The sequence below is a fragment of the Sander lucioperca genome, chromosome 8 (genome assembly GCF_008315115.2).
Source record: "Sander lucioperca isolate FBNREF2018 chromosome 8, SLUC_FBN_1.2, whole genome shotgun sequence".
Taxonomy (NCBI): Eukaryota; Metazoa; Chordata; class Actinopteri; order Perciformes; family Percidae; genus Sander; species Sander lucioperca.
The window spans coordinates 38,690,313-38,834,491 of NC_050180.1; the positions used below are offsets into that span (position 1 = coordinate 38,690,313).

At 40.3% G+C, this 144,179-nt stretch overlaps 2 protein-coding genes across 4 annotated transcripts in view; one reads left to right on the plus strand and one right to left on the minus strand.

Moving 5' to 3' along the window:
* Positions 1-1,157: 1,157 nt before the first annotated feature.
* Positions 1,158-56,444, minus strand: LOC116061192 (rho GTPase-activating protein 20-like). 2 transcript variants are annotated; one of them, XM_036003797.1, is made up of 15 exons: positions 56,356-56,444; positions 30,877-30,962; positions 23,559-23,735; positions 22,056-22,205; positions 21,367-21,408; positions 21,057-21,141; positions 20,785-20,862; positions 20,223-20,289; positions 19,436-19,645; positions 15,922-16,112; positions 14,919-15,083; positions 13,578-13,687; positions 12,846-13,035; positions 5,994-6,108; positions 1,158-5,085 (listed from the first exon to the last, which is right to left on the minus strand). In XM_036003797.1, exons 1-15 carry the CDS (start codon positions 56,431-56,433, stop codon positions 3,413-3,415), a joined length of 3,417 nt encoding a protein of 1,138 aa, XP_035859690.1. In that variant the 5' UTR covers positions 56,434-56,444; the 3' UTR covers positions 1,158-3,412. The 2 variants fall into 2 exon arrangements, with proteins under 2 accessions (XP_035859690.1, XP_031171079.1); XM_031315219.2 differs by lacking the exon at positions 56,356-56,444 and adding an exon at positions 34,678-34,991.
* A 57,334-nt stretch (positions 56,445-113,778) lies between these two features.
* Positions 113,779-144,179, plus strand: part of rnf17 (ring finger protein 17) — a 30,712-nt gene continuing 311 nt past the window's right edge. The window contains exons 1-37 of one of the 2 annotated variants that reach the window (XM_031314043.2): positions 113,779-114,001; positions 114,606-114,718; positions 116,496-116,593; positions 116,754-116,835; positions 117,768-117,857; positions 118,010-118,113; positions 118,303-118,471; positions 118,671-118,747; positions 118,888-118,962; positions 119,324-119,616; positions 119,737-119,826; positions 120,967-121,125; positions 121,573-121,744; positions 122,361-122,502; positions 123,113-123,300; positions 123,459-123,588; positions 123,822-123,984; positions 124,953-125,068; positions 125,586-125,703; positions 125,927-126,044; positions 126,159-126,413; positions 126,977-127,124; positions 128,115-128,227; positions 131,181-131,271; positions 132,380-132,501; positions 132,933-133,125; positions 133,721-133,832; positions 135,482-135,645; positions 136,608-136,727; positions 136,803-136,883; positions 137,026-137,145; positions 137,237-137,293; positions 138,093-138,197; positions 138,636-138,759; positions 141,932-142,067; positions 142,293-142,485; positions 143,711-143,850. In XM_031314043.2, the coding sequence (XP_031169903.1) occupies positions 113,932-114,001; positions 114,606-114,718; positions 116,496-116,593; positions 116,754-116,835; positions 117,768-117,857; positions 118,010-118,113; positions 118,303-118,471; positions 118,671-118,747; positions 118,888-118,962; positions 119,324-119,616; positions 119,737-119,826; positions 120,967-121,125; positions 121,573-121,744; positions 122,361-122,502; positions 123,113-123,300; positions 123,459-123,588; positions 123,822-123,984; positions 124,953-125,068; positions 125,586-125,703; positions 125,927-126,044; positions 126,159-126,413; positions 126,977-127,124; positions 128,115-128,227; positions 131,181-131,271; positions 132,380-132,501; positions 132,933-133,125; positions 133,721-133,832; positions 135,482-135,645; positions 136,608-136,727; positions 136,803-136,883; positions 137,026-137,145; positions 137,237-137,293; positions 138,093-138,197; positions 138,636-138,759; positions 141,932-142,067; positions 142,293-142,485; positions 143,711-143,806 (4,797 nt within the window). In that variant the 5' untranslated portion in view covers positions 113,779-113,931 and the 3' untranslated portion in view covers positions 143,807-143,850. The remainder of the gene's footprint in view (positions 114,002-114,605; positions 114,719-116,495; positions 116,594-116,753; positions 116,836-117,767; positions 117,858-118,009; positions 118,114-118,302; positions 118,472-118,670; positions 118,748-118,887; positions 118,963-119,323; positions 119,617-119,736; positions 119,827-120,966; positions 121,126-121,572; positions 121,745-122,360; positions 122,503-123,112; positions 123,301-123,458; positions 123,589-123,821; positions 123,985-124,952; positions 125,069-125,585; positions 125,704-125,926; positions 126,045-126,158; positions 126,414-126,976; positions 127,125-128,114; positions 128,228-131,180; positions 131,272-132,379; positions 132,502-132,932; positions 133,126-133,720; positions 133,833-135,481; positions 135,646-136,607; positions 136,728-136,802; positions 136,884-137,025; positions 137,146-137,236; positions 137,294-138,092; positions 138,198-138,635; positions 138,760-141,931; positions 142,068-142,292; positions 142,486-143,710; positions 143,851-144,179) is intronic. The other variant, XM_031314130.2, reaches the window with a different exon arrangement.

Genomic DNA, 144,179 nt, shown 5'->3' on the forward strand with positions numbered 1-144,179 from the left:
TGTGAAGAACATACTGATAATTATCATTCAAATCTGCATCTTTACAGAGCTTTATATTAAAGGTGCTCTAAGCGATGTTGGGTGACGTTACTTCTTGTTGACGTTCGAAGTATTTTCAAACAAAACAAGACTAGCTCGCTCCTCCCTCCTCCTCATCCCATCCCCTCCCCCTCCCTTCCGTGCTTCTGCGCACTACCCCCCCCCCCCCCCCCGCCCAACCTCCACCCCCAACTCCTTCTTGTCGGTTATTGGCTGGAACGCTGGAACACTGTTTGTGTATGTTCCGTGGTGCAGGTTGGCACAGATAGTTTTTGTTGCTGTTTGTGGAGCCTGGGCTGTCTACAGAGACCGTGTTTTTTTTTACAGTGTGTTCAGGGGACAGGCAGCTAGCGGATGGTGAGGACATGTTTGCTGTATGTGACAAAAAATGTAGCCTAAAAAACGTGTGACATCGCTTAGAGCACCTTTAAGTTTAAGAATATTTTTAAGATTTCCAACTCTACTGTTTTGAGTCACTCTCATTGCTCTCATTCTCAGCAAAAAAAGCTCTAAAACCCACTGTACACTACCTGCTTATCACCAAACAGCGGACAGACACAGCTAGAGACTAGCTGGTGAACACTGTGGAGAATTTAGCAGCTAAAGAGCAAGATATTTCTTGCAAATATTTAGACAAAACTAAAAGAGAGTGAATATTGGACTGACGTTTGCCAGGTGGACACAAACACGACTCCTAACGAAATGATATTGTTGCTCCATAACTAGACGTGTAAATAAGCAAGTGGTTGCTAACATGTTTGCTTTTTAAATTTAAAAACGTATTTCAACATTGTGTTCACAGCTTGTTCCCGCTGCCCCCAAGTAGTCAAAATGTTAATGCAGGATTCAGAATTTTCTCTGCACCATTGTTTTCAGCAATACTTTGGAATATGGAGGGAAAGAGTATGTATATATTGTACAGAAATTTTGTGTTGAGGCGGAACTTACAGTATGATTATTAAAGTGGATAATGTTTTTTTTCTTTTCTTTTTTATTTGTTAGGTGTCTCTGCCTGAATTATATTTTAATCTCATCTCCTGTATCCCACCCTGCAGAAATATTACTTTAATGCTTCGAGTAGCCACACTAAAGAAAAAGTTCAGTTTGATAGGCAAAGGATTTTTCACAAGAGCAACATTTAATTACATTTTGTTGTCATGTACATTGGACATCAGATGTACACAATATACAAATGGTGCGTTCTGTAGCAAATATACTTTCTATAGAGACAGCAGCAGCAGAATTGGCATGTACAAAAATACACTTTTGATTTTCTCACACGACACAACATACTAAAGTAACAGGATAATATATTTATATATAATTTTATATTTCTGTATCATAAATATGCAGAACTATACACGTTGAACACAATTCACTGTAATGGAGATAACAATTATAATAATACAGGATAAAGTACATTTTGAGACTGTTTAAATTGGCAAAGCTTAACAGGACAATGACCTTATTGCCGTGTGGGATCCTGTGAAAAAGCTATGTTAAGCTCATAGTAACACCGTGCTGACACTTGGGAAAACTGCTCTTACGTTGTGCTAAGAATATATTATCTATAAGTATGAATTTACATACTTCAAAGTAAATGAATGCACAGTGAAATAGGGTCATTTATTGTTAAGTGTCACCTAAGAAATTAGCACTACAATGACGGCAGCACTGGAACAAAATTATCATTATCATGGACAAAACACACAACAATTGGAAAAACCGTGGTGCATTCAACGCCACACACACACACACACACACACACACACACACACACACACACACACACACACACACACACACACACACACACACACACACACACACGGCTGCGTCCTCCTGTGCCCTTATTCTAGTGAAACTAAAAGGGTTTCTTGTTGAGAATAATGAAGTGCTATATATGTACAAGCAAGAATAAAGGATATTTCTCCTTCAATGGCAAGTTTTCTCACATTCCTGTTCAGCACACGGCATCAATAATCACATCCTATTCAACAACACTCTGACTTTCTTTCACGCACACAACACATTGATAGTTTCTCTTCTTTCTTCCTCCCCCATCCCGTGCCCTCCCCTCCCCTCCCCTCCCACCCAGGTCACAGAGATATAAACCAGAGCTACAGGGGACAACACTGCGTGCTGTGTGTCTGGAAACTCGGCTCATATGAATAAATACCAGCCCTATTGATTCACTGATTCAGACAGACAAACACTTCACTCTCTGGGGAAAAAAGTTTCACTTTACAGATGCAATTTGTCATGAAAAGTACAGATGTTATTACGATAGTCTAAGAAGTTTTAGGTATGTAGAGTGTGCTAAAACCTTCATCTGGCACTGCAGCAAACATCCCAGGTGTTGTGGACAGAGCTACAAGCATGTTCAGAGATGGGTTTGTAAATAGTCACAGCAGTCTCATCGTGCAGCGCTTATGTTTGTTGTACCGAGATTTGTATCCCTGAAAAAAAATGGTGTCTTTGATTTGTTTCATCTGCACAAGAAAACTGCGATGGGCATGATAATGTGCAATAAAATCAGAATTTTCATGCAGATTTAGTCAACATTTTAATAAAATTTGATATGTTTTGCTGTTAAAAACAGACAACAAAAATGTGTCATGGCCTTGGTTTCCCACCAGTCTTTATGGGTCTAAAAATACATTTTCATTTTACAAATTTCCAGAGAATGAAAATAGGCTTCTTTGTCCTTTCTCTTCATTACTCAAGAACTCCTCTTCCAGAATTTTTTTTCGTTAGGTTCTGAAAAAGCAACGAAACAAGGACACACTGCCAGAGAAAAATATCTCTCAGAGGAATCAGATTTTGGCACAAAAACTGTAACTCTGAACTGTTTTGACATAAGCTTTAATCCTTGTTTAGAGTTCCAGATGTCCAATTAAACTTCTCTGGATCTTCTCTGTTATGAATTCACAGAATCAAGCATCACTACTTAATAAATAATTATTTGAGAATCCCAACTGCAGGGTTACAGAGCGATGTCATTGTCAAATACATGAAAGAGTTTTTAAACTTAAAATGTTGTGGATTATAACCAACAACTTTAAACCTTTCCATCTACTGTTTGCCAGACATCTGTCATAGTTCCGTGGTGGACGAGGGATCACAATATATTTTAACAGTTTCCTACCACAAGGAGGTGGAACGTAGAAGCAGTTCATCTGTACCTTTTAAACTCTAAAACCTTGGATATACTGTACCATAACAGTAAACTGCAACACCTTTTGTATTGGGAGGACTATGGCTGCCAGAAGAAAAACACTGTATATGAGGGAATATTAAGACAGGCATTTACAAGTGAACATATCAGATACAAATCAGTCTCTCAAACAGTTTGTTTGTACACACTTCTTATTTACACGTATGACTCTTCTGCAAAAAAAAGCTGGTCAAAGTCGTCCACTCGTGGGTCACTGCACTGCCTGCTCTGCCATTCCCTCTTCCCCTGCACAATAGCCAGCGCCACTTCCTGACTCCTCCGCAGGCAGACATCTGCATCCTCCTGACTCTGGGAGGAAAAGTAGTCTCTTACAGCCCGGGTGGCAGAGGGAGACAGGCAGAAGCGTGGTTTGGCGTGGTTGGGCTCCACCTCTGACACTCTCAGGCCGCCATCTTGGGGCTGACCTTCAGAAGTGCGAGGTCTGTCCAGGGTGAGGCTGGAGGAGGGGTTAGAGTTTGCAGTGACCTCAGAAGGTTCAGATGCTCTGCGAGGAAGAGTCCTCTGCCCTTTGTGTCCCTCCATGGCCGGAGTCAGAGGGTGGGACTTTTGCCTCTGGAGGACCAGAGTCGTGGCGTTCTGTCCATAGAAAACACCCTGTGGGGGCTGTACGCACTCATTTCTAGCCAGCCTCTGTGTGACCTCACTTCCTGTTTGTGGTTTGGGACTGTTAGGGGAGGCTGGGACCGGGGGTCTGTAGGTGCGGGTCTGGTTGTTGAGCTGCTTCAGCTCTCTGACCGTCAGAGGTTTCTCTGTCCCCCTGTAGAAAGGAGAGCGGCTGTGCTGCAGCTGCAGCAGAGCCTGCTGGTAGGACGGAGGGCTGCTGGATCTCCGTTGGCAGTTTTGGTTCGTCCCCATGGCCTCAGGGGCACCGACAGAGCAGCCATTACTGGTTGGGTGGATTTTCCCATTTACCACAGGCAAGTCCTCCTCTGAGCGCCCATTATCAGCCTGCTTTAGTGACAGGCGGCGGCTCTTCTTGAGCCACGTGTTAGGGTGGAGACCATGAGGGTGAGGGGGGGTTTCGCTGGTCCGAGGGGCCTGAATGGGCTGTGGCCAATGAGGCGGGACCTCCCTCTGAGGGGGTGAGTACCTGGGTAACAGAGGAGCAGGCTCAGCCAATGAAATCGCTCCATTGGTGGGGTAGTCAGTAGAGTACTGTGAGAAGGCGGAGTCTAAAGAGCTGAGGGAGGAGCCTGTGGGTGAGGTTGCAGGTGAAGACAGACTGGAACAGCTGGCATCCAGTCGCAACGGAGGCGGAGGGGCGTGCTTCATCTTCCTCCGCCCGCCATTCTGGACTTTGGCTCCTCCCTTCTCACACCTATCTTCTTCCTCCTCCTTCAGCTGCAGCCCACTCAGCCCATGCTCCAGAAACACCTCATCCACCACCCTCTCCCCCTCCATGGCGGCATCATAGCTCGCCTTCCTAACTGGTAGGTGGTGGTTATCGGCGTGAACCGTCACTGTGCCCAAGGGCGGTGTGCTTGCCACGGCTAAAGCAGGCTCTGAACTCCTCCTCAGCCTCCTGGGACCCTGCGTCAGGCCGTTGGCCTGGCGGGTGCGAGGCTGTCGGACTGCAGGGCTGAACCTCCTGGGTCTGGCCAGCGGGGGGAGCTGCAGAATGAGATCGTTCTCAGGGTCGAGATCAGGGTCGCAATCACTGAGGGTGATGACGGAGTCACGGCTGCGGCTGTCCGGCTTGTCCTTGTTACGAAGGGGCAGCTGTTCCTGGAAGGGAGACTCAGGGTCGTCGTTCAACTCGTTCTCCAGACTGTCGTAGGACGAGTCGTTCATCTGGAAGGACGACACATCTGGGAAGAGAGACAGAGAGTGTGATAGATGAGGAGGAAGATGACGCAATGAAGGGCTTCGACTAAACAAGTGGTAAACTGTGGAATCATCAAATTAAGATCAAGAAAATTGAATCCATAAATACACAGGAAAACACAATAATCTAGAAAACAAAATACACAGTCCTACTTTACCATTACATTTAATGGGATGGTAAAATAGTCCTCAAATTATACTGCTTTTGCAGACATCTCCTTTCATGCAAGTATCCTGCAATTTAGGGCATTTCCACCTACTAGCAACCAAAATTAGCAATCCAAGTTAAGGCAGAACCAAACTTCATTTATTTACACATCAAGCTACACTAAAACAATGCTATTAAATCTGTGACTATGCCTCCCAGATTCTTCTGCTCTCTCCTGGTAGAAACGTTATCTAAAAAGTGAGAGAGAGAGAAACTAAGCATTATGACTCCTGAAACGAACAAAAACGATGATTCACCACTGGAGATGAGGAGAACAGAGGACGAAGTGTCGTCCTGCTGTGGGCTCCTTCACCTCTGGTGGTTATTTAAAGCGTCCGGGAAGAAAGTTACTTTATGAATGAGGAGATTCAACACCGGTGACCCTGGCAATCACTGAAATGACTGCAGGTTGATCTGCTGACCCCAATCAACAGGCCTGAAAGAGCCTAGGTCATTTAATTACGTACGACATTTCCAACTTATGCTCATGACATTGCACATCACACAAAAATCAAAGCTCCAACTTAAAATGTTTTTTGTTTGTTTTTTGCTTTAGCTTGAAAACGAGGATTTTGGACAAAAACTTTCTTGTCATGTTACTGACTCTGCCCTTCATAACCTTTCATCTCCACATGTAACAGAGCTGAATCACAAATATAACTTCTGCTGACTCTCAGTTCTTACCTGATCCGTGGTCACTGCAGCTGCTCTTCTGGCTGAAGCTTCTGAACAGCGAGGTGACGTCTTCTCCCAGGACGCTGCTGCAGTTCTCTATGAGGAGGCGAATGAGCTCACACACCTGCAGGGAGAAACACTGCCTGGTTATAGCGCGAACACGTCAACTTTTCTTTGCTTTTGCTGCAGCTGCTGACTATTCATTTTCAGTGTTATACAGTTGGCTGAAGGTGTAATTCTGTTACTGTTTATGCAGAGCTTCATTTGCTGAAGCAGTGCCTCGGGGGAACCAGACAAAGTTTAGCAGTAATTCAGCAAACATGCAGTTTCCAAGTGTCTGTTTCCAACAGCATGTTGAGTAAAATCACAAATTTGCTACACTCACACAAAATGTAAATCAATATATTCACACTGCAGGGTGAAACTAGTATGTGGTCTCCTGTAATGTAGCTACTGCCTGCTTTATTTTGTGAAATTCTTGACCTAAATAACTGTGTGATATCAGCTCCAAACAGTTGTCCAGAGTTGTGTTTTTGTGTCCCATATTATCATTCTGAGAAAAGTTAGTGTTCGTTTGTTTGCGCTGAGGTTGACCTTCTAACTGCACAAGTATTTGCATTCCACACAGACCAAGAAAACATCAAACTCCTTCTTCCTGGTCCTGGATAATGTCCTGATAAAAATATATGACATCATGTATTGGCTTTGATTATTACTTGCTAAAATGTTTGTTGAATGACCAAGACAGAGAAATGTTGGGAGTTTTCACAGCAACTTTTAATGTCTCCTAAGATATAATGCATATTAATATATTTGTCATCATATTTAGAAGATATTACCCTAAATCACAGCTAAAAATGCCATAGAGGGAATTACACATTTTGAGAATGATCGGCTGTTTTCTTTAAGACTCGGTTTGAGTGAAGTTTTGAAACATGCAGACTGTCTGTTTTATAGGCATTATCAGCCCAGTTGCAAACTGTCTTCAAACAAGTCCCATTACTTGGCTGAAAACACCGCCTTTTAAACTAAACAGACACAACTTACTAAACGCATGTGACGTGCTATGACAAAAATAGTCGCCAGGGTCACTCAGAAACGTTGGAATCATATCCTCCCCAACTTGTGGAAAGTTTCCACTAAAATCTGTCTGTTGTGTTTATAAATGAGTTGTTTTTCCTGCCGTTGCTGCGTTCCTGCAACACTTTTTAGGGCCTCACTGTGTTTGTTTGTTGGGCCAGATGTTGTCTGTTCGTACATCTTACTGTATGGTGTCCATATGTGTTATATGACTCAATGTTCAGAAGAAGAGTCTGTCTGGTTAAACAGTGCACAACCAGGCTACTTTGTAAAGTACTTTATGTCTATTATCAAGTTATAAAAGTCTTAAAGCAAGCAAAATAATCGGAAAAGAGGGTGAGATAGTATAACCTGTTTCCACTAAAACAACTTTTTTAAAGAAATTTCAAGAATCGAGTGTAATTTTTCTCTTTTCTACCAACAAACTATCAACAACAAGTTCATTTATATCAGAAACAGGTTGAAGTTTTTTCAGTACGCTGTGATTTCTTCTCATGTGTTTGAAGAATAAAAGACTTTCAGGGCCTGATATTAGACCAAATTTTGGATTAAAATATGAAAGAAACAGAACAGATGAAGGGAGACGAAAGTGGTTACAAAACGTAATGAGTTCCACAGTAGTTTCATTCTAGCAATCAGGCACAGTTAGAGTAATCCCTCACAACTGTTACCAGAGAGCAAATGCAACATTAACCTCCTAGTTTTATGTCCTCTGTTTGTACACTACCCCTCTAGATACCACGTGTTAATGCTTAATACTGCTGTATGAAAGTCCTGAGGCCCCTTATACTTGGGATTGCAGTAATTACTGTCTCAGCTCTTCTATCCCTAGTCTCGCATTGCCAGAGGGTCTGGCTAGTTCACACAGCATTCAGGAATAGGAGCAAAACGTGCTTGGGTTTATCGGCATTTCTTTAAACCAATCACAATCATCATGGGTGGCGCCAAGCACCAAACAGAGCCACGGTGCAGCTGCAAAATAGCCTCTGGAAGGAACTTGTTTAGGTGGAACGTATACGTTCAAAAGTTGTTTTAGTTGTGCAAGAGAAAACTCAGATTGGACAGATAGTCTAGCTAGCTGTCTGGATTTACCCTGCAGAGATCTGAGGAGCAGTTAACCATAGTCAACCATAAATCCACCGGAGTTTAGAATGCCAACACAAAGAAAGCGAAAGGTGACAGACATTCGGCCGAAATGAAAGACATCCGGCAGAATTTCCGCCGGTACCTGAACAATCCTGGAAGTGGAACGTCGTTGATATAGACTATTCTATCCCTAACCTGCAGTGACAGATTGACTTACATAACAAGCAAATTAATGCACAAATGTCTCATCTGTCTGTGATCCTTCCTTATTGCCTCTAACATGACCGACGCTACTAAAGTCTGCAGGTAGTTTACCTACAGTTGCAGAGTCATTGTATCTGCACATCTTTCTACATCATTTTCCCTATCTGCCTTCATAAACCAATGGAAAAAAACACTGGCATTTCAGTGATTGGCTTCCCGGAGGGTGAACGTACCCTAAGGTAGAAATATCTTTACCTTCAGATACTATTGCTACTGTGACATCTGTCTGCTACTGTGTCAGTGACATTCCACTGTGTCATTCCTGAAGAACAGCACATCCTCTGACATCCATTTTAACTGTTAACTGTTACTGTAAGTATGTGTTTATTAACCACTGCATGAGATGAGCTCTTGTGAGACATCCAGCAGAAATGTATTGTCAAATGTAATGTCAAACTATGTTAAATCCAGGACTTTTAGTACAGAAAGTCAGGGCTCCGATAATAGGCCTATGAAAATTAGCATTTCTTTTCCTGTTTTATTGACAATATTGTTGTTGTTTTTTACACCAATGGGGCTAAAATAAGCTGCTAATGCAAAATGCATATTGAATATGTTTTTAAAGTAGTACCTTCATACAGAAGGTCATTCTATTGAAATGCCTTATCACATTAATTACATGAATAATGATCAGATATAAACACTATCTCACTACCAACTCTTCACATACGGCAGCTTGGTCAGGACCCCTTGGCTTCACGTTTTTTTGACGCTCTGGATAACAATTTGGTGTCACTTTTCAACGTGCAGAGTAGGGTTAGGTTAAGGCAACAAAACTACTTGGTTAGTTTTAGTAAAATATGGTTTGGGTTAGAATAAGTATGGTTGTTACATAACTTACATACGTGGTGTTAGTTAAGTACGTTACGTATTGTGAAGTTAAAATAGGTCGACTTTTGGCTTCACATGAGACATGGACAGCGGTCTCCTGGGTGAAAGTCTCACCCACCCCGACCTCTTTTGTACTTTGTCGCTCTTTATAATTCGATCGAAAGTCGATTGAGCATTTGAAAGCCTGGTGCATCTCATACAAACGGGTGCCTACTGTGACGCTACCAGACGCTGAGGGGCCACAGGGTTGGGAGTGACAATGTGTTGTTTAGATAACATGCTTACTGCACAACTAATGATATCTGTCTCTGAAATAAAAGCCTTTTTACCTCTTCCTGTCCTTGTTCTCTCTAATGTTGTCACCACTTTCATTCTGTCCCCTCCTCCTATCTCTTTAGTTTCCCTTTCTACTTCCCTCTCTTGATTTTTTACCTAAATATCCGCTCTCTCTTTCATTCAGCCTCTCGGCCCTCCTTCAATCACTCATTTAGCATTCCTCACTGTCACTCAGAGAGGGCCTGCTACGTGATACAGAGCAGTTAGAAAAAGCCTGTGGGCATCCAGGAGACATTCACCCATCCATCAACAGCCCATTAAGAACTGCCAATTCTTCTTTCTTTCTCATATTAAACTCTCTCTCAACTATTGTGTATACCTTATATATAAAGAAATTCACAATTTGTCTGCAGTATGAAGGCAGGTTAAGAGTGGACTTTCAAGGACTACCACAGTATACAATACCATTGCAGGATAGATATAGGTATAGAGAATATACTGTACACTACTGTATCTGCACATGTGCATGTGTGTGTGTGTGTGTGTGTGTGTGTGTGTGTGTGTGTGTGTGTGTGTGAGTATTTCCGAGGTCATCAGTCAATACATACATCCAGCATGCTGCAAAGAAAAGTCTATCAAGCCGCCTGTGTGTCACTTCCCTGTTTTCTTTCCTCAACTGTGATGTGGAAAAGTCGGTGTATTTAAAAAACAAAACAAAGCAGAAAAACAGTAAAAGTTTGGTCCACCGTTCAAGAGCTAAGCTCAAGAGAAAAACAACATTCTTTTAAATGATTTGTTTCTCTATTTCCATCTAAAGTAATACGCAGACTAAAGCTGTATTTACCTTCTAAACAGCTACATTCAGCCAAAAACATTTAAATAATATGCTGCATGAAAGAAGGAACGAAACAGACTAAACTGAGTTGGCTAAAACTGAGCATTCACGTGTCTCCAGACAAGGTTGGAAACTAGCTATTACACAGCCAGAAGCCCACGCTAGTTTGAATTGGCCCCCGGCTCTGACCGCAAGGAGGGAAATGTCGAAATCTCACTTTGTTATTTTTTTAAAGTCTTTTCCCAGAAAAAGGCCGCCTGCACACACAAACAAGCAGTGAGAGAGAGGGAAAGTGTTATCAGGGGAGTATGTGTGTAAGAGATACAGTATTTAGGCATTTGTGGGCATTTGTGTGTGTGTGTGCGTGTGTGTGTGTGTGTGTGTGTGTGTGTGTGTGTGTGTGTGTGCGCGTGTGTGTGTGTGTGTGTGTGTGTGTGTGTGTGTGTAGAGAAAGAGAGGGGTGTTTCAGCAAGAGATTTTACTGCTAAAACACACACTTGGCCTCAGGATTCTGTAGGAAATTCTTTGCATGTTTTCTCAATGAACCTCAACCACTCCAAGCACGCGAACGCGCGCACACACACACACACACACACACACACACACACACACACACACACACACACACAAAGATAAGCAAACCAGCCACCCACAGCGATTGTATGTAACTCAAATACTGTAACTTTCCAAATAGACCACAATTCAAAAAGCTTTATATGCTTTGTATTAAGTGACTACATGGGCTCTGGTGGGCGAGGGGGCTTCCACTGTGGGCTCTGGCTGCAGCCACTGCTGTGGAATTAAGTTATTTTAGGTTAGCCTCGCTGGCCAAGATAGAGTGAAGCAATGTTGCTTCACTTTTGAGTAAACTTTAGATTCACAAAAATACAATAAAGAGACATTTTAACGCCAGAAAAAAGATTGCTACTATTTCAACTCCTGGTACACTGATTTCTGATTTTGCTGGCAGGTGCCTCTTATAATCAAATATCAGGGCATCTCTGGTCATATTTCTGGTAGGCAAGGCAAGGCAAGGCAGCTTTATTTGTATAGCACATTTCAGCAACAGGGCAATTCAAAGTGCTTTACATGAAAACAGAATAAAAAATTTAAAACAGATAAAATACAAGAATAAAAGTTACAGTGCAGTATAAGAAATGAAACAATTCTGCAGACATTTTCAGATAAAAACATAAGTCAAAGATTATTGTAAAATAGATGCAAGATATTAAATAAAATCAAAGCTAAATGCATGACTAGACCATTGTAATTTGGGAGAACTAACCCTTTCATGGTGGCCCTCATCACATAAGTGGTAAACTAGCTTGAGATACATATATATATATATATATATATATATATATGCTTGGAAGTAAGTCAGCATGAAACTGTGAATCTTTCCTCTTATCTGTCAAGTCTCGGGGATTTCAAGCTCAGCAGAGTGTAAAAATTTTGTAATTTTAGCTCATGAGCGATTGTAGCGATGACATGTGATGGTGACTGAGCGTGTGTGTGAGACTGGTTGAATGTGTGTGTGTGTGTGTGTGTGTGTGTGTGTGTGTGTGTGTGTGTGTGTCACAGCTTTGTGTTAGTGGGTCAGCTCCTGCTCGGAGGTCAACATTCACATCTGCAGGGAAACTGTCTGCTGACAAACGGGTTTCAGGCCGTTTCAGAGATTGTGTGTGCATGTGAACATGTATGTGCACACACGGTACTTGTGTCAGTGGAATCTCAATTTATTACCTGTCTGTCAAACTCTGTCTGCTCACACAGGTTTCATACACAACAGCAGCACGTACACACTCATGCTGAGGCAGTTTGCTTCCATTATTCCATTGAAATGTTAAATTCCTCAGGGTTTGCACACTGTCTCAGCAAGCCTCTCTGACATACACACCCCTGTAGCAGCTCAGTTTATTCAGAGTGTTGTTCAATTTAACATTTTGGGATATACACTTTTTCTTTTCTTGCTAAGAGTTAGATGAGAAGCTTGATACCACTCTCATGTCTCTACGTTTAAACGGGGAAAAAGCTAGCATGGATCTGTCCAAAGGTAATTAAATCTGCCTGCCAGCATCCTTAAAGCTCACTAATTTTCATTTTTTGTGGTTTTACAAGGAGTCATGTGTGGGACTATTTCTCTCCTTGTTGGCAACTATTTTGATAAAGGATTAATCATTTCAGTCATTTTTCAAGCAAACATGCCAAATATTCTCTTGTTTCAGCTTCTCAAATATCAGGATTTGCTGCTTTTGCTTCTTCCTCAAATATAATAGTAAATTAAATATAATATATATAATCTATATATAATAGATTCTGGACTGTTGGTCAGACAAAGAAAGCCAATTAAACACATCATGGACCCAAAAGTTGTGAAGGCCATTTTTCACTCAGCAAGACAGCAAATCATCATATTTCATCATCATAATCATATTTCCCAAAATTTCCCAAAACACTGTCAAATTGTGTGCCTGTGTGTTCCTCCTCACCTTTTTGGTGCCCTCCCCCTCCATCTCGGGGGTGCTTGGTGCTGGAGCCCACAGCATGCTGGGAGCGATGCAGACGGACAGGTTGAAGGCGTTCATCTGGTTGTCGTGGGCGTTGCCTCGGATACAGTGCAGCACGGCGATCACATGTCGCAGTAGAAGCAGGTTCTCACTGGGCAGGAGGTGGAGCAACCTGACAGAGAGAGAGTTACATAGAGATGACAGGAAGGAAGGATGGTAGGAGATGGACATCATGTCAATTAAATGACTACAGGGATCATAAAACCATCCTAAAACACTTGTTCCTAGTTCTCACAGTCTGTGTGTGCTGTCATGTTTCCTAAAGTCCACCGGAATTTCTCCACCAACATTTTCATGTTACTTGTTTTTTTATTTTCCTAAGCAAAAAGGAATTTAGTTTGTTGTTTCTGGAACTGAAGCAATGTCCTCTCTGTGTCTTTCTTACACTCTCTAGACATAAACATTGTGTATTAAAGGAAAAGTGTCACAGTAAGGTGTTGGGCTACCATAAGCATACAGAACACTCATTTATTCAGGTCTTTCCTTAAATATGTCACCCATCTGTATAACAAACGTCTGTATGACTTGTTGTGTCTGTGTGTGCTTGTTAGAAAGAGACAGACAGTAACATGTTGTATATTATTACTTTAAAATTAGCAGCAGGACTTTGGCATAAATGTGATGTATTTTAGGATTTGAAGAGCAAGATCGTACCTCTGGACAGCTTGCATCCACTCCTCCCCTCCCTCCCCTTCCATCACATCCATCCACTGCTCATACAGATCCACACACAGCATACTGCCCGGGATATTTCGCAGGAAGTCCTAGATGCAAAATACGAAAAGAGAGTTTGAGCTCAATTATCAAGAAATTAGTTAATCATTTAGTCTATAAAATGCAGAAAAAATAATGCCAAATTCCAATCATGCACAACACACACTCACATCTTGCATTTGAGAAGCTGTATTTAGCAAATGTTTTGTATATTAACTTTAATACAAAATGAAAAACTCCTGCACACTGCTGGTTTATTTCATCTTGAACAGATGCAACATTTCGGTCTAAATTACTTTTATCAGGTACATGAATCAGAGTACCACAGAAATGAGGTAATCTGGTGAATGACACCTTGAGGAATTAACAGAAATAGCCATCAAGGTAATAAGGTCAAAAAGTAAAATATCACAGTGACAAAAGCATACAAAGAGAGAAAGAGCTAATACGAGAAAATAGGGCTGCACAATATATTGTTGTTTTATCGCCATCGCAATATCAACTGCCACAATATACATATTCCAAAAGGCTGTGAGATAATTTGTTCACATACAATAAAACATTTGTTCAATAAAAGAATGTTAGAAATTATTTTGCTTTTATTTGTTTTAAATTCAACAAGCAATTGGTTGTATTATAGAAGAATACTGAAAGCAACAGAAAGGCAGAACTGTGTACCCTTTAATATCTGTGTATTTATCGCCATGAATATCGTTATCGTGATATTCAACAATGTTGTCGCATATCCCATATTTTCCTCATATCGTGCAGCCCTGAGAGAAAAGATACAGTACAATTTGAAAAAGACTACATAAAGTCCATTATTCATCATTATAGGAATGCATCCAATGCTGTAGTTTTACATGAGAAACAAGTTAAACGCTTAAGTTATTATTAAATTAGCATCAAGTAGCATTAGGCAATGGACTAATTTATTAACAACATTGGTTTTTTTTCCTCAGGTGAGGCACAATCCTTGTCCGTTGTGCAGAAAACAGGTAAAACACAACATAGAAGGGAGATGAATCAGCTCTGTATAAAACCCCAAAGCCCCTCGGCTGCTCCCTGGATGCCCATCGCTGTGGTGGCTGTATGGCCTGGAGCTAAACAATGCAGCACCTTGTGTGTGTGACTGGCAGCCTGCCTGGCTGTGCAGAGACAGATTATCCTGTCTGGATTTATGTGACTTTGGAAGCACATCAGTCGCTCCTGCTTTCTGTTGTCTGGTTCAAACCAGTGTGGCAGGCCAGAGCTGTGTGTGGTTGAGAGCGTGTGAGTTACCTTGAGGACAGCAGCGATGACGAACACAGACTGGTGTGTGATCTCCGGGTCCTCAGTTCCACTGTCCAGTCTGTCCCGAAGCTCCCGGCAAGCTTTGGCCCCAGCTGACCGCCTGAAGATGCCCCTGGTATACGGCCCCTCCAGGTACAGGAACACCAACATGTCCTGGAGGGGACACATTATTCTTTTTATTAATATTCAGAATGGAATGAGGAACATTTTTAACAGAACAGAGAAATTAGCAGTTTTGTATTGCAGACAGAACTAAGAAGCAAAAAATGCTTTTTGCCCATAAAAGCAGAAAGCATTAACATTTGACACCAAAGCACTTTTGCTCAGAAAGTCCATAATGTTTTAAACCAAAGGATTTCAAGGGATTTTTGGATTAGGTGAATTTAGCTTTCTTAATACCTGCTGATTGTTTGTAATCCACCACTTCCTAGAAACTGAATTTCAATTGTGCAAATATGATGAATCAGAATTATTTTTCGGCAGCCTCAAATGGGCTTTCATTATTAACAAAGAGAAGAAGAACTCGGGGGGACACCACACTGACTCACTGAACAGATTTCTGTTGCATGACTACATTTTTGAACGTACACGTTCCACCAAAACAAGTTCCTTCCCGAGGCTATTTTGCAGAGGCGCTGTCATTGTATCCGGGCCTACGACGATTGTGATTGGTTTAAAGAAATGCCATTAAAACAGAGCACGTTTTTCTCCCATCCCAGAATGCTGTGTGGACTAGCCAGACCCTCCTCCGCAGCGCTGTGGAGGAAGGTCTGGCAATGCGAGACAAGTTAGAACAAAACTAGCAAATTAAATTGTCAATGTAGATCCAGTGTGGCCTTCTTAAAAGGGTTCTGTGGAGCACCATATGTAACAGTAAGTAGTGAATCTACTTCCCCATACCACTACATCTCCCTTTCCCCAAATACACTGTGACCCCTCCAGACGGGGCCCTGACCCCTCTTGCTGGCCTACGTGACCTTGCTCGTCTCACCATGACAGGCTTGGGCAGACCGTGATCCGGAGAGCAGACGGAGCTCAGGGGTCGTCCGAACAGCCGTCCCTGAGTGGGGGACAGCGAGGTCGGGGACAGGGGCAGACCATCCAGCTGTGTGTTGGAGCCTCTCCAGAAAGGCCAGTTGATCAGAGACCTCTTCCTCTTAAAATACTTCTGCTGACCAGGCTCTGTGGGGAGAAAGAAGGGGAAGATGTGAGCTGTGGTTTCAGATATAATCAAACTGCTGTTGCTTGAGCAATGCATGTTATGTAAAGCCACTGGAGTGCATGGCCAGCAATGCTCAATGATTCACCCAACTAACTAAGTAATTGTTTTGCAATATTTATTCTTCTGTTGAGAAGAATTGAGTTCTGGGTTAAATTTTCCAACACAGTACAGTAGGTTGTGAATTGTTGCATGTGCTTTTGTGTGTGAAAGCCTATATGCATGTATAGAGCTCTGTTTGCCTCTGCAGGCTTGTGACTGTGTATTCCTTGTTGAGCATTCTCTCAGCGGTGCCAAGTCACAATGTCTACCTGTGTTGTTTGGGTTGGAGTGTCTGTCTGCAGGTCTCATCACTACATGTTCTCTATGACATAACAGCTCAGCATGTTTCTGCAGTTATGAAACTGCATACTGGGCGTGCATTGAGGTGCATGTTAACAAGAATGTACAGCAAACATTTACTAATCTCTATGCTAAATGACACATGTAGCAAAACATGAAACATCAAACCTGTGTTGCCTTCATGGGACATAGAAAATACACAACCAACTCTAAATATCAAATATTTGCTGGTTCAATGTCTGAAATTTGATAAATTGCTGCTTTTCTCTCAAAATAAGCACTGTGAAAATGTTTATAAAAGCTTCAGAAAATCTTTTAAAGTGTAATGCGGTGAAATTTAATTGTAGCAACTTCTTCGACACCAGAAGTCTAGAAACGATAACGTTTATGTAATAAAGCTATTGTGACTTGTATCGAAGGGCAGGACTCTTCTGACAAACGAAAGATTCTTTCAGTGGGGGGAGGACTCACAAAATAATTGTGGCATACCTTACATAGAATTCATTATTTAACGATCTGCCGTGGCACCATGCCCAAATACACTCTGGAACAAAGTTCAACAGTAATTAATAAACAGAATTGCTGGCCTGCTCTGGCACTTCTCAGCAGGCCTCGCCATCATCGAAAAAAATATGACCTCGCTGTAAATCAGGCGTTACATCATTACAGCTTTCTAGTCACGTAACAGTTTTTTTTTGGGGCGAGGAAATAGACTATTTGTCGGCTGGGTGGGCAGCATCTATCATCCTATAATCTACTGCTATCAGTTTTGTAATGATCATAAGCATTTTATAGAAGGCACTGATCAACACTGTCATGAAGATAGAGATGCCAGATCAGAAAATGTTGTTTTGGAAGGACAGTTAGTTCCCTTCTTTTTTTATTTTTAAAACATCATCCCATAAATAAACCAACTTTGTTAGATTCTTGGTTCTTCAAGATTAGCCTCCCTTAATAAATCAACACTGCAGTGGAGCATCTGGCTGTCTGATGGTGTATTTTTGTGAACGATGTGGCTTGTATTGGTGGTCTAGCGCTGAGACAGGCAAACTTTTGGCCAATGACAAGCTAACATTATAGCAAATACTCTGGGAACAGGTTGGACCTCTTCCAGCAGGAGAGTGGACGCCATCTTTGCTTTGAATTACTAGCATAATTATGGCTTGTGAGTTGGACTGGATATCTATATTCAATGTTTTTTGGTACCGGCTGAAATGTGTCCATACGTTGACGACTGTCAATTTAATTAAATTGTCATGTTTCATATTGGAAAAAAAAAATGTATGCAAAGTTCTTGCACTGTTGCTTGTGGTTAAACAATATTCAAGAATATCTTTTTTGTTATTGTGTTATGTGTGCCATCATTTTATTTATTCATGTTTCCCATGAACAGTTTTTCAATAAAGCATCTTTGGCCAAAATTCAGTCAGAGCTTGAATGTCAGAAAAGTTTTTGTTGGGGCCTTGGGTCGCCTAAAATCTGCCACAAATGTGTATTTCAAAGATATGTACTGTATCAGTCAGTCTGTCAGAAAGGGACATTTACTCTTTACACTGTTTGAGAATAAATCCCTGAGAAGGGGCTTCCGCCATGGCTTCCCCTGCACACAACTTCGTTAGCTTTCGGGGTGGGTGTGAACGCCTCTATGGCGGCGAGGCTGGTATGGAGCGACTATGTAAGATGTTGTTATGTTTGAGGCAAAGGAATCTGAGGCAAAGCTTGTGGTTGGCAAACTGCAGCCTCCTTGACTGGAAAACACACTTTTCTCCTCAACTTGTTTTCCTCTAAACCTAATCTCCTCTTTTTTCCATCCTGGTCCCTGAATCCCCATTACTCATCCTCGTTGTCCACTGTCCTCTTGTTTTTCTTTCTCCTCATCATTTTTCTGTGCCTCCCATTTTTGTGGTCCCCTTTTCCTTCTCTCCCTCTGTAAATTCTTCTCCCTCTATCTCTCACAGACTGTTGTTTCTTTTTCCTTCACCTCCGCTGGCCTTCAGACTTTCTCAATAGCTGTGTCATCTCTTTTCACTTTCCATCTTCCTATTCTCACACTAATCCGTCCCTTCTGGGGTTTCTTCCTCTTTGTCTGTCTGATGTTTTTCTTATTCTGACACTGCATCTCTCCTAACCCCTGCTGTAACCCCTTGTCCACTAAAATCTCCTTTCCCACCGTTCTCTTTGACTCCTTTTCTTCTTCACCTACTGATTCATCCTCACAGCTAAGTGTCAAGAGTGAAATGGTTTATGTAAGTGAAACAAATTCTAAGGAAGTACTTTCTGTTCTGCATTAATATTTTTCTGTATGCTCATATTTCTTCTTGTGGTTTCATACAGAATTAAATTTATGGACGGATTCTTGTCACTGACCGACCATCTACTTGGAAACCTCAACTGCTATGCTGATGAAAAAAAACTTAATATTTTTCACAGCTCTTTTTCACTACATATACTTTCACTGTTGACAGTGGTTATGCCTATTTTCTTGCAGCAGGTTTAAATCCAAAACGCTGAACTTTTAACACTTAATATAAACTCTGATTTTTAAGGTTTGTTTACTAATTAGCTTTTGGAACACATTGAGGCTGCAACGTTCCCACAAGAAAATGTTTTTTATTCACAATAGACCAAAAAGAATAACAGCATGATGGCTTAACTAGGCCAGACTTTTATGTTAGACAAATGAAGAAAGCAAAACGCCATATTTGCCGTAAACATTTCTGTTGTCTCACATGACACATCGCTATTCATCAGCGTTGTTTCGACTCTTTCTCCCTTTGATTACGTCAGATAGTCCAAGCTCAAAGTGTTTTCACAACCATTCCGCAGTTATTTGAAGCCGCTTCTGAAATGTAGTTTTTTTGTGTTCTGAAAAATGTCTCATTTGACCTCATGAAAAGGGTCTGACCTCCAGAATGAGAACGATAGTCCTGACCAGCTGTCTTACCTATAAGTGGAGTCTGTCCCGGGGCAATCTTGCTGGGTTTGAGGATAAACTGGCACTGGGTGTCTGGGGGGAGACACTGGTCCAGCAGCAGCACCCCTGGACAGTCTGTGGGACTCGTTGGATCCCTCCCTGCTCCTCCTCCCAGTCCTCCACCACTGCTCCCACCATCCCGTATGTGGCTCATCTTAATGCTGAAGGGAAACTCGTGGCCTGAATGAGAGGTCAGGGTCCAGAGGTTAGAGTTCATAGGTCTGGTATGTGCAGTCTGTGCATGTGACATGGAGTTAAATATGGCAAATATGATATACATTGGGGCAGAACTTGTGCCATGCTGCGATGAATCAACCGTCTGGAGTTGAGATGTTGAGTGTGAACTACAGAACAAAAGATTATGGTAACAGAATGTCACGGAAATACCACTGTGACACAAAACTAACTAAAATGCTCCCAGATGTTGGGTTTTTGGTGTTCTGCTGATGCAGTAGTGGCCCCCGCTGTGGGTATTCTCTGCATTGGTACTGCCTGGCTTGCCACAAATTTCTTCATCGGAGGGATGAGACAGTATGTTTTCATTTAACTTTAGGAATTTATGAAAGATGCAATTGTAAGCATTCATATAGATTTTTAAGAATCAGCTGTTTCATTGTAAATCTAATCCCACGCCATTGGCCATTCATTTTTACAAGCATCTTAAAAGGAAAAAAGGTAAAGGGAAAAGAGTATTTTTCATTCTTTTTAAATGGACAACTTTAAACTTTTTTTCTGATGGTGTGACAGGTTGGCTTACCAATGAGAGGGTATGGAGGGTCGTCCTTACTGGAGTTCACCCACAACCTGTGGTCTTTAACACAGCCCTGGACAGAGAAAATGAGAATCAAGTTTAACAAATTCACTTATCATTTAAATGAAGAATTCTGCTACTTTTCCATGTCTTCCCTGCAGTTATCTGTCAAGCTACCTTCAGGAATGCACATCTGTGGTGTAAGGAAACCGAATGCTGTCACAGTAAAGATCGGCTTGAGAGCATCAGCAACTGCTCTGCAAACCAGCTCCACTTTAGCCAACCAATTTTGCAAAATTACTGATGTAAATGCTTAGTTCAATTTGAACTTGTTATCTTTATTTAAAATATGGTGACAATTCCGAAAAATAAATAATAATATTACATATCTGTTGGAAAAGTCTAAAATCCCATTACTTTGTATACATGCTTCACACTGTGGTAATATTTGGTTTGGACAGTCTAATATTGTAATGTTTAACAAACCTTATTTCTATTTTTAACCTCACATCAAAGTATAGTCACTGGACATCGAGTTGAGTATCAACAGTGGTCTTTGGTTACTCACTGATATGCCAAACTGCAGCAGAGCCATGCGGATGACATCAGTGGTGCTGTCAGTGTTGCTGACCGCAAGTGTCTTGGCCTGGTGGAAACATTATAGAAACATAATGTTTTCATTATGTTATTATTAATATCTAGTTGTCCGTGTCACATAAATGAGAGCACCACCAGTGATGTCATTAATTACCCACTTAAAGACAGACTAGGCACATCAAACAATATTCATTTTTGTGCTGATCAGCAATACAAATCACAGAGGAAAGAAGAGAATCTTACATATGCAGAGTTTCCAATATCTTTTGCAAATATCTTCAGAGGAATGGTCTTGGGGTCATCCTTCTCTTTTCCCTCAATTATCCGACTGTGTGCAGGTGGAAAACAAAGATCAGTGTTATGATGAAAATAACATTTGAATATAAGTGCATATATCCAGCACTGTGATATGAGAGACTAACATTTTGAGTTAATGGATGTACTATTTACACTGTGATCACTCTTATTCATGATGAGCTAGCTTCTATTTAATCCTTTCTGCTTCATCCAAATCAAATCTTTCCTGCCCCCTGTAGCCAAACCAAACATTTACCTTTTGATGAGTGCCAACCACTTGTTCTTGTCCTCCTCAGAGCTGAAGAGCAGTAAAGAGAGTGATAAAACACAATCAGAGTAAATCATGTTAAAAGCAACTGTCTGTTTTGCTCCATTACGTAACTCCCGCTTTAAACCGCAGACTTCACCCTCAGCTATGGCTGGATTCAATGCAAAATGTAATTAGTATGCGTGTGTGTGTGTGTGTGTGTGTGTGTGTGTGTGTGTGTGTGTGTGTGTGTGTGTGTGTGTGTGTGTGTGTGAATGAGTATGAATGTGTGTATGCCATGTAGTTGTATGTGTTGCATGTTGGTGCCAGTTGTGCGTGTGTGGTGATCTACTCTGGTTTTACTGCGGTAGGTTTGAGTGGCTTTATGACTGGGAACTGTCTTCGTACTTAAGAGTTTAGCAATGTTGTGGTTGTGAGTTCCCTTATATGATGTGCATTTGCAGGCATTTTTGAAAATATGCTTAGCATAAATAACTGTCATGCATTGCAAGTAGACATACTGAATGAAGTTATATACAAAGGAAACTGAGTTACATTGAATCTTAGAAAATAAAACAAAAGTTAAGGCATTTCTCACTTTGAGTGTTAACAACTTTCTTATGTACTGTGTGTGTGTGTGTGTGTGTGTGTGTGTGTGTGTGTGTGTGTGTGTGTGTGTGTGTGTGTGTGTGTGTTACCTAAAGGTGGCCACATAGTTGCAGGAGGGCCAGCCCATGACGAAGCTCCTCTCTGGGTTGGTGCTTCCCTCACACACCTCCTCAATGCAGCTGGCTGTCCACATTTCACACACTCGGACTTGGGCCTTCACTTTGAAGTGAGTGGGAGACCTGCAGAAGACACAGTGTGCTCCATTAAACTAGGCTAGGGCTCCAACTACAGTGACAACTATTTTCATTATCAGTTAATCTGTCTCTGTCTGTAAAATCTAAGGAAATTGTGTTCTATTTCATAAATTACTTAAATGATTAATTATTATCAAAATAGTTGTAGATTATTCATATTTTGACCAACTAATCAATCAAATAGTATGCATTTAGGAGAAATCTTTGCAAGAGAGAAACCCCATAAGATTTCCTTTGTAAAATATTGCAACCCAAAAGTCCCTTATGATGGGGTTCCACAAGGAACGAACCGGGATCCTCTACCGTTGCAATATAACTTTTAATTTTCTTCACAGAACATTTTTCCAAAAACCTCTAACATATGGCAGTCCTTCAAAGAATGCTTTATATAGCATAGAATTATTAAAAGATAAAGCTATTTTCATTTTAAGACAGGCATGCTCAGTAGACATGTATTTATCCACCATCTGAGATTATAGAGGGGAAAAAGTCCAAATGCACACATGTGGCATACACACATACTCTCCCTGCTATTACACAGAAAGAAAGGCACACAAACGAACAGACACATCAATTAACTTCTTCTCCCTCTCTCGCTCAAACACACACATACCAACACACATTCCTCAAACTCACCCTGTGTTCAACCACAATGTAATGGCCAATTATAGCGAATACTCTCTGTGCTGGAAGGGTCAGCTCCACCCACAGGCTCAAGACTCCTAGAACAGACCACAGAGGTCCTGCTGTGTCTACATTGAGGTGTGTGTGTGTGTGTGTGTGTGTATACAGTAAGTATAGGTACACAGAGTAGAAGTCTGTTTCCTTCTCTACACGTCTATGCGTTTATACGCATGCGTTAGTGCATGTATGTGGACTTCAAAAACATAAATGTGCTCTTTAAGATTCTATTTTTGAACATTTGTGTGTGGCAGTTTGTGGGTAGGGAGGCCCATACTGTAGGCCTGAGGCAGGCCAGTGTGGCTTTGATCTGAGCCAGGCTTCATATGGATTTAATTGGCTGGGAAATAATTATATACTGGGGAGAAAATGAGGCAAGGAGAAGTAAAAGTAGCAAGAGAGTAAGGGAATGAGAATTTAGGTAAAGATAGCAGAAGAATATAACTTCATCCTTGACAAATTGTTTTGCTATCCATGTTAGAGAACCAACTACATGAAATGGGTTTTTTTTGTTTCTCAAATTTGTTTCACTCTATTTTTTCCTGTTTATGTCTCCCTGTCTCCATTTTTCCATGCCCGTCTCACTCACACAACCACATAAACATAGACTCCTTCATCCTCTCTGTCATTTCACAAGACACACAGAAGGAAAATTACTTGGCCTTGGCGACGAGCAGCGCGTCGGTGAAGAGGAAGAGGTGTCTCTCCTGGGTCTGCAGGCCCATCTTTAGCTGCGTTTGGGCATGACCCAGGAATAGGCGGCGTGGACACTCAGCCAGGAAGGCCTGGACCAGCGAACAGGACCCTGGGCTGACTAGCGTCAGGCAGCTTTCCCTGGGGGATCGACAACGGATAAAACACACTATTAGACACAAAGGGGAAAGTCTGGATGTGTTTGGTGAGTAAAAAAAAAAAGTAAGAAGCTGAATCTAACGAGGTATAGTTGTCTGCTAAACCTAAATAACCTTGAACATCTTGTATTTAGATGGCTTTATTTATTCCAGTGTTTTTACTGTGCTGTATTAGCACCTTGGGATTTTCCAAACTCCTCCAGAGTGTAGAATAATGATGCAGCAGCAAGCATGTAACATGACGCCCATGTTGTGATGAACCAAACTTGGAAAAGGCTGTAAAAAGGCTCAAATGTCCAAATTGCTTGTGCAGCGTAATTAAAGTCCTAAAGCGAAATATTTACCTCGTTATTTCCTGTATTTCCTTAACTGATTCCTCACAGTTGGAACCACACACATAATCAAGCATTATGAGTAAAATTGGACTTTTGGAGCGGCACTACAATCGTTTGGCTATAAATGTGTCATTATTTGCATGTTTCGGAGCTGCACAAAGATGGCTCTGTTAACTTAATTAGCCACAAAAAGCTGTGATGGAACTACAGGAGCTCCTGCCAGCATCAATGGAACTTCTACTAGTACGTTTGAGATAAATAGTGAATATCTGCCACTTAATTTCGCAATGAACCGTTCATTCAAAAACCTTGTTTGTGTTGTCTTGTCAGTTTCTTTTGTTTCCTCTTTTTCTTTTCTCCTTTCTGAAAGGAGATAAAAAATACTTCCTTGTTTTGGTTGCTACTGACAGAAATATTCATTTTAATTACAATTGTCTATCTTGTTTCCATGCTGTCAATATGTGTCACTGATGGACCGATGTAAACAGAGGGGAATTTTTGAAGGAAGAGGAAATAGTTTGAGGCCTCCATCCTTTCCTGTTTACACTTCAATACCAGATAAAAGACTTAAATCTCCAGTAACACGCACACATACCCATTTGTATCTCTGTCTCTACCTTTCTGTGTCTCTTTCATGTACACAAACATGCACACACTTTTCTGCTCTCTCACGCATGTACATACACACCTCTTAACAGAGTTTCTATTTTTCATTCCTTCTCTTACACATGCACTTTCTTGATACCCACGAGGACACACACAATGCGGTCGGTAACCTTCGACAAAGTGCCCCATAGCTGTCCCAAGTCTTGCTGGGAAGACAGAAAAGCTTGGATTCTCTCATTCATCACCGCCCTTTCAGCTACGTTGCGTAAGTGATTGGTTACGTAATTAATTAACGAAGAACAGACGACTACACTGGAGTGCTTCCCTTTTTTGTCTGTCTTTGTGTGCCATCCAAAAATAAATCAAAAGGGGGCTGAGAGAATTCTATTTAAAAACGATGAATGTAGCCAATTAAGCGTTGATGCTCGATGGGACACATCGCCCTGCAAGACCGGGAGATGAAAACTCATTGAAGAGAGTAAAAAACGGGTGAAGGATAGGGAAATATGTCCCATTCTTTATCTTACTGTATACAAGGACAAGACACCATGTTGCTATAACAATTGCAGAATCAACAGCTGCAAAATAATCAGCCATTATTCCTGGAAGAAAGAAAATACTTTCCATGTGGTATACTTTGAAAACATTTACATAACTCATGCACCCTTCACCTGCTACAAATTAAGCATTTCTTGCTTTCTTTGTTGGGGAGTAGCAATAACATGTAAATCTTCATTTTTGGTGTCAACTTCTTCAGCAGTGTCATTCTGTGACAAGCCTCTATACTTTTCCCCTTTGTCCAAAATTTTACAAAGAAGTCCATAAAGTTCAAAATGAGTCGTCTCTGTATAAATGTGACTCATACTAAGCATCAAAGCTCAGCGTCTACTGGATCTCTCAACATGGCAGTAACTGCTCTCTTAATGTCACGCCACATGCCACTGCAGGAGGACAGCACAGGGGTAAAGAAGCATAGCAGAGGGACGTTGGGAGGATTTTCGGGTTCCTTGATTAAGTTGCACTGGGATAAAAGTCTCAAAAATTCTCATTGAGTTTATAAACACATCCTCCTTTGTTCGTATTGTCCTTGCAGATCCTGGAAATGTCAGAAGAGCCCACACCCGCACACACTAATACAAATGGACAAAACTTCTTGTAAAGCCCCTTTTCACATCTCGCTGCCCTAAAAAAAGGACAACATCTTCCGTATTCACCACACATGCCTCCCTCCTGAATGTAGGATTGACAGCTGAGCCGGCCGTCCTTTGAATCTGACGGATGAGCAGCTAATGGCTCCATTGTACATCATGTGATGTTGATAAATTGAATGCTCTGCCTGCCCGCATACATGGCCACCATTGTTGAGGCACAGCACCGAGTTGGGAGAACTGTTGACTTTTTGGAACACAATAAGGGGCCAGTGTACAATGAACCACACAACACAGCATACTAATGTCCTAGCATGTATAATTAAACAGGTCCGGGCACGATTTGTATATAAAAGGCTGATCATATCAGCATTAATAACAAAGCAGGTCATTCACAAGTTATTTGATTTATATAGCCTAAAATCAAAAATGTGTCCAAAAGGGCTCTCTATCCTTCGACCCTCAATTAGGAGTAGAACCACAATTTAGAAGAACTAAAATATAAGTTCCTCAAAGAGGTAGAGCTAGAGACTAACAAAATTAGAAAATACAACCAATGGTATATAGAATCAAGGGCATAGGTTTGGTTTCAGAAATTATGGCCAAAGTAACACAACTTCAAAAGTTTCAAGTTGGTTAACAAAGAAAAGTGTCTTCTCTTCACTGAGTAAAACTGTCCAAATGAACTTCAGCAAGAAAAACAGAAGCGAAAGTGGACTCGTCAGCAGTAAGCTGCAGCGTTCATGTGGGCCGGCATGCCTGCTGTCGTTGCATCACACCTTGTGTTTGTGCAGCAAACATCTGATACACTGAGTGCTTAAATCATGGAGGCTGGGATGGGAAAAATAAATAAAGTCTTAGTCATGATGACATGACGAAAACCATAACTGACCTGAAACACACAAGCACCTGCAAATACACACCCAGGAGGACAACAGCTGGAAAAACAACTGCAACTTTCTCTTTCTCCTGTCTCTGATTAACTTTTTTTTCTTTGCTGACATGTCCATCATCTCACTTTCGTCTCTCAGCCCATTTTTGTCTTTCCCTCTCACCCTTTTTTCTTCTATACGTTTTTTTTATATATATCAATACCTTAATTAACCCAAAATAGCTTAATTAATGGCCTAATTAGTATATATTGAATTTATTACATCACCTCAGCTGTCAATTGTTCTACCCTGACCAAGCAGACTGACTCCCTGAGGGCAGCAATGACACACTCTTATATAAGTGTCAATCTGCTCAGCTTTGTGACAGTGATTTACTGTAGATTGCTTTGTTGTAGTGTGTGTGTGTGTGTGTGTGTGTGTGTGTGTGTGTGTGTGTGTGTGTGTGTGTGAAAAGTGTTTTCAGAAGAATTTGTGGTTTAATGTGTTTCTGCATGAGGAGGGTTACATCACCAGTAGTTTGACCTCTTTCTCTCAGATAAAAGCAGTCCAGACAAGTATCAATTGATGGCTCAGTGCATGTGTGTCAGAGAGAGAAAAAGAGACTGTTAAAACATGCAGATTAAAGATGTCATTTTGCACAGACACAGACCCGTCCGTACCGTCTCCTAAATCCACAGTGGTGGCTTTTATTCATTGCTGCAACAAAACTGCAGTAAAGATGACAATAAAGACATTGCACAAGGGATACATTATGTTTGTATTTGTATATGTGTTCTTGGAAAGGAAAGAAAATGATGGATCATGGCCCATTCTTCATTTGACATGAGCCTGTATTTATCTGTTATGCATGTGCTAGTTGCTACTGGAAATAAAGTTTATGAGTGGAGTTTGTGGAAAACCAGAACAAGCTAAAATCATCATTTCATCAATACAAGCGACTCATTCTAAATTACATGCATAAGTTATTTTATGGAAAATCCAAAGAAGATGCCATCGTCCTGCCCACGAAGCAAGAAACTAGCTACCAAGCAACCTCTAGCAAAACGGACTGCTTCACATCTTTTCCACCCTCCGTCTCTTTCCTGTTTCCACCTGACTCACTGCCCCAGATCATTTCCATAGGCAAACTATAATGTCATCCCTGGCTGACACACAATGCTTTCTATATAGCCAGAGGAAACACACACACACACAGAGAGAGAGAGAGAGAGAGAGAGAGAGGATGATGTCAGAATACTAAAACTCTTCCCTTTTTTCCAATCCGTAAAAGAGAAGTGACCAGGGGCTGTCAGCCATGATATCCTTAGCAGAGCTCATTATTAAAACCAGGAAATGTATTTTGCATAATGTTTGAGTAAGTGTGCTCTTGTATTTGTCATTTTGGGGTCCAAATGTCCTCAAACAACCAGAAAAATAGAACAGAAATCACCCAAACTGAGAACATGTTCCCTCTTTTTCTAAAAGTCTAATGTAAGTTTGAACTCGGGTTTCAGGTTGAGATTAAAATTGCAGTTAAATAAATACAGTGATATCCTCACAACGTTATCAATACAACTGTGTGCCTGTGTACTAGGGTGCAAGAAGAATGGACAGAGAGGTTGTTCCACGTGTTGACACTGTGGCTGATAGTGAGTGAGTGTGAGGTCAAGCCTGTCAGCCTATCATGTTTTTTATGCTTTATAGTGCAGCCACCTTCGTCCCTGCAGTATATATTTCATTGGCTGAAGAGGAGGGGAACTATCACTCCAGTTTAAACCCATAATACCCTGGACTGTAAGCCTCGAGGCTGAAGGATGAGGTTATTTTTCTAGATGGTGTGTGTGTGTGTGTGTGTGTGTGTGTGTGTGTGTGTGTGTGTGTGTGTGTGTGTGTGTGTGTGTGTGTGTGTGTGTGGAGGTGATGCTGAGCTGATGGCTAGAGAGACTTTCAGCGCCTCTTGGCTTGATGGGAAATGCAGGACCAAGGGAGCAAAAGAATCACCTCAAAGATAAAGGAGAGGAAAAATACTCTTTTTATATGATTATATGCATTTTTTTTCAGGCATCCAGCTGATGCTCCTAACTACAGTAATCCAACATTAGAATAAAGAAGGTCATCAAATAAGAGCTTAAAGGCACACTTTGTAACTTTTCCCTCTTCGGTCCCCCTACAGGTTGTCTCATTGGAACTACAGCCGTGCGAGCTGTAGTTCCAATGAGACAACCTGTAGGGGGACCGAAGAGGGAAAAGTTACATAGTGTGCCTTTAAAGAGGGATATTGAGCTGGAATTCATGTATATTAAATGATTTTTAAAAAATCCTTTATTGTAATTTAATTGGAACTATTACACAGTGGACAAGTGAACACATTGTATGGCTGTAACACCAAGAGCTGATGCTGTTCATTGACTGCCCACATTGAAAGTAGTGAAAAAGGAAAGTGAGGAAAGAGCAAAAACAAGAGCGGCTGAAAAAAACTTAGTTAAAATAAAAAAAAAGTTAAAATTAGGGAAATATTTTCCTGTGAAAGTTGTTGCTCTGTAGCTTTGCCTTGCTGAAACAATGCCAACACAGAGCTAGTGAACAGTTATGTTACTGTAATTGTAAATAATAAAAATAAATCTGTCAATATGCTGTAAACATAATACTAATACATGTTATGTTGTTGTTGTTTTTTTACAATTAAAACAGTAATAGTTCATTTTAAACAAAAATCAGTCCTGCTTATGTTTTCTAACATTTACTCTTGCTTTTGGATAAAGAGCACAGGGGTGATGCAGTAATGAGTAACCCACTGCCAAGTACTGTTGGCAGAACTAACGTATCCATTAAAACTGTACTCATAGGACTTTAGGGTTTTATACAACACTTACCAAAGCATGGATATGGTCTGACAAGCTTTTACAAACTAGTATAAATTCATAACAAACAAAAGGATCAATAATAATCTGTCTAAAGCAATATGGAGGTAAATGACCTGTTGAAAGAAAGTCACAATCACTACCATGACATTTCACCTTTACCTGCTGTGAGTCTCCTGAACACAATAATTCCACATCTCTGCATACACTTCCGGACATTAATGAACACCTCACACACCCACTGACATGGGAGGTGTTGACCCCAGGTGACCCCCACTGGCCCCTACACCGCCTGATGAGAGGTCAAAGGTTAGGGGTGACAGCTGAGAGTGTTGAGCCCTGGCTCCATACCTCCTGAGACACTGGTCAGACTAAGTGACTTTCACTAAATAGCTTGCCTGTCTTGCACGCATGCACGTGCACACGCACGCACGCACACACGCACGTGCTCATGATGGCATAAAAACCTATATTTTAAAGCCAAAGAGCTTTCCTGAACATTTTGAGGTTTTTCAGCCTGCATCCATCACAAGAAGCTCTACAACAATTCTTAAGAGATCCTTATGCTAATGCACTTCCTTTTTGGTAATTCATGATTTACCTTCAAGCTGTTTGATTATCTGTAACTAGTCGATTTTCTTCAAAGACTGAAAGCTCCATGAAATTCCCTAAATTGTTTTTCTCTCTCCCTAAATCCCCCCCCCAAAAAAAAAAACAAAAGCTGGCACCAGCGCAAAGATACATGAGACAAAGATTCCAGTAAATAAATGTCATCCCCGAGGGGTTTGTAATGGCTTATTTCCGACCCTGTTAAAGGAAGAGAAAGGGGATTTGTGCAATACGAGGGTGATGAAAAGCCTGATAGCTCTGGGAGAAGTAAGCATTTAAACCCGCTCTAAGCCATGAATGAGTCAGGGAGGCCAACCTCTTAGATGTTTGAGACAAATTTAAGGCAATGTACGTAGGCTTTTGGAATCTTGTGAGAATATCTATATTTTTAGGGCAGTTTGAAACTTTTTACAGAAGGAGTAATCTGTATTTGTCCAGAGAGCTGTATACAGAACAAGGAATAAACATAAATAAGTACAAATTGCTCAGAAACCAGTAGAACTCGTATATCGGGATTAATCTCTGCTCTCTGCAGCAGCTGCATCTGTAACACCATCTAGTGAGAGAGATCATTGCTCCACTGAGGAACTACAGGCCAACAATGATGTCAGCGCCACAGCAGCTCTTTACTATGAAAGCAGGTTGTGTGTGTGTGGGGTGTGTGTGTGTGTGTGTGTGTGTGTTCCCTCATACCTGGATGTGCTTTTCGATCTGGTAAGGGCTTTGCTGATGACCAGTGAGGGAGCGGACTGTCGTCTCTGGGCCAAGGTCTTCATCTTCTTCACAGTCAGAGAGAGAGAGAGAGAGAGAGAGAGAGAGAGAAGATGGGTCAATGCAAGCGGTGACTTAAGGTGATGGTTTGTACCATTCTTTTTGGTTTGCATCGCATGGTGGTTGCAAAGCACATATGTCAGCACTGCTTGATGCTGGTTGTTGGCTTTGGTCAATGCAGGAAATCAGGATAAGGAAAGCGAAATAGACAAAACTCCAGTATATATATATGTGTGTGTGTGTGTGTGTGTGTGTGTGTGTGTGTGTGTGTGTGTGTGTGTGTGTGTGTGTGTGTGAGTGAGAGAGAGAGAATTTAAGAGAGGGAAGGATGGTGACTGAAAGAAAAGAAGTGACAGCAGTAAAGAAGGAAAAGAGGAAGTGAGCTAAATGGTTAAAGATGGTGACTGACAGAACGATAAATGACAAAGGGACATTGAAAAAGAGAAATATGTCGTCCAGCAGTTGCACAATGTTTACGATCCCCTATACAGTATACTCTCACATGATCAATTGAAAGCTGCCTCATAGAAGTATGACAGGCATCCCTGCCGCCACCGCAGCTATTTCAATTAAACCTAATCTATTTAGAACATACCAAAACCATGTGAGCCCTAAACATACACTACAGTCATTCAGTCTGAAAAAGCTTTTGGAGGAGAAAAAAAAGTCAAAAATAGAGGACAGAAATGTAATGAGACTGTGCTTCCGAAACTCATTTTACAGTGACTTATGGGTAACATTCCTCTCCTCTAGAAGCGCTGATGGAAGAATTTGACTCATGTTGTACAGGCCAAAGCTACTACAGTGCACCATAATATGTAACATGGTGTGCATCATAGGAGTACATCTGCTTTACATTTTTCTAAACATGCTGTTTTTTCAGTAATATACGTATTTTACAGTGACAAACCTGGCCTGAAATGAGACGCTGCCCCGGCTGAGAAAAAGTCCAAAGGGGTCAATTTAATTGGGTTTATGATTTGTGGAAAATATTATGGTTAAGATAAGGTTAGGTTTTATTTTTATTAAGGAGTTTCACGTAAGAAAGTGATCCAGTATACAGTCTGCAAAGTCAGCATTTTTCCATACAAGTTCCATAACGGGCTTCGGTTTTTCAGACACATTTACGCATATTTACTGTGAAATCAGGCTTGAAGGTGACAGTAACATCAGTAAGGTGACATGCTTTTCCTGTAGGTGTGAGGTGATTGACAGGACACACTGACATGAAAACACTCCACTTTGCATGATGAAAGAACAATGCGACGTCTTGTGAAAAGGAAAAACAAGCCCTGCTGTCTTAAATTATGCTAACTGTCCACAGGAACCAAATAGTAAGCACCGACTGTAAGCACTAACATCAGTAATATCATTTCAGCTAACTCTGCAGTATAAACACTGATATACCACATGCAGTATACATACATGTTATGCATGTACCAATCATGGGTGTCAAGTGCAGCTCAAGATGAACTGTCAACAACGTTCTGACACAAACATCTCAAAATAAATGACTCCTGGGTGAAGGGAGGTACAGTATGTGGAAACTACATGTATGCAGTCTTTCTCAGTCAGTGATGATAAAGTGAAGTTTAAGTTTCTCTGCTCTGTCTGACAGCTCATTTCTTACAACTTTCCAAACCAGGCCAAAGTGCAGCAACTGCTCATAAAAAAGGGACTACAGTAACAACATTTATGAGACAGAATTTCACTAACTCAAAAAAAACTTTATGAAAACACGAGTAACTGTATTCTGTTGCCAAAAGGTTGATGTATTGGGTTGAAGAAATTGGAGAATAACACCATAACAGTACTGTAACCATCATGCATTGATTTTGATGTTAATCCGAGTTTACACAGTGAATAGATCTGAGTTCTTTAGGTTATTTTGTCATTAAAACTCCATTACGCCTCTCCTTTTTACAGATTAAGGCTGATGAGGGTTTTTCAAGGCATAATCAGAAAAGGTTTCTGAGGATATCACTCATGCTGTTTGTGTTGGTAATGTTGGAGGCCATGACCAGTGGTGCAAGAAGTATTCAGACCTTTTACTTACTACTAGTAAAAGTTCTAATAAAACACTGTAAAAACACTCTGATACAAGTTCTTACTTAAGTAAAAGTAGGTAAGTATCATCAGGAAAAAGTACTTAAAGTATTAAAAGTAAAAGTACTCAATGCTGAAAAATCCTCACATTTTAGAAACTGGAAACGATCCAAACAGTTCTGTGTTTAATGGTCTAAACATTTCAGCTGGACTTGTTGGCAATTATATTGTTGGGTAGTTTCATTTATAATAAAACATCAGATTTTATAAACTGCTATGTGTATTGTCTTCTTATCTTAATCTGTAAAGTAACTAGTAACTAAAGCTGTACAATATTTCAATCTGAAATGTAGTGGAGTAGAAGTAGAAAGTGACATGAAAAGAAAAGACTCAAGTAAAGTACAAGTACTTGGAATTTGTAGTTTAGGAACAGTACTTGAGTAAATGTACTTGGTTACATTCCACCACTGGTCATGACTTTTTTTTTTTTTTTTATCTCATGTTACCATCAGTCGCTGCTTTTTTTGCAACATTTTAGCAAATCTCTAAGCTCGCCTTCACAGCTCACATCGCGCCTGCTGAAAGATGCAGTTACACCTTTTGAAACACGCGTTGGATGGGGGGCGCCGTTTACTACAAGTAAACTGACCTGCTGCTGGAGATCACCTCTTCTGTCTATCAGTGCTGCTGATCAGTGTCAAGGACCACAATTGGGGTTAGAAAGCTACAATAAACTACTGTAACAATGTCGAGTGCATTTACTGGAAAGTCAGAGATTAGGTTTAGATTTTGAAACCATGGATTTAATGCTTTCTGTAGTGCTCAAAGTATCTTAAGAGAATGCCACTGGTGGCTCTGAAGTGCAGGAATCATTCCTCTGTGTTTGCGTGGTGACTCCTGTCTGTCTGATTAACGAATAATCACTATCAGCACATTATCCTGCTCTGTCGTGTGGCTCCTCCTCGTCTAATCAGCTAACTGGTTTCCAAAACTAACATGAAACCAGTAAAACCAATGGGGAGTTGGGCGTTTTTTCTTGGTTAAAAAGTTCTTTAATCAAGTCAGGATTTGGTAACATTATTACAAAATATCAAAATGCAGACTGTATACTTTCTTTTCTTGAAACGCTTGATAAAAACTCTACACTTGCAACGTTTGTGCGCCATGGATCCGAAGATTTCATCCATCAGATAAATCTAACGCACTGAATCACAATACATCTGTCTGATAAAACAAACCTGAAAGAAAAGTTTAAAATACTGATTGTTAACCGTGGCATAGCAGTGACACCACTATCAACGGAGCTAATCATTATCCAGTCCAAACCGAATTAAAGCACATCAAATAAGTGCAGATTTGCAAGAATGTCAAGAAAAAGAATTTAAAAAAAAAAAAATCCAAGTAAAGCAAATAAAACTTTTTCACAAAGAAACATAACCTCTATTTCGGAGTTTAAACTCTTGAAAATTACACATTACATATATATGTCTCTGCAAGGATATTATAGGACTATGATACCGTAAAATACCAGTTTCCTGTGTCTTAAGAGTGCAATTGGAATATACTAATGTAACCTTAATGAGCGCGCTGGGCAACTCAGTGCGCAAAAACGCAAACCGTGTCCAGAGTCAGCACTCCATCAGCACCAAAAGCCCAACAGAGAAGCGTCACTTGTACCTTTTTGTTGTCGGGAAGCGCTTTGCTCTCTCCCGTTAGGGAGTCGGACCTGTTCTGTCCCATGGTCCCCTGCTGCGGTGACATGGTTTCCATCAAGACTGTATAGATCCACGGGGCCAAGCGCGCAGACAGTATATTCCCATGATACGAGTGTAAATCCAAAATTATCCGGTAAAGAGAAGGGCAAGAGCCCGAGGAGAATCCATGATGGATAGGCGTTGATCCGGAGGAAGAGGAGGTGAAACCTGTGCACTGCGCTCCTCTCTGTGTGTCTCAGTCTGAGCGCTGCGACTCTGGTCCGCCTCATCGGACTCTAGTTGTGATCATAGACTGTAATCTACGTGGTGATGAAACATACGACTTCCGCTCTTGCTTTTCAAAGTAAAGCCGTGTTTATAAAACGATCGTTTTTTTGCGGGGTGAGAAGTAGCACAATTAAAACATCATGCTGGCATGTTATTGACAAAAGTTAGCAGTGCTTGTAAAAACTACAAACGCATTAAGTAAAGTTCCGGTGTTAAATTTTCACTAAAAATGCCTGAATACCTGAACAAAGCAGGTTAGGCTACTTCCTGGAGCTCCAGTGTGCAAGTGCCCTTAAACATCCCAGATTCACTGCATGCCATTCAAGCGGAAATAAGGGTCTGGAGCACACTGATTGATTTTCAGCCTTTAATGTTTTAACACTACTGTGACAAAAGGCAAACACATATTTAATCAACCAAAACAGGTGTACAATCATTGGATAATTGGTTCCACAAGGTTTTAAATCTATTGGATAATGGATCCAAAAGTTGGGAGTTGCCATGTCAATGTCCAAGTGCCACACCCCATGCACTATAATCACATTAGGAATGAAAGAACACAAATATATCTTCAAGTTACACAGGTAGAGGTACAAAAAATAGCCTACAAGTACTGCATTCAACAAGTTTAACAAATTAGAGGAACCTAAACAAATTCAGTTCTTCATTTAGGCCAAAAGGCCCAACTGTGTTATGAATCCAACATGCCTCTCTTCGGAGGCAGGTAGTCGATAACATCACCACCTCGCTTCACAGCATGTCAGTTGGTTTGGGTAATAAGGTGATTTGTTAGGAAATTTGCACCAGTAAAGTGTATTATCCATAGAAGCCCATCCTGCATTATTAGCTTATTTTGTCGCTACATCTTGTAGAGTGACTCATTTCAAAATCCAGTTTTAAGAGGTTTATTTTTTTAGTTTATGTTGTGCTCATGTGATGCTCAAAATTGCATTTAATGTATTGCCACAAATGAACATAAATACAGTATTATTCCACCTTAAATGTTTCTGTTTGTTGATTGTATACCTGACATACAGTACAAATGATATTACCTGTGAAATTGTGGTGAACTGTGAACACATTTATCTAAGACCTACATTGAGTATTAGATGTTGCATGATTTCTACACTCCATCACTTCATCAATTTCTTGCCTCTTTTATTTTGAAGACATAACTAACTACTGGTCATTTCCTGACCTAACCTACATGTCTTGACACAGCTACCTGAAAGCATGTTTGGTTTCTTGAGCTTGTCTGTGTACCCACAAGTGTGTGTTTTTATTTGAATGGCCTATCATATGTTTTCCTTGTCTGGCAGTCAGTGCCATATAGAAGGTGACTGTTCTTGTACGACAGGATGGCGGTTTGCAGAGGGTCCAGGCCAGGTGTAAGAATGTACTCCCAGGGCCAAGAATAACATGACTGATGAGGAGGAATGTCCACAGTATTTTCTTTCTACATAGGCATGACGCATGACACATTTGCCTTATAGCTACAGCTACAGTATACTTTACTGTGGGATAATTTTCCAAGTGGGTGGGAGTGTTTACTTTTAAAAGTCTGAAGGCATGAAGAGAACACCTCCATCAAAGCTGAAGTTAAACTGATTTGTTGACCATGCAAACAGAATTCTCACATTTGGGATTACATTACCGTGTTTTAGGACTTAAATATTAAAGAGATACCTGGAAATGGATAACCATTAAAAATCATTTTTTGCAAATTTATTTTTTGCAGAGACAAGAGGCTGCATCTGTGTGACTGTTCATCTTCCACTGCCAAAATGCTTCAAATCATAAAAAAAATGTCTCTCTGACAGGATTATTTTCCACAGCACCTTATCGTCAGCCAATCTCTCCTCCGCTGAAACACAAAGGTATGCAACAATTGTTCAATCTTATCTGTCCCCTGAAAAGAGACATGCATTGGATGATAAGAACATTGATAATGCTCGGCCATCTTCTTTGATCATGTTACAAGCTGCATGAAACAACAGCCGGGGAATATTGTGGCTTCTTTCTGGAGAACGGCTGCAATTCTTGATGCACAGTCAACTACATTCTTTCTCTCTGTGACTAAATCATCCTGTCCTCCAGCGTCCAGTGTGGTCAAGTCACATTTGTTCTTGAACTTCGATTGCACTTCATGTTCCCTCATTTTAGGGGTAAATGACTAAATGAATGCTTTTGTTTCCTGCTCTTTGTCAAGACTATAGTCTGGAGGGATCCAAAGAAAAAAGTGAGACTAAATTGAGGGTGTGTCATACAGTAATATGGTTGGAAACGCCACTGGTTGACCACGACTGCCACTGCTCTGAACTGTTTTGTTTCTACCTCCTCTTTGTTCCACTCTGGAAGACGCCGGGTTGGGACAATAAAAAGTGCCTTGGAGTGTTCTTTCTTTCGGTATCCATGGCAAAAAGCAACACATCTCTAAAAACAAACTTTTTATTCATCCCAAAAACCCCTAAGTGGGTCACACACATCGCTGTCAGAAGGCAGCTGAACCCTCCTAGATTCTCCTCATGCCTGAACCGAGCTTGGCAGAGTGACTGCAATAGAGGGAAGCCTAATCTATTGATTCTCCCCCTCAAATAAAAAGCACAGAGAATCCATATGTGTCCATGTGAATATCATCTGACATTTTCATTTAAGCGTGTCTGAAAGGGAATGTCTACGTCACGCCTGGAGAATCAGGCTATTGAAAACCTGAAGCCGGGGAGAGTATCGACTTGAAAGGCAAACAGTTGATTCCAGAGAGAGAAATGAGCTGGAAAGAGTCCAGAGTTCTGACAGGAGCCTCACATTAAGGCTTTATTCTTGTCTGTGTAGGGTTGGGGTGTTAGGGTTGCACTTAGCACTGCAAACACATGCACGAATGCACCTTCGCACACACTATACATAGCTGAATATCTATTTAAATAGTACTTTTCCCTTCCCTCCCTCCCTCTTTTAAAAACAAACACACATGCTCATGTGCAGAGAGTTTAAAGAGAGGCCACAAGCACATTATGAGTAGTTTTAGAAGCTCCGGTGTATATATGCATAGATGGACAGATGGATGAGTGACGGATGACAGAGGTGCTTCAAGCAGACAGGGAGTTGCTGTGACCCAAAACAGCATCCGCCACCACTGCCGCCACCGCCTCTGCTGCTACTTTAAGAAGCCAGACTTCCATGTTGCCTGCCAAAAATAAAGACAGACGTTTCCCTTTTTTACCCTAAACAGCATAACTCAGAGGTTTCTGGGTGACAAATATTTAAAGTATGGCTCTACAAATTCTGGAAAAAATGACATGTGGGTGTAAAATAAATTCTTTTGGGCATTTTCCTAACTGTGTAAGTGAAAAGAATTATACAACTTTAATACCTGAAAAACTCTTTTGCATATCACATAACTGTTCTGGCCCTCCTATTGGCTGGACCTGTGTTGAGCAAATTATTTGAAAAATGTAATCAAATACTGGTTACATATTACTTATTGAGTTATTATATATACATAAAAGCAATTACATTACTTGTTATATTACTTGTTACTCAGCTCCATCAATGGTGTCTGTCAAGTTAAAACATGTCACATATTCCAGCTCTGTCTCCATAAAATTCATGCAAATCACTTTGAATTACTAACATTTAGAGTTTAATGTTGCATTAATGAGGAGCCCTTTTCAATTTTTTGAAAGGGTTCCTCATTAAGACTCCTTAAGACTTGTTCTCATTCCCACTGTTTTGGTCTTTATGCTGAGTCCATCATCTGTTTACTCCTTAGGGATTTACGGATCCAGCATTTAAACCCTTTCAGACAAACATCAGGGGCAGTTACACAGAATGAGAAGGCGGACATTTTAGCATCACTCTCCTCCACACAGCCAGTGTGTCTCTGTCTCTTTCAGTTTGTCTAAACATTGCGGCGCAGCGAGGCCGAGGCGGATCAGGTTGTGGAGACATGTGGAGGGGACAGACGGAGGCAGCCTGGGTAACCAGACTGAGACAAAAGCCTGCGGTGAGAGGGAGTGACTCAGGTGGAGGAGAGGGAGGGAAGACATCTAAACAACATTGTGTTGGAGATGGAAATTGTGGGTAAGCTGGCCACTACCTCCACCAGACCTGGCTCGAGTGGTATGACGTTTTCAGGGCTTGTTTTAAGTTTCATCACATCAAGGCCACTTTAAACCAGATCATGTCCTGAAACTTATAAAATGTATACTATACTGTTTGTTTTCTTAGCTTTGAGCCTTCCAATTTGGTTGATTCAGGTCCTAACTACTAAATTACAACCAGAGCTTGATGATGACAGTTTTGTGACTTGAAAGCAGCTAGTTCAGCAGTTTATGTCATCTTGTCAGGTTAGAATATTTAATCAAAGTTATTTCCAGTTTCTGTAATTAGCTGACATATCTTCAGAGGTGTTTCTTGAAGAAAGAGCTAAATGTGCAACTTATGCTACTTATGTTGTACTAGTTTGCCAGGATCGCTTTCACTGACAGAAAGAGAAGTTGAAGGAAGGGGTTGGGTGTACAAAATAAAGAGCTTTGATGTCCAAATCTAGTCGACTTGTTCACTTTTGAACCATCCAGAGATCCATCAGCACTGTGCTGGGAAAATTAGAAATGCTAAAGGTTGAAATAGTAGAGTGTGAATACATGTCCTGAAGGGAAAATGAAACAACTTAAAGGGCCAGTTAACACAAATTACAAAAAACATCCGATTATGCTGATTCACTGTTATTTGCTTTGATCTCAAGTGTCACTGTTGACAGTTTTCATAGGGAATATTTGTTCAGTGGATAAGATTTTTACAATGACGTGAGCACAACAAATTCAGTTCTTTTCACCTCCATTGTATCGGGGTGGAGGATAGATATCTCCAATCCTGAGCAGATCTCAAACTGCTGTATGTCCATGGCTAGATAAACAAGAGGTAAGTGAGAAGCTGACTCTTTAAGTTGCCACCAACATTTCCTGATAACTCTGTGTTGTCCTAAACCTCACCGTTCTGAGACAGACAGACAGTGAGACAGGCGGTCTGAGCCTTGCTGTTGGCCTGTTACATCTGCTCTATTGTTGGGCACACACACACACACACACACACACACACACACACACACACACACACACGCACACACACCCCTCCTCCACCTTCCAGACCCTCTAACCCTGCTAATCTGATTAGCACAGTCTCCCTACAGAGAGAGGGATGCCATTGACTGCAATGTGCATGTTTGTGCTTTATTGTTGTTGTTGTTGTTGTTGTTGTTGTTGTTGTTGCTGTTGTTGCTGTTGTTGTTGTTGTGACTGTATCATCCTGACTGTATGTCACTGTGTCACATATGCAGCAGTATGTGGCTTGGGTTTAGTTTAGGTGTGTTTACATTTCAGATGGTATTTTTTAATATATTTATTTTATTGGTAATGTTTATACATATTTTAATGCTATTTGTTTTATATTATTGTTTTAGATGTTGCTATACTATTATTTTATGTATGAAGCACTATTGCTTTTGAGTTTCGGTCCTCTTGTGTGCTCTTCTCTCCTGCGTCACTTACCAGGAGAGAAGATTGATATTATTTACATGTATGTGTGAGGACAGAAGGACACGTGACATAGAGAGACAGACACCTGTTATAGAGAGAGCGAAGAAGAAAGATGAAGACAGGTGTGTAATTTCGTAAGTAATTCTGAGTATGCAGCGGGACAGGTTATTTCCTCTGGGCTGACTGGACTTTTTGGTTTCAGTGGAGGGGTCGTGCTGGTGTCAGCAGCAGGTTCAGCCGAACAGGGTTTCCTAGTGAGAGCAGCAGGGGTCCTGTGTGAGCATGGGGGTTTGGATTAACCAATCAAACAGCGAATGAGCCATTACTGGGATTTTGAGTTGGACATGTGGCCATACAGTGTTAGTGATATGGTGAAATTAATGTGATTGTTTGATATCTGTTTATATAAAATGGAGCAGATTTTCACATATATTATCTGTTGGAATCTCCTATGTCACTGGCCCACCACATTTCCCAAAACACAAACACTATGCTAATTTGGTCCTAGTCTAAATGCATCAAGGGTGTGAGTAAAGCAAGTTGTTCAAGGTATGCAAATGAGAGAGATATCCTGATACGTTGCAGAAGACCCCACCTCTCCGGTGTTTCCAGCAGGTGGAAACAAACATTGTAAGTAATATAAAGAAATTGCCCCAAACTGGCCCAGTATCCCTGCAAATGTCTGCTCATATCAGATGATGCTGCAGTGCTCGATTTATGTCTAATGTAAGAAGTACTGTGTCAGTTATAAAGTGAGGTGCCATATGCGCTGTACAACAATCAATTTTGGCTTTTTTTAAAATGTAATCACACTCTTTCCCTAATGTTCATCATACCTTAGCCTTATTGTAGTTGTTTGATGTTGTGGAAATAAACACTGAAAAAACACAAGCTCATCTGAGGTTTCACAAAATTGTATCAATTAATGTAAAATCAATTGTCTCTCTGGCAATAAGATTAAAACAGCACTTAATTACACCGTCTCACACTTACTGAGCTGCCTGTTTCTGAAGCATATACTGGAACTACAGCATTACATTCCTTCTGGCTGACCCTCATGACCCCATCAGCTAAACAATGACTGTTACAAACAAAGGTCATGTAATTTCCAATTTGTTATGATTTCAGAGAGACCCAAACACAGACAGGAGTAGATGAATGAAATAAAAGATTCATTGTAAGGTAAAAAGGGGATTAGAGGTGGGATGAGCGAGGAGGCTGCTGGCAGAGGGTTGGTAGCAAAGGGTAATGTATGGAGATGCTGGAGCGAGGCAAACGAGTGAGCAGGGATTGAAGTAGTTTGAACTTAAACCTAACAGAAAATGATCAACAACGCCATGAAGATTTCTGGAGTATTGCATGGTTCAAGAGTTGGTTCATATCTTATGCTGGTTCAGTGGTGTAGTCTACGTGACACGCAGGTATACGACATATACCCACTAGGAAAGGTCAAGAATTTCCATATACCCACTTACAAAAGCACAAAGATACGTAACGTTTTGGTCATACATTTACCCCGTCTGTGTTGCGGGTCACATAGAAACAACAACACAGTTGCTTGGCGGTCATTCTCTGTGCAAACATGAAATTAACTAATGTGAATCACTAAAGGAGATATGAAACACAAGCCAACTCAAACTACACACTCATTATTTTCGTAAGCCTGCCCTGAAGCTACTGCAGCTTCGGGTGACACTGCAGCAGACGGTTACGTTACAGAACTACGGAAAATAAGCCAGATGACGTTGATGCTATATGCGGTAACGTTACAAAAAATGTATGGGGTTGTCACTCTGGGACACGGGCAAGAACGAGGCTGGGAGGGAAAAAATCACAGTATACTCACTACAAAAAACTAGACTACACTGCACTGTGCTTGTTGATGTTCCCTCTAAAATCTTTGATTGACAAAATGTTTGCATTCACTGAGACACTGTGTGTATGGAGTTGCCTCAGATTTGTTAGATGTAATCATAGTGGATCATCATGCTACCAGCAAATGTTTGCATACATCTTTGGCATTTCTAACTTAACTGACTGATGTTTTAGGCTTCATCCAAAACAACCGAGAAAAGTCATCCAAAAGCTAATTCTATGTACTGTATGTTCAGAGAAAACTTTATGGGAAAAATCCCTTTGGGCAGGGATTATGACAGGTCCATATAGGAAGGTCATCCTTATATCACCTGAGTAACATTTTTTACCAAAGTAAATGTGGTCATGTTTACTCATTTTAGCTAAATTAGTTACTGAAAAGGAAATTATCACAATTTACAACTGAAGAGAGCAGAGAAGATTCCAGTAAATTGAAATATTTCAATTTCCAAATACAAAGCAGTCAGGTTTTCCATCAAAGACATGACAGCCCTTAAATGTGATGGACAGCTCACGGTCAAGATAGCTCTTGAACGGTTTGACCTACGTGCAGTGGATCAGTTGGAGAGTTAGAGACAGCGTGCAGGATTACGTTTGTGCATTTTCATGAACTTTTGCAGCTGACATCTTTATTGTCCTCACTTTTTGCATCTGTCTGTGATGCTGGTAACTCATTTCTGTGGTGTCTCTGCACTGAATTTACCAGAGATCACTTGTCAGTCTTATAATGTAGGCAATGCTGCAATCTCCTAGTTCTTATGTTGCAGGGAAGAACTAAAATACATCTAGTAAAACAGGGAAAAAATGGAAAAGCCTATATGAAATAAAGATATGTTCAGTCACTCATCTGTGTGTATTTGTGATAATAATGTGTAGCCAACTGGACATTCATTTGTATAAGAGTGTCATTCAATCATGTGTCTTTAAGCACAGCAGGGAGAAAGGAAGAGAGAGAGAGAGAGAGAGAGTCATGTCAGACAGTCAGCAGGGAAAGCCAAGTTAATCAGGAGCCTTTAGAGGATTAGTGTGTTTATGTATACTTCAGTCAGCAGCCTCAACCGTTTATCACTCAAAGTGTAGATGTGTGTGTGTGTGTGTCTGAGAGTGCACAAGAGAGAGTGATTGTGAAGTCCATCTTCCAGTGTTTGTGTGTGTTGTGTGAGCACATCTGTCAGTGCCGACATTCACAGCGTCGACAGGAGCTCTGTTTGTGAGCTGCTGTCACTATCAGCCGTCTCTTATCAGACCACCAAAGGTCAAAGGTTGCGAGGTGAAGCCTGCATTCCACCAGAGGTCAGGATGATTAGTGGATGCTCAATTCAGCCGACGGCCATGGTGAAGCATAAAATCAGAGAAGGATATTTTACATTTATTTAACAGCTAGTTTTGTCCATTGTGACTCTAAAAGTCAAAGGTCTTCAGAGGTCAAGGTCAAAGGTCAATAGCCAACAGTAGAAGACTGTGTGGACTGAACATGAATGTGAAGCAGAAACTGTGGTATTGAGGATATGTTAAAATAAAAATAAAATCCACGATGGCTATGAAATAAATGTAGAGGAGTATCATAACATAGAAATAATCCAGTTACTGGAGGTACAAGTGCCTCAAAATTGTTCCTAAGTGCAGTATTTGAGTAAATGTACTTAGTTACTGTCCACCATTGGTAGACCACAGCAGGGGATTCATCTTCACGGGGCATATTTTGATCAGGTTTTATTATCAAATAACACAAATGAATACCATGCAAGCAAATAAACAATCAGTATAAACGATTGACATTCAATAGGGATGGAAGTTGTACAACAGTTTGCACAGGATGGGGAGAGAAAAGCTGCTCCAAGTTCGAGGGAGCGGCTCCCTTAAGTTGCAATTTGACGGGATCCTGTTCCACTGTGGCTTCACTAACCCGACAAGAACAGGGAAAGCATGGTCTGGATTTTATTAGAAGGCAGGGATATGTGTGTGTGTGTGTGTGTGTGTGTGTGTGTGTGTGTGTGTGTGTGTGTGTGCGTGCATGTGCGTGTGTGCGTGTGTGTGTGTGTGTGTGTGTGTGTGTGTGTGTGTGTGTGTGTTATTGAGACTAAATGGCACGTCTTGGCTATACAGTGCCAGAAATAAACCAGGTTCTGGACCAGAATTGCAATGTTGAACTTTTTCCATTTTCCAGCAACAATTAACGGACTTGATTTAAGAAAACACATGCAAGAACTGTGAACACATGGCTACACACACACACACACACACACACACACACACACACACACACACACACGCACACACACACACACACACGCACTGACACACTGACACAACCCCAATAATGACATGCTAACTTTTACACACACTCACTATCACAAAAATGTGTTAGTCGCACACAAAAAGACACACCCAGCTCCCTCCTTCTCTGCTTTCAGGGAACGCCTGTTGCTATTATTAAATGCACAAACGCTGCAGGAGCTGCTGGAGCCACGAGTGCTGTAATCAGGTTTTTTTTGCTGCACATTCAGTCTTGCGTCCAGTCAAAACACAGCGTGAGAGAAACGTGCAGCAGCAGCCGAGAGATTAAAAAAAACTTAACAGACAGGTCCCTCTGGTCACAGGTTTGGGGCCGAAAAAAATCTATTTAGGCTATAGGCTACTCCATCACTAAACTGGTCCTGTGTCTAAGTTTGAATTTATGTCGGTCTCTAGAAGTTGAGGGAGTGGAGGAAGCTGCATGATAAGGGAATGTTGTGTTACAGGACTGTCTCCTTTGTCGGTCAACAGAAACATCCCCACACACATCTTACCGACAAACACATACACCTGGAGATAGCCTGTTCCCCAGAGAGGCATAGACTGGACTTGCAAAACAACATTGATTTAGGTGAGCATCTGTGTTTGACCTATGTTATGGTGCAATTAATATCTTTGCATAATCCATGTGTTCATCATGAGATAAATGCCGCTTGGAAATGAAGCACAGCGTAAATTCCTTCAGGAAGACTTCTAAACGTAATCACTTTTCTCTCTCTTCTAAAACTGAACAGCTGTTAGAGGTGTTCACTTTTCTTTTAACCAATCAAAAGTGGTCATGAATTTCACGAGCCAATCACCGCATGACATCCCTGTTTTAAACATCCCTGTTTCTTCTCTCTGCTACTCATCATTTCAGGCAAAGAAAGCACAACCTCCTCCTCCCCTTCCACCTCCTGTCTTCATCACACACGGCTCCCTGGGTCCTCCTCCGGCAGACCGCTCCCGTCGGCTCCTCGGTCCGGTCTTCGGGCTCCCTCACACCACCACCAGTGTCTAGACTCCATCAGGGAATATCTTTTTGTTTTTCTACCCCTTTAAAAAATCATTTCATAACGATGGAGTCTAATCTCCAAAGACTGTACATTTCACATTATGCATATGTACAATACATCTTTGCATATCTGCAACAAAGTCTCTCCTGATTGAACTGCAGAGTTCCTCAGAATTGGGATGGCACTACATGACACTACACTGGAAAAATCCCAGAAAATGTAGCTTGTTTTCAGGGAGGGCAGCTACAACAGAATAAAGGAGAAAGGCAGAGAGAAACTGGCTTATCTTGGAGAAAAACAAGGGTTGATATTATATGACATTACACTGTGATTCAATTGTATTGCTTCAAGCAACACCATGTAACTTTTCCCTCTTCAGTCCCCCTACAGGTTGTCTCGTTGGAACTACAGCTCGCACGGCTGTAGTTCCAACGAGACAACCTGTGGGGGGACTGAAGAGGGGAAAGTTACAAAGTGTTGCTTTAATGCTAAGTGTATTCGATCGAGATTCATTAAATGCTTCTGTGTACGTCATCAAAGTCTCCCGAACATTTTTCACGTATCCAAAGTCAAACTGCAACTGAGTTAAATCATTTTTTTACCGGAAAAGATTGCTGTGGTAAATTAGAAGCCAAAGATGACTAAATGTATTGAAACAAAACTGCAATCTCCAAACCATATTCTGTCAATAATGCCAAAGTAGGACTAAAATACAGTCATCATTGTTTTTAAACTGGATTAATTTTTAAGCCTGTAGTTGTTTCTTCTAAATACCTTTCATAGTCAAATGACACCTACTGTATGTGACAACATTTGGTTAGATAAATGTCAACAAAGCAGGGAGACCGTTTGTGTGTGATTCTTTAAAGGCAGTCATACAGAGGACACTAATGGACAGTTCTGTTCACTTTTTGGCAGCGCGCCATAAAGGGGCAAAGGGTAACACACACACATACACACGCACACACACACACAAAGGCAAATGTAAACATTGACATAAGTCATTACAGCCTGTGTTGCCATTGCAGAGCTCCAGCTACTGTGGAGAAGAAATAGGGGCATTTATAATGTACCCCAGACCTAAAAATAGCTCTGATGAACTAAGCAACTTGTCGTTCTCTCTCAGTCTTCTCTCCCTCTTTATTACCAAAATAAGCCTTCATCTCTCTGAATCAACATGTGCATCTGCAAACCTTATCTGCTGAGAAGGGCTCTGCAAGATAAACTTCACTTCTGTCCAGTTCTTTTGAAACTGTATGAAAGGAGCAATGTGTGATTACAGGTATGTGATGCATATGTGATTTATTTAACATTGTCATATATTGCAAGCATTTACATTTTTAGGGAACTCATATACTGTAGTAGCCTACAGTATATGAGTGACACAGCAGAATCGGTTTTGGTGTTTGAGATTGAAATTATGATAACTGGACTTGGAAACACAGTAGTCAAATAAATAGCAATGAAGCATACAGACATGTTTCTCATGAATGCGTTTTGTTCCTTTCAGCCTAGCTGACAGATGCATACTTTAATTCCTTGTGACATTTAAAAATGCAGCTTCAAAAGAAATGAAAGAGAAAGGCAGAGAGAAGTGGTTTATCTCGGAGAAAAACGGGTTGAAGACTTGAGTGATTGTTTTACTGTAATACGGTCTATAATCTGGTTTAAAATCTGACGAAGAGAGAATTAGCCCTGCAAAACTACAGCTGATACACCCTGCAGCCACCCACATGACACTGTTTGCAATAGGAAGCTGTGAGGCGATGTGGAAGGACTTTGCTGAATAAATATGGAGGAGAGTGAAAAAGAGAAGGCACACCTTCCTCTAAAACATGAATCTATTTATAACCTTTTGTCCTTCTGCAGAAACATTTGGAGCGCATCTCTTTGCAAGAAGCTATCAGTGTTCTCTAAAGTCTTCCTGTCAGCAGAACAATTAACCACAAGATTTATCTACAGGCTGTAACCATTAGCCACAACTCATATCAGCAGCAGCTGTTCTGTGCCACTTGACACTCATCGAGACGGGGACATTTTGATGTGAACGCAGAAGAGGAAGCAGTTATCTGTCTGATTGAGACATAGAGAGTGTCTGCTGGGCAAGATTCCACTGACAAAACAGATATTGGCAGTAGCCCTTTGGTTTCCTCAAACCAATATGATATTGCTTTCAAACAGGAAGCTGTATGTTACCAGAAAGCATACAATGTTCATCTTCAAACTAATGTGCTGCTCTTTAGAAATTGTACACGCATGATGACATGTGTTTGTAGAGTTTTGCCCAATGATGAACCCTTTGACATTTTAATGAAACATTCTCACAAAAAGCAAAGCTAATTAGCAGCAGCAATCCAACAAAAACATCTAGTAAGCAAGGTAATATATCACCTTTCTAAATACAACAATAATAATACACTTGTCATTTGCTTTCTGGGCTGGAAAGTGAGATCTGAAAGCCAGAAATTTTAAGCATACTGGCCAGATAATCGTTACAAAAATAGTACTGATGAACAGAAAAAAAAAAAAGATTTACACAATGGGTGGCTTCAACATTACACATCCCATTACTGCAGCTGCTTTAGCTCCACATAATACAGTTTCTGCAGCTTGTTGTCTTGCAAATTTGCAATATTGCAAATCTGTCCAGTTTGTAATGTTTACAAGGCAAACATCAAAGTATGTGCACTCATGTACGGTGTAGCAACAGAAAAATGTTTAAACATTTCCAAAACCTTTACTGCTGTGTTGTCTGAGTGTATGACCTAAAACCCCTCTGCCATAAAAACATTTTTCCTGCTACAAACCCCGCCACATTTTCCTGCACACAATAAAACATTTGACCATCAACCATTCCTCTTCTTTTTCCATCTTTAATCCCTTTCTGAGATTTCTTCTGCCAGATCACGTAAAGGCTTTGTGATGAATCACTCTCTCCAATGTGCAGAAGATCTTTTTTTGTTCGTTTTTGTTTCTCTGTTTTTGTGGCATCCCCCTCCTGTACTGTATATTGCTTTAATCTCTGTGTCTGTAGTAGACTTTTTCTTTGCTTCCCATGGGGAAAATATACAGAGACTTGACTTATCTCCACTGCAACCAGCAATGCTATCAGGTTTCACACACTATGCTCATACTGTACTTCAAACAGCACGGATGAAAATAGACCCGTGCATGTTTTCAGACTACGTCAAGCTCAGAAACCCATTATAATAACCCAATCTAATGACCAAATTATTTCACGGACGACCTAGGAGTGCACACCACTTCTCAACACACACACACACACACATACACATACACATACACACACACACACACACACACACATACACATACACATACACATACACACACACACACTACAACAAAGCAACAGCTTCTTCCATCTCTAACACTCTGGAAACAATCTGAACGAGCTCATCCGCTACAGAGCTCCCAGGGTCACTCTCTCTCTCTCTCTCTCTCTCTCTCTCTCTCTCTCTCTCTCTCCGAAGATCAACTGCTAATAGGACAACAGTTGTGTTTGGTGGTGTTGCTATAGAAACACAGTGTTGTTCGGCCACATGCCGGCGCGCTCCTTAGTCACTACCTACCCTGTCCTTAGCATCACTGAAATATTTACAATGTTTCGAACCGAGTGTGCGGGGTGGATTCTAAGCAGAGGTTTTTAGTCATTTAGTCTTAATTGGCACCAAAAATTGCTTAATTGGCAACTTCTTTTCCCTACCTAAATAAATAATGTGTTATTTTGTGGTAGATTGACAGTGGAGTACCAACCAAGTGCTTCTTGAATAGTCATGTATGTTGTTTAATCATTCATGCACTCAAAATGCAGATCTCTTATTTGTACCAAATTCATTGTGCTGCTTTACATTTTGCTAATTAATCCCCAGCCCCCTGGAACATCAACATGTGTCACCACTTTCTTCCCAGGTTTTTACCATGTAAACAATCTCCCCATCGCAGGCACTATATCCAAGAGCATGCCAGTAAAGACACGTTGACATACCGATGCAGAAAAAGTACACCATGCATATATAAAGTAGATTGCTGATTGCTATGTTAGTAACCACGGAGCTAATGGGTTATCTGTCTCTGCCTACTTCTAAATCTTTTGTAATGTTCTATTGTTTGAGGAAATGTTTTTTTATTCGCTGCACATGCTTCACATTTGATGGTGTAACATTACAGTTATGTGACACACATCGGTTGTCACACTGAACGTGTGATCTTATGGTAAGAGGTCAGTTTCCATTAAGTAAAAGTGCAGTCCGTCCATTTTTGTGAGGCTGTTCTCAGTCTATTCATAGACGCAGCAGCAGAGGGAGCTCCCTCTCTCACTGAAGTTGTAAAAGTTATCGAAAGGGCGGCCAAGGCCTGCCAGATGCCATCTTATCAAAAACGTTATCCCTCTTTCTTCTTATGTCCATTCCTCTCTTCCTAACTACCAACCCCGTTTCTCCTCCTCTTTCTGTCTCTTTACCCTGAATCACATTTGCTTTTACTTCCTCTCCTCTTCCTGCTCTCTAACTTGGGAATGCAGGGTCAGTGGGACATAATCCCTCCCCTTAAAGCTAGCCTAATACCTCCTGCCGCCACCCTGATGTCTCAGTCTTCACAACCTTCCGTGTCACGACCACCGTCTGAATCCGAGGAGACGTAATGCAGCCTGACGTTGAATCCCTTGCTCTTGCTGTCTTTGGAAGAAGGTCAAGTCAAATCTAAAGTCAGACAAGATTTGTCTCAATTGCTTAAGGGCAGGTCCATAGCCAGTCTAAAGTCTTCATAAGCAAATTGAAAATCAATTGCAAGTCTTTCATGTCTCTTAAATGTGTAGTCCTAATAATTACACACGGTATGCAATCTGTATGACCAATTAGCGGGCCAAGTTTTTGCTCCTAAAGATCTGAAGGTGTAAATTTCCAAAGCTGTGACTTGTTTGTTAGGTTTTGTAGAAGACTTTGGTGAGATTCCCCATTCAAACAAGAACACATTGAGGAGAAAAAGTACCAAATCCCCAGAGGAATCTTTTACACACACACATGCACACGCGCACACGCACACGCACACGCACACGCACACGCACGCACACACACACACACACACACACACACCATACTGTACATGTCTACATGCTGTACATACAGTGCACAGTGCATCATTATGGCCTGATTTGTTTTGACTTTTGGGGCAGTAATGATATACCTGGTCCAGGGATCACTTTAATGATACACTGGCTTCTGAACTTCAAACTCTCAATGTTGTGCACATGCTGATGCCTGTATTACTGATGTAGCATCAGACACAAGGCTCATAGTGTCACTGGGCTGTGTTGAACACAAACAGATCCTCATTCCCAACGCACACACTGACCTGTGAGTCACACAACCTTCATCATGGTCTGTGATCATCCTATCTGCGCAAATATGTTGATGTTTTGAAGTAAGAGACCTCGTGAAGGACCACGTTTGTGAGATTAACTCCGATCTTAACCAAAAATCATTTGTACTCTATACTTTTTGCTGACCATTTTTGAATGCATGCTGTATTTTTGGGGATTTTGTAATTTGATGTTTTTTTCTCTACAGGTGCAGGCAGCAATTGGTTGAATCATGTCTGTACAGTGTTAAAATTAATCTTAAACGGTCTAATCCATCACAATGAACATGATGGCAATGGTTCACTTTTTGTTGCGTAAAATAACAAACGTTTGACTAAATGCAGACTTCATGTTAACTGCAATTTACACGACAAACAAGTTTCAAGTTCATGTTAATTGTTTTTCATGTTTTTCATTGCTCTCATATTCCACCATTGCTGTCAAGTATGATTGATTATAATTAGCCAAAGTGGCTGTATCATTTTCCGATAACAGCTTAGCTCTGATGGGACGGTCTTGTCGGTGATTTTCACTAAATACATAATCATTGTTTTTATACTTAATACTGCTGGATTCAGCTGTCATAGGCTGTAATTCCCTGCCTGTTGGATATAAACACAATTTTTATTCCAAAATTCACAAACATCATTCCAACGCAAAGTTTTTATTTAAACCTACAGTGTGTAGTTTCTTTCTCCCCCATGAGGAATTCTAAGTAATGACAACAAAACTGTCGGCCCGTCCACATGATACAAGCCTTCTGTGATCGCGCACAGCCCCCACCCCTCCTCCACGCAGTTGCTAGTAGCCAAGACTAGAGGATTAAAAGAACATGATGGACTCTTCAGAAGAGGTAACTATATTCACTCGAGCTTCTGCGCAGGAAAGTCAGCGGACGCCACAATCTCCTGAACATAGCCATACTGAGAAATACAGAGAGAGTTTTGTGAAGTCGATAGTCTTAATTAGCTTTGTAGCAACTCATTTGGCAATGGCTTGAATGTAACGGACGTTCATTAATGTCAAAACGTTATGCACTAAAGCTTTAATGACCATAATGCCACAAAATGCAAAAAGGCTAGGCAGCCAATCATCCGCTTACTGGAACAAAAACAATTACAGAAACATTCATGAAAAAGATACAGAAATGTTCTGGAAGTGGAAGGTGTCTCAAGCACAACACTGCATAATGGAAGCCGAAAGAAAGCTGCGCAGCTGATTCAGCTACTGCTACAGCAAAACACACCACATGATTGGCATCTGGAAAATCCTGATGTACCAAGCTAGTAAAGTTTCACAAATAGCAGCTAAAATAATACAGTACAATCTCTAACTAATAGGGCTCAGTGAAACAAGGTGGACACAAGCAGGGAAAAACACAACTTTCAAGTGGAGATTAATTATAACTAGGGCTGTCAGCATTAACACGTTAATCACGATGCCACCATTTATTAATTTATTTTACACTTCACTCGGCTTCGCGTCGTGCCTAACAACACCCCTTAGCTGTTCTAAAATCACTAGAATCTACGGCCTCTTGGGGCTACGCTACTATTTTGACACTTTACTGCACCTTTACTTATCATCAAGCTGCCATACTTCCTCGTAACACATCCTACTGCTGCAGGCATGATGGAGAAAGACAGCAGCAACACAATTCTGAATGGTGCTTTTTATTTTCCAAAACTCCCGAACGGCTCAGTAGACAAGTCGAAAGCCATATGCACATTGTGTAAAGCCGAATTAAAATATCACCGAAGCACGTCAAGCTTGAGCTACCACCTACGAGCTAAGCATAGTACAGTTAACGTGACTCAGGTTGATGCTAGCGACTCAGGCAAAGCACTATTTTGGAGAGTGCTAGATGCCAACCTGTGGATGAAAACAAATCCAAAAAAATAGACTAGCTCTTGTGAAATGGGTGAAATAATAACAAATACAAATCTTAAAGTCAAGTTCATAAAGTAACTTTCTTTGCATTCATTTGATTCCCAATCAAGATACACTGGTAAGAATTGCTTTCCATTGTTAATATGTACTTAAAAACAGTTCTGAAATGCAAAATAATAGAATTTTAATCATGTGATAAAACATGTGATTAATCGTGATTAACTATAGAAATTCAGCGATTAATCACGATTAAGAAAAAATGTATCGACAGCCCTAATAATAACTCATGTCACAATCAGAATAATACCCCACACACCCCAAGGAACAGGAATTATGCTCTCAAACACCCTCAGCACGACCAGACAGACCTTAACCTGAAACCCACAAGGGGAAAGAAAGCAGGAGAAGGTCTGTAGATGAATCCCTCAAAATATGATTACTAATATTTAGATTTTTGTTTCAGGTGGGATGTTTACAGTATTGGCTTCCAGTAATTTTACAAAGGAAAAAAAACATAGTTTAAAAATAAACTCACACCTCAATTGACAACTTCAAGCCATGTCACTGCTGCTACTACAGTGTATTTATCTGTGAACCTTTATTTATACGGGGTAGGTTGGCTGCATACATGCTACTTTACAGCACTGTCCGGTTTAGCTTAAGGACATTTCACATTTCAACCTTTAGACAGTGTCACAAAGTAGAAGTAGAAGTTGTACATACAACCTCTAGTGTCCATCTATTATAGGCAACACACTATTATAAGGTTTAGAAATCCCAGGAAAACTGATTAGTAATTACTTAATTTTACATTAGTAAGATCATCCATATATTTGTACAATCTGTTTACTACCAGTAATGCCGATGCTTTCAGCTTCAGGGGAATGCCCTGTACAACAGCAACCTCTCAGACAGGTTTTTGAGCAAAGAGTCAGCGGTCTCCCTTCACACAAAAACAGCATTCCCCTGAGTCTGTCCAGTCTGCAGGCCGCCTCACGTGATGCCACCTGACTTCCTGCTATGTACACTGAATCACACTTACATGTCTGTAATCCCATAAACCCAGATTTTATAACGTGTGTGTGCACATAACACAGCCAGGGATTGACAGAATAAAAGAGAGACAGAGACAATAACATTTTACGGTCCTGTGAAAAGACCCTTTTAACACATGAGCCTTCTAAATTGGCCGTCTATACACTATATGGTAACAGTTGGTCAGGTAAATTGTGAGGTAGTAACTAACCTTTTCGATCTACTGTTCATCCAATAAAGAGAAGGTAGAGTAAATCAGGTCAGATCATGCAGTCAGATAACTATATGGTTTTTATGATTTACATCAGAGGTGGAGAGCATGCCTTTGGAGGTATTCCAGTCATAAATATCATAAATGCGATGATAAAACAGAACCATTTGGATAGCTAGTATTTATTTCTGAAGGGAGTCAGATTGAAAAATGCAGTAAAGTTGGACGGCTGCCTAGCTGGTCTTAGAGAAGTAAAAGTGTTGTTTATCTGCTGCCAGAACAGATATCTTCTTAAACAGCTGAACTCAATTCAGTATCTCTTCCACGCTTGCCAAAAATGTGCCTCAAACTACATAAGGTATCGCTTTATTTTGATAGTCCACTGTTGACTCCTAACAATGAACAGCTTATTTATCAGATGCCTGTCACAAAGGACTTCCACAACCATATTTTAAGGTATTCAGCATAATAGTGACATTTTATAACAAGGACGCTTGCGCAGAGAAGGAACTGACACTTACAAAAGTCTGTTCTTTAAGGACTGCAGTAAACTCAGCCCATCAGTGGGTCATGCTGCACTAACATCTAACTTAAATAGAAGGAGTCTCTGTCTGTCTGTTCTTTGATTTTCTCGACAACCGTTCAAATTCACACTTGGCAAGTGTATTGCCGAGGATTTAAAGAAGTGCACTGTCAAGTGCGAGCTCTTGAGCTGTGCACTATGTACACACTGTCTAGTGTATTGAGAGGGGACCCCTATTAACTGTTACACTGCTGAACGGCATGCTGGGTACGGCTCGCTCTCCATCACTCGCTACGGTACACTCAAGAACAGATGAAGAAGGAGACCAGAGGTGTTACATTGTAGCGAACTCAAACATTTCAAGAATCAGCGATGGAACTTTCGGAACGCTTTTGTTCCCATAAATAGCCTGGTCCCAAGTAGCTAGCAGTTATCAAATAAAGGCATATACTCTAGCATTGGTAGGGGATGCAACTATGTCAGGGCAGGTGTATTACTGAAGGAAGCACCATGTCGAGTGTGAAGTTGTTTGGATGAGCGGCACTCCATAAAACTGCAAGCAATCGGCCCATTCCTAACGGGCACATTTTGAACGGGCACTGCACTACTAATATATTAAATAAGGTTGTGTTTATTTTTAATGCCTAACATTAGAGGGTGAGAACAATGTCCTTTGCTTTTCATTTCAGATTTCAGGTTTAACGGATTTATCCTAGACCTCATGCAGCATTAAAAGGTGTTGCTGAATACATACAGTATTTCCTCTCTACCCAAAGCACAGACCTGTTGCAAAACGTTGAGGTCATTAAGCCAGAGCAGTGCTGGGAAAAATCATCAGGTTCAGCTGTGTTCACTGCTGAGGCAGTTTGAGCATCTGGCAACTCGGCTCAGACTCTCAAACAGCTCAGCTCTTTGCAATCACATACAAATCTCTTTTGGTCTGCTGGCTTTAATAGAGGCACAGAGAATTTGTTGTAATAACGGTTGACCTTATCCTTCTAAATACCACCGGCATTATGTGTACTTTATTGTATTGTGGAGATTTGTATCAGCATAAAAACACACACAGTTATGAAACAAAGCTTAAGACACATTGTTTTCCAACCTGTGGTCCAGTGTACTGTGCATAATTGTCTCTAATGTAATGCATACAGTGGCACACAGTTCATTGCACTGAATATCAATTGTATCAGTACTTTGGCATGTATTTCCCATGATATGTCATACCAATATCATATTTATTTCAACCATATCTTCCAGCCCTACATAAAATCTACATTATCTGCAACTGATTATAGTGCATGCCTTATATACACACTCCCTTTCTAATGCAAACCATCACACATCATAGTCCCACAAGTCCCACAGTGGGCTCTTATGTAAAATTTCATCATTTTTCCACAACTTATTAATGTGACTAAATCAGAAATGGATGGTATTTTGTTCCTGAGTTCATAATTTTTCCACTCAGAAATGCAACAAGTGTGTGCAACAAGTGTGTGCAACAAGTGGGAAAACACATTCTGGTGTATTCTTGTGAAATTCCCTAATATTCTAAGCTGAAATGCTGATTATCTACCCGTCCTCAGCCCTCTCTCATTTTGTATCAAAAGGAAAGAGCAAAAGAAAACTTACTATGATATTGTCAAACTCCACACAGCTCCCAGCCCTGCTCCTGGCTACTCGCTGGTCCTCCATCCCTAACATCTCCATGTCCGAAAACCTCTGCCTGATTCTCTTAATTTGCGTCCTCCCTCTTTAATTTTAGCGGCGTCCTTCCTGTGTATATCCTGCTCTTCTGTTTCTGGTCTTTCTTTTAGGTCTCAGGTTCAGAAACCCCCTTCACTCCTTCACAAATGCAGCAGCTATGTAGATCCATTGAGATGAAGCAAAAGGCAGGGAACTTTCATTCACCCATAAACTGTCCATTAACAAGCAAAATAAGGCAGATATTCTTCAGCTGAATCTCGCATGTACTCTCAGCTCATCTGCTCCTGCATGTCTGGCCAGCAAGGTGTTTGGTCCTGGGGGTCATGCATACCCCCTCCCATTCCATGCCTGGACGAGCCTGTCTGGTCCCATTGGCTAGTTGGGTGAAAGGGGGCAAACAGGGGGAGGGGCTGAGGCTAAAAGGAGGAGGAGGAGGAGGGGTAGGGTAAATGGATGAAAAGGGGGTTGGAAGGGGGCCTGACAGCGTCCTCCAAACCGTCACATATGGGGGGAAAGGAGGGAGAATTTACTCATCTGTGATGTGTTATGTAAAGAAAAATGTTTGCAGGACCATTTCTCTGCTTGACAAGTTTTTTTCCTTAGAATGAATTAATCTCTTTCCAAATACAGTTGATTTTCACCAGTTCCTCATCTATGATTCATCATTTAATTCTCTGATTGGTTGATTTTGTGGCACATTGTAACGCAGTGACAAGATGAGTGAGTGTGTGCGGGCAGAGTTGAGCGCACACAGAGTGGAGAGGTTGAGAGAGAGAGGGAGACATGACCTGCGCACCAAGCAAGAGTTTGTGAGATGGCATATGAGAAAAATGTGTGACAGGGGTTATGATAATATGGATAATAGTAAACATGCAAATACAATTATTCAGCACGGAATAGATTTTTGTTTGCTGAAACAAAATAATTTTTTGCTTGTGTATAATTTCTTTTCAAAATGTAATGTATGTACTTTCAAAATATATTAGATAAGTTATATTATATAAGATATTTTATATAAGTCTAAAAGCTCTTGCATATTGCACCATATTTACCTTCTACTGTCCCAAAATTGAGGGGTCACTAAGAGAGGCGGGAGAGGCAGCAGCAACAGCCGATCACTGTAAGCCTCTTCCTGGATTCTGGAACAGAACAATAGTGATCTGATAGAGAGGGGGGGGGGGGGGGGGGCCTGTCAAATTAGCATGAAAAGGGTGAAAAAAAACAAGAGAGAGACACAGAAAACCCAAATTAGCTTACAAGCCAGACAAACTGAGAAATACACAGTGTTTGTGTGTGTGTGTGTGTGTGTGTGTGTGTGTGTGTGTGTGTGTGTGTGTGTGTGTGTGTGTGTGTGTGTGTGTGTGTGTGTGCGTGTGCGTGTGCGTGAATGCGTGTGTCAGTGCCACCCAGTCCTCACGCAGATAGACACTGTACCACCCTGCCATTGTTCCCCTCCACCCACGGCCGCCCCAGTAGCGTTCGCTATTCAAATACACTGTTGCTGCTCATGTGAGAATATGCAGCATTGTGTTGAGCAGTGGAGCACTGTGTGGAGGGACACACAAAAACACACACAAGTTTGAATAGGAAGGGCTTGTTTATATATGCATCCACTGTGTTTCTTCATCTCTTCTTTTCTCGGTTTTGTCTGGTTACTACAGTATTTAGTTTGACATTACTGATACATTTTTGTTTAGTTCAGGTTAAAATGAAGGTTTAGTTAAAGAAAGATGGTTAAGAAAAGAGAAGATAAAGTGAAGTGTCAATGTAGAGGTTAGGGTTAAGGCGGGGGGAGGGGGGGTGTATGTTATAGGGGTAACAACAGCAAACTTTTTTGGACAATTTCACACACGAAAAGTGCCAAAAAATGGTTCAAGATTAAGTTTCTTGTTTCATCTTTGATTACAACACGGCTGGTAGAATTAATCTCAGTACAGATGGGATGGTACAACTCATACAACATCAGTGCAAACAAATTGAAACAAAAAGAAAAAAAATATACAGTACACAACATACAATTACAATTAGTCCAGCTTCTGTGTGTTTATCAACTGCACAGCTTTGGGGAAGAAGCAACAGTTAAGGTGTTCTGTCCTGCCTCCTAGTGAGCTGTACCTTCTGCCAGAGGGGAGATGCTAAAAAAAAATGGTGAGCCAGATGTAGAGGGTCATCCGTGATCTTGATTGCTTGGGATATGGTTCCTTGTGTGTATATGGAGTCCAGTGTGGCGAGTTTGCAGCCTATGATCTTTAATGCTCTGGTGATTCTGTCCATTGTCTTTGTTGTGTGCTTAGTTGTGTTTCCATACCAGACAGTAATCTATCGTGACAGGATGCTCTGGCTTATGGATGTGTAAAATTGGACCAGTAGACCCTGCATGACTCTGTGTTTTTTGTGTGGTCTCAGGAAGTAAAGTCTGTGTTGGGCTTTTTGTATTTGATGGTTGACATTGAGGTCCCATTTCAGGTTATTGCTAATGTGTGTGCCAAGAAACTACAAAGAGTCAGTTATTGTATTTGTCTAGCTATCGATGAGGATAGGTGTTTTTATTGATTGTTTTGTTCTGAAGTCTATGATCATTTCAGTAATCTTTTTTCTGTTCAGGATCAGAACATTTTCCTTGTACCAGTTAACTGACTTCTCTATGTCCAGCCTGTAGTGTAATGTACAGCAGCAGTTTGTTACTGTGGGATCCGGCTACATCCAATCCTACCAACATGGGTTGCTGTCATCCATCCACTCTTATGTATATGTGGCTCAGAGGGTCGTAGCTTAAAACACAAGGAATGTTAGCAGTATGATATGATTAAGAGATGTTTAATATCATGTTAGCATGTTAAAATATCTCTGGTTTGCTTTTATGAGGGTACTCTGCACCTGTCTCTGAGTGACGGACATGGACTATCAAAGCCATTGTGCATGCATCATGCCTTCGCAAAGCAGTCTGTGTTTGTCAGAGCAGGATCACTATCACCATTCAGCTATGGTTACAACAGAGGTTTTGGTGCATGGAAACCAAAACACAAGGAGGCCAGACAAAATCTTTCCACCTCTTCTGGAAGCTGAGGACATGAGATACTGTTGCTGGTAAAGAAGGATTATAGCCTTCAGTCTCAGATTGTTTTAATGGATTCAGTCCTGTCTGAGGGGGGAAGAAAGCCTGAAGAAAGAGAGACGGTATAAACAACATGACAAACCATAACAGTCCAGAGCAGGTGAGGGATTATCAGGCTTCACTTACAGTCTCGTTCCTGTGTGACTTCCATCCTTCAATCAACAGGCCTGGGGTTGTGTTTGCTTACTTTGCTGATCCTCGCAGCCAAAATGGAAAGGACTTAAATTCTGTGAGGTTTCAATGCAACTCAGCGCCGTTCTGACTTCATGTTGGTGCAAAAATATGCGTGATGGCAGTTGATGCTCACTACAAGAGGAAGTCTCTATGATGGTTTGAGATGTCTGAACAATAGCCATTGTTGAAACAGTTTTTTAGAGCATCAACAGGAACTCTGATTGGCCATTTATGTGTTGTGTAATATCTCTAACACACAAGGCTAATTTTCTTGATGAATTACTGGATGAATCCCACAGGCTGCGAGATGTTCATTATTTCACAAGCGAAAGGCATTTCACAAGATTACGGTATGGTGGTAGATTCTAGATGCTGTTCCATTAATTCTGTGCTGACCCTGTGCCTCCTCCCACTCCACCCAAATTCATCGTCTGTTGTCCTATTAATGCCACAAATACAATAAAAATAATCTTTCAACGCTCTTTAATGCAATCAGATGCCTGGGAAATTAGGCTGATCAGATGCATGCACATGTATGTGTACCCACTTAGCATGAGTAGGACACTTCAGGATCATACATATCTATACCCACAATGCATTTGAATGCATTGAAACTACTAGAAGGGCACTCGGAAAGCGCAGACCTCTGCCAAGGCATGCCCTATCTCACAGTGTTAATACAGTGTGAATTTTATCATTTGGGAACTCATTACCAATTATTCCGACAACAAATTAATGCAGCATAAATGCCCTATCTCGCAATGATAACAAAAGTGAAAAATAATTGGTTTATCCACCCTGTGATTTGGATCCGGTTCTTCCTTGGCCCATGGTACACCCTTCCACCACGTTTAATGAATATCAGGCCAGTATTTTTTTCCGTATGGAAAACAAACTTTTTGGAGGAGTCAACAAATCTTCACATTTGAGAAGCTGGAACCATGAAATATTTGCCATTTTTACATGAAAAAAATGACCATCCAATCAACTATTTCAGCACTACTTGAGTAGTTTAATTTATAATAAAGCATGATATTTTTGTATGCAAAACTTTTAATTTGTAAAGTGTCACACTGGCAGGGAATAATAGGACCCAAACACAGGGAGAGGCAAGCAGGCAGGAGATGGCAAAACACAAGGACACAAAAACAATCTGACACCAGACAAAGGAAACACAGGGGCTAAATAAACTAGGTAACAAGAAGACACAAGACAGGTGACACCAGGGCTGGGGAACAGGTGGAGCACATCAGGAGAGACAGGGTAATCAAAAAAGGCGGGAAAACAAAGAAAGTAATACTGGACATGACAAGAAAGAAAACCAGACTACAAAATAAAACAGGAAACAGGAAAAACCGACCGAAAACATGAAATCAGCTAAACACAGAAACTTGACACAACACTAGACAACACAAGGGAGAACAGAGAACACAGGAACTAACAAAACATACACAATTCAGAATAAACAACAAAAAACAGAAAACAGCAACAGAAATATACAAACAGGTAACAGAAATGTCCCAAACCACAACATAAAGTAAGTAAGTATCTTAGGTTGTCAGATAAATGTAGTGGAGTAAAAAGTATAATACTTCCCTTTGAGATGTAGTGGAGTACACGTACAAAATGGCATGACAAGACGATAATCAAGTAAAGTACAAGTACCTTAAGTACAGTACTTGAGTACATTCCACCACTCCCTGTAAGCAGCACAGATAGAGGAAGACATTTTAACTGTGTCCCTTCATTGTGCAGCTCACCTGTCTTTGTTTGATTGAGGACCCATATTTCATAATTCACCTCTGAACGCTCGCTCTTATTTTAAAGCTCCTCAGAGAAGGAATACATTCAACTCTCTTTCTCAACAATAAATATCGGTGAGATGTAGGTCATTGGGAAAGTGTGGATGTGTGGGTTTTGTGGGATGTTTTATGCATGGACATACATGCTCGTAGGTATGTCAACACTACTATTTTTGGAGAGAAAAAGGAAACCTGTCAAACTCAGTGTTCGCCAACTCTGTCTCTTTTTCTCTCAAGTAAAGATGTGAGTGTAGTATAGTGTAAGCTTTATAAGATAATACTCTATACAGCCCAACCAAACCTCACTCACCTCCAAGAATAACGTTGACTATCCAGTGGAAATCCGATCATGTGCTGATAAGACGTGTGGTATTTCCAAAACGCACACCAGATCACTACTATCTGCTTCAATCATCACTATATCAACACTGCAACGAGTGGTACATGTGGATGAGCAAGTCCTGCAGCTCTATCTTTTTATTTGGAAATATTGATGGTTATATCTCTGCATTTGGAGCACAATACTGTATATTTACCTAAAAATTTAAATACGGTTTCCAACAAACAGTGCCCTGAAAACATGGTCTGCTTTTTTTTTTGTCAACAGCAAATCTGGTAATATGTGCTTATTATTACTGTGCCTGTGTTCTGAACTGTGTCCCATTCATAAAGACATCTGTAAGGTGTTCCGGATAAAAGATTCCCATTCTCAGCTGCAGCTTTGAGACACGAAACCTTGGCTGCAGAGCTGCTGTGGTTTGAAACGTGCTCCGCCTCAGGGAGAGGGATCATCTTGTATTTGTTAAGAGATTTGTGATAATGGTGACTGGCATGAAGCACATTTTTTTAGACATATCACCTGTGTGTTGGCTCATGTCTTACTTTTGTTTATTCTGTGAAGTACTACAGGAAGCATAAGTACCCCAGTGTACTTTTTGTTTTACTTGATGTAAGTACAAGTATCATTGGGTATTATTGGGTAATCATGGACGGATTATGAGACTTTGACACAGACCTGGGCAGAGACATGCAAAATGCCCCACCATTTTTGATGCAAGATCCATACTTTGTGATGTCTTTGCCTCATTGTAGTTGTTTTGTGTCTCTTTGTAGTAATTTTGTGCCTCTTTGTGGTCTCTTTGTAGTTGTTTTGGGTCTTTTTTTGGTGGTTTAATGTCTCTTGGTGCCTGTTTTGTGTATCTTTGAGTGACATTTTGCAGGTGAAGGCCAGGGGGGCCCCTAACACTTTGGGCCCCTGTGCCTGGTAGGCCCATTCAGTAATCAATCCATGTGGGTGTTAATAATAATTTGGCATTTTTAAGTAGGCTAATCTATTCCAGTTGTTTGATATCATACTCTTTGTGTTTGTTGACTGTACTAATTCTATTCAAACACTACTTTATTTGACATTTGGTTTTTATTCAGTTGCAGTCATTAAAACAGAAAAGTATAAGTGATGAAAATAAGATGATGAAACAAAACCTTGGCAAAAAGACTAAAACAATATTTCTTTTTTGAAATAAATTTTAATATAAAACCAAAAGAACGTGTATAACAAATGCATAAAGAGGTCTGCATAAAAACAAATTAAATGAATAGAGCCATCACTCCATGCAATGTTTGATTACAGTTCATTAACTTGATAGTCCTCATCCCAAATATAATACATCAAATATCTAAAATACACATTTCCTTCAGCTGTAATACATATTATTTTCAGTTTCAGTATCATTTGTATTATTACTATTTTTATTTTTTATTTTTTATTTTTTATTTTTTTGCTGTTGTTAGTCATAAATTTAATCTAAGCAATTTCTAAATCATGGTGGTCCTGGATCAGCTTGATCATTGCCCCAACCATGATGCCAAGACACAACATTAAAACTTAAGAGCAACCAACGAAAGACAGAATCAGGACAAATAACTGTTTAAGATAACGAACAGGTAACACACATTGTGTGCATGCAAGCAAAAGCAGTCTGCATTGCTGCTGCTGGGGCGAAAAAGAGCTGTTGAGTCTGCCAAACTCTGTTACGTCTGTGGTTCTGGGTTCACCTACATAAACTTTAGACACAATGCACCTTGAGCATTAATATCCCTCTGATTGACAGCATACAAACTTGCCTGGATGAATGCCCCCTTGAATCCTGCAACCCCATCCCTTCCACACACACACACACACACACACACACACACACACACACACACACACACACACACACACAGGCCCAATCACAGCTCAGGAATATTTACCTGCTGGGGAACCTGGGTGAGTTAAACTCACATCCAAAAGGAGCTTTCACGTTGATTTGGCAAAATATCAGATGAGTCTGCATTCTTGTGGGCATGTCTGTTTCTGGGCCCTGTAGCATGATGACAATGTCAGTCCTACATCTTCTTTACCTGTGCAAAACTGATTGGATATCGCAATCTGAAGAAGAATGATGTCTGGCAAAAATGTAAGTATTCTCAAATGTCTGTGATGCATTGTGTTGCATTGTTTACCACACTGCACCCCCCCAGGAACCATCCAAACAGGCACTTATGGCTATCTGTGCTATGTGTAGAAAATCAAATGTGACTTATTGTTCAGTAAAAGCAAAGCAACCTTAACGTTGGCACAAAATTCTCTCTTTGTCTTCCTGGTCAGAGGCCCACCAATATTTGTATGTTTTCCACCTTTGTCTTTCTGGTGTCTGCATTTACTGCCCTTGCTTTTTTTTCTTTTCTCATGTTGCTTATAAACACTGCTTTGCCACCCTCAGCGCTGCAGGTGTGGTACACAGTGAGGACATCCAAACAATGACAAATATGTTTCCTATATTCTGCTGCCAGCCAGTACACCTTAAGACAGGAAAGGTGTACTGGAATTTTATCACTGAACTGGAAATACAACAAACATTTTTTTATTTTGTTTGGCAGATGACCATCACTTTCACGTACCATCCGTGAAGAAGACACAAAAAGATACTTGAAAGGTCAAATGTTTTTTCAAGGCTTGTAGAAGGAAATTAGTGCTGTAGCGTTGTTGTGATTCAGTCTTCAACAGAGATTGAAAAATGTTTCTGAAAGTAGAATTGCTCTGCATTCTTTTAGCATGTGGCAACCCATAATAACAACCCATAATAACACTAATAATAATAAGTTATGTGCTTTCAATACTGAATGCTGATATAATAAGATAATTCTCTCCTATGCTTTCCTGTTTCTCCACTGCAGTCTACTTAAAAAGAAAAGTGTTTATTTTCAATATGACCAATGATAGCTGTTTTTGGGAGAGATCTTGCTATCTCTAAATAACAGACATCCACTCCCCAGATGAAATCCACCAATCAGAAACCAGGACCTACATGAGCCAGACATAGCTGCAGTGTGTGGTCAGGGTCTGCACATATAAAGGCTACATGCTAACTGTATAGATTCTGACTCCCCCAAAACAAGCCCTCTTTCTCTCGGTGTGTTTACTCTTGCTCAACTCAGAGTTGAGAGTAATTTCACTTAATAAGCTCTGCAGCTGACTTAAGGGGCCAGTCTACTGCATTAGAAGTACTTGTCGGATGGCTGGACAGCCATCGGTAACCCCCCACCTTTCCGACTTCGAATTAGGGGGGACATATCCCGTAACTTTCCAAAACTGACAATCCAATATTTACACCCACTTCACTTCACGCCATGATTGGCCAGCTGTGAAGAGGCGAGGAAGGAGCCAGGGTTTGAACTCCTCTCTCTAACTCTCTTTTTTAACACAGAAAATGAAAATGTGTGTCGTTCTTCCTATATTCAAACGATATCACTTCCCCCTTCTATGATGGTCAGCTTTTTACAATGTAGGTCTTTAGATCAGCTCTGCGATAATAAACTCAGGTGCTAAATGCAGCCTCTCAACAGTAGTAATAATGGCCATGCTGTTGTAGGATGGGTGGCCTAAAAAGGAAGCATTATCGGGTGAAAAAGGAAAATAAATTCAAAATCTCTTCTTCTCTCTTCTGCACAGTGAATGTACTGTGGTGTGTCGTCAGCAACATAAAAAGCTGTGTGCACGTCCTCACATCGTCCTGTCTGACTCATGCACACACAATTGATTACCTCTTAGCCGCCTGCATCCCTCTCTGTGTTGCTGTCTGCCATTATCTGCTGTATGTCCTGCGTGACTAACATTTAACATTTAATATTTAAAATTTGTCCTTCTTCTTACTCAGTTACCCACTTACTTTGAAAGTGACACATTTGTTCCCGCTCAGCCCTAATCTCTCCACAATCAACACTCTTCCCAGCATCATCTGGTCTTCCTTTCACACACAGATCCTCCTGTGCAATTTGTAACTGACTAAATAATAATTATGTGTACATGTTTAAAGGTGTCAAGGCTAAAATTAAGCTGCAAATGGGGAGGAAACAGCTTGGAGGACACCCATGTCTTAGAGCACGTCATCAGGGGCATCTTACACAATAGTTGGAGCAGTGTTGGCAGTGATGCTACAGCATCATCTGTGGCATTCTTATGTCTTTGCGTGTTCATGTTCAAATTTTGGCTTTAAAAAGGAACTTAACACCACCCAAAATCTTCTTTTTGCACATCCAGAGAAGACGGTGAAACACGAATTTTCAGCCTGGTGTTAAGTAAAAGAAGTAAAAAATATATATATATTTCCAAGTCTAAATACAATACTTGCCTATATGTCCATTGAAACAGTTATTGGTCGGAGTTAACATTTCTCCTGTCCATACTGGCTGTGGAGAAATCCATTCCTAGCACAATAATAATATAGGGAATGGGGGGGACAAAACCCACTGTCCTTGTTCTGTGAATGCATTTGAGAGTTAACCTGTGAGCTTTCTGCACCTGAGTTAGCCAAAGCAAGTGAGCATCTTTAAACATTATAAATATAAAATTTGCTCTTTTTTTTGCTCTTCCATGGACAGAGATGTTTTGCTGAGCTGCCATGGAGAGTAACATGCAACTATTACAAGGAAAATGATCTGAATCCTGGAAATTACTTTATTACTGAGTAAAACTACAGCCTGGCCCATGACTTAAATTAAACAATACATTGGAAGGGCAAGATATGATTTTACTAAACCTGTTAAACCTGTTTCACTTTGCCTTCAGAGAAGGATGATTACTGGGATAGAACATGAGAATTTTGTCAATATAACTCTATTAAGCTCCTCCCTAAATAGAATAAAACGGATGGTAAAGAAACCACTTTAATATTAAGGAACCTTAAGGAATTTTCTGCTTTAAATACTGGCACTCATCACTGTATTTTGGCACTGTATCAGTGTATCAGTATCAGCCATGATCCCAGAGCAGTCTGCTTTATTGCAGAATCAACATATTTGTCCTCTGACCTGTAAATCTGCTTTCTGAGACATTAACCAGAAACCTCCTTGTTGCAATGGGAGTGAGATCATAGATTTAGTTTAAGTTATGTTTGGTGTAAATGACCCAGATATACTTTAAGATTGCAGTAATAAATTGATAGAGCAGTGTGACACACAGAGGGAACCACATCACTTGCTCTTCATCAGGGAAAAACATTCACACTGATATTTATTCTTTGGAATTGACTTATCAAAAAGAAATCTTTAGGGAGTATCTGTCTGCCTCTGCATTTGTGTGTATGCTGCTGTAAATTCAGGTTATAGAATGGGTCAGTTCACATATTTCCACTGCATGCAATTTGAAATTATTCACAGGTAAAATTTAATCTGAGGTCAGTGGAGAAGAAGCATCCCTCCCTGCAGATATTTATGATTTACAGTTCTCATTAGAGTGGACATAAAATATCGCAGATGGGTAAAACACTTAGTGGAGGAGACAGGGGTTCCACCCAGCATTCATACAACAGACAGAGAGGAAGAGCAAGGGAGATGAAGAGGGTGTCAGGGGAGGACGGAAGACGGAGTGGGAGGAGGGATTGCGGTCCTAAGGCTTCATGCCAGATGTCCAATCACTCATGTACCTCCTTTGTATAGCCTGGAGCTCACCAAATAACTTAAAGTGGTGAAGACATCAGCTGTCAGTCAGCACTGCCTTCAGCACACACACAAAGATGCTTCATCCGGAGATCCTCTCCTTGTAAGAGCATAGCATTCTGTTTGATAAGAGGATGAGCCAAGCTGGTCATTTGTCCAAATTGAATAAGAAAAGGTGGTGATGGGAAGGGAGGTTGATAAATCTTCTTGAAATATTCTTGAATTATGTGTGCTAACAGGAGGATGGATGGATGTGATGGATGTGATGCATTCAGGGTGACCACCTCGTTATTGTTCTGTTGCTGGACAGCAGATGTGATTTTGCAGGACAACGCGGGACACGCGCAACGAAAATACTATTATAAGGCTATATAAACATTCATTTTTAAATAGGATTGAATCTCTTTTTGCAGTGGTGTTGGATTTAAACTACTTTAAATCACAGAATTCATATATTTATTATGTTGAACAGGTCCAGTGTCGTTATAATGATCATTTCAAAAATTTGTAAAATGATCACTATAACGACACTGGACCTATACATATAATTATTAAATATAATATTTTGTTTTAAAGCACATTTTAAGAATAGTAGATGACAGAAACCGATATTCCCTAAATAGAGACTAGGCAACTTTTCATAGGCCATGTAACCAAAAGATAAAATGCATTCTCACTCGTGCTTCTTAAACTTGCACTTATTGTTGCTTTGGGCATCTTTAAGCAGGGCCTTCACCTTCAGTATGTGAGTGTAGATCTCCTGGCGGGTGCAACTGTGGTTTACCTTCATAGGAACACTATCACTTTACCTCCTCTTTGCTAACTTTTTACCAAGTAGCTTTAAAATGTACTTGTAGAAAAAAAGACGGCTACGCAGATCAGTTTTTAGTTGTTGTTTTTTAAATGTGGGACTAATTTTGGGGAACATGATGGAAGTAGGCTACTTCTCTTTTATTGCTCTGCTTACTTTTAAACTCTTTGTCTGCTTGTCTTTGTCAGCTGTATGGCATTATGAAAGCTTGATTGAGCCATGATCCAATTAGTCAAATCCAGACCCAGAATAAAGGTTGGTCAGTCACTCAGTTTGTCGACTTTATGTAAGATTGTCTTCTTTCTGACAAGGCGGACAGTTGGTTGCTTTTGATTGGATGAACCAGCTACAGTACCTGAATGCACGTTGTCATCACAAGGACCAGCCATGTTGCACTTCAACCATAATGACTTGTCCTGAACTCTACTTGCATCCCATGGAAAACATCTTTCAGTTTTAAATAACCTCTACATACAATAGAACTCACACTTTTTAGTGCATGGAGCTTCTGTTGCATCCGAATTTAAAAGAAACATCCCAGTAAAAAGATGGTTGATAGGAAGTTAAGTTTTTGATGCTGTGTGACTTCAAGGGAAGATATGATACAAGACAGATGCAGGATTAATGTCATAAGGAAGGCTCAAGGCTGTAATACTCGATTTATGCCCTACCATTTTCTTGACATGTTTGGGAAAAATACATGCTGTATCTTCTCACTCTGAAAGTAAAAATGCACTACACTTAGTCATGGATGTCCGGAACCAGAATAAAATAAGGTGGAAAGGAAATGAAAGAGAGAGTATTCTTAGTAGAAGTGACTCAGAAGAGGACTATTTTCAGAAATTGTGACCATTGTTCCATTATTTACTATAACACTGCAACAGCTGATTATAATCAATGTGAAATATCATCTGGATTTGTTTTAGACTGCAGAGAGACAACGTTGCAGTGCAACACAACACTTAGTTACTCCGTAACAGGCTAGGGTAATGTGACTACTTTTTCAGTAAAGAGTGGTGTAAGGTTTACAAGTCCATCCATCTTCGTCCACTTATCCGGGGTCGGGTCGCGGGGGCAGCAGCTCTACAAGTTTTCTATTATATTATTTTTGTTTTATTGGCTGCAACAGTAAAGACAGAAAGGAAACATGGGGAGAGAGAAGGGATGACAGGCAACAACAGGTCCCTGTCCTGAAAATAACCGGCAACGTTGCAATTACATGTACAAAAGATGTCCCTGTAGTTTGACCTCTTGTTGGAAAACCTCCATGTTTTTTACAGAAGTGGTCATGAAAAGTTCCTTGTTTATACAAATATATCAAGACATTATCCACTAATGCACATGTGTCAAACTCAAGGCCTGCGGGCTAAATCTGGCCCTTTCACAGATTTTAAATCGGGCCCGCATTTCAATTTAGGTTCATAATACATTTTTGCCCACCTTGTTTTTCTAGCTTTTTCAATGTTTTGACGCTTTTTCTGAAGTTTTTGTCACTTTTGCAGATGCTTTTGGCACTTTTTTTCAACTTTTTTGCCACTTTTTTTGACTTTTTTGTGCGCTTTTTTCTTTGATGGCTATGTTACCTTTTTGGGGCTTTATGTTGACCAAACTGTAAGTGAGAAGGCTATATGAGAAATGTAATAACACAGTAAAAGATGCTTGACTTTTTCGATGAAATAAAAGCATGTGAATAAACTAAACATGTCTGGCCCTTGATTTTCATTTTCCAGTGTCCTGCCCTGACACCAGGCGCTACAGAGCTGAGACATGATCGAGAGTCTCATAAATTTTATTTACTATGGCCATCATCACCCTGCAACTTAACTCTGGCTCTGACTGTGTAAGCATTAGCTAAATCTCTGGTTAACCACCAATGGAGCAATCCATGTTAGAACAGTTATCTTAGAGTACTAATGAGGTCCAGTTTTCTGCACAGACATAGCAAAGCTACTGAAGATCAGACAAAGAAGAGGAACAGAAGCTGGCTCGTGTGGATCAAAATTGAGGCGAACATTTGACCCTAGAGGTCAGAGAAGCAGGGTTAGAACTGAGAAGTCGACAGTTTACACACTAAACTAGTAATCAATTAATAGGAAAGACAATCAGCAGATTAGTCATTAGTGAAAATGTGTATGCCTGACCAGTCTTGTTCATAATAAGGTGTTATTTTTTCATTATCTGTATAATTTCTGTAATGTAACTTTATTCTGAAAATAAGGTCATTGGAAAGTGTGTTCTGATTAATGTAAACTGAAGCTGAATATTTGTAAAAAGGAAGAAGACATTGCTTAGCAAATGTTGTCCAGTGTTTGTTGAGCCATGCTGGCAGTGGCACACTGTTAGGTGGTGAGACAGCTAGCACTGGCAGCTTTTATCAGGTATTTCTAGGAAAGTATTCCATTACTTTAACCTTAACCCTGAGCTGAAGGCAAGAAGCAAGACTAAATTAAAACAAAACAATGAAAAAACAAAGAATGTAAAAGATAACAAAACATTTCAGAGTAAATCTCTGTTTAGCAGCTGGGAGGAGCCGCAGTTGTTTTTGGCAGCGCTGCAATAATCCGCCGACATGGGCCATTAATAACCGGCTGGTTTATCATTGAGCTGTGTCGAGGAAAGTGTTGAAGCAAATAAGTCAGAAAATGTTTCTCACTCCATTTATTATTATTCTGGGTGAATAGGTTTATTAAACCTTTCTGATGTAATTTCTGACATCTAATCCTGATTCATAAAAGAAATGTATATGTGAAAATCCAGATGTGAAAAGAAAGAATGTTTAATGTCCTTTTTTTAATTTGATCATTCTGCACTCCTGGTGTTGAAAAATGATTGGAAAATAATTATTCTGTGTTGAATTTTTCAAAATAACTTTGATATGCATCGTTTTCATATAAATAAATGTCTGTTTTGTTGTTACAATTTTACATTGATCAAGATAAGAAACCGTATTTAATGTGGATCCATCAAGTCAGGCTGATACTCAGCCCTGATACCAATCCAGTGTAGTGGAACGGAGCATCTCAAGTTAATAAAGAGTACAACTGGAAATATTTGTATTATAATATTGTTACATTTCATCAAATGTGCTGGCTTCAGCAAAGCACACTTGTGTTCTGGGCATAATTTTGTCTCCTAATTTATCCCACATACTTCTACCAAGAAACCTCTTTGAAATGTATGCTTCTATTTGTGTTTTTCATATTTGCTATATGAGATACCTAACTTTTTTATTTATTTTCTATTTTTTTGTCTAGTGTACGTCAAAATAGCAAATGACACTACTCACGCCTTCAGTTACACTTTACAATTCTTTTCTCTTACAGTGGGCTTTCTCACACACATTTGGAGTCGGTTAATTAGACCAAATTATACAGGAAACTACAAGCTTGTGTAAAGCAGTTATCCTGAACCCCACTCAAACTAAAATACGTTTGTTAATAAAAGAAATACCCTGACCACTGCTCTTTACTAAGCTGGACCTGGTTGATTTTTAGGTTCTGTGATATGCATTTAAACTTAAGCAAGCAGATTTAAATTCTCCTGCAGAAACTTTTGCCTATCTGGTCACACACATTTTGTCTTCCAGGTCTTCAGAAACCACAGAGTAACCTTGGTTTTCCCATTGATACATTTCTAACATCGACACATGTCCACGCTCTTTATATTTACTGTAACAGTGAATGAAAGAGTCAACCTGAAGTTCCTGAGTTCAGGCTGAGAAAGAGGAGTTGGAATCTGATCTATGTACTGACCTCACACTCCCACAGATCTGAGTTTGACCTCAGCAGACAAAATGCAGGTTTGTGTGTGTTGTGGTGATGCATATATGTGTGTGTGTGTAAGCAGCCTGAGGACACCACAGCACACACAGTTGCAGCGAGGCGTGAAGTCGATGACTCAAGTCTGCTAAAACGCTGACTGTCAGTAACTATCCTCTTCTCCTTCACCTCCTCCCTTCCCTGTGTATGTGTGTGTGCGTGTGTGTGTGTGTGCGCGTGTGAGTGCCACTCTCCTATTCACTAGTATCAATGCACATGAAATCGAGAAAAGTGCCAGTTTTATTGCATTCACTCCCCAATTCACCCCACCCTTGCTGCTGCACCATGACTACTTATTATGTCAGAATGACGTTTCAGTTCAGTGTGTGGTACCAGCGTCAGAAGATGTGCATCAAATGAATTGACACTACTCGACATGTAACTCTGTGAAGATGGGCATGCACCAAATATCTGTTAACCTACTCTGGAAAGGTTGTTATGGGTGATAGGTCAAAGAGGCTTGCAGAGTTGCTGATGTGTACAACTCCTAAATCATGACACAATATGCAGCCCTGCGTGTCAAACTATATTCAACTTCCTGTCGATAGGTGGGTTTGAAACAGTAGGTGGAGAACCGTGTTTGAGCAGTAACATCAACCTTTTATAAGGTTAACTAAAATGTAAGATATATGCTGTTGCTTATATGTAGGTCATTGTGTTCTATGTACTCACAAATTGAAACCAATTCTGTTGCTTTTAAATCTTGCTGACAGCCCACAGCAAATAACACACCCTGTGAAATATGGCTGCAGAGAATATTTCACCAAGAGGGAAGGTAAAGTGAGACTGAGATCTTATCTGACTTAAGTGACTGATTTAGAGCTAATCACTGTCAAAACAGGTGGATTTGCATCAAGTGCAGCATTGTGTGGAGGGAGGCCCACACTTGCCCCAGGATGAAACTTCGAAGGATCGAGGTAATAGTTTTTGGACGCCCAACCCAAAAAATGAACATGTGAACTTTTCCACTTCAGAAGAGAAATGATGCAGAGAGCTCCATGGTGTATCAAGTGATATACTGCATTCTGAAACAGACATATCCAAAATCAACTTGCCGCGATGATGTACCATATACTGGGACTGTAGCCTGTAATTCATTTATATTGCATTCTGTGAAGGAATCCCGTGACTCAGACACGCTGAGATGAAACTAATTAGGTGTGGTTGTTGATGTTGGTGTTATGATAAAAAAAAACTTTGTGAAACTTTTGAATCACTGATGAAATGTTTTCAAATGTATCTCAAAACCCCACAGGGCAAGCCAAAACAACATTTGTTTTAGTTTATAATCAGCTTGTAAAATAAATGTAACTCAGCCAACATTTTCCTCAAAAAGCATCTGTAAAGAGATGATGCAGCAGGAAGAAATAAGTGGGATGGTTGCAAAGTCGGAGCTGATGTCGACAAGATGTGTGGTCAGCAGCTGGCCTCCAGGTTCTATAAATACATGCATTCACCCTGCTGAAGTGCCCTTTAGCAAAAACTTTAAATTCCTGCCAGGCACAGAGTCATTGCTGCTGCTGCTGCACTGGTTGACCTCTGAATCCCCCGGAGAAGCAGCGGATTTCTCTGCAGGAATCAATACTGCAAGTACAACACTTACATTTGTCCCACATTCCTGATATCCGTTAGTTTTGGTGATCATAAAATGTGGTGTAAAAACTAATAAACATACTGCATTCCTGTGGGGAACTCAGTGGGAGAGCTGTAGAATAACTCTTCACACATGTGACGAAGACAATGCAGCTGTGGCCAGAATACTTAATCTGTTTTATTGAAGGAAGAGAAGGAGTCGTCCTAAACCAAATATGGTTATAAACAAATCACCTTGCTCATCTGTCATTACACTGACAGCGTATATGTGTGTGTGTCTGTGTTATTTATCCCTATTCCGTACCTATCGACCTGTATAAAAAAAATGTTTCTTTGTTTAAACACTCCCAAAAGGTTTTTATATAGTACAGAATAGTTCGATACCTGTTCTGTATCTCGTAAATACTCGCACACATAGACGGCAGTTTTTACATACCCCCATATACACATGTAAAAACATTGACTTGTGCATACACATCCGGATGCAGTGCTTCAAACAAATGCTGAATGAAACATAACTGCACACGTACACACTGACTCACACACTCCAGATTAGGGTGGCATTGCTTTACTGTAGCATCCAGAGGCCAAACCTCACACACAGGCAATAAAAAGCAGAAGTCTCAGATGTGGATGGAGTTTGGAGGAATGAAGGGCAGAGCCCGCTGGTAGCAGCAGAACCACAGACAATCCCACTGGGCACACAGCTGAGACCCCTCTGCGATTGACACAAAGCTCTGGTGGCACTGAGCCGTCTGCACGTCTACTTCAATGAAACTATCCAAACACAAGTGCTTCGGTATCAGTCACGCTCGCTCTGCTACACATCCACATGACCTTGAAAAAGCTCTACGTAAGCTGAACTTGTACTTGAAGCCAAAGTTTTTTTGTTTTTTTTCATAAAAGTTATATCAGTTGATGTTTGCAGTTTAGTGAATGCCTTTCAACCAAACAACTGAACCTTACAATTAGAGTGAAATTAAATAAACCCTCTCATTCCACCTATTTTCTATGTTTTATTTAGGGAATATTTTGGAAACAGAAAACAGAAAGGACACCATTCTGGAAATGCCAAATGTGTCCAAACATTTGAGATGAGGAATAAAATACAGAATTACACTTACACATGTAGCTGTTAGGAGCTTTGTGAGTTTCAAGGATTGGCACGTCAAATCAGCTCTGCATGTTCGAAAGTACTCTGACACTTATCTGGCCAGGCTCTGTAGATGCTTTATAGACTTTGCAAATCTACTGTAATGGCAGAAAACGAGCCAGTGAGATGTACAGCAGATGTTTGGTTTTTTTTCTGGATATTTCATGCCATTATAAGATAGCTGACAGGAGGATGACAGGAAGGAGATGCAGCGCTCCATGGTATGTGGACAGCACTGTAACCCCATCTGAAGAATCCGTTGGCCATCAGATCACTAATATGTTGAAGTCAGACCATCAATAAAATCGTAAATGTACGTTAAAATGTAGTGTTTTGGCTTTATATTGACAAGAGAGTACTATATTACATTTTTTTCCACAATGAAAGTTTAATTATATTTATACAAATGATTTTAATGATGATTATAATGAAACATGCCAACCCATTCCCTCCCAAATGTATCATTTAGGGGGGTGTTGCCACTCATTTGCACATAAATACTTGACGTTCGCCATTGTTGGACCAAGCCTAGCATCTTGGTCAAGATAACTGTCTGCTGTTGGGTCATAAAGGCAGGGATACTTTAAAACAGCAAGGAGTAGGCTTTCTTCTGTGTCAATGAGTCAAGCAAAGAATTTGAATGTGCTGTTCCGACGGGAATTATGTCTAAAAAATGTCTAAAAAAGTTGGGCACCTAATCTCAATCTCTGCTTTACCCATTAAGCAACCCAGGACCACAATAGAATAATGAGCACTATCTTTTACAGACAGAATGAAGAATAGAATAAGAAAGGCAAAATTAGATTTTAGTCTTTTGATGGCAACAGAAAAGTGAACAAGCAGGAAATACCACAGATACTCATAAAGTCGTATATGGTGCATTATCAGTGTAGTTCAGCGAAGAGGAACTAACAGGGACTTTGTCCATGACCCGATTTACACCGAGTTGTAAAGGTGTGTAGGCGCTATACTTTACAAGAGACAAGTCAGGTTAATATGACATTTATGAGTGATGCGTCCAGAGATGCAGCTCCCAGAGAAGTGACTCAGAGGGGAAACATGCGAGCCAGCTGCGTCAGGTTTGACCTCTTTCTTAACCCACTGTAGGTAAACTTTATCACATGAGGTCCTGTGCAAATATTAATCCCAATCCTGTCCTGATTTTATCTTGTGCAATGCTGCACAGTTCAAAACCTCAGGGAGGATTGTTTTTCACCGCCGGCCAGAAAGTCAATTCAACTGTACACAGTTAACAACCCTGTTGTGAATCATGAGGGAGCACTGCAGTTCTCTGTCCAGCTTTAAGTCAACCAAGCCAGCCCAGTGTAGTGTGGACGATCCTAGCTCAAATCAGCTCCAAGAACACCACAGCAAAGGGCCGCAGGGCGGAGTCAAACCTGTGGCCGCTGCGTTGAGGATTAAACCTCTATATATGGGCGCCTGCTCTATTAGGTGAGCTAACCAGGCGCCCAGCGATTGTTACTTTAAACACTAAACTTTGACTAAATGATCCAAAATTGTAGAAGTTATATCTGTTCTGTTTATATGTGAATTAACTTTTATCTTATATAAACCAAGGGACTAATACATGTTCATCCACCACTTTTTCTCTCTCTTCCTCCCTCCATTCTCCCAGAGAATTGTTGATCCTCACAAATACTGATGGAAAAATATGCACAGATGGTTTCTATTACAGGGTGGTTTCTGTTAAAGTAATCAGCTCTGAGAAAATAATAAATTACAACTAAGATGACTAAGACATTTTAGATATGCTTTGAAATGATCCCTTGGGAGATTTGATCCCACAACAAAATGACTTACACTGTTTATTATCTTTGAGAAATGTTTTTCTTCGACTTTCACCTGGCATTGGTTGCCACCTTAACGTGGACACATTTTTTACGTTATCAGTGTACTCTAATGTCATTATTTTCTGTGAAATAAGAATGAAATACAAAGCACAACATTTATGATATGTTGGAGCAGAGAGAAAGTCATATAAACCTTTCATGGAGGAGGAATATAATCTTCACCTCACCTGCAGTTGTGTTGTTCTGCTAGGTCTGATCCATTTTGAAGTATTGTATTTACACTTGAACAAGTCATTTTTAAAAAGAAAACGTGGTCAAATATTGTATAATTATATTTCTTTTGAAAAACAATTGTAAATGTTTGCCACATTGTCAAACATGTTTAGTTTCAGTCAAAATGTGAACACAACAAATGCTTCCTGCATTTCATGCTCTGTTCCATTAAATGCACATCTGGAAAACATATATCCAGTCAGAACAAATAAAAACAAAAACACAAAAACATTATGGAAGGAAAAAATATACTGAGTGCACTCACATGTGAGAACAACTTTATCACTTTGTCAGTCAATCAAGGAGAACTTCCTGTGGATAAACTCACACATTTGCAAAGCTGTTTAAGTGTTTTGGATCAATTCCAAGAGCCTCAAATCATATCTAAGCCAGTTTTAAATGGGAATTTCAGTATTTTTCAACACAAATTCCACATGCATTTGTGTCTAGGTGACTAAAGTCAACAATTTCTTTTTTTTTTTTAAATTGGTCCAGTATTGAGCGAAAACGCTGTAACCGGCAGCCATTAAACCAGGCTGCGATGTAATCCTATAGGGCAAATGCTCACTGTCAATGTACACCCACTAAAAGTGCTGTTTTTGCCAGATTGTTATTATAAGTGTCTGGAGCCAGTCAGTGTGAATGGGTGAATGAGAGGAGAAAAAAACAAGTCAAGTCTTCATAAGCAACTTGCAACACGGTTGCTTTGATTTCTTTCAATTAAAATATTTGAACAGTGGACAGTTACATTAAATCACTGACACCAAGAAACTTCAATGACAAGGTCAAAACTTGAGATTGTTGAGACTCATATTACTAATATTTTCGTCTGTCAAGCCTTCTAAAAAACAAGTCTCAAGTAAGTCAAGTCTCACAGCAGTCAAATCCAAGTCAAGTCTCATGTTTTCATTTGTGTGATTTAAGTGCGGGTCCAAGTGTAAAGTCTACAGCTTTGGACATTTCTGACTATGATTTGATAAGAACTGTCCAAACAAACTGCCACTAGTCTGTGAGAGGGCATCATGGGGACCAATCACTCCGTAAGGAATCCTCTGTAAACCATCTCATTTGGGAAGCAGTGGGCAGGTAAAATAAAGCTTTATTGCAGACACAGGTCCATATAACACATAATACAATATACATAGTATATACTTCAGTCCTCCAAAAGCAGTACCTTAAAGGGCCGCTCCTGAACTGAAGCTTGTTTCAGAATTTGAAAAGTGAACACCAGCACCCCTAGAGGATAAAAGATGGTTACGGTTTGAGGCTGCAGAGGAACAAATCACATACGGCATCATTCAAGCACATAATCAAGTCACTTCTACTTTCAGTTCCCTGTAGATGAAAAGAAGAAGTTTGCAGAAACATCTGTGGTGTGTTGGGGACTTTATCTCTCTCTCCCTCTCTCTCTCTCTCTCTCTCTCTCTCGCTCTCTCTCTCTCTCTCTCTCTCTCTCTCTCTGTTTTTCTATCTCTTTCTCCCTATCCACCCCCGCCCCACCACTTTTCCAGAGTGGTCTGTATTTTGGGTGTGTTTCCGAAGTATATATATAACTGCATACGTCTCCAAGCCACTAATCAACATGACCGCAATCCCAGACTTCTCCAGGAAGCCCAGCATGTGGTAGCTATACAGAGAGATCTCTGATTGGCTAAAAGAGCATAAAAAATAACCCTCAGATTGGTAGAAAACTTGTTGAGTGAGGAACAGTAGCTATCTTCTAAGTAACATTATGGGTTCAATTCAGGATTGAGAAACAAACAATTTGGGAAGAAACCAAAAGTTTTAGTCTAGCGGTGGCAGGAAATACGACCCACAGAAGTGTTTCCGTCCTCATACGGTATGTAAACCAGAGAATGTGACAGTTGCGGTTTTAAACATGTCGTTAACGTTGTGAAACGGTCGCAAATTGGTTATGTTTAGGCACCAAAACTACTTAGTTAAGTTTAAAAAAGATTGTGGATTTGGATTTTGTTATGTTACATAACTTCCAGGGAACGCACGTGACGCAGAACGTAACCTAGTATTGTTTGTTCCGTAAAGGAAAAAATAACTTGCTGCTGCTTTTATTTTCAGACTGGACACAAACCTCGCTGTCGCACCTCGTCAAAGTCCTGTGTTTGTTTGACCCATCCACCACCCAAACCTTCCTCCTTACGCTGAATTTAGAGCTCTTACTTCTTCACCTTACTTCCTGCTTGGCTCCCGTAATAATTACAGGAGGCCACTAGAGGGCGCCACCACTACAAACGTAAATATGAATCGTAATTGCTGACTGAACAAACAACTTATGGGAGCGTTTTTGGGGGAAAGACAGTCTCGGAAATCAACCCGTTCTCATTACGAACTCGTAAAATAAGGACGTTTGTACAGTGGCTGTCAGCGTCTGATGCCATAGTCGCTTTTTTCTTTCCTCCCACGTGTCACAGAACCGTACGCCCACCCACGACCCTTTCCTAAACCCAACCGTCCCGTTCGTCCCGCGTGTAACGGAACCGTACGCCCACCCACAACCCTTTCCTAAACCCAACCGTCCCGTAGTTCCCGCGTGTCACGGAACCGTAAGCCCACTCACGACCTTTTCCTTAACATAACTGTGTCAAAAGGGATGGCAATAGTCCCAACCAAGCGCGTTTACTTATAGCGCTAAAGGGACGGCAATAGTCCCGACCAAGTGCGTTTACTTAAAGGGCTAAAGGGACGGCAATAGTCCCAACCAAGCGCGTTTACTTATAGCGCTAAAGGGACGGCAATAGTCCCAACCAAGCGCGTTTACTTATAGCGCTAAAGGGACGGCAATAGTCCCAACCAAGCGCGTTTACTTAAAGGGCTAAAGGAGACTTTTAGCGTCAATAAGAACGACAAAGGCACCTGACCAAGCGTCCATATTTTACGAGATAAGTGTGAGAACGTGTTGCGGAAATTAAGTCTGCGATTATGATTTTATGATTATCATTGCACTCCACATAAGAAGCTGGGTTTAGACTAGTTTGATGATAGCCAGACAGATTACTTTAAGAGGATGGATGCTTGAGCGAAGGCTAGGGTGGCGGCGTTTGAAAAAATGTCATATAAACGTTTTGCCAGATTGGATGTCTACACTAGGAAATTAGGAAAGCTTTCTGGAGGGCTCCTAAGAAGCTTTGTGCTGTGGAGAGATGTGTATGATGCGCTTATAGTGTTTTCATTTATTTATTTGTTTTATTTTTTGTTACTATTTTGTTGAATGATCTGGAGTATTGTAGTTACTGTCATCTTTTCTTGATTTTTGTCTGGGGGGGTGGTTTGTTCATGTTGCAAGTTGTTTGTTTCGTATATTGTTTAAAAAAAAAAAAAATGTTAATCAAAAAAATCATCCCACTACAAAGCATTCTGCCACAGTGACAGAGATGGGACCACAGGGTGAGTTAATGAACACTGTAAGATGATTTAAGAATGATTTAAGTGTGACTCATTTGGTATGAATCACTGTTGTCTTGGAGCCTCAGAGATGAGGTCAACAGCTACATCATTCAGACACAACAAGAGAGGATTTGACTATTGAAGGGGTCTGTAAGAGGGGGAAGGTTAAGGCCGGGCTTCTCTCTGAGTTCAACTGTGCTACAAGGCTATACTCACCCATCATTAATTAGCAGCAGATGGGAAAAAAAACATCCATTAACCCCTCAAAAGCAACACATTCAGTGTGTTTACATGCACTCAAGTAACCCTGTTGTATTTCTGCAGTAACCTTCTTAAACATGTTAACAAGAAACCTGGTATCCCATAGGCAGCCTGGAGATCAATTCAATTAAACCACAAATCACCTTAATGACTATACAGTATTTAACATATCTTTTGTTTTCTGCTGGTGGAACATGAACATTATTTCATGCAGACAAAATTGTCTTAATCGTGCCGCTGTTAAAAAAGAAATTCTCCTAAGAAGGATAATTTCCTGCAATTTATCTTTGCGTTAAACTGAAATGCATACTTCACAAATGATCTTTGATAGGCTCTCTGAGTTTTTTCTTTTTTTCAAAATGTCCCTTTCCTACTACCTGGAGCAAGTAAATGACACAAACCTACACACAGCTAATACTGTAGATAATGTGTGGTAGTAATTACAGTTTTCTAAATACAATCTGCAGATGATCAACCAGAAGGACTTTAGTCAATTAAGACTACATTCATGTGTTAAAGTATTGAAAACTGTGTCACTACAAGCCACACCATGTATTGGTTATTATAATAACTCATAATAAAATGTTGTAACAACATACAATGGTAAAGAATACAAATTAGAAAAATCAATGCACAATGGAGTCTGTAAAAGTGAAACATTTTTCTAGATTTATTAGCTTGTTCCCACTGACATGCTGTTTTGCAGCTTATCGACAAAAATAATTCATTGGCCAGGATTGGCCAGAAAACAATCTGCATTCTGTCTCATTACAAGCCATAAACACTCTAATTTGCTGTCATGAAAGTGCTTGTGATATAATGTTATGATGTCTGTGCTTCTGTAGTGATTAAAAGGAGAATCTTGTTATAGGCGTACAAAAGATTGTTCACTTTTCCACAGTTTCACAGATGTTCCTTTCACCTCTGTACTTAACAACTATAACATAACATTAGGAGAGCTATGACGTCCAAGCATTCCTCCCTGCATTTGTATAGCATTGTGTGCGTGCGTGCGTGCGTGCGTGCGTGCGTGCGTGCGTGCGTGTGCGTGCGTGCATGCGTGTGTGTGTGTGTTCATGTGTGTGTTCGTGTGTGTGGAGGGCCAACAGAAAGGAAAGAATGGCAAACAGCAGGAGCTGTGCTGTTTCCCTTTGTTTAAACTGCAAGGTATTTCAATCTGTACTGAGGTACATTTCTTCAATCATTTGCAAGTTGGCATTGCTGCTTTTTTCCCTTTGAACTGTAGATGTATGGATTGTGGGAAACATATAGGACAAGACTTTACGTCAGCCCTACCAAGTCCTACCAATCTTCTCACTAAACACTTAGGGAAAACGGCCTAAGGTCTGCAAAAGTCTCTTCAATCAGCCAAAGTGTAAAACAAAGTGTCAAAACCAGACTTGTAACCAACACCTGAACTGAAACACAGCTTTAAGGAAGCTTTATAAAGCTTCCTTAAAGTGTTCCCATTTATTACAAATCAAGTGTACTGGGCTTTTGTCACAGCCAGACAAGCAAGCAATCAATGTTACTGTGTTTTAGAAATTTGAATGTACCTGAATGCGCATTTTCTAACGTTCCTCATATTCACTGGTTTTCATTCATACCTGTATGAAATGTTATAGCAGACACTTGAAACTTGTTTTAACTGTGTATTCCATCACAGTGACAGGTCACAACCAGTTCAATCACAAATTAAACATTGCCATGCAGAATATTTGTGGATGTGTATACCGTTACCACGCATAGAAGCAGCACACAAACACAGCAACAGTGGCAGCCAACCCTACTATCTCTTTCCCATTGAGCCTTGTTGGACGGTGACCAACAGATGTTCCCCATATATCTCAATGTCCTCTGTCTGTCGTTGTCTCCGCTAGAACTCTCAGCATCCAGCTAAAGATAGACACAGATGGCAGGGTACAGTATCCTCCCATGCCCTCTTTCACGTCCCAGTTACATAAAGCCCTTGCCCTCCAAGAAACCCTACCATAGTTGGCTGAATGGTGATCGCGCTCAGACGTACATCCTGCAATTACACAACCGTCCAGCTTGGCAGGGGCAGCTGAGAGAAGCCCTCGGCCAGGCTCAGACATGTCAAGATACTCTTCTTTCCTTCACTAAATGAAATCTGAAGGCCGGGGCTCAGCAGCTGAGGCTAAGCGCCCAGGGGAGAGGAGTCCGCTGAGCCCTCAAACCTCCTCCTATCCCGCATCTCACAGCATCCCCTCAACACCATAGACTATACATATGTCATTACATGATGTCATCAGATCCCCTTGTATGCATGTATAAGATGTGGCTAATTTGCCAACAAAAGCTATGACAAAAACTATTCACTGATGACACAAAGGTGGAGGAATCTCAGAGCATCAGCCAACAACTGAAGAAAGATGAGATCAGGATTACCCGGTTATAGTAAGAGCTTTTTAATAATTTTCTTTAAAGTTTATTAAAACTAAAACTTAATCACTGCCACAGGTTATCCTAAAATAAATGTTTTTGGTATTATTTGGTTTAGATATTATTAAAAACTGAATTGAAACCTAGAATCACTTTTATATTGAGCTTGATAAGTTAACCTTGTTTGTTTACATTAGTTATTTTTGTAAACATAAAGTTAAGACACAAAAACTTTCTTTTTAAACTTCATATATATATATATATATATATATATATAGCAAAAATGCAATGTACAATATATATTGGCAACAATTAAAAATTGGGCCTTTTCCCAAAAATGTCCCATTCTTTCTTAATTCAGGCTACTAAAACACTATTAAAACCTTTACTTTTATAAAGACATCTGACTGTTCTGTAATTCAGCACACTGTTTCATGCTAGCAGCCCTTGGTACGTAACTAGAACTAAAGCTGAAAATACATCAGTTGCTGGTAAAGTGACTATTGTTGAAGCCTGTTTTCACAACAGATGAGATATTCTGGATCAAACATGGGATTTCTGGTTCAGCCCAGTGGCTCTAATGTGTTTGTGTTAAAGTTATTTTGAGTGTAGATTGTTGGGTCAGTTGTTGCAATAACATCACCAGTGTTAAGTTTGATTCCCACTAGAGGCGCCCACATTAAAAAATGTATCCATTCACAGTACTGTAAGGCTCCTTGGATAAAAGGGGCCACAAAATGGCATGTGTTATGTGTTTCTCATGTTGTGAAATGTTATTATAGAAGGCTTGTGGACAGCAAACAAAAGGCATTCTTTGGGTTTACGAAACCTGGGGGTGAACTAAAGAGTCAGTGGAGATTGGTGTTAGACCTACTACAGGTACCATTCCTGTGATATTGATCTGCTTTATACTTCACTGATTTTCTATGGATGGATGCAGGTTAAAGCCTTTTTCATGTATGTCCCTGAGACAGAGACAGTAAGTGAACTGGAACCACAAGATCAGAACATTTGTAAAAGGTATAGGGATAGAGGAACGTTACAATTACTGAAGAATCAATGTGTTACGATTGGGCTTTCCCAAGGATGCGATGAAATGAGTCTGTTGTTTTACATACCAACCCAAGGGTCAGGGCTCTTCCAAGGGATGGTCAATCTGAGGGAGTGTGAGACGATCGACAAATTGGAAAGTGAATTGCACACACATGCAATTCAGGGAGCAGCGCAGGGTCAACCATGGTACAGGTGCCCCTGGAGCAGTTTTGCCTTGCTCAAGGGCACCTTGGCAGTGCCTAGGAGGTGAACTAGCACCTATTTAGTTGCCACACTCCATACTTGGTCCGTGCATGGACTTGAACCAACAGTGGTGGAATGTTAGAAAGTACTTTTACTCAAGTACTTCTAGTTTACTTGATTATTTCCATTTTATGCAACTTTATACTTCTAATCCATTACATTTCAGAGGCAAATTTTGTACTTTTGACAGCTTTAGTTACTTTTAGTTACTTTTACTTTTTCAGATGACTTTTATATTCCCTTCCTGTCCAGTGAAAACCACATCTCTCCAGATGTGTTCATTTTCAATGTTTGTGATAAACTGAAGGACGGTGTTCCTTTATGTGTTGAGGAAATTCTCCTACGTCTTAAGCTAACTAAAGTCTATATAGCGACGCAACAAAAATAGGATGAACTTATAGAATATGATGCATTGCTGTAGATTAAACTACCCAACAGTAAATAAAGGAGTTAAAAATAGCACAACCTTAAACATCTACAGCAGTAAAATGATACTTTAAGTAAATATTGCTGATAATTCTTGCATACTTTTACTTAAGTTTTACTTGTAGTGGAGTATTTTCACAGTGTGGTAGTACAGTACTTGTGCTTTTTACGTAAGTAAGTAAAGTATCGGAATATTTCTTCCACCTCTGCAAGCTACAAATGTTGGTTCACTTAGAGAGAGATACTTCTATTTATAAGTGGGATGGTGAGGCATACAGTATATTCAAGTCAAGTCAAGAGGAGGCTCAAGCACCACAGACAAATGTCTCACACTAACCTGCATGAGGCGTGCACAGAAAGATACAAAAAGTTGTTTAGAAAGCTTCACCGCCACCAGAGCATGAAGGGGTGTGAGAGAGTGTTCATTCTTCAGGTGTGGCTGAGCGCGGCAGGTTGTCTTGACTTGACCTTAAAACATGATGAATGAATACACAGCCAAATAAGCTCCTAAAATAAACCTCGGGGCAAATGGGACAGATCTAAAATATTGGCTGTGACTTACAGCAAGGCAGCCATAGAGACATAGACTCATGGTTGCTACAGTATGTGTATTGGTTGCTATGCCAACGCTCATCATAACCAGGGAGTTACTGTTATAGGCAGTTTGTCTTCTTTTATCCTGTTTTTATGTATTTATTTTTCGATGAGGTCTGATGCATCTAATGGGACTGTGTTGTAGCTCACACACCCATCAGAAACATGTTGTCCATCAACCGATCTAAAAAAACTAGATAACAGTCTTCACAATTAGGATATTTCCATTGTAGTATTTGCATTTTTATTTTCGTAGAGAATTTTAGTACAAATTCCAGTCCAAAGTCTATTCTTTAATAATTTGCATCGATTTCTGCTGGCTTAACAGCATATCCAAAATGTGCACTTTAGAGAATGATCCATCCATCAATCTATTTTCCATTTTTCCGTATTCCTGATTTCCCTCTCTCCAGGCCAGATGAGATATATAATCTCACCCGTGTGTTCTGGGTCTCCGGCTACCAGCTGAACGTGGGAGGCATCCTGGAGGCATCCTGATCAGATGCCACCTCAAACTGGCCCCTTCTGGCTGGAAGAGGCAGTGGAACGTTTTACATCATGAATATCAATAATGACTGTTTTTTTTCGCGTTAGCTTCTCTGAACTGAAATGTGGATATATTGTTTTAATTGTACTTACTGTACAACCAAACACATTTTACAGGCATTTATGGATCCTTTTCACAGCAGACATTTTGACTTGTCAAAGCAGGAAAAGGTGGAATTAATAACATGGCTGCATATGATTAAGGAGAGCCAGTTCCAGGGCTCCAGTATTATGCATGCTGCTTACTCACTGACCTGGCTTACAGGGACACTTAGTGGAATGGAGCCATCGCATCATTATTTCCACCTGTACTTTTTATGTTTTGACAAGTCAAAATGTCTGCTGTGAAAATGTTTTACAAAAACAGTTCGCAAGAAAGATGTGGCAGCAAAGCTCTTTTCTATGAGCCAAAACACACGAGTGAACCGCTTCACTGGTTGTCCAGTATGTGTAGTTGAAATGTCTCTTTTTCCTTCTCTCTTCCTTATTCTTTATGCTGCATCATGGTCAATAAAAAGTTGAGACTGAGACAGAAAAACAACCGCAGTTTCCAGTGTGAAAGTTGTACGATTTGTATGCCAATGGACAGCAGTTTGAAATAATCTCGTTGTGCAACATTTTTTATATTTCAACCAAGGAGATGTTATCACATTAATTGCCTGCTCTCTCTTTTTTCTCTTGCTCTCTCTCACACACACAATCACATCAAAACATTAAAACAGCATTAAGCTTATCATCCGTTGCAGTTATACTTATAAATGTTACTACCAATCTTCCATCTCCATACACATAAAAACTAATGTAAATCATCTCACATTTACACTTACGGTTAAATAATTGCAGAACGATACACAAAGCAAACTGAGAGCTGAAAAAGAGGGACGGAAAGTATGAGAGAGGCGAGTTAGTGTAAGTAACTGTTTCTTGCTGTTAGTATTTGTTAGGTCTATAACCAGATGGTGGATCTATGAATCTATCTGAATCACTCTGCAAAGTATTATCACTTGCAAAATTAGATGCATAAATGATACAGACGTGAATCATTTACAGAACTGGTACTTATGTTTTAATGCGCTAACATGCGTGGACATTTTAAGCCACAACACAACATGTTAAAAGTTGAAACAATCAACAACAGAATAATGGTCTTTTGTGTCTTTCCAAAGCATGATGCTGCCATCAGACTACACTACAGGGCATCATCCTCACCCTCTGCTATTCAAAGTGCAGTGGGTTAAGGATTTTTAAGGTATTGCTTCTTCCTGCTAGCCTGACGTCATCATACTCAGATTCTAGTCAGAATATGAACTTCCCGACCTCAAATGTTGTGGGTGGGGCTAAGTTCGGCTGGCATCCAGGCTATCTTCCTGCTGCTCATTCTTTTTTGACAGCAGCTGTCAATTGTGCACTGATCTGCCAAAGTAAATGTGTAGCACTTCAATAGTTTGTTTTTTAGAGCCACTGCGTTTAAAAGTGCAATCTATGATCTAAAAGTAAAGAAAGCAATATCTTCCAAAGTCTAAAAACACTACTGGGACCTTCCAGTAGTGTTTAAAACATTCACACTAATGACACTAAGACATAACCATTGTAACAAGACAGTTGAACAGACCCATATTCAAAAATTAAGCCCAACTTTAACCCTAACCATTGCAACCACATGCCATATACGTATGTTGTAGGTTGTGTTCTGTTAGGTAACTTCAGTAACCCAAGTAGCATTCTGCTTCAATAAGAGTGAATGGAGATACAGTTTAATTGGCTCAGTTCCCATAAACTGTATACTGCATGTTCTGTGTTAACAAGTGTTGAGTTTGACGTATACAGTATAGGATGTGTTATGTGGAGCTAATCCTAAAAGACATACAGACATGTTGTTGTTGCCCCCTTTGTTGTGTTGTTTCTGTTTGTTTCTGACTGGTCATCCATATCCAATGCCTGACACATACTGTACCCACACAGTGAAACTATACAATGAAACCAGTAATTATTGAACAATTAATTGGAGCATGTTTTGTATAAACAAACACAAAGTACTTTTGCCTTGGTACAAACACACGTGTAGCAACGTGCTCTTTCAGTGCCTTTGTCTCTCTCACACACACACACACACACACACACACACACACACACACACACACATACTGTACAGTTGCAGAGAGCAATCATGTTGCAGCTTAAAAAAAGGAACAAAATGGTTACATTTTTAAAGCTCAGAGAATGCAAAGTGTAAAACAATTAAATTGGTTAATTAATTATTAGAGAGGGAATACTTGGGCTTTAACAATTAGTTGATTAATCGATCAGTCAATTGAGATCAAATTAGCCAACTATAGCCACAATTTTGATAATCAATTAATCATTTAAACTCAAGCAAAAACGCCACATATTTTCTGGTTCCACCTTCTCAAATGTGAGGATTTGCTGCTTTTCTGTAAATTGAATACAACAACAACGATTACAGTAATCAATGAATCACTAAATAAAGTAATCACTAGTGTCCATTAGTAGCCTGACCACATACCTTGTTAGGATGGAGTATGTCTACAGTGTTAATAAGATGTCTCACTGTGATGGCTAAAATGGAATTCACATAAAGATGTTTAGAGGCTTAGAATAATATTTAAGTGTTATATGAGCCTTAATTGTATAATACAGGTATAACTGCAGTGGAGGTTTATAAAGCAGTGAGAGAGACGTTCAGAGCTGCAGCCTTAAACTTCTTAGTGGCTTAAAATGGTTGTTTACATGACGATTTTGATACAGTTGATTTAGATGCTAATGGTGTAGTAAGGATGTCAGCATACTAGAATCACTGGACGCAACTCTGTTGGTGGTCAGAGGGTTGAACCTATTCGAGCACACATTCCTAAACACACAGCTTTAACATCTAATCTGGCTAAAGTTTTAAAAGTTTTTATCTGTATCTTAATGGTTTTGTTCTAAATTGTATCTGTGCTGTGTTTGTGCAAGACATTTAGGGTTTTATTAACACATTATTTAAGTACTGTGATTCTTAGAATATCAGCAATAAACCGTGCAAAAGCAATCTGAGCCTTAAAAAGAGTACTCCACCAATTTAACATTGCACTCACAATGAACAGTGTTTCAAAAAGGATAAAAATTGATGCAGCAGAACCAGAGATATTATATTTTTTATTACACATTCTTCCTTGTAAAAACCTGGCACCTACATTACCCACAATGCAGTTTGACTGTGAACAGTTCAGTCAGAGATTGGGGTGTGCTCATAGTGCCTATAGTAGCCTCGAGCCGATGAGGAGAAGGCTTCAGAGGTCTGGTGAGATCACTTCTTTCTCCACTTCCTAACTTTTTTCATTTTCAAATAAGTGACATAATTTAAGGCAATTTATCGCACAACTCCCTCCGAAACCAAAAAAAAAGGCTTTATACAACTTTTTCTACACATGCAGTATCTGAAAACAGATTTTTATGTATAAACCGGTTTTATACAGTTTAGTCAGGAACACTCTCGTCATAGATTTAACCATTTATTGGAACAAATGGAAATACAGTTATACTTGGCGATGAAGGCTCTGTTCTGATGATGCTCCCTGGATCAGCCAAGCTGCATGCTAAGATGACACAGGGAGAACGCTGTTGAGACCTCCCCCGTACACAAGAGTAGGCCCAATCCAAGAACTTTTTTTTCAGACATAGTTATGATGACACCCAAAACCGGAAAGGTGGAGGCTGGGATGGTGGAGGCAATCTTTACCAGCAGCAGTGGTGTGAGGCAGCACTGGAGTAGCAAGAAGCAGAGAGGAATAGGGAGACATTTAAATGGACCGCCTGATGTGAAAATGGCTGATTGGTTGTGACTCACTGGAATGATAATTCAATTAGTGGGCCTTTGACTTCCGTGTCCTGCATGAACTAACGCAGTGCTTAATTCTATAGTATTAACAAAATCACACACAGACACACACATCAGCCACATTTTTGTAATTATTTTACACAAACAAGTGCTCTTTGCAAAATTCTTTTGAGAGTTTAAATGAAAATAAGCTTGTCCCTCACTGAACGTAAAAGTTGTCGAACTGTAGAAGGTACAAAAGAGGGGATGACAAACTGTGTTAAGAGATGTGAACTGTTTGTATGTGTTTTGTGAAGCAGATAAGATGCAGTTTTTACTGTACTAACCCTCAACACCAGTTGTATTTTATTTACTTTTACATTTTCTCAAAAAGAATACACTAAGTCCCACACAAAGATAAAACCTTTCCTTACAAGCGTTTGATTAATGAGGCCCATTGGTTTAGATCCAGAGATCACAGCTGCCTTCGTGATACTGTAAGTAGCCGGAGCCCTCCCTTTTCACCACGAGGCCAGGTTTCCTTATTTAACAAACTTGGCATTCGCCTCAAGACACGTCGGAGGAGATGGGGGTCAGGTCAGTCTCGTCCCAAAACAAACAAACTCTCCTGACACCTCTGACCTCTCATCTCAAACGGTCATGAGATGCTCAGACACCTGCGATGCACTCCCATGACTCTTGTATAACCGCTGTATCATTGATTAGCATCAATTTTGTAACAGCCCATCTTTGACTCACAAAGCTGTGATCAACCTGGGAAATGCGGAGGAGGGGGAAAAGACAACTTTGGTTTCATAAAACTCAGAATTACAGTATATGAATATGAAGATTTAAGGGACCGTTCGGTATTTATGGAATGGACCACCGGAGGAAAATAGGGGAGGGTTATGTCTTTTTATTCTTTGTTGAAATGGAGTTTTGGATAAGGGACTGTTCAATATTTATTTCAGGGGCCACCGGAGGAGTTTTAGGATCTTTAATCAAAAAAGACCTGACCCTCCCTTCACCAGCAATACATTTTGGATATGGAAAAAAAGGGATGACCCTCCCCAACAATTTATTGATGCATTCTGTACTATTATGATGTTTACAGTAATTGTTCAGCCCTGCAGAGTGTGCTGTAATGACCTGCAAACATTTTCCAGCAGATTATACTCCATAGTATTCACCCTCTTTGCGTCCCTCTAATTTTTTACTCTCTGTCTGTTCGGCTTGTAAAAAACGTCAGTTCACAGTAACCAACATCTACACGACCTGATACGCACCCAGCTTCATTGGCACGTTCTTCTTTATTTTGGAAGCTGCAGTATGTCAGGTCTAATCAAGTCAAGTAGAGCTTTATTGTCAGACATCCACATATACTTAAACAGTGGGGAGACGTATTGTTTCATTCAGTGGTGCAGCAATAACAAAAATTAGATAGCAACGTAGTGCAATTAACTACTTGAAGCGCACAATGTGCAAAACAAGCAAGTTGGGGACAAAAAGGTTGGGGCATGTTGTGGTTATACAAGTAGCTAAGGTGAGGGTAGGTCTGCAGGGAATTAATGTAAGTCAATGCAATGTCCTCCTAAGACTGTGTAAGTGTGTCTTTGTGATGAAATACGTGCTGACAACATTTAAACTTGGTAACCCTTTACACACATGCAGACATGTACACACAGACATAGACAGCCAGAAAGACATTAAAGCCACTTCACAGGTTGTCAGCACGTATCAGTTCATCCCCCATCATGACTTTGTTATTTGTGAGAGCTATCTATCTATCTATCTATCTATCTATCTATCTATCTATCTATCTATCTATCTATCTATCTACCTATCTATCTATCTATCTATCTATCTATCTATCTATCTATCTATTTAAACAAGTAAACAACACGTTTTGTAGAGTGACAGTAATTTGGCTTTAGCCTCCTTAACAGTACACATTGTCCCTAATCTATGAGTTGGGTTGTTAACAAATCCCAATCCCTTATTGATTAGTTTACCCAGTGCTCTGACTGATTTACGGCTTTTGAAAATCAGTATCCATCCAACAACAATACTATAATACACTGTATGTATAAACTGTTCAAATACATGTTGTTGTTTTTTTCCCTTTGGGGGATGACACGCAGCAAAGGGCTGCAGGTCAGATTCGAACCCGGGCCGCTGCAAAGGCCTCAGCCTACATGGGGTGCACACTCTTACTGGGTGAGCTAGAGGTCGCCCCGTTCAAATACATGTTTACAAAGTACAAAGTACGTACCTCCGCTCACTTCCAAAAGGGTTGATTTGGTCAGATTTTACACTGGTGGGCGGGAAGTAAAGCATTTTTGCCTTCATTTAACTGATACATTTGAAGTTAATTATGGGGATATGTTTCATAGTTTGACCTCAATTCTATGGTAAACTGTGAAGCTACATTTCATGTTTTAGCCTAACTTTCACAGGTAATTATAGGTGTACATTTCACAGTTTAACCCAAATACTGCAGTTACAGTAATAACAGGGATACATTTCATAATTTGCTTTAACAAGAAGAATATCTACTCAGAGGTCCTCAAATGGCCTCCTGGGCATACAAGTTACAACTATTACAAGAGAGAGAGAATACCACAACTGTACTGTACTGTAGAGCCCTGGAGGCAAGCATTAGACTGAACGTTAAAGGCTTGACACGTGAGAAAAATGTCAAGGGCTAAAGTAATATTACAACCCTGACAGATTGACAGTGCCTCGTGTCTCAGATTCTGGTCAGAGCAAGTGACTTTTCTGCACCAGTGCAGTGGTATCCCTTGTCCAAATAGTGATTGAAAAAATTATTCATCTTGGATAATGAAAAAATAAGATTTAATCATCCTAAAAAAGATATTATGACTTTTGAATTTCTATTTTTTGCAGTAGTAAAAGTGTGTAACTTCTTTGCAGAATACTTGATGCTTTCTCTATCTCATTAAGCATGTGTGACATGTATTATTTTTTTAACAAGAAGTCTTGGACAGTTTGCAACTGAGCAGCTACTACCGAACTGTTCCCAATTTACTTTCCCTGCATAGATTTTCCCAGCTAGTCTGGGGATTTGAATTGCTCAGAGGGCCGTTTCAGTAACCTCTTGGACTACTGTTTCCAAACTAGGACTCCCAGGGGCCCCTGAGAGCTTTTCATGGAGTAGCATGATTTCAATTTAACTAATTAATGCAGGAAATTGTCAAACAGTGGCTGTTTCAAGAGGTCACATTTCTACAGAGACTATCACATTATGCTTTACATGCCCTAAATGTTCTCAGATAAGGATTTTAGGGGATCCACCTGACCGACATTTTAGCAACAAACGTGTGTGAATGTTTGCTATGTTTGCTGTAGGCTCCGCATTACTATTTAAGAGTAAAAACGCATGGCAGTTGGCAACCGGTGCTCTAGTAACAGATGGACTTCAGTGCTTCAGTGTGTTGACTGCTCAGCCAGGAGAGCTTTTTGGCTAGCATCTCCAACACACTACTGTCATGTGCTGGCAACCAGGAACAACTGTTGTCCACTAAACCAACCAGAAAATTCAAGACACCGTCTTTGTAAATGTGTCGGAGACATCCCCGTGTTTTTACAACAATCCGTAGAAGGCTACCACATTCTTCTAGGAAAAAAAAGACTGTTGCACTCTGGCTTCATTTCCAAGATGAATTGTGTAAAAAATTCTGTCAAATTGAAAAACACCAGAACTTGGCATCTGGTATTAAAGACATACAGATTGTTGATATAATTGTACTGAATTCCCACAAGGAATCATATTTTGTAGAAGATAGTGTTGCTCTGGGTCTCCATTAAATCCATTTAAACTGGTGTGAATTCAAGTTGTCTGCAGCTGCAGCCCAATGGCCGGATAAACCTGTAAGAGGACCCCGTGGCAAAGGTTTACTGTTAGTCCCATACTAACCCCCGACCCTACAGTACCTGTGCATTTTGTTTACGTAGCCTTGTAGCCTCCAAGTTCCCATTGAATACAGTGTCTGCAGCTATAGTACATTATTTGCCCAGGCACCCAGATAGCAACCAGTACTGCAGTGGCTAGAATAATACTACCTCGTAACAGGTTTCCTGTGTGTCAGTTAGTTTGTGGTAAATTGGTTAAACACAACTTTATTTAGGAACACACACCAAGTATGCACAATGTAAGTTTAAATAGATTTTGATACAGGGCCCCTTTACAAAACAGGGCCACAAAGCTAATAATGCACCATATTGAACTTTATTTCTGCAAATTCTAAAACAGATTGAAATTGGTCAGGTTGCAAAAACCTACTGACATGCAGTGAGCCCGGGACATTAAGTGTGTGGTTTGTATTGTCAACTTGTATTTCCAGTCTTCCCTCACTTTATCACAAAACCAATCAAAAGCATGCACCAGAATTCTGCTGCATGGACAAACATCCAGCTTGCTTTGTTCAAGAGCATCAGGGTGCATCCCCCCAAGTCTCTGTCCAGGCAGGAAGATGAAAGACGATGTGGAGCTGTGGCACATCCTTGTCCAATGAGCTCATCCAAACACAGACACAACTCATTCAGTAGAGGGGCTTGGAGGACAGAGGGAGAGAGTGTAACAGGAGGAGGATGAGGAAGAGAAGTATTTGTTTTTGGATAACAGGGTTGGAGCATCCACTAAAAAGGAGGAGGAGATGGAAAATGGCAGCAGGGCCTGGACATTCAGCACCTGGTTGGTTTTCGTGGCCATGCCGATGTCCCGTGGTGAGCAGGGGTTTTTGGTTGTGTAAATGGAATCATGAGAAGCAGCCAACCACAGCAATGATTAGTCATGGAGTGAAATTACAACCATTCTACATTTTAATGGGATGTCTTTTAATACATAATTATTTATTAGTTTGTTCATATGTTGTATGTCATAATAATCTGGATCTGCAAAGTAACTAATATTGTCAAATTAATGTAGTGCAGTAAAAAGTGTAATTTTGGCTAAGTATTAAGTTACATAAAATGGAAATTCTCAAGTAAATTACATGTACCTCAAAAAGTACAGTATGAATTAATGTCCTTAGTTACATTCCAACACTGGTTCTCAATGTGTTGTCAATAAAAGGATGCCACTACTAATTACTCATTACTTTCCTAAAACAGCAATGCCAATACTGTACATCAGCCATTTCTTAATGAGGAAAGTGCATGTAATCTAATTACTTTGCTTTTGTGTATTTTCAAGAGTTGTGCTATCTTGCTCAGAGGCTGATTGAATGGATTTCTTTCACTATGCAGTCCTTCTGCATCTCTGATCTGTTCTTTCCTGCCACAGAGAACATGTTTTCTTATAGACTGTTTTCACGACGTGTCATCAGAGCGTCATCAGACCTGAAGTCGCCATGTTGGAGGTACTCCGCATCACAACAAAGCACAGGCACTGAAGTAGATCCCGAACAGCATCAAGGAAAATGGTTAATTGTTGCTGTGTTTTAGGTTGTACCAATAGGTCAGACGGAGAAAAACATTTGGAATATTATCGACTTCCAAAAGTTATTAAAAACCAGGGAGAGGAATGCCAGAAGTTATCAGAGGGAAGCTAGGCGCTTGTGGTTGGCAAAGCTCAACCAGGATCTATGAGGGAAAACTCTGTCTTGTTCGGTCTTTGAAATGAAAAAAATAACTATTGCAAGTCACTTGGCTAAACCTTGAGTATCGCAATGATATCATACAGTTAAGGTTAGGTTGATTAAAGACGTTATTGCATTACTTACTCAGGCCTTCACAACATAATGGTCGTTAATGACTTGGTACTGCGTCTCCCTCACCCATCCACACACTATCTGGTTATAAGTCTCCAAACTTTTGTAGGATTTAAGGTCTTCCGCTGTGTATGGGCTCGGCGAGAAAATTAGGTAGTTGACTATATCGGGATATGCAACTGAAGGAAGAATCACCGGGTCACCATGGATCCAAGAAGAGGGAGCCAACTTGTAGGGATCTGCACCACCAGTAAACTGTAATTTCTCAAAATATCGCGCCTTTTTCTGTGGTCCAAGTCCTTCCATGCCTTTGTATCTTGGACGCGTTTTGATGAGCTTTTCTAATGTTTAGACATAAAGTATTAAAATATCCAAAGTGCACAATACTCCATTACTCCATTCAGTTGTTTACACCGAGTGCCTCCAATATGGCCGCGCATCCAGGTTACCGCCCAGAACGTGACGTCGGTGAAAACCCTCTATAAAGGAGGTAAGAGTGCACTTATTTTACTGCTGTGTGTGTCCACTTGACTGGATCCGCAAACTCATTCTGACAGTGAAGCAGCAAAAGGCAAAGACACGGTTTTCTTGACAAAATATTGACTGAATTTAATTGAAGATATGTTAGCATAATTGTGTTAAAGTTTTATGTTCATCACACACACACATAGCTTTGAGCAGGCTGTAATGTAGTTACAGAAAATTTAACTACAACACTACTCTGTTTCTGGAAAAATTAATATGATCACAGCACGTGTTACACTTTACTCCCATCACTGATAAAAACATAAACGCACTACACAGGCAATTTAGACTCTCACACAGAAAGATTAAGAGGTAAATTGATTTGAACCAGCAACCTTTTTGCTTTGAGGCAACAGTACTAATCACTGAGCTTCTGGCCACCTGGTGAGGATGATGTAAGTTACTTTCCTTTTTAATCATTTTTACTATGATGTGAAAACAATCCACAACAATCCATCTTCCCTCGAGTGAAATGGAGGCCAAGGAGCTCTGCCAAGGGAAACACATTTTTTAAGAAAAACAGTTTTGTCTGCCAACTGACTACACCAGGCAGGCAGCCACCCATATTTTTAGCTGTGTTGTTTGTGTACTGATCAGCTACTCTGGCGTTTAGTTCTCTTTTTTATTCTTTTATTAATTTAGCAAAAAATGTCAACTAAAAATTGGAAGTAATGCAGAGGAAAGGGAAGAGATATTTGGGTTTCATACTGTACAGCTGTTTATTTACATATTTGTGATATACTGTATGTTTCAGAATTGTTATTGTACATTTTTCTCTTTTCTATTCATGATTCTTGACTTTTGAAGTGCTTGTTTTTTTACTTTTCTCTTACTATGTTTACTGTTATGCCTCTACCTAAATAATGTAAAACAATATTAACAATGTCAAAGATATATCAAGATTATCTGTTATTTTAAACACAATTATCAACTAGTGTGCCTGCCCCGCTCTATGGGTGTAGTATTATGTAACTTTGGCTGCTGCAGAGTTAGATAACCATTTAAAAGACTGTGAGTGTGTTGGCAGCACACACAGACCATCACACTGTGTTTATCAAACATGTAACTCCCCCTTAAAAGGATGTCTGGTCTTTGGGGATTCTACACATTACCTAACTGAATATGTTTTCAAAAAAAGATTCTTGAAACTTTTAAGCTAGATCATTAAAAAAACACTACCTTGAATTCATCATTCACATTTCAAAAGATGTCCTCAAACTTTCCAATGCAGTACATTGATTTGTGTGCCCATGTTCACGTTGCCATGGTACCAAAATTAAACTGCCTCAGCTGAATGATGCAAGGTCCCCTTATGTGTTCTCACATTACAGACAATTTGTGATTTACTGTTAACCTTGTAATTTGGGCAAATCGTGAGATCAGACTCAATACCACCTATTAGGTAACATGTTCCAGTTGGAAAATTTCAAAAAGAAAATTCTGCTTTGTGCTGGTTAAACTGTAACACAATCATCAGAAAAAGTCTAATAACAGTCTGTTACTCTACTTTTTAATGTACATTTAAGTGTTGATCTACATTTAAATGTAACTTTTTAGCCTAGCTTTTGCTCTAAATATTCAGTGGATATTATTTGATATATCTTTTGAAGAAAAAAAATAAGGCCACATTTAAGGCCATGAAATGTGACAAATGATACTGTCAGTGGGAAAAGGTGTTTTTACCTACTAGATAAACTTAAAGCCACAAAATAAAAAAATTCACCTTTTTAAACTATGATATTCCAATTTCAGGTAATTTGTTGGATCTGTTGTCGCTGTCTTACGGTCTTATGTAAAGCTCTTTGAATTACCCTGCATGAAATGTGCTATACAAATAAAGCTGCCATGCCTTGTTGCATGCTGGGCTTACACACTCAGAGGCTTTTTGAAGAGGATGATGCCAGCAGTCGGAGCAGATGACGAGAGGGTAACAGAACAGGGACACACGGTGAACTGTCAGGTTTGGTTTAAAATTGGAAGTCATGCACAGCAGCAGTGGCTTAGTGGTTGTATTTTATTGAGTAAGGGATCTGTCTCGTTCTAAGAAAGATAGAAAGAGGGGCTTGAGGATAGGAAAAGAAAAAAGGAGTAGGTAGTAGAAAAAGTGCAAAGGAGAAAGGAAAAGAAGTGAAAGAAGACACAAGGAAATCAAGGAAGAAGAGGGGAGGAAGGAAGGTAGAAGAAAACAGGAAAGGGAGAGGGGAATGTGAGAATGGTGGTGGTAAGGGATGGAGGTGAAAGAAAGGAGCAAGCCTGGAAAGAGGAAGGGAGTTAAAGGAGGAGGGAGAAAGAAAAGAGTTGGTTCAAGGGCAAGGTTCAAGGGATGGTAAGACCAAGGAAGGTAGAAAAGGGAGAAAGAGGAGACACTTGAAAGGAAAAAGGAAGTCCGGTTCTGTTTTGGACGAGACATGGTGTAATCTCAGGTCGGTTCCAGCCAGCAACAGTCATCCCTAGTTAATCATCATCCGTCTGGACGCTGGCATTCAGAAAGGCCCGGAAGCAATCTGTGCCAGTCCACTGAACCGTCCACCCACAGCTCCCCATCTTCTTCCCCCTCCCCCCTAAAGTCTGGTCAGCCGTACCAGCCAACCCTCCAGGATGGGTCGCCCATGTCAGAAATCTACTTCCACCTCATCTTGAGCTCTACATCCTGTGGCGTTTGCTACACCGTCGACTCACCTTAACATCACAAGGCTGCTGCTCCGACACGGTGCCATGACTCAGCAGATTCCCCTTTCAAACCAATCTATATCTCTCTATTATAGAAGAGTTAAGCATTAAACGCATGCGATGGTCAGCTCAGGAATGCCTACTATCTTTCTGTTGATCAGGTGTGTTGTAGCCAAAGGTTATCAACAGTCAGACCCAATTCTTGGCGTTTGTTATCAACAGACCTTAAAACCAAAGTCAACTCCTTTTGTTTGTTAAATTCCTTACTGTGCAGCATGCACTAGTCATGACATCCCATCATTACTGTACAAAGAACTTCCACAATGAAGGGTGAAAGACAACGTCACATACAATTTCATCTTTATTTGAACAGGCATGTAAAATATGCCAGGCATGCATGGGTGAATTACAGTTTGGGGTTTTATTGTCATCTTGAGGTGGAAATGGGGGATTACAGAAACGTGAGGCATCGAGGAATATGGCCAGGCATGCACCGATTGGGGCAAAGTGTTTATATTACATTCTGTGAAACTGGTTCTGCTCCTTGCCTGACCTAAATTTAGTGAGACGGTACGAAAAATCTGATGTTACATTATACAGGCAGGATCCTCATGTGGCCCCTCGTTCCACACAGTAAAGCAAAGTAAAGACACACCAGGACAAAAACCCACACTTTGCTCAAATATTTACAGTCTGATTCAAACACCCTTAACAGAGTGCTGGGGAGATTTTATGAAAGCTACCACGCAGTGTTTTTCCAAAGCTGTCCTTTTTTTCTGCTGTCTTTGCTGGGTAAATATACTGCGCCAGTCCAGTGATGTTGTAATGTTTGTTTGACAGGAACGAGCCATAATACGCAACAATACCTTAGGCTCGTTAGAACAGTTTTCCTGGAACGTGCAAGATGATATCTGCAACATCTCACGTTTTGACACAAGCTTTTAACAAAACCACAGTAATAGCAATTAGGCCTACATATAGGCTGGCCAAGACAAATACAATGACTCTATTTCTAGATCACGTGCATGTGTGGACACTGATGTCATCCTTTTACTGTGTTTCTCCAAAGCTGTACTTGGCCCATACTGTACACTCTCTTTTCAGTGATTGGCCACTTTTAATCAACCCCTGCTCCTGGTTAAATCATGTATGTCTCCCCAACACCACCTGTTGCCTTAGTAACAGATTGTTTTACAGGATGATGCTGGTGGAGTGATTCGGCAAGCTGTCTTGATGTTTTGAGCATATAGAATTTGTTCCATGTGTGGATGGCTGTGGTGGTGCTGTAGCGAGGGACAAGTCATTAGTGTCAGTGTAAACAGGGAGGGTGTGTGCACGATCTGCCTGGCTCATGCTTATCCTCAGCCTAATAGATAGTGAAGGCTCTGAAAGCAAATGAAGGAGAATTCATAATGGATTAACTAATGCAAGAATTCCAGCTGATTCTGCACGCTGGACTCCACAAATCCAAAAATAACACAACGCTGCTATCGAGGCTCCCTGTGGTGTATCCAAACTCAACAACTGTATTCATCAAGAATCAAGTGGTATTGAGTAAACAGTGTTTGGTCAAACTTCATGACAAACCATGGTGCTCAATGACGAAACAATACTGTCTCTTTTTAAATGTTTATATGGTTTATATGTGGCATTAGGCCCGTGTAACATGACAGGAATTATTCTGCTGCAACAGAGGTTTTTACAGTAGGTGATGGATTGCCTGAATCATTAGGCCTTATTATTAGTGTCAGATTATCATGTGGAATGGAAAAGGCTCTGATCACTGTCTGAATGATTCCATTAACTTTCATTTACAAGAACAAACATTTCTTTGGAATCACAAGAAAAAGAGAAATCCCTTCACTGTTTCATTTTTTTTGTACACCATGGTCTTGACTCAAAAAAATCTGAAATCTGAAATACATGAACAGTCTAGTAAACATGAAGGGCTTGTCTTAGAAACGAAAAAATTTAACAATGCTGTCTTTAATTTATTCACAGGTAAAATAGGAGCTGAAAAGGAATACACCACCAAAAATCAAACTTGTGCATGTGAATGAAATATACATATACTATTGGTCACTTTCACAGCAAAAACACTAGCAAAAAGTCTGACACTTTTCAAACCAGCAGTAAACTCCCCCTCTGTGCTGTACATTTGTATTCTCAGTATTCAAAATTATTATAGTATAATCTGGATATTTTGCTGCATGTGTTTGATGCTCAAAATATAGTATTTCGGTGGAGTGTCCCTTTAAGTGTCACACGTTTTTCCACCTCTTTTCATGTAGCGATATCCTGTTAAGCAACACGATCTCAGCGTGATGTTAATGAGTTAGGAATGACTGTGACCTGACAGGAATATTATCAAACAGACAGCCGTGTCTGTTTCCCTTGTCGAGTGTCCTGGTGCGGATCTTTTCATTATACTGACATCCATCCCTCTGAGTCAAATATACAAGTACACACATGCTTGACTATGTGTGTCTAAGTGTGTGCACGTGTGCGTCAGTGCTTGTTTTGTCACACAGCAAAGCAATGTGCCTTCTCGCCTGTGTGCTTCAGCATTAATGTAGCTAATGTCAACGCAGAAAACAAGTGTAGAGCCTGAAGCTGGCAACCCAAGAACTGCACACTGAAATTAACATGTGGGGATGTCTAGTAGAGTCATGTTAGCCATGTTAGCGATTACACCGTGCCAGTGGGTGAAGAAGGCCCATTTATGGGAACATATGAAATGTGACTGGCAGAGAGCAGCAGCTCTGGGAGAGACAGACAGAGGGGACATGAAGGTCAACTCAGAGCCTGGAGAAATCAGAGGCAAAGGAAAAAGATGGAAAAGCAAAGAAGGGGGTCTTGGGTGCAGCTGTCGCTATGTACCTACTACACCCTGCTACGCTCTGCGATTCCACGCAGTGCCCGACTGCGTCCTGCTGCGTCCAACCGCGTCCACCCAGGCTGCTGTGCCACACTACACCCCATAACGCCCTGCTGTGCCCTACTATGACATGAACTACTACGACTACCATTGTGGTCACTGTTCCACTATCTTTATCATGACTATTATTGCCACCATTCATCACACCCTCAACCGGTGCTGTCAGACACCGCCTACCAAGAGTCTGGGTCTGTCCGAGGTTTCTTCCTAACAAAAAAGGGAGTTTTTCCTCGCCACTGTCACAATAGCTACTGCTAATGCTTGCTCTTGAGGCAACCACTGTAATAGTTGGGGCTTCGTAAACTACAGAGTGTGGTCTAGACCTGTTCTATCTGTAAAGTGTCTTGAGATAACTCTTGTTATGATTTGATACTATAAATAAAATTGAATTGAATTGAATTGAATGTAAAACTAGGAAACAAGAGACAAACTTCCATGAATCCTCTTGCACTTCCATTTAACAATTATGTCACGTTAAAATTGGGGAGAGAACAGGAAAAGAAAGAAAAACAAGTCATGTGAACGTAACTCTGATGAATGATTCAAGCTTGTGGCATCTACACTATTACATACGTATACTACACACTGATGCTTTTCATGCACATTCCATTGTAACTACTGGGAGCAGCTTCTCTGGTGTTAAGGTACACTGAAAAGTTGATAAATGTTGTGGAAATGTTCATTTTAGCTGCTTTATAATTCTGAGATCAATGGAGATTTGGAGAAAACAAAGTGCACAAATGCAATATAGTTGAGCTTCAAATAAGAAGCATTATACATACTCATTTCCTACCACAGTATATTATTGAAGGCCTTTTGAACTAATTCCAAAACTACTGTTTTAGAAACATTAACAAACAAAACTATCTGCCCAGACTGTAGCTGCTGTCTTACACAGTCTGGCCCTGGGAGAGGAGACAACACAATTTATGATTGTGTGACTGCAAATCTAACATTTAAGGAAGTCATTCTGTCAACCATTTCCTCCAGCTTCAGATTACAGGGCCATGAGTGCGCTCGCGCCGCTATGCCACACTTCACTACCACATTAGCCTTTCGTCACCTCCGACATTCACCCAGGTGTTTCTCCACCACCACTGTCACGGTTTATTGTGGTTCTGATTGACAAGAGGGCGGTCCGGCTCTCTGCAAGGGGTGTAATTATGGCTGTTGGTTTAGCAGAGTGAGAGAGAGAGAGAGAGACAGACAGAGCCAGAGAAGGAGGACAATAATAGAGACTCACTGCTTGCCAAAGTAAGTGATAAAGGGAGAGGAGGAAAAACAAAAGGATGTTTGAGATGACAACGGAGAACAACAGAATTCCAGTTAGGTATTGGAGCAGGCAGGTGTGTGTGTGTGTGTGTGTGTGTGTGTGTGTGTGTGTGTGTGTGTGTGTGCCAACACTTGATCTCACCTGGTCTTTACTCAATGTCACTGAAAACCCAAAATATTCACAATATGGCTCTAATCTCCCCAGAGTCAATGTAAAGTCATATACAAACTTAAAAACATAATTTCTAATAACATGGACATTTTATTTAATGTGAGGACATTTTAAACATTTTCTTTTCTTGCATGACCTTTTCAACAGGTAGCTGTGTTGCTGAAGGCTGTCAGACAAGTAGTTGCTGAGGAAGGATCCTTAGTTACAGTTTCATGGCCAGTGCATTCATTTGTGTGGAACACCTTCCAGGCTACAAGAAATCTGTTTTCCATCTTAATCACTTTCGGGGGCATTTTATGTCTTTATTTAATAGCCGACAGTAGAGAGATAACAGGGAATTAGGGGATAGATAGATGGGGAATGGGTCAACAAAGGTCCCAGGTCGGACACACACAAGAGATTTTGTGGTTCATGGCAGGGACCCCCCGATGGCCATTAGGGCTATGTCGAACTAAATAATAAAACAATTTTGAAAGAAAAAAAACTGAAATGTTGATTCATTCTATTTGGTCGGCATTCAGACTTGAAATTTGCCTGAAGATTTGAGACAAATTTCAAAAACACTTAAAAAACATTATTTACATTATTGTTTCCCAATACAACATTTTTTAGTCTGCTTACAATGCTGTTATATGTTGTGGATAAAGGTCTGTTTCACCATGAAGCTACATAGAAAACTTTGTAATGTCATTGGGGAAAAAAATTGTTTTTAATCTATGAGTATGAAGGATCAAGAAGCCTCTTTCACAGTTCCCCCTGCACACAATATTTTTCATGCTGCCTGCATGGAAAGCCAAGAGAAGAAATAGCTTTAATATCCCTGTTGAGCCTTTGGACTTGCTGCTCATATATGATGCCAACTTTCCTTTCATTTGTCTCCTTAGTCCTGGCTGAAACTATCATACTCCTGCCTCTGGACCAGGTGTGTGTGTGTGTGTCACTGTAAATCATGTGTGAGTGTTTACTGTAAATCCCAGGCTAACAGTTTGATGATTAACAGGGTATCTGTGCTTGTAGTTCACAGGAAAGCAGATCTTAAGAGACAAATTGTGGTTTTAACAGCCTCTAGTGAAGCTGTCAAGGTTTAGAAATTTCCCAGCAGTGTTTTGAAGCAGCTCACCACTTTACAGGGAAAGAAATAGTAGCTTCTGATTACTGCCAACAAGCCCAGGTGTGCGTCTTCTGCCCCAGTTCCCAAGGTGATTAAGGATTATGATGTGTGGGTGTTCAGGTGTCGTTTTCGTAGCCACCATTTTCTGTGGTTCGGGTCCCCATATTTGGATTCCAGTAATCAAAGGCCAACAGTTCACCAAATTGGATGGGGTTGAGGTGCTTCTTCATTTGCTATCTAGAAGTCTCTTAAAGGAACACGCCGACTTATTGGGACTTTAGTTTATTCACCGTAACCCCCAGAGTTAAATAAGTCCATACATACCCTTCTCATCTCCGTGCGCGTTGTAGCTCTTTCCGACGGCCCCACCGGTAGCTTAGCCTAACGGATCCTGAAGGTAATTGGTTCCAACTAGTCTACTGCTCCGAATAAGTGACAAAATAACACCAACATGTTCCTATTTACATGTTGTGATATGTATAGTCACAGTGTGTACAAATAACAAGGTCACATGAGACACAGCCATCTTCTAACCGTATATAAACTGGGAACTATATTCTCAGAAAAGCGAAGCATTTCTACTCTCTGTCTGGTGCTTCTCAGGTGCTGCAAGCATATCACTCCGCCCAAGTAGCAGAAGTAGCAGTGCTTCGCCTTTCTGAGAATATAGTTCCCAGTTTATATACAGTTAGAAGATGGCTGTGTCTCATGTGACCTTGTTATTTGTACACACTGTGACTATACAAATCACAACATGTAAATAGGAACATGTTGGCGTTATTTTGTCACTTATTCGGAGCAGTAGGCTAGTTGGAACCGGTTACCTTCAGGATCCGTGCTAAGCTAAGCTACTGGTGGAGCCATCGGAAAGAGCTACAACGCGCACAGAGATGAGAAGGGTATGTATGGACTTATTTAACTCTGGGGGTTATGGTGAATAAACTAAAGTCCCAATAAGTCGGCGTGTTTCTTTAAAGGTCCTATGACATGCTGCTTTTTGGATGCTTTTATATAGGCCTTAGTGGTCCCCTAATACTGTATCTGAAGTCTCTTTTATATAGACCTTAGTGGTCCCCTAATACTGTATCTGAAGTCTCTTTCCCGAAATTCAGCCTTGGTGCAGAATTACAGCCACTAGAGCCAGTCCCACAATGAGCTTTCCTTAGTATGTGCCATTAAAAAACCTCATAAAGTGAAATTTTCATGCCATGGGACCTTTAAAATAAATAAAAAATTTGGACAGTTAGTTGAGAGCTACGCTTGAAAATCTGTCTAAAATTTGCAGACTAAATAGATTCAACTACAAGTACACACAAAAATTACATCCCCAAATTAAAATGCTTGCATGGGAATTAAAATGTATTTCTTTGGCCTTGGGAGATGAGGGAGATGGTAAGATAACCCGTAACTGAAAATATTCATTCAGAAAACATATTCTTTATTGTACTGCTGAATGCAGTCCTTTAGTCTTGTTTTAAATGGTTTAAGAAATCATTTAAATATCCTTTAATTAGGATACATTTATATGAAATATGAACATGAAGAACATGAGCCATAAAGGGCGTTTCAACATAAAATCAGACATGAACATAAAACAAAGTCATGTTTCGACTAAACAACACTGATGCTTCAGCATACTGTATGGTGCACCTGACCCTTGTTTTTTCTTTTGCCAAAGTTTTTCTGTTTTAAATTCCAGTTGAGTCACCCGAACATCTGTTCCTCCATCTGATTCATGCATTAATAATGAAGGTGGGAGGGAGCAGTTCATCAGTGTATGCCAAAGACCTGATGGTGGAATGCGTCCCAGGCGAATCATGTCTCCTGATAGATGCCACCTCTTGACAAACAGAAATCTGTCAGCAGTACGTTTAACCATCAGTCATATGACATAGATAGACATTCAACAGGGATGAGAGGGGAGATTTTTTCTTTTGTGTCTCAAAGTGATCATTATCATTCCTGCTGCATCCATCAGGAGCTTTTTGGTGCTGCTGGTATTTCTTTTTGTGTTCTTTTCAAATAATAAAATGTGATGTAGTCAACACCTTGGTTTTGTATTGCTGGCAGGAATAGTGCATGTGTTTTGTCATGCAGAAAAAAAAGTTAGAAAGTTTAAAGGGATTAAATGACCAACAGAGTGCTGCTTTGCAATTGGTATCTCTGTACTATCATTAAAACGAAAGCCATGACCAGCAGCTCCAACAAGTTTCTTTTGCCAATGACAAATAATAGCCTGGTGGATTTGGAGGCTAAACTACTGTATGTCTAAAATATGTCATTGCAGACCAGAGGATCCCATCAAATATTTCTGTTGCTCATACTTAAAAGGTCAGTTCACCCGAAATCCCTCCCAAATAATTTTTTTTCACTCACTCGTGGTAATATCTAGCTACGCAGTTTGGGTTTTCTTGGTCCAAATTTTGTGATATCTCAAATCTCTTGAGCTAGAAAACAACCAAAACTATCTGCATGGCTAGATACCACTATGTTTTGGCAAGAAAGAAAAATCCTTACAGTATGAATGTGTGTTTTGTTCTACTTCTAAAAGAATGGATTTGTATTTGGGTCTTGTGACAAAGTAAATCAGCCAACATTAACTTTGCCTTCTTTCCAACCTCTTCACCCGTCATATCGCCCACCCAGGAAGGCCGAGGCTCTCACTGCCTCAGTCCGACCACAGGGCAGCTGACAGGTTAAACACACACACAAACACAGCGTCACGCTTATACATGTTCTTTCTCACACACGGTGAAAAGTATCTCCCTTTTCCACACACACTCCCATGTAGATCCGAACCCTCTGTGCCGACCCCCACCTCGCCCTGAGAAATGTGCCATATCGATGCTGAGAAGCAGGTCAAGCATTCTGCAAGTGCAGCAAAGTGAGATAATTACAACAGAGACTGCTCTCGGCTTACTACCCCCAACCCCCCTCGTCCCCCCAAAATCATCCAGTCTCCGCCCCCCTTTAGACGCAACCCTTCTCAACTCGCACAACATACAAAACAACCTGCTTTTCCAAAGGCACTCTCTACACTCTCTGGTGTAAAAGGCCAGGTGGCAGTGGTGGTGAGCTGATCGTTTTTAGAGTGGACAGGTCATTAAATGCTAAACGACAGAGCGATAAGTGAGCCCAGCTAAGAAGCTGCCTGATTGGTCTGATCTCTCGCTCTCTCCCACCCTCTCCCGATCCTTCCCCTTGATGTGGAGCCGTGTGATGTTCGATGGTATTAGGTCACAGAGCTGATCTTAAAAAATGCAGCGGCTCTGCCACCTCCACCCTCTAACTATTCCTTTGAGGGGAAAAAGAGTTGAGGGTGCAAGGAAGTGTGACCAAGTGTATGTGTGAATGAGTGCACACAATCATGCACATGAGCACGTATGTGTAGGTATGGGTGGATGTGAAAAAGGAGGGGAGGGAGGAAGGGTGACTGAGGACACAACGGGTTGACAGACAGTATGCCTGACTTTGGGTTGTTTTTAATGAGGGCTTGTTGGAGCTCCTGTGGCCTGGTGCCCTTTTTTAAGGTGTTATGTATGCCGCTGGCACCAGAAATAACCAGTCCAACAAAACAATCCAATACAACAGTCTTGAAATAAATAATAGCCTACCTTTGTGACATTTAATTTGCAGGTATGTAAATTAGGTACACAAAAAACTTTTCTATTAAGGCAGCTTCAATGCTTCAATGTCAATTGATCTCTACTAGAGGGATGAACATAATTCTTCAAACAGATATTCCCTCATTTGGACTGCAAAGCCCACATGACACAATGAATGGAGGCATTCATTATGTGTCTCCACTCATTTACAAAGGTTTTTATTTTAATTTCACCCATCTGGTGATGCAGGGATAAAGTTCTCACCAACCACATCAGAGACCTGGGATTTGATTCCAGTTTGCAGATTCTCCAAACTGGTTTTGTATTCCAGTGAACACAACTGGTCATGTTTGTCGATGGGAAGCCAGTGAGGGACCATACTTGTTGCTGCACTAGCGACACCTACTGGTTGGTCCAGGTGAATTTTATCACAGATGAAATGATACTGGCAACACCTCATGTCATGGAAGTAGCGCATGTCTCTCAATGTAGTGCGAATGTATTAGGGGTCACAGCATACATAGCTATGGAGCCTATACGCACAAAATAGTTTCAAATTCAATGAAGAAACAAGGCAGAACATCCCATTGTCAATCATTTCACAAAGTAAATAAAAACATGTAAACAACACCGTCTAGTGCTACGGTGGTACCATGTTAGAAAATGTATATTAAAACCTGCTGTAGGTTTCTGTGGTTGGACTCCTGTTAACCCTTTGCATCCACCCTAAATCTGGCTTTAGCAGTGAGAAGGACTGCTGTACATAGGGAACTGAGCTATTCAAACTAGGACAAAGAGGGGGAAATAGGTTGGGAGATAGTATTTATTGCAGGAGTATTGTACTGCATTGCATTACGGCATACAGATCTGCCTATTATTCTGGTCACTTTGTGGTTCCAGAGCCTAAATAGTGAAGAGCCTAAAAAATCCCTCAAGGCTGTCAATTGGCAATCTGTAACCTATGGATATAATGGGTCCATTTTGAGCGTATTGTGTACAAATATGAAACATCCCCCATCCCCAACATCAACATCATTGTGCGTCATGTGTATTAATGTGGTCACTTCACAAAAAAAGAGCAGTTCTGTGTGTGTTTGTGTTAGCTGACCTGGATCTAATTATAACCACTATTCTCGGCCAGATATCCGCCAATCAAAAACACAGGTTGACTCCAGAGAGGTAAAACAGAAAAACAAATGTACAAACATGTGAAACAATGTGTGTGAAATTAAATACATTAGATTGACTTGCCTTACAGCTAGATGTTACACTGTTTTTTGGGGGCTGAAAGCAATTCATTCACTCTTGGAGTATGATTGTTCTTTGTGTAATAGCGAGACTATCTTTGACCAGACAAAGAGATTGGGGAAGGTACAAAGCGACTGTCATTTGCTATCCCTGTCCCTGTTCTCTTAAAGCTGTGTCCTGTGGGGGTGGGAGGGGGGGGGGGGGGGGGGCAACCACTTAAAGCCAATCCATGATCCTCCTGGGCCTTGCATTTCTACTGACCTTTTTTTTCTTCCAACTGCCAGGACCCAACCTGAAAAGAGGGAAGAGGTTATTAACACACCAGGGGTCAGTGGGGCTTGTTCAGAAATTCAAAGGAAGCCAAAAGGTTCCACGAATGAAAAAAAAAAATCCATGATGCTTCCTAAGAAAAAAAATCTATATGTTAGAGGTTTTCTGAAGAAACATCAAGGTTTATAAACTCCTTTTAAATGGTCTTGTTAATGTACCATGTGGTTCATCTGAAGGTTCCTAGAATATAGTTGACTTCTAGCAAGCTGTCAATGTAATACATTTAATATTACCATAATACTATGTGACCTGTAACAAAGAGATAGGAGGGAAGTTGTTGTTTTTAATAAGACATTTGAGGTACACACAAATAGACGGCTTCCTATAGACATCATCCCCTGTCAGAAGAGATGACCCACAATAAGTGATTCAGGAAATAGCTGGATAATAACAATGAAGCGGATGGATGGTTGTACAAGGCCTATGTGAGACATCAGGAGGAAGCTAACGAGACCACACACTTAATTAAAAGCATCATTAATGAGTAAGTGACTTTATAAGGGTTCTGGGGGGTGCAGGAGGGTTATTGTTTCTACGGAAATACGAGGGAAATCACCCGAGGATGGGAAGTGACCCACATTTGGGAAGATGGGGGCGACCCCCATTCCCCTAACTGGCACCCCCACATCCCCCCCTGGGCAGGCAGCTGATTGGTTCATTACCCATAGTAAACACGTCTACTACCCCCCACCCTGGTACACACACACACACACACACACACACACACACACACACACACACACACACACACACACCCTGCCCCCCTTCCAGTCAACCATACTGGCCTGGTAAAGACCAATGGGCAGATTCCTCCAGTGCCCAAATTAGATTCAAACATAACTCCACACTGTCTCCATCTGCTGGCATTTAGACTGGAGGATGGAGAAAATATTCTTTTGTTTGAAAGAAAGTTCACAAAACCTGTTCACAGATATGGAAAAAACCTATCCACGAAAGCACTTCATCAATTTAAAACAGGATTTTCAGATTTTTTCCCCAATGATTAGATTGTCTTAAAAAGAAACAGGTAATAACGTGATTTTGTTTTTCTTATCAAAGAAAAGTAAAGTCAGAGGTGAAGCACAAATGATTTATGAATCCATTTACATAGGAAATTATTATTACTATTATTGCAAACACCATCCCCAAAATAAACAACGTAACATACACCATTATATGAAAATGCATGACTGAACATACATAACTACGTTTTCTACCAATTTTATCTGCAACTGGGAGCCTCTCAAAAGCCCAATTATGCAACGTAACCAATTAATGAAGACGGAGAGCAGGGCTTCTGGCTCCAGATCTCTTTTTTTGCTGATTTAAACAGGAAATTATATATGAGAGTTATTGGTAACAATAGTCATTGTCTGTGTTGTATATACTGGTGTATTTGTTATTTCCCTAATTAAAAAGAAGGTATGCCAGATACATTTGAAGTGTTAAACATCTTTGGGCCAATGTGTTAACTGATCTGGGATGTTTTCCTGCCTCCTATTAGCAGACAGGTGTATTTTATACCTGCAGGCATTTTGACACCCCACACAAGGGTGGTCTACTTTCACTTCAGATTAATGCCAGGAGCTGTATTCATTTGGACACGTATGCAGAGGTGGGGGTTGTACTGTTAAAACACATGTATTTCAAGTTGTTCTTTGGGGCTGCATCCTGCCAGCTCCAAATGGAAAGACCCCCTTTGATGCGCTGTACTTTCATTCCCCCCTCCAGGGACTTGGATGAACGCTCTCTGAAGGTTACAGTTTTGGCTGTGTTGCATACTAGATGATTTACCTTTACCATCTGATGTCTGTGCCTCTCTGCTCTCCATTAGCTGTCACTTCCAGTTACTTCTGCTTTGCTGGGTGGCTGACCATTGTCCTCAGGCGGTGGTGCTGCTGACGTTAGATCTGCTGTCGGAGCCTTGCAATTGGTTCAAAAGGAAACAAAAGAATATATCACACAACGCAACATACAAGATGAATGTATATTGTGATACATAAAAGAAATGAAACATAATAAAACAGTAAAGAACATTTAAAAAGTAAAAAAAAACAACAGATTAAAACATGGTTAAAATGGTGCAAGCTCATACCGTTTAAGCCTACTCAGACAGATCAAACACTAATGAGCCTTCCTTGCATATGTACACATCTTCCAAAAAAATCCATTACCACCTGTAACCAGAGATCCAAAGACAAAAGGATGTCAAACTGGATATTTCCAACAAGTGGAAATGTTCAGTGGGGTGAAATGTGATGCCAGAGATGCATACTGAGTGTCTCACAGTATATATCAAGAATTAAAGTACATTTTTGCACATTTGAAGAGCTTTAAGGTTTAATTTTCCATCTGGCCTTTGTGAACCCATCATCTCACAGACCACTTGTGTCTGCCTTAGTCTTCAGCGCCCCCAAGTGCCCACAGAAAATAATGTATATTTAGGACTCAAATTAAATTATTACATTATCCTACATATTACAGTTTTTCTCAGTCGCTTTGGTACATTTCTCGAATCATCCTCGACATTTGCAAAACAGTAAGTGCATTTCTCAAAACAATTCATACAAATAGCAAAACACCATGGATTACCTTCAAAAGCCAGTCTCTTGCTCAAAATCCTTAGTTCATCTCTAATATCAAATATCTGTGTCAATGAACATGTCAGTGCCATCAGAATGACAAGTCCTTGTGTCACTGTGTACAGATAAGACAGTCAAATTGCTTAGTCATGTTGTCAATATAACGGTGTACTCTGGAGGGATGTTCTGATGTAAACTATGGCTAAAGTTCTGATGACAATTATTGTAAATTGTAGGTTACACCTTAGTGTATGTGGGAGTTTGATTGCAAGAGACTGGACAAGATTCACATTTACGCTTTTACTGTTTGTACTGTAATTTGTTGACAGACCATGTCATTGTGATACAGAAAGGAAAAGACAGCACTGCATAGCACAAAGAAAAAAAACAAAAAAACAAAAGAAGAAATGTGAACATAGGACATCTCCTTATGGAAAACTGTACATGCAGTGCTGTAGGAACTACAGTGCAGTCTTCATCTCCTGACATTCATTGTAACATTGTGTTGTGCTCTGGCTATATATATATATATATATATATATATATATATATGTATATATATATACTTGCCAGTTGATGGTTCATGAGATGCACCTTCGTTAGAGAAAGTCAAGATTCACCTGGGAGCAATTTACCAATTCAGGACAGATTTAGAAAAAAAGTCTAATGGAAATGTATAGAAATATGCTTGACATATTATGACAACTTGTTCAACCAGTTTGCATGTAAAGACTTATGCTATGAACTAATGCCTAAATGTTGTCGGGGGTGAGACTATTCAACAGAGACCCATTATAATACATTTTGATCAACATGACATCATGAAGCAAATGATAATGTAGGAAACAGCAGAGAATTGTACATAATCATTTGCATGGATGCACCAAAGCATTTGCAACTTGTTCAAAGAAATGAGAAACTGCTTTTTTTGATGTGCACAAGTGACACAATGATGTGAAGATTGAACAGGTAGTTTTGAGAATTTCAATTCTGATCTGAGAAATGTACCAAAGCAACTGCGAACAACTGTATTTATGTAGCCTATAAGTTAACGCTGTACTTTGTAGAAACCTCAATACAATAAAGTGAATTCCATCACTGATTAGATGTGAGCTAATCATGGCTGGACAAAATGAGGGTCAGGTAGGTTATATTTGTCTACAGATATTTATGTTACAACAATTAACACATTCAATCGTGCATACCTTTTTTATTCATTAATCATGACAATTTCTGCAGGACTACAAAAGATCTGAGTACACTGCACAATGCATGCCCCTATGGCCCATACTTATGAAGACATCACTAGCATTTTAATAAAGCTACAAGGCAATTATTACCTGATACAATAAGGCAAGGCACATCAAAGCACGAATGACTAGCGCTGAAAGCCAGAAAGGCAATGTAATTAGTTTGGTAATTAAAACACATTATTCATCATTACTTACTTACTTTAGTTACATTACTTACATTAGTTAGACTGCAGTGGGCCAAGGCCCGGGACCCCCACTGACAGACCCCTCTACCCACAGTCACTTTTATCACTCACTATTGCGCATATTATACTGTAAACTTTTGTACACCCCGATTAATATGTTTGCACACTGTGGACAAAAACGTGCAACGTTCTTTTCTTTTCTAAAACAGTTATTGTACATATTTGTTATAGTGTCTTACATACATTTATTGCAATATTTCTACTATTTATTTGTGTTCTTTACTGTACATTTTCCCATTTTCATATGTGTATGCACCAAGACAAGGCCCATGCAAGTAAAAACTTACTTTGGCAATAAATCTTATGATTCTGATTACTTAGTCCATAGACTTTAATGTCTGACCACAGACGGCCTGACACCACTCCCGGAGTTTAGGCAATGGCTTTCTTTTCTATCCGGCCTCTCTATCCAAGGGCCCTGAACGCACCTACGTAGTGACGTGCAACCGACCGCACCACCTGTTCTAGAGGTTTGACCTGTGAGCGTGACCTTTGCATAGATCTTTGGCATGCTGTATGGGTGTGAGACGCGAAAGAAGACGAAATGATGGACAGAGGCGACAACCCCAGCGCTGTCACTTGCACGTTGTGTGGCGAGGCATATACTCTGCCTGGTAGGATATTTACATCCCTTTTCTAACAGTTAAACGCTCCGTTTTATCGTGTTTACGATGCCTGAAGTTAGCTAAAAGACGTAATTTCGTCTGCCACCTAGCAAGCCAGTGGTAGCAGCTAATGTAAGCTAATGTTGCTAACAGGCAGGTGTTTTGGCAGATCCTTGAAAGTTTTAACATTAGTATACTTATCTCAACCGAAGGCATAGAAACAGCCAATAATATAATTGATTGATTTCCCAAGGTGTCAAGAGGTTGTTTAGTCTGTGTAAGCTCACATTCAATTAATGTTAACATTAGCTAGCTAGCTAACTTCAGTTCGCTTTGGAGCTTTCAAACCGCTGCGCGCCAACTCGCCGCTCCTCAGTCATTTCAATGAGAGGTAGGCGGCAAATGGGAAGCGGTTTTGATCACGGCGGTAGGGGTATGTAAAGCGGTTTTCGCCCACGTGAAGCGCAGGGATTTTGCTCTGCCGCCTAGAGTTCACCATGCTGAATTTCCGGCGGTAACCTCCGGGTGGCAGGGACCGCTTTAAAATACTGTTAACATGTCACACATGGATTATACTAAATATAAACATGTTTTCTTGCTTTTTCTTTTTCAGAGGATGAAGTTGACGGCAACCTCCCTCGTGCGCTTTTATGTGCCCACATCTACTGCACATCTTGCCTGCTGTCCATTCAATGTGACAGTGTCATTAGATGTCCAGAGTGTGAGGTAAAACTACCAGTGATCTTACTGTTGCAACTACAGATTGACTAAACTCAAGTATTGACTAAAGCAAATTCAACAGCTTCCCAATATTAGTTAATACAGGGTCTTTCCCTGTTTCTCATAACTAAAACAGTGCCCGTTCAAAATATGCCTGTTTGGAACTGGCCGATTGCTTGGCCTGTTGTATTGCTGCTTGAAGCTTTCTCCCGAACCATTGTACCATGGGCATTGTACCCTAAAATTGCTTACAGAAGGACCCCAAAGCACTTTATATGCAACCCCACTGTATACCCTACTACTGACTTATTGTGTAGAGATGAAAACATATTGGACTACTACATTTACCTGAATAAAAATGTTGCATATTACAAATTTACTCACAAAATATCACAATTAAAATGTTGAGTAATCACAGACATTTGCCTCATGGACTGATGGCGGTGTGCCATATGCCACCCATCCGGTCGTTATGACAGCAATCAGCAAATATCTGCGTTAATCAACCACCAGAACCGGACCGAGTAGAGAGACGGACTTACAAAGACGACGTAGTCAGCCAGCTCCAGAATTTGTGTGGAGAGAGAGAGAGAGAGAGAGAGAGAGAGAGAGAGAGAGAGAGAGAGAGAGAGAGAGAGAGAGAGAGAGTGAAAATAAAAAGAGTTCATGTTTAACTACATTTTAGTGTTGTCTTTTTCGTCAACGATAATCATGATCCTTTGAAGTATGGATTTGAGTCGCGGGGGTATTTTCCGATGGTAATGTTCTTAGTGTTATAAGTTAGCAGCACACTTAAACAACCGGACCCAGGGTGAGCGTAGAGGGAGATCTGAGTAAGAAGGAAGAAGTGGTGAATTTACAGCTCACAGCAACTTAATGCGATATAGTGTCTATACGATCTTGTGTCGGAAAAATTCCTTTTTATTGAGTTTCCTCTTAGCAAAATGCTGAGTGAATTTACACTACTGGTCAAAAGTTTGGGGTCACTTAGAAATTTCCATTACAGACAAAATACCAGCTGAGGTCAGTTGCGTTGTTTTTTTTAATCAGGGCAGCAGTTTTCAGATTACATTATGTGCTTACATAATTGCAAAAGGGTTCTCGACTGTTGTAGAAAGAAGTGGCTGATCTTTAATACAATATCTACATTGCCCATTATCAGCAACCATTCATCCAATGTTCCAAAGGCACATTCTGCTTACTAATCTGATATCATTTTGAAAGGCTAACTGAGAAAACATTGGAGAACCCTTTTGCAATTATGTAAGCACATAATGTAATCTGAAAACTGCTGCCCAGTTTAAAAAACAATGCAACTGATCTCAGCTGGTATTCTGTCTATAATGGAGTGGAATGGAAATTTCTAAGTGAACCCAAAGTTTTGACCGGTAGTGTAAGCTGGACTTTTATTGTGAAGCATAGACACGGAAGAGCCACTGTTTTTTCTCAACCTTTTTTTTTCTCAACCTTTATTGTGCGATTGTTTAGTTTTATTCAGTTTATTAATATCCAGTATCCAATGCTGTCCAAACTGCTCCAAATTCAAAACCCCAGGTTCATTGGGTACCCAGGAAACCAAGTGTGAAGTAGATTGGATGAACGGTTCATGAGATATTTGAAAGAGACACACACACACACACACACACAGAGGTTTCCCTAGTTATTAGAGAGATTCAATTCTTGGATTACCTGTTGAATTTGTGATTTGCAATGCTTCAAGTTCAAGGCTGCAGATATTCATGTGGTAGGAGGACATTGAAAAAACAAAGCTCACTCTCTGCAGGTTGAGTCAAACCTTCCTGAAGGTGGGGTGTTTGGCCTACAGGAAGATAGCAGAATCATTGGCCTCATCTACACTTCTAAAATGAACAAGATGAAAAGGTAAAAAGCCATTTTCACTGTTAAGATGAGCCACACTACTGACACCTGTAGTTTAACAAATCTTTGGCCTCAGTCTTGTGTCATCAGATCGTATAATGGATCTTAAAAAGGGAGTGTGTCTTAACTTTGATAATTGCTTTGGTGTTGTAATCTCCTGAAGGTATGAGATGTTAAAGAATCGCAAAAGGAACAAGTTATCACCATCCACAGACAATAACGCCAATACCAAGCATGTGGAGCAGGTATGTTTGGGTGAACACATGAGTTGCTGTTGGGGAATAAAAGTTGTCATGTCAGCCCCTAATGTTAATGTTTAAACTGCCTGTTGGCACATTTCAAACCTCACAGCGCTGTGCCATTACTCATTGTCTTATTCCTTAAGACATGGATTTTTATCAAAGTCATGTGAGCTGGCATTAAAGTACAGTAGTACGTACGTAAGTAAGTAAGTATCACAAGTTTGGGATAAAAACAGTGCTTGCAAGTCTGAGAGAAAAAGGTAAATTGTCCCCTGTGTGTTGGGAGTGAGGTGTTGGACAATATATAGTACAAACACAACCCAAGAGGGTGAAGAACAGATTGATTGGCACAGTGACTAAACCGATCAATTTTGCCAGACTGTTTTGATTAATTTACCAGTAAGATGTGTGTGCAACTCCTCACTTATTGTCATGCTTTTAGTTCTGATACCATGGCTAATCATGCCTGGATATAACTTGAGAAAGTCTAATGGAATATTAAATGTTGCCCACTCAGGTGCATAGAGAATTCTCTTGAGTGACTTCCTTTTTGAGATATTCTGAATATGTCCAGCTGGGGAGCCACCCCTGGGGCAGACCTAATATGCACTGAAATATTTATATAACCTGGGAATAATGCCTTGGGTTTCCTAGAGGATGTAGCTCGAGAAAAGGTTGCCTGGGATACTCTGTGAATAGATAAAATCCATGGCTGACTGAGGTGTATTAGTGTTACAAAATGTTTGATCAGATCTCAAGTTGTTACTAAATCTTATATTATACTTTGAGAATTGTTAGTATTATTATTATTGACATGAATTTGTCATCTGCCCTTAAGTTAACCTCAGTGAATTGGACAGGAGGAAGGGTTACGGTAAACATAAATGATTCAGATTTAAAATGGTTATTTATTATTTGGTTATGTTTTAATTCAGCCTGCTGATATTAAGGACATTGAGAGGGCGGTGGATGAGGCGTTGGTCCGAGCTGCAGAAAATCATGCCCTTCTGGACCACATCCATGAGGTGAAAGCTGCACTAGATCAAAAAAACAACTGCACACACCTTGGAGAACTTGATTTTAGACTCTTTTGTTATTTTTATTTTTTATTTTATTTATTTGTTTACATTTTCTGTGTGTTGCTGGAGTGTTCCATGCCTGTGTTTCATCTCTGCAGTCTCTGACGACTGGTCTGGCAGAACAGGTGAAGAGAGAGAGAGCTCGGCTGGAGATTGCGATCAAGCAAGCTGCAGACAAGGCTTTACATGCTATTCAAAATTGGTATGGATATAAACTGTTCTCTACAGGAACAATATATTTATTGATATGAAACCTGAGTTGATGCGGGTATTTGTTTTTCCTCTTCAGATTGTTCAATTCTCTTGAAAATACAGGATAGTTTCCAAGGTTTTCTGAAGAAATTCTGTAAAGTGACATTTATCTTGATGTATGTCATTTCTTTGTCAACAGGAGGGATGAGCAGTTGATTCAGCTGCCAAAACTGGAGGAACAATTCTCCACCAGTCGAGCAGAGGTGTGCTGTGTCCAGGAGAGGATAAAGGCCCTAGACATTGCCATGCAAATGGCCAGAGAAGTACGCCGTGTCCCCTTCCTGGAGCAGTACTGTACTCTGGATAAGGTATGAAATGTTAGGCTCATTTACATCCCAACAGATACTTTCAAGTAAGCACACAATGCATGATCAGGTACTATAAAACTCTGGCTGCAGCTGTTACGTTCATTTTCCAACAATTTCCCCATATAAGAAATGAAGTCAAGCAAAATGAATAAAATACTGTGGCTGCTTTTTTATTATGCTGCTTGTGTGTGGGTTACAGGTTCTGGAGACGTTGCATGCTCCTGTGGATAACGAGTCCTTTGATATGAAATGCATTACTATGGATTCTGGAATGAGGTTTGTCATTTTTAAGCCTGATGTTTGTTTGCAGTGTATTATCTTAGACCTTATTTGTGTTATTTCACCACTGCAACAGTATGTTAATGACACAAAAAAACAGCTATACAGATGTAATTTTTTGTGTGTTTGTGTTCTAGCTGTGTTTTCCTGTCAGAAGGTGGGAACCAGAGTTTGTCATTGTCTCTGATGATGGAATTCAGCAACCCAAAGAAGTGAGTCCATAAATATTAAATATTATGTTGGGTGTATTAGTTTTTAATGTAAGTAAAGTTTTGATGATGTATTAGATCAACTGAGGTAATGTTGTGTATCGTCACACTTTTGTAATGTATGCAGCTTTTTGTGTTAGGGGGATGCTCTTGGTTTTGTACCTTATCTGTTACTATTGCGTACCGATACAAGTGGTGCCCTCTCCTGTAATTGCCTCAGATCTTTCAGTTTTGTATCTGCAGCTTAAAGCTGTCAAGTTAATTTGCGTCATATTTTTAAATTACATTCTCCTTCTGTTATATGGCTCTTAACTCATATGACATCTGTGTTTTAAAACCAACTCCTCTTGCTGGTCCCTTTTAGCTTGTCCGAGTCTCTACCCACAGACGTCCAGCATGGCAACTCCAACAGAAAGTCCCCCTGGCAAAGTGCAAAGGGCAGTAACAGAAACTGTATCTTACCCAGTCGCAACAAGCTCCCCACCCCACAAAACCAGGACCAGGAGAGCCCAGGAGCTAACAGTGCGTTGTCGCGAGGCTCCTCTCCTAGCCCTACACCTCGTCGCAGGCCCAACCTTTCTTGCCACAACTCGGCCTCAGATCATGAAACTCCAGATGTTATTGTTGAGGAGCTTTTAATCGAGGAACAAGAGAACGGTGCGTTTGACTTCATCATGTGTTCCTGTTGGACTTCAATCAGAACATTAAATCACTTGTGATAGAGGCAGAAGAGAAGCCTTAATGTATTTTTATTAAATGCTTTGTTTCTTTCTGTAGCTCTCCCACCCACTGGCCCTGAGCTGGCTAATGACAAATGGAGAATCCAGAGGAGAAGGAAAAATGTGATGTTGAGCAATAAGAGAAATGGTAGGGTAGAGTGATCATATAGTTATTTATGATGTGTTATGTATGATAGTTATGTATGATGTTGTAACTCTTTGACCTAATTCAATATTTGCCTGGATATGAGACAACCCACATTTTAAGACAGCCTCTTTCTTTGTTTTTGCATAAACTTTTTTTGAAGATGAACCTCTTTGATGAATCAACAGACAGATACAATACAAATACAAAAGCATTACTGGTAGATAAAATGCAGTGTGCATAACACTGGTCTTTGTATCTAATTTGTATAATCTCAAAGTTTTCAGCTTCAAATCTTCTCACTGGACATTTTGTAGCATTGTTTATCTTGATCAAGCTCGCCAGATTAATCTGTTTGTCCATTTCTACTGTAAAAAAAAAAAATACAACACTCAATATAATATAATGCAGAAAGGGGGCTTTCGCATCCGACTACACTTGACAAAGTGCATTTCATTTTATTAGTATGAACAGGGCATAAAGGTAACTTTTTTCCCAAGGACCACATTTTGCTCCTAAGATGAAACATTTAGGAGTTACATAAGGTCACTTCTATTATTGTTGTAGCTAATTTGTACAATAATACAATAGTGTTATGAATACAAAACATCATGAAGTGTAATGTTTTCTATTTTGAAATGCATTCTATTGCTCAATAAATTGTCGGTTATGTAACGGATCGCCCCTATGGTTCGGCATGCATGTGAACCTCAGATGAATTGCAAATGTAACCATCACAGTGTGAAATACAGTTTTTCTCTTCACCTTCTCTCACACTCATCCTTGTCTCTCATCCAACCTGGAAACCTTGTCAGATGTTATTCTCTTGCCTTACCTGCTGTATTTTCCTCTTCATCCTCTCTCACGTCCCTTCTCCTGCTTCCATCCTTTCTCTTTTTCTTTCTTATTCCTTTGCATCTTCCATGGATCCTTCTTTTCTCCCTTGAACCGATTTTCACTCAATTTAATTTGTCACAAAAAATCGTATAAGGCTACAATCCAAGTGAAATGTAATCCCATCAGCTACTTCAACTTTTCGTATTTTATCATCTTTTTTGTCTTGTATCTGTTCCTATTCCCTTGATTCCTCATACCCCTACTACATTTCCTCCCTCTCTGATTCTCCTTGTTCCTCTCTTCTAGGCACCCAGTGGGTGGTTGTTTCCCACATTGTGAATCCAAATCACTTCTACATCCGCTACTTGGCTGAGAAGAGGGACAGTGAGATCCTATCTATGAAGATCCAATACTTCTGCAACCAACGCAGTTCTTACTTCACTTCTAGTCATATGGTGGAGACCGGTGTGTGCGTGTGTGTGTGTGTGTGTGTGTGTGTGTGACAGACAGAATTTCAGGTTTATGCATACTCCATGTTGCAATGATGTTTAGTTATTGTTATTGGTTAAAGGCAAGGTTTTCACCTAATGTTGAGTTAATTATACAAAAAGTGTATAAGTGCTGCTGCACCTTATTATGATTATTTAGTTAGTTGGCCAATATGCACTTAATTAAGAATCTGTAATTAAGTGACTTGGATGGTTTGATTCATAACAAAAAAAAACACGTTTTTCTCTCCATGATAATGGATGAAGAGATACCAGTATTCAACTAATTTGTGTTCATTCATTATGTTTGACTTTCCCACCAAATAATATTGAAATTTCATCACACACCACTCAGTCTCTGAGTAGAGTGAAACTTACTGGGTGCATGATTCAGCCTTTGTTGCTCTGCTCTGCTCCTCTCCAGGCTCCATGATCTTTGCCAAGTGTAAGAAGGATCACTGGTGCCGGGCCAGTGTGGCTGAAGTTTTGAGGAAAGGATGTGTGGAGGCTGTGAAAGTCTGCCCAGCCACCGAGCTGGCCAGTATCCGAGTCTTCTTCCTTGACTATGGCTTCTGCAAAATCCTCACCATACAGAGGTACACACACACAAAATTGCACAAAAAGGTATACATATTTGTGTTTCCAACAGGTGGAAAATGGAAGCTTGCAGCTCAGGCAGGGACTTGAGCCATTTTATAGTGACACGCTCCATATACTGTCCAAACAAAATTGACCCCACTCCTCTTCTGGTGCACCAGATGGTCCACAGAAAGAAAAAAATCGGCTTTCATTCTGTCAACTACCTACTGCATCCTTACTGCGACTTCTCTCCCTAGTTTCCAGCTAAATCAATGACAGCTTTCCAAAGTGTCTCCCTTTTGTTATTCTCGCACAGCAATTATAATAGTTTTGTCTGATTTAGACCTACTAAAGAAGAAAAATAAGAATGATGCCTGCATTGCAAGTTTTGCAGTTCTTTTGTTATACGTGCACAGGTCTACGTGTGTAGACCTAAATTAAAAATTGTATATCTACATACAGTAATTTGCATTTTTTTTTTCAATATCTGAAAAGTTGCACACAAACATACTGTAGTACACACAGCATAAATGCTTAACTGACCCATTTTAAATGTCTTGATTGTGAAGCATTTTTCTTAGGTACTCGGTAGTTATTCAAGTACATTCTCGAATCCTCTGACAAATTTTCCAGTGAGGAGGGAAACACCGAGTCTGCACTGAAGGCTGTGAATAACTGCCTGAGGAAGGTGGATGAATTGGTGAATGTAGAGCTGCAAAACGTTGTTCCTCAGGCCATCAGATGTTCACTCAAGGACCTGATCCCCTATGACCTGGTAAGACCACTGAGATTTAAATAAATACAATTTATGTTTTTGCCAAAATAATCACATTTTCCCTCTAACAAGAGAAGATAAACAGCATATGGTGGCCCTCAAGTTTCAAACTCAGTCTAAAAAAACACAACACCAAAAGCAACAACACATGTACATCTTGTGCATGATAAGACAGAAAACAAACATTAACAGCAACACAACAGAAAATGCAGACACACAGACTGAACAGAACCTGGGACTTGCCCGAGTTCAAGTTACTGTTTACTGTAAAAGTTTGGTAATAGGCAGAGTGGCCTAGCCTTCCCCTGCTGATCAAAGCGTGGGCTTGTTTTCAAAACTGTTAAAGGTGCACAGAAAGGAAAACAGTTGCATGTTAGCCAATTTCCACCTTCCTCTAGCTTCAGTATCTGAGGGTGTACAAACAATCAAATGTAAGTGTGAGAAAGACAGAAGGTACCTCGAGTACCTTTACTGGTTTGTGAAATGTTTTCTCTTTTGTTAATTTTAATGTTTTTTTGTTTTACTTTTTATGTTGCAGTGCTTTCTTTTTGATTCGTTTTTGTAATATGTAGTGTTATGTTGTATTGTGTGTGTGTGTGTGTGTGTTCAGACAAAGGGCTGGGGTAAAGAGGCGCAGGTTGAATTCCAAAGTGTGGTTGGCTCTGCAGCAGTGGAGATGCGGCCTTTGGGTCAGGACAGAGACTCTTTATTGGTGGACCTAAGGAAGTCTCCCATGGACCAATCAAGTGATGTACCCATCTCTGTCAGAGAGTTCCTTGTTTTCATTGAAGTGGCCAGGTACCCATGTGCAGATTACCAGGAAAAATTCTGATCATCAAATTAGTTTTTATTTGATGTAATTGAATATTTAAATACAAATACTTTATGAATATTGAGACGTACTACTGTAGTGGCCTAATTTTGGCTGTGCTCTCCCAAAACTGCCAATACTGTAGGTTTTATTCTCCAGTGAAGTTGGGCAGGAGGCCCCTGCAGTACTACCCTCGTGACTATCCCAAATTCAACACAGAGCTCAATGCTGTGGTGTCCCACATCAACAACCCCTCTGACTTCTACATCCAGCTGGTACTAAATATGCACACATGCACTATATATATAATGCTCAAACAAGGCTTAGATACCAGAGATATAATTTAGATTAACTAGAGAGAAATATATGTGCTTAGAAGAGAAAGTAGAGCTGTTTTTAAAGGTCAGTGTTTTCCCAAATAGAAATACATTTTCCTTTTTATTGTTTCTGAAAAAAAATCTCTCTTTTTCATTCCCCCATCTTTTCACTTTGTCATCGGCCCTACCAGGTTGATAACATGGAGTCTATGTTGCTCTCAGTCAAGCTCCAAGAGTGTTACAATGCGACAAGTGTGGCTGGAGAAGATGACCTCAACATCTACTGCCCTGTGATCGAACAGGCCTGTGTTGCCCGCTATGACGACAAGTTGTGGTACAGAGCTCTGGTCATAGGTGAGGGTGTGTGTCTCACAGGATTACATAAATGTCTGTTTTACCAGTGGGTATTTCTAGTGTAAGGCAATAGTGATTCAACCTATATCCAGTTCATTACAGTTTTGTCAGAATACGGGGCATGGCTAAACTGTCTTTTTTGCCCCAAACAGCTTGTACGTTGGCTGGTAGCTTACTAGCAACGGAAGCACCAACCGTTTCCATGGTTGTGTGTGTTTGTATTCAGCTCAGCCTGTGACTAAACTCAGACTCACCAGAAACACCGGCTCGTTCTGTTATTTCGCTCCAATCTCCTTATTCCTTTTATCTATTTATATTTATGAAGCGGATTAATAAAGCCCAGAGGAATGCACCAATATTTCGCTGAAGTTGAAACATTTTCAACTTGCACAGGGATTCGTCTTCGTGTCATTTTTTTAGCCTGGGGGAATTTGAGTATAATCACACAAATTCAAAATTCGCCCCACATCTTGTCTGAACACACAGTAAAAGGCCGATCTTGCAATTGGATTCAAAAACAGCATTTGGTTGAGTGGAATTATTTGTTTGAGGTGTTGGTAGGGTCTAGGTAAAACAAGACAACAACTTGACCTTTTTAGGTTCAAATGATAGTATGTGCAGTTGCATATGTTGTCAGCAAAGTTGTAGGTTTGCAAATAATTTTTTTCACGACTTGAACTATGTCTTTTCAGCACCTTTATCAGATTTCATAGAATTTTCAGAATCCCTTTCAAGTATCAATTTAAAAAAAAAAAAACCTGCAAGTTTCCAAAAATGAATTTGCACTGTACGGTAAACTTTTGTTCCAGTCTCAACAAAACTACCGGTAATAGTTTGAATGCTGTGGATGACTGACACTGCCATGCAAAAAAGACTTGCTCCACAAACTAACCAGAAATGGAGTACATTAACGTGTGTGTGTGTGTGTGTGTGTGTGTGTGTGTCTCTGTGTGTGTCTCTCTCTATAGGTCATCCAGGGGGCAGAAAAGTGGAGGTGCAGTATGTTGACTTTGGCAATAAAGATATCTTGTCAGTCAGTGACTTAAGGAAGATCAAGGATGAGTTCTTTGCCCTTCCTTCCATGGTGAGAACACATTTGACATTTATTTGTATGCCTATGTGCCGGCCGTGGCCGAAGCATTATGTTTTCGGGTTGTCTGTCCCATTATTTTGAACACGATATCTGAGGAACTCCATGGAGGTGATGCATAATACCAGGTACTAGCCACAACTTTTGTTAAATGAAACTACAAAAAAACAAGTCAAGCCGTACCATGCAGTGGAAAAGTCATTTGACCGTCTTAGATAAAAACTCAAGGAGAAATCTTTTCATTTTTTTCTTTTATAACATCTAGATACTGTATGCTGCAACCAGACTGTTAATTCATTAAAGTTGGCCAAGATTAGTTGTTCCTCTACTAGTTCTTCAATACAATTTTTAGACTGTATTTTTACATTTATACACTTTGCACATACGCTTTTAAACATTCAAAAAATTCCAAAAGCCTGTTATCATTACATTATTTTATTTACTCACGTTAAACTTTACACTCCTGAAGAGTGCAGGGTAAGGTCATGTAAGTGTCTCTTCTGCTACCCAGGCAATCCACTGCTCTTTGTCAGATGTGATTCCTTTGGATGGCAAAACTTGGAGTGATGCTTGCTGCAACAGATTCATCAGCCTGGCTCACCAGAAACCGGTCACTGTTGTGGCTACAGGTAGTGTGTGTGTGTGTGTGTGTGTGTGTGTGTGTGTGTGTGTGTGTGTGTGTGTGTGTGTGTGTGTGAATTAGTTTTTTGCCTTGATAAAAAAAAATACACAGAGGGTGTGGGTGGGTGGCTAACCTTGTATTTTTAATATTGCACTCACTTGTCACCAAAGCCCATTGTGTTGTCTGTGAGATTTATCACCATTTTTATTTTCTTTGCTGTACCCTTCCAGGAACAGTCCCTAAGACTGAGCCTCTGCCAGTCAAACTGTTTGAAAGCAGCCTAAATGGGCCACTAGCCAACATAGCTGAGCTGCTGGTCAAAGAGGAGCTGGCTTCCTTCAAAGAGGGGTGAGACAACAACTTGTATGTCCAAATAATTTGTTGTACATGATCTCCATTTTACCTCTCTTTCTAATCTCACTGCCCCCACTATCTCCTCCACTTCCTTCTTCCCTCCTGCAGACTTGAGTACAAGTACGCCAGGCTCCCTGGTGATGAGTCTGCCATATGGGACCCTCCACTTGAGCTTGGCAACACATGTGGCGTTGATGCCTCGGACCAAAAAAACCCTGGACAGCAGAGTGAGGAACTGCTGGAGGTTCAGTCTCAGCTGAAGCTCCCTGATCAACTCAAAGACCTAAAAGTCACAGTCAGCCACGTCAACTCACCGAGCAGCTTCTACGTCCAGCTCAGCCAGTACAAATCTCAGCTCAAAAGGTCAGCAGTTTAAGCGCAAAACCATGATTTAAAAATCTTTTGACTAAACGGAATTAAGTGTGAAGATTTGCTGATTTTTTTTTTTAAATAGTATTGTAAATTGAAGGTATTTAAATTCTTTGCAATGCAAGTAGGAAAACAAATCATTTGATATGTCACCTTGGACTCTGGACCTTATTTGCATGTTTCTCTTTTTCTGACATTTTATAGACCGAAAGATAAATCGATTAATTAAAAAACAAATTTAAGATTGGTTGACAATGAAAATGATCATTAGGGGCTGCTTATCTTCCACACATCATGGTGCACAGCTTTTTACCTCAAGCTAGCTTTGCTAGGCTAATATTTTCTGCTAGTTTGCTCATTTTTTAACCGCATGAGCAAGCGAGAATTTCTTTGTCTGAAAAATGTGTGAATGCAGTATTGTATGTAGGACACAATGCGCAACAATTGGACAGTGGTTTCTTTTTATTGCACTGGAAGGAGTCATTTGTCTACTGTAGTTTTTCTAAGAAAATATTTTTACATAGTGTTAGTTCTATGACTATTATCATGTTTTTCAGGATGTGTGAGCTGGTGAAGGACACATGTGCACATATGGAGCCCCAAGATGTGGTGTGGAAATCAGACATGTCCTGTGCTGCTCACATTAACGGGGTTTGGGAGAGAGGACAGATCTGCTCTGATGTCACATCCAGCAACATTGCAGAGGTAAAAAGAGAACCACCCCTCTCCAAAACCAAACACATTATTTCCAGTAAGTGAGAATGCATCTGACATAGGGTTGGGTACCGAAACCCGGTGCTAATACAGCACCGGTGCCTAAATGACCAGTATCTACCGGACCGAATATCAACGCGGATTACGGTGCCTCATTTCGGTGCTACTTATATGCCCGCCTTGCCCTCTGATGCTCCAAAACGGGCGATAGAGGCAACAGAAGCATCGCTACATGTCAAGCTAGTTAACACTAATGTTACCGTTAGCTAGTAGCTGGATTAAACACGGTTAAAATGCTGACAGCTAAAGTTAAACTTGCCAGCCTCATGGTGCATTTAAAGTTATTGTAAAATACCCTTTTTCCATCTGGTGGTTGTTTTTGTCGTTTACCAGCAATTTACTGGTGAAATAAGTTAGTTATTACATTATTAATGAATCATTTAATTTTGACCATATGGCCTAAGCAATAAACAAGCTAAACAAGCTATTCTTAAATGTCGCCAACTGTCATCTTGTGCTCCTTTTTATATATATATATATATATATATATATATATATATATATGAAAGTAAATCTTTTTAAAAGAAAAGTAAAAAAAAGTATTGTTTTAGCACCGGTATCGGAAAAAACGCAAATGATATCCAACCCTAATCTGACATGGATAATGTCCTGTTGTGGGCTACATGTGTGAAAGGGCAACTCCTTGGACATAGTCCAGAGTTTATGTAAGAAAATGTTTTTCTATTGCCATAATCAATAGTCATAGTCAATAATAATAAAGTTAGGGTTTTGGTATTTGTGTCCTTGTTTTATGATAATATGCTGGATCTTGACTGCATTGTGAAAAGTTACATATATGTACTCATACTGTAGATAACATAAGTTGAAAGAATTCATTAAATGTTATTGTGACTTAAAGGTTGTTTAACTTGATAACAGTGACTGACTGTGTCTTCCTGTCTCCCTGCTGGCTGGTATCAGGTGATGCGCTGTGATCATGGCAACACAGTGAAGCTCGACATCAGCTGCCTGCGTCCCCTGCCGTTGTCCTTGACGGGTTCTCTGGCATTGGAGTGCACTCTCACTGACATCAGGTTACACACACACACACACACACACACACACACACACACACACACACACGACACAACATAGTAGGCTGGTATGATAACCTTCAGCAAAAATACCACGGTTTTACGGTATTGCAATTACAGCTCTAAAACGTATTATTTTGAAATGTCCGGGTAAAAAACAACTTCTTTTCCTCCATTGAACACATTGTATTTTATTTTAATCAGCATAGCCTATAGAATATTTGGTATATTTTTAAATGTGTACCATATTAAGTTCAAATAAATAATTAAATCATATTTTTGTGGATCCCACTTTTCTGCCAGAGCTATTGCTGCCCTAAAAAGAAGAAAAATAAAGACAGACATGTTAATTTAACCTTAATCTGTAATGACAGTTAACTCTGGTCTAAAAATGTGTGTCCTTTAGGTAATATAGCAGTGGATTTAACATTAATTTAAACAAAATATTACATGATCTAATTGTTTTTTATGTAAAAAGATATATACTACAATTACCCCTACTATGAATAATATAAATAATGCTACAATTAAATTTTTCTCAATATTAATGCACACATACACATATAGAGAGAGAGTGTGTGTGTGTTTACTTTGTGCACACACATACACATGCTCTCTCTGTAAAACAGATAGTCGCAAAACCAGATGTACACAATGATGGAAGACTTAAACAACAGAAGTGACTCCAGCTCAAATTATTTTAACACCACAGTAAAAGTACTTACTTTGCAGAAAATGTGTACTTGTCTGCTTAGTGAAGTTACGTTAGGAAGGAAAATAGCTGACGTTAGCCATGTCATCTGCCTCTGTAGCAGCTTGAAGTAATTATTTCACTATTGTTAGTCATGCTATCTCTACTCTCATAGCTGATTGCAAATGTTCATTCAAAGACAGCGTTACGCCACCTTGAATTTGTTTAGGGCGCTTGTGCTTTTTCGGTACCCGAAAAATTCCCACATAGCCGGCTTCAGTCTTTTTAGACGTGCGGGACGAGTTCGGGGGTTTCATCTCTTGTAGCCATCATGCACAGACACTCGCATCAACAACAGGAGGGGGAGGGGCCGTGATACTCTACGCTGCACGTTGGCAGGCAGAGGGATTTCTGAATAGCACTTTCTGTCCGCAACGACTCATAAAAAAACAACTTATACCGCAGGAACGGTATAACGGAACATTTTAGTGGTTTTGAAACCGTGACTTTTTCATACCATGGTATACCTTAAAACCGGTAACTGGCCCATGCCTACAAAAAAGTATGGCTGGGTGGTTGGATTTAAAATGTATGTCACTATGTGTTTTAACCGTTGGATAGTAATAATATACTGTATATAACTGTTCTCATCATTTTCGAAGACTGATTTAAACGGTGCTGGAATAGTAGTTGAGTGTGTGACAGCTACTTTGGTTTCTAGGGATCGAACGATATGGATTTTTTAGTGCCGATACCGATTTTCTTTTTTTCATCAGCTTTAGTCGACGACCGATACGGGCTGCCGATTTTCTTGAGCCGATATTTGGAGCCGATACTGCTTTTGCTCCCTCAATTTACGTCATAAAAATGTAAACCCTGCCACACTGGATTTGTTTTCGGAATCTGCTCTGCCATTTCTTTAAAAATAATAAACAAAAACACAGATCAGTGTCACTTCTGCAATCATCTTACATTCATATCACCCAAATTATGTGTGCAATGTGCATCATATGGATGGGTGCACTGCATATGGTTAACTGCAAGGGTAAAAGGCTTTCATCAACATCTACAACACAGCCTTGATGATGCATTGCTTGCTGACATATTATAAGACAGATATAGTCAGGTCATCACAAAATGTCTTTTGTCAACACATTTAAATAATTTAAGAAAATAAACCTGAAAAGTAGTTAGTCATTGAAATAAAGTGCTTGATTTGTAATTTAAGACTGCCATGGTGCTAGTGGTGGAGGGGCAGTGCATGGTCTGCACGTGAACTGCAGCGTCTCCAGCAACACAGAGCTGCCAAAAAACTATCGGCAAACGCAGCAGCCACGTATCGGCCAATGCCGATACACTTAAACGCAAATATTGGCCCGATACATCGGCCGGCCGATACAATCGGTCTATAACTATATCAAATTTAAATATATAATGAATACATCTCTGTAGTGCTGACTCTGTACTACACATTATACCAAATATTAAATTTAAATAATAAATAAATAACCAGCTTTTCAAAATAACAGTTGCGATGTGCAATTTTAAGCTCATTAAACTATTTTAAAAAAAAGTGCTATAACAATTTTACTGGCATTGATCCCATTATCCTCCATGACACGCTCTCTTCCACTTTGCCCGACAACTCCAAAACAAACAGCTCTGAGATAACCCATAGCTTCACACACTCCAGCAGATAGTATGCGTGAAATAAAAACAGGACACGTCATTTCACTGTGTGTAACTACGCTAACTAACTGTGTATTGTGAACCGCGTGTAGTGATTAAAAAAAAACAGACAACAGCTGTGTCTCAAAGACCGGGCAGCAGCAGCCGGGACGTTGAGAATCCACGCGCGAGAGGTGATGGATAGTTGAAGTCACTTCGTCATGTATTGACTTCGTTGAAACAAGAGAAGAAAGCCTCACTGATGTGAAGAACAGGACAGAGAAACATATATAAATGCTCTCTGCCCACCGTATGCCAACACTCTGGTAAGTCCGCGGTGTGAAGAGCGTCCGCGCTATTGTCCGAGATGCACTTGACGGCCTTTTGTGCAGCGGATTTTTATTTATTTATTTATTTTTATTTTATTTTTTTTTTGACGACCTAGTTAAGGCGGTAGGGTTCCTCAGCTTAGGCGGCCGCCCGAGCTGCAAAGTGCTGCGGGAAACTCTGTATATGGTTTCCACTTTTTTCAGTTTTTATTGGTTCACTTTCTCTCGCTTTGACTTTTTCTTCACTCTCCTTTCTGTCTTTCAGGCCAGCAGGAGGCAGAGCCACCTGGACGGCTACAGCCTGCGACATATTCGCCAACTACCTGACTGGAGCCTCGGCTGTTATGACCATCAAGGTCTTTCTCTCCTTTCCTCGCCTCATGCTCCCTTTTCCTTTTGGTCAAGTTTGTTGCTCCAGCTTCGTTTATCTACATACAGTAGTTTGTAAAGACTAATAATGTCTCCAAGTCGCTGGCTTCAGAGGTGCTCTATTATTATTATTATTATTATTATTATTATTAGTTACTAGGGATGTCCCGATCAGGTTTTTTTGCCCTTGAGTCCGAGTCATTTGATTTTACCGAGTCCCGATCCGATACTTCTATAATAATTCAACTTTATAATACCTCCAGACCACAGACATACTCGCGCTTTCCGCTTCAAGCTGCTTCCGTGTTCTACTTTGCCGGCATTTAACCAATAGCGTCTCTGCAACAAAGTGATGTCATGCCGCACGCGTTGCTGTTTCTGTGTGGAGTCAAAAGGGTCTAACTCTGTGCCACCGCATAACTATAGATGTGTTAAAAAAATAATCAGAATATATATACATATATATCCGAGTCCTGATCGGGAGGTAACGTCCAATTCCGATCGAGTCTGAAACCATGTGATCGGGCCCGATTTCCGATCACGTGATCGGATTTGGACATCCCTATTAGTTACTTAACAATTTTTTAGGACTGTACCCGACCCAGAATTTTGACAGTCGAATTGGATTTGGCTGTTAAATACAAATATTTGACTATTTGTTCTGTGGCATAAGCCTTTTTTATTTGTGACAGTTTGCGTGGCTTGGCAAGTGCGGCTTGTGGACGGCTTTACAGCATTTAAATAAAGCCAACAGCCAGATGTGCAGACGACCGTCTGCTTTCTCCTCTACTAAACCGACTTAGTGTTAGTATAAACACATCACACAGCCCTTTTTTTTCATAAAGACTGTCAAGAAACGGAAATGTTCCCAGAAGTAGGCTACACTGCACACTCACTAACAAAACAAAAAGCGACTGCTCCACTTGAAGAATCTCAGTCGTCTGAGGGGTCTCTGAATGACAATTTGCATCTTCAACTCCCAGGGGACAGCCCTACTTATCTTTTACTCTTTGCTTTCCACTATGCACCTCTGTTCTTTGTTGATGCACTGCCCCAGTTTCACGTTGTGTCTCCCTCTCCTCTCTTTTTATACAGGAGTTGACAGATGAGCGTCCAGTACCCGTCACACTGTTCTGCCCCAACAGAATGGGACAGTTGGTCAACATTGCAGACTTTCTGGCCAGCGAAGGCCTCGCCCTCAAGGAAAGAAAACCAAGGTATGTGCGTGCATGTGTGACACATGCATGGACGTTTTTGTGTTTTTTGTGTATATGATTATCAGGATTTATCGGTCTTAAATAACTTAAGCCATACACTTAATATCCATAATAATATTAATAGCCATAATCTATCTATCATATCTTTTTTAGACTTTACCACACATCAGAAGCTCTAAATAAATTCAAAAATACAAATGCAAAAGTTTCTTAAATGCTTTACATGTTATATTTCCTTTTGACTATCATAATAAGCTTCAGTTGGACTATTTTTCCTTACTGCTTCTGCAGTCACAAGAGTCTGATTTGTATGCTGTATGTAAGAGCGTTATTACTATATATTTACTATCCAGTATTTTGTGCCAATAGTCAGTGGCTGATATTCTATTTTTCGTTTTGTTTTCTAAGTGTGTGTTTCTTTTGTCTTGCAGAGATGCTGTAATTCAAAAATCCAAAGAAACTGATCCAAAGTCTGCAGTGAGCGAGACTAAAACTGGTGGCTCTGATGGCGAGAACAAAAACACTCCCCCAATGCCTCTCATTTCTTTACCCTCCCCATCCTCCCTCGTCTCCACTCCCGCTATACCAAGACCTTCCCCCCGCACCATTATGTCTGCTCAGAAGGTGATAACACGCACGCACACGCGCACACACACAAAAACACTCTAACTCTAACCATTTCTAAATACCATTAATCAGCCACTTGTTGACAATATATTGTAGTTTTTAACAGTTCAAAATTTAGCAAAGAACAATATTCAGTGTGGGCAACAGCTAAAAGAAATTCCAGTGCCTGTATCACAAATACTGTAATACATTATGAACTGTCCAGACCTCTGTTTTTTTCTTACTTGATTCAAAACATGGAGAAGCAGCATTCAGTTTTTATGCAACACATTGGGAACAAACTCAGACAATTTGAGGTCCGCTCAAGAACGTAGTTATTTTAAATCATAGCTTAAGAATGTTGCACTGTAACTATATAGCTATACTGTCTTACTCTCTTATGTTATTTCTTATTTTTATCTTAATTTTTTATTTGGTTTATGTGTGTCCTTTTATATTTTCTTGGGTTTCTTTATGTATGTTGTTGTAATGCCTTTTATGTCTTATATAAGTACTTTGAATTGCCTTGTTGATGAAAGAGACTAAACTTTGTGTGTGTGTGTGTGTGTGTGTGTGTGTGTGTGTGTGTGTGTGTGTGTGTGTTTATGTACAGGTGCAGACTCAGTTGTACCAACCCCCAGAGCTGCCATGCCTCAGTCACATCCAGATAACTGTTACTGCCATTGGAGAGGACGGTCTCATTTACACCAGAACACAGAATGCAGGTGCACATAAGAGCACATTGTCACTGAGATGACCTTTTTTTTTTTTTTTTTTTTATAAATAGTACATGCTTGACTCAAAACATAACCTGTCCATAGGATGATTAATAATTGCCCTTTACAGATGTAACAAAAAGTATTCCTCACAAGTTCAACAACACGTTGAGAAAAAGGCTCGCACACGGTCTTCTAAAGTGTGGGAGTATTTTACTCTTAATGCCAACAACAACGTGGTAGTCTGTAGACTTTGTAAAATGCCTCCCTGAGTCAGGATAACGGCAGCAAAAAGTTCTGCTCACCTTTTTGTCCCTTTCCCTCCCAAGTAGAGTTTAGATTCTCTGCCCGAGTCCGAGCCCGAACTTTACCCACGGGCCGAGTCGGGCCGATATTTCCCGCCACTATCCTCGGGCCGGGCCAGGCCGGGCCGGCCCTTTGATCAAGCGTTTGTGTTTTTTTAATCATTACTTTATTAACCTAATTGGGTGGGGAGAAAGCTATGCCTCCCCAGCTTCTCCCGTAGCTCTGGGTAGATGTCCTGCACTGACTTGAGTGTGAGGTAAACTGGGCTAAATCGTGTCTCCCCCATCTGTAGCACTGTCTTCGATAATTGCGCAACCAGGCCAGATTGTTTCAGATATCTCACGAGTCCTTTTAGAACGTCAGTAATAATTGCCCTCGTATTAAAAAATTGTCGGGTTAAAATCGGGCTCGGGCTCATAATTCCAGTTAATTTGTCGGGCCGGACACAACGTGCACTGTAGATGTGTGTGATTATCAACATAGTGACACGGAATGTGTTCCCAGTAGTAGCCCAATGGTACGTTAGTCCATTGATTCGTTTTAATGCCCCGCTAAGACTTAACAATAAGCATCATCAAAACACTATCAGTCTGCAGTGTTATTTTTTTGGTTTACCATCATCATGAGTGACCCAATCGATTACAGACTGTTATATTAGACACTCTGCAACTTGCCGTATGTTTATGATGATACATTTGATTTCATATGTTGCTAAAATTGCACTTTTTTACTGTAAGATTAAAGGGAGAAGAGCTTGGATGTTAAACAACAAGTTATTCATTGTTTTACCTACTACTGTTAAAAAAAGCAAATAACAGGCTAGTCTTTTTGCACTTGCTCTGTTTACTTTAAGTCTTTATTTTTGTATTCCTCCTGAAAGTGACTTTATTTTGTGGTTGGATTGATAGCCTACATCTGGCTTCAGGTTGCACTACAAATTCATTTTACTTGAACAGTGCAGTGTTAAACAATTTTAATAAATCAAGACTTGAACCTTATTGAAATTTGTTTTGTGTAAGTTGTTAATAATTGAGCAATGGGAAAATACTCGCTAATTGAAAAATTAATCGTTAGATTAATCGAAAAATGAATTGTTAGATTAGTTGACTATTCGAAAAAATAATCCCTTGATTAATTGTTTAAAAAAAATAATCGTTTGGGACAGCCCTACTGTATGTATGTGTAAACCAAAAGCAACAACAGGTTGAGGTGTATGGTATTTTTTAGAAGGTGTTTTTGTATTTGATTGAGGCCAAACAGACCTGTATCCGCTCTAAAATTATTGTCACTGTCTTTTTATTATCTTTACTCTGGTGTTTGTGTGTGTGTGTGTGTGTGTGTGTGTGTCTCAGAGTATCAGCTGGAGCAGCTTCGGGAGAGGATTCAGCAGAGTATGAAGACATTGCCTAAGCAGAAGCCTTACACCTGGAAGTCAGTCCTTGGGTGTTCCGTCATTGGACCTGATATGCTGTGGTATCGAGGACAGCTGCTGGAGGTGCTGGGAGGACATGTTAAGGTCAGGAAGACACACACAAAAAGTCATTTTCTAGTTATTTTGGAGAGACCTTTCATGGACCATGTAAACTAGATTAACAATCAAACAAAAGATAACAATCAAGCCACAGTTTGTCTGGCTAAAATGTTATATTATACACCTGGCACTTCAATAACTAGGGCTGCCCCCTTTTGAAAATCTGAAAAAGTGCAATGGGGGGCAGCCCTATCTTTAAAAAAAAAAAAAAAAAAAAAAAATATATATATATATATATATATATATATATATATATATACATACAGTGCTGCTCATAAGTATTCATACCCATGGTCAAGTTGACTAAAAAGAGGAATAAAAAAATCATCTTTTGGAAATTGATCTTAATGCCTTAATTAAAAAATGAGGAAAAATCCGACCTTTTAAGGACACCAATTTTTTTTGTGAATTAATAATGTATTGTAAATAAATAAATGTTCTTCCTTAAAATACAGGGGCCATAATTATACATACCCCTATGTTAAATTCCCATAGAGGAAGGCAGATTTTTATTTTTAAAGGCTAGTTATTTCATGGATCCAGGATACTATGCATCCTGATAAAGTTCCCTTGGCCTTTGGAATTAAAGTAGCCCCACATCATCACATACCCTTCACCATACCTAGAGATTGGCATGGTTTTATTTCAGTTAGCCTAATAGCTGGTTTGATTTGCATTGATATGGATCTTATCTCAGTTAGCGATAGATAGATAGATAGATAGATAGATAGATAGATAGATAGATAGATATCTCTTTTGCATATATGATGTTAAAAATAAACTTTTTATCACCTTGAATTGCATAAACCTTGACGTAATTATCCTCAATATGGCACAATGAAGAGATGTTAACTAACACAGTATATGCTTAACTGCATATACATGCAACAAATTAAAAGCTTTTACTTGCTGGTACTCTTTTTTGGTAAATGTTTGGTTGTTACCAGGTACAATATGTTGACTACGGCCTGGTGGAGAGCATCCCAGTGGTCCATGTGTACCCCAGGCTGCTGTGTGATGACATTCCTCAGCTCTGTATGCCCTGCCAGCTGCACAGCATCAACCCGGTAAGAGTTTGTGTCGGTATATAAAAAAATCTTGGTAAACTGTATTGTATTTATATTTTTAAATCAATAATTCAGATTGGTGGGAAGTGGCAGCAGGATGCTTTGGCCTTGCTGAGGGAGGTGTTGCTGGACCGCTCTGTGGACATGCAAGTCATGGTAGGATTACGCTCAATACCTTCTTAAGGTGGTTTTGGTAGTCAACTACTCTAGTTGGTGACTGTGTGTGTGTGTGTGTGTGTGTGTGTGTGTGTGTGTGTGTGTGTGTGTGTGTGTGTGTGTTCGTGTGTGTGCGTGGTAGGAGCTGCCGACTGACCCAAGGGGACCCCTCAAAGTTATGCTCTTCCTGGACAGGCTGAGCCTCAGCAGGATCCTGTGTCACCACGAACATGCCTCCATTGACCGGACTGTCTCGACACAGGTACGTCTGTTTGTTTCTGTTGCTCTCTGTTTCCCGAGATAAAGCAGTGCTTGATCACTATTCACTCAAGAATATATGTATTTCTCTGCAGGAAGATACAGAGATGTCTCCTGCCCTCCTCCTGGATGATTGGGACATCAACACTGAGGTATTGTAGTTACAATATAAAGATTGGAAAAAGAAACCGAGACCACAACTCAATTTAACTTACATTAACCGTATCTACAGCGATCATTTAAATCTGATGATCAACATCAATCCTAAAGTGGTGATGACGTGCATCACATATACTTGTGTTTACCCAAATTAAATGATTTAGTTGGGCAAAGCAATTTAGCGGTGAAGGAAGTGGAGCATCTAGCAGCTTAAGACAGATATTTATCTCGCAAGCTAAAAGCAGAAATGATCTGTTCATTAGGTGGACAGTAACTCAAATACATGAGATGTTCATGTTGCTCTGTGTCCGCTGCATGTCTAAGAAGGCAAGGGTTTTCAACAAGTTGGCAGTAACCACTTGGAGGTTACTGGGCTTTTTTTTGTTTTGGAGTCCTCCTGCTTCTAAATGGCCAAAAATCACTTTTATGCAGCTGTGTTCTAACCAGCAGTGATTGTGAATTATTATATTTTATAAAACATCAGACTGGTAGGTAAACATGAGCAAGCTATGTGCAGTTTTTATTGATTTGATTAAGTCTAATAACAGTTGCCTCTAGTCGCCCTTTGGTGGGTCACTTTAGCTAAAAGAAGATTTAAGCAGTATTAAGCAGTATTAATAAACCAGTGAAGTAAACCATAAATATAATTCACAAAGTCTCATGACTGACATAAGACCTCAGTTAACTTCTGTGGCTACAGTTCATACTACTTTCATGTTGTGATCCTTGTCTTTACCAGACATGCACAACGCTGCAGGGTGAGTCATTTTAATGCAGATGCTATGTCTCCAGGGTCTAGAGGACCCAGAGGTGCTGGGGCCCTTTATCTACCCAAATCTGCCACAGGAGGGAGAACGGTTTCAGGTCACGGTCAAGCACCTGTTGACCCCCAACAAGGTAACTACTAACAACAGAGATAACATTATCTATTTAAAAATTGTATGTACTTACAGTAGTACCAATGAACAAACCAAGTTTGTACTGATGACAAGAGGCTACTGTTAAAATTATTTTAGGTGATAAAACTGAGTCAGTTGAGTAAACGCTAGATGTGTATTGTAAAAATCACTTAAACATGACTGATAGGTCCAAATACATTGTGCACTCTTGTTGTAACTGTAGTTCCCTTTGAGCCTTTCAGGGTAATTTTGGACACTAGAATTTAATAGTTTTGTCAAAATCAGATCACTTTGATCAGCTGACAACAAATTGCACATTTCCCTACAACTGCAACTAAAAAGTATTTTTATTATTCATTATTGTTGACTGTCTATAGTCAGTTATTAACTCTTCATAAATGAAGCTAAACTGAAGTTTAAACTGTCTGTCCTGCAGCTGTTCCTGTGGCCTTTGGAGGGGGAAGCTGACGTGGAGGTGGATGGAGAGACTCTGGAGAAGGCTCTGGCCAGAATCAATGAAAACCGCTACGGTCTGCAACGACTCACCAACTTCTGTCAAGGTAACATTTCACTGTGTTCACTGCCTGTTTCCAGGCATGGATGGGACTTTTCAAAACCTGTTTAAGGCTCAGGGCTTTATTTCTAATTCCATCTGTTTGATAAGTATAATTGTTTTAAATAAACAGTTTTAAATGAAAAGCCATAGCGTTCCAGTGGACAGAGATCATTAATTGTTTAAGAAACATTTGCAAAAATATCACCATATACAACAACAGCCAGAAGGGCGACAAAGCAATTTGGGTCAGAATTAATCAAACACCACCATTGTGTCAGGTTGAACCCTGTAAATGTACCCGGTATTTATTTCAAATACAGCTACTACAGTATTGTTGGTAGATTACAATATGAGCATACATACAGTAGTTTTGCAAAACATATTGCTGGTTTGCAGCAGCACACCAGTATCTGATTAACGTTACAGACGGTAGCTTTGTTTCTAGCTCCAGGCTAACTGTTGACCTCCCACCTCCAGCTAGCCGTGCTCTGCTCTTGTCGGCTAATCTTGTCAGCTCATCCTTCGGTTTCTTCCAGTATCCGATTCTCCAGTTTTCCTCTGCATACTTTAAAACTCTTTTCGTTTTGTTGTTGAAAAGTCCGTCACTAGCACCAGAGCCCGTCATTCTCTGCTAGCACTAAATGAGACCTGTTACATCCAAGGTTCATGTAGTTTTGCATTTTTCATTAGTTTTGACTTTTTGTTTTCAAATTCAGTTTAGTTTTAATTAGTTTTTAAAGCGGGTTTGCTAGTTTAGTTTTTATTTTTTGAAAATGCTTAGTTTTAGTTTAGTTTTTTTATTAGTTTTAATGTTGGTTTTAAAGCAGTTACACACCGGGACGATAATCGGCCGTTGGACAGTCTGGTGAGGTCAGTGACTTGAGTCTATTCGGTGTGTTCCGTGCCGTCGTCCGTTGGAGGAGCTGTCGGCCTTCATTTTAGCCGACCTGACATGCTCAGTCGGAGACAGGGCAGTCGGGACTCACCCGGAAATGGCAAGCGGGATGAGCGTGACTAAGTCTCTCAAAATCTGACAAATCTGACCTTTGTCAATCTGAAATGAAGACAGATTCAGCAACTGCACGGCCTATTTCTCGCTTAAAATGTTTTCAGAAACACGTTTCAGTGAACTATTTTAGTCCAATATGAGATCGTATTCTGAACAAGCCGCCATGAGAGTCTGGCTTTGAATATCCGGAGAAAACAAACCCATGTGACGCGTTCGTCCAATCAGCTGCCGGTTTTCATTTTTTGGGCGACAATACATATTAGCGCCGCCTGCTGTTATGGAGACGTATTACGTCTCGTCGCTTTGGTGTGTTCCGAGGCACTTTTTTGAACAACTCGGGGAGACTGATCAGTCCAACTGCCTTTTCTGCCATTGGTCAGCCGGCTGGTTGGTCTGTAACTGCCTTTAGTCTTTTTTTGTAATATGGGTTATTTGTCGGGGGATTCAAAAAGGTCAGAAAAAGTATTAAAGTAACAAAAACATCATACCATTTTAGAAATATGTATTCACAATGTATTCAACAATAACACCAGTACATACGATGTACATATGATGAGCAGAAATATGTAAACAGTCTACACAAGACGCCGCAGTATGTGCAAAATGTGTAAGTGACGTGTTCCAGGAAAAAACCTAAATAGCCAACAGACTAAAGAAGACATGAACTTTGGTTCGAGTAAAGTGGCGAACTTTTTGAAGTCAGTCGGCTCACACAGTTGTGTAGACATCCCAGTATCAATCCACATATTAACCCACGCTTCCTCCTGCTTTTGGTGTCCTCTGCGTATGTACTAACCAGCAGCTATCGGGTCACCGGTGAAAGCCCTCCTGTAGTGTTCTCTGTCCTGCTGTTGTCTCTGTCATGCTGCCTGGCCCTGTATCCATGCATCCATGCCCTGTACTGGGGTTAGCTTCTGTTTCGGGGGAAGGGGGCTTTGCGTTCTCCTTTACCTTGTTATGGTAAGCTAGGTTAGCCTCCTTGTGCGCGCTTCTCAAATGTACTTTCAAATTCGTGTGATTTTTCCCTGTAATAAATTGTCCACATATTTTACCACCTTCCACTGCAAGGCACTTGCTTTTATCTGACACAGTCATAATCAAATAGGTCTCTGCCGCTTTCTTCCGACTTTCGGTACCGCTATGATGCCAGGCGACAAGGCGAGGGGCACGGACTATGTTGTGTTCAATTTGACGTTGAATGTCGGAATTTCTGGGTTCCCAATCGGAAACTATATGTCTACGGCATAGACTGAAATGTCAACTCTGAAAGATATAACGTTATTTGCTCTATGAAAGACATTGACAAAGACGAAAACTAAGGACATTTACTCGATTATTTTATTTTAGTTAGTTTTGCAAACAGACATTACAGTTTTAGTTAGTTATCGTTTTTACTTAATATTATATGAAAGGCATTTAGGAGATTATCCACACTAATTTTCCCCCGGCCTTAATTTAAGGCCGGCCTTTATTTGTCCGTGTTACACCACGCCCCTGGCCACTATCAGAGGCCCGGCGTTTAATTGACTACGGGTTTTTATTTGACGAATTACGGTAGTTACCATCATATCAGCATTAGGGCTGTCCCGAATACCATTTTTTGTGTACACTTGTAATACTAGGTCACACAATAATGTGCATGTAAAGCCGAGAAATCGCATCAGAAAGCAGATTTTTTTTCTCCCCCATTGAAATGTTTCTGTTGTAACCCTGAGGTTTTGTTTTGTTGCTTTTGCAGACATTTCTGTGCAGAGTTCAGTAACTTGCACAGACCTGATTTTAGGGCTGGGCAATATATCGATATTATATCGATATCTTGATATGAGACTATATATCGTCTTAGATTTCGGATATCGTAATATGACACAAGTGTTGTCTTTTCCTGGTTTTAAAGGCTGCGTTACAGTAAAGTGATGTACTTTTCTGAACTTACCAGACTGTTCTAGCTGTTCTATTACTTACCTTTTCCCCACTTAGACATTATGTCCACATTACTGATGATTATTTATCTAAGATCTAAGTGTGAAGATATTTTGTGAAAGCACCAATTGTCAATCCTATAATATCGCCGCAATATCGATATCGAGGTATTTGGTCAAAAATACCGTGATATCTGATTTTCTCCATATTGCCCAGCCCTACCTGATTTTATGCTTGTGGTTTCCAGGCTATCCCTGTTTGGCAGAGTACAGTGATGGGAAGTACTACCGGGCCAAGCTGATCGAGTTCGCCAGCATTGAGCCCCTCATGCTCCTGGTCCAGCACGTCGACTTTGGCTCTGACGACACTCTGCCCACCAGCAAGTATGAATTTCACACACTGCAGGAGTGCAGTTTGATTTAAATATCCATATTTAATTATTTTATATACACTTACCAAGACTAAAAGTCCACAGGTCAGTACACAGACCTACAAACGACTACATAAAAGTGATTATTGGAGAACTTAATTAGAGGTACTTGTTTTCCCATAAATACACTCGGGAGCTTGAGAATGAAAGAATTTGATGTTCTGTCACTTCCTGTCAGGCTGCGTCAGATGCCGGCTAAACTGCTAAGGTTTCCATCGCGGGCACTCAAGGTCAAAGTCGCTGGCTTCAAGTCTCCGAGTGTGAACATTAACAAGAATGAAAAGGTGCTGCCCTACAGCCCCGGGTGGACCGTGAAGGCGGCATATGAGATGATCGACATGTTACACGGCCAAATTACAGCCTCTGTTGTGGTAAGAAACACAAAGCATCACTGTTGTATAAATAAAGAGCAATCGTTATGTTTCACTGATTTTCATTTGGATTGGACCCAGCGATAGTTATTTAAGGGCACCCTATGGAGTAAACAAATGTTATTTACTTTCCGTCGAATGTGCGTCAGCACGTTCAATGCTTTTCCTTTCACATCCCCTACAACAGCGGAACACTGTCCTTGTCCTACACTAGAGCTGAAGATCTTTGCCCGAACCCGACGGGACCGAACGGGTTCGGTCTTCATTTCTATCATGTTACACGGGCTCGGGCCGGGCTCGGGCTTGCGCTCCGAGTTGCGCAGTAAACGAGCGGTCAGGTGAAGCGTTTCGATTAGCGTGAAAATGGATGCTGAGGAGGTGAAACAGAGGCTGGCTTCTGGAGGACTTATTTTATTTCTTTGTTCCAACTTCCATGTTGCCTATAGCCTCCGTTAGTCATGAATAAATTATGTTAAAAAATGTATAAATTACTCATTCTTGACGGAAGACAAAAGAGCTGTGTGCGTGCAGCGCAGTCTCTTTTTTCTTTCTCTCCCTTTTCCGCCGAGTGGTGCGTGTGCCCGCTCGCGGCGTGAAGAGCGTGTCCGCGCTATTTTCCGTCATGCACTCTAATCACTGCTGATAGACGGCCTTTTGTACAGTCGGGCTGTAAACGGGTTCGGGCTTTTAAAAATCTGTCAATCAAAATGTACTTGTCGGGCTCGGGCCGAATTCTGTCGGGCCGAACTTTTAAGGCCCGATTACAGCTCTGTCCTATACACCACTCTCTCTCTGTGGCTGTTGTTGCTGCCCGGGAACTTGCAGAGGGGGGGTGGGGGTCTTCTAGCTCTGGCGTTTCATTTTCACTCGACGTACTGTGACTGACACACGCCAATCAAACTCTAGTTGTTGCTCGATTGTGGTTGTCTGGAATTATCTGTGTTGTTTTCATATGGTGGTTGTCTGACAATGAATGTTTATTGTTCTCAGATCTCTCGATCTTAACATTTTGACAATTAAATAAGACTCAACACCACCACAGTCAAGAAGGTGTGGGATGCAAAAACATAGTTAATTGAAAGAAGTCAAAGCACCTGCATACGTGGATCTCTATTGCCAACACCCAGTTTATGGCCTCACCTTTGACCTCACAGACCTTTGTCAGAGTGCGAGACATGACTTTCCAGTGTCTTACTGCCTCCATGCGCCCTTTTTGTCTGTTCAGGCCCGGGACCCAAAGCTCACAGTGCTGCTGTACAACGAGAAGGAAGAGTTGGTCCATCTGCCTCTGGTGAGCAGCGGACTGGCTGAGTTTGAGTGAAGCAGAGTGGAGACCATCTCCTCAACCCACAGGGTACAGCTCATGTAAGTTTTCAGCTTAATTTCAAAGTGCTTTTTAAAATGTTGGTTCATCTTATGAACTCATTCATCTTAAATGTGATTTTTGAGGCTGATTCGTAAAGCTGAGATTTAAAGTTAAAATGTATAGTTACGGAGAAATAATTCTGTGTCCAAAAGAGCTATTTGTAGACATCGATTTGGATTCCAGGTTATTGGGATGATGTTTTTCACCACTGTGACAGTTTATACACTCAACGATCAGTTAATCAAAAATAAGCAAGAGTTGATTCATAATGGAGTTGCAGTCTTTGAGCCAAATTGGATCAGATACTACAGTAAATGTGTTAAACAAG

Excerpts from the sequence above, each read along its gene's own strand:
- LOC116061192 (XM_031315219.2), bottom strand. The coding sequence starts at position 34,770 with ATGGAAACCATGTCACCGCAGCAGGGGACCATGGGACAGAACAGGTCC. Across the intron at positions 16,113-19,435 it reads GGGACAGACTCCACTTATAG|AGCCTGGTCAGCAGAAGTAT; the intron begins GTAAGACAGCTG and ends TTCTCCCCACAG. Across the intron at positions 13,036-13,577 it reads TGGATGCAAGCTGTCCAGAG|GTTGCTCCACCTCCTGCCCA; the intron begins GTACGATCTTGC and ends TCTCTCTGTCAG.